The following is a 110,000-nucleotide window of genomic DNA, read 5'->3' as shown; positions in this document are numbered from 1 at the left end:
TGTCTGGCTTCCAAATACTCTATCAACTCTGTTGCTTCAACTTTTTCAATGACTTTAGATAAAATTGGTAAAATTGATATAGGTCAATAATTACATACAGAATCCTGACTCCCTGTTTTGAATACTGGAGTGATTGCTGCTTTTTTCCAGACGTTGGGAAATGGACAGGTTATTATGGACAGGTTAATAAAATGTGTCAGAGGTTTAAATAGCACAGTTCTATACTTTTTAAGGAAACAGCTATTCATGTTGTAAATTTCCATGAATTCCAAAATAGCAACTTTATTAATTATTTCTGCCACTTGTGCTTCCGCTACCTTTTTGATAAAAAAAAATCTGTTGAAACAGTTTTTAATGTGACATTTTGAGTGACTGCAGGCGGAAAATCTTTTGCTAATTCTTCATCTGATTGCACAACATATGAATTGAACTCATTAGCCATAATTGCACTATTAGTTATATTCTTAGCATCAACCTTAAGTTCTATAATCTCCCTCTGTTATTTTAAATATAGGTCTTCAATTAGTTTAGTGTAAAATGTTGCTTTTGCTTTGCGCAGTTCAAGTACTACTTTATTTCTTAAACTTTTATATATCAAAAGGTCAGTACTAAGTTTTAACTTCATTATTTATCCAAGGTACTGTAGATTTTTTTGTCTAGTTTTTATTTGCTTTGTATATTTCTTTATTAGTCCTGTAATAGTTGCAGGACAACAATATTAAAACTCATAGTAGGTGATAAAATTACATTCAAAGCTAGTCATTCTAGAGGGCTATCCAGTTCAACTCTGACATTTAAATTTTATAGATAGATAGATAGATAGATAGATAGATATCTTCATTTATAGAAGATGCTAAGTAGAACAGTTTTACAGGAGTGATTCCCAAAACCTCCTTATCTGGAAAGCTGGTTTATCTCAGCATGCTGCGCAGTTTGACCGTAAAACATTCGAGGAAACAAAAAAATCAGTGTCTGATGTCCTGAAGGAAAAAAATCCAGTGAAGTCCTGAACCAGGACCAGAGAGATTATCTGATCCATCTACTGCGGGCCGAAGACCCTTCAGAAATGGTCTCCATGGAGACATGGCTGATAGGTTGGGAAACGGCGAGAAAGGCTGAGGTATGGCCAAGGCCGGATTATCCAATGGGCATCATGGGCACAGGCCCAGGGGCCCACACCTACTTGAGGCCCATGTGGGGCCCACATAGGGCAAACACCAGCAGTTTGGACATGAAACAAAATGTATATAAAAGCCAGATAGATACACCACAGTGTTCACTGGGTTGCTACTAGTACCACTGGCTGAGAGATGTTGTAAATGTTGTTTCACAGTGTATCTTTCACAATGTTGTGGTGGGGAAAGGGGCCCCTGGAACACTCTGGGCCCTGGGGCCTGTGCACTTTTAGTCCAGCCCTGGGTATGGTACAAGAACTGGACTGAAAATCAAGGACAGCAGGTCTGGTGGAGGCAGGAATCATCCCCAGAGCCTGAACTTCATCATCATGGAAGCACTATGGGACCATCCCAGAAGAATACTTACCTGGACGGAAAGTTAAAGTGGACTTCAAGTTGTTTAATTTATGTTTCTACGTTTTAAAAGGCACCACTTTTCCAGTTTCCTGCAACCCGGGGTGACGCAGGACTTCTGCGCGAAACTGGTTTCCCTCCAGTAATCAGGAGAACCAGTCTGGAATCATGCAAACATCGCAGCAGTAACATGAGCAGCTCTCCTGCCTCGTACATCGTGTCCAACAGTCTGTGGTCCACCCACAGGATCCACCCTTCCAGCTACCGCCTGCTGCTGTGGCGGGGCGGGGCTAGTGTCTCCGCTCAGTCTGCTGCCCGCTTGTCTCCGCCCACGGCGGATGCTGGTGATCCGGAACGAACAAACCTCCGCCAGGTTTCGGCAATCATCTGGAAGTGACTGCGCCTGTGCGCGCGCGCGCGTGTGGTCTGGTATTTAACCAGACCAGGGCGGTGGACGGCCACGGACGGCACAGAACAGGCGAGTAAAAGCTCCTTTCTCTGAATAAATGCAGAATTTACCGGAGGATTCTGACGATGTTCTGGATCTGGGCTGTCAGCGCGCGAGTAAACTGATGTGCACGACCGACATTTAATGCAGTTCAGCATGTCAGTGGAAATTCTGCACATTTTAGCAAATGACAGTGAATCAGTTTAATCTAGCAGGGCTGTGGTGGAGTCTGGACGCCACGAGGACACAAACAAACCAAAATAATGACGACTTGCCACGTGTGTGTGAAAGGTGGAAAAAGCATGCGCGTGAACTAAATGGAAGATGTGGACAGAGTAAATATTACAAGCTGATATCCGTCAGTATGTGTTGCTGGAGATATATGAGAAAAATGCCAGTATAAAGAGTAAGAAGCAAACCAGATGTCAGCTGTTCAGTAACACTTATTTACAAATGAGATGGAGGTAAACAATGCGTTTCCCTAAAGCCTCCAGGAGGTGGTTGGGCTCCTCCAGGAGGTGGTTGGGCATGGTTGGCTCCTCCAGGAGGTGGTTGGGCTCCTCCAGGAGGTGGTTGGGCTCCTCCAGGAGGTGGTTGGGCTCCTCCAGGAGGTGGTTGGGCTCCTCCAGGAGGTGGTTGGGCTCCTCCAGGAGGTGGTTGGGCTCCTCCAGGAGGTGGTTGGGCTCCTCCAGGAGGTGGTTGGGCATGGTTGGCTCCTCCAGGAGGTGGTTGGGCTCCTCCAGGAGGTGGTTGGGCATGGTTGGGCTCCTCCAGGAGGTGGTTGGGCTCCTCCAGGAGGTGGTTGGGCTCCTCCAGGAGGTGGTTGGGCACGGTTGGCTCCTCCAGGAGGTGGTTGCAGCATGCAAAGAGCAGGAGGTGAAAGAAGAAAACAGGACGTGGCTCATGGTGCTCAGATAACTGAGGCCTTATTTCCCCTCTAGTGATCCATTACAAACCTAAAATAGTTTGAGGAACCTGAAGGGGAGGAATATTCACTTTATGGCCAAAACAATGCACACACTTCTGGTTGAATGCATAAAATGTTTTGTCCTGGAGCTGTTCGTCATGGGTCATTTACTTTGAAAGAAAATAGAAATTTAATTATAGAAGAATGACACAAATTCTTGCACTTTTGTTTAAGCTCAAGACAGAAATGTAGTGTTTGTAGAAATAAAACTATTTTTATTAAATTGTTTTTGTGAAACGTAACATTTTGAGTTGATGTGGTCCATGAACATAGATTTAGGAGATTCGCTGTTACAATTATCAGAAAAAGTTAAAAGATTTTGGGTGTAATTTTCCTGAAAAAAACAAAACAAACCACATTTCTACACTGATGATAATTCATGAATGTAGTGTAGAGCTGGGTGATATTACCTCAAATCAATGTCACAATTAAGTAAACATGTTACATGTTTTACAATTAATTAGCAATAATTCTAGTGTAGTTTATTTTTAGCCCTTTTAGGTGTCTGCAAGTTTTTATTGCAAATATTTTGAGAATAAAAGAGCAGATATTGATTTTAAAATAAGTGAAAGGAAGCACACAGCTTTACATTGTCATTTCATCAGTACTTTAAATATATTTAAGGAAAATCATTTTAAGAATTGACATAAGCAACATTATATCGATTATTGGTTCAAAAATGTTTGTTTTGTTTTTTCTATTAATTAGCCAGCCATAATGTAGGACATTTAACTAAAATCATGCAATATTACTAACTGCTTCATCTAAATTTATTTAAACAAAAGCTAACGACATTGAAGGGTGTACCAGAGCATAACATGTAAATCTCTGTCATTATTGTCTTAGTCTGGTCATGTCTGAATGTGAACAGTGTGAGAAGAGGACTGTTTATATTTATATTTGTTTATATTCCCTTTTTTTCAGGTTAATAATCTTGTTAGAAAACAGGATGTTGTACCAAAAACACCTGAATATAGTTAATCTAAATCTAAATATAGTTATAAACACTTAAACACATACATTAAAAAGGTTGCAGTGTATTTTAGTTTGATTCTGACATCATGCAAACCCCTAACATTTTCTGACTAGTGTATTCTCACTTGTTATTTTATCATTCACTGTTGTGTTTTAGCATCTGTGTCACAGTAAACCACTCCGACATTAAGAAAAGTGTTTTATTTTGAGTAGATTTCCACAATGAAATGCAAACAGTTTGACTCTGTGATTAGTTTAATACAGTGACAAACACAAGGCTGGAAAAGCTGTGTTAAAGGAAAAAGACTCAGGTGGAACAAGTGGCAACAGGTTAGTAACATATTTGGGTGTAATAAAAAAATTAAAAAAAAAAGCCTTCCAATTATCTTCCGACAGAAAGATAATTTATTTAAAAACAAAAGACAGACCCTTCTGTATTCAAGGAACAAGGCCAAAAACTGTCATACGGTTGTGATGTTTAAGCCCCCAGGCACCACTGGACCATAAAGAGAAATGACCATAAATCTCAGTCATTCAAAGCAAAAAACTGTTGCAAAGATATCTAATAATCTTTCTGCTTTCTCTGAACTTTGAGCACATCTGATGATGAATTGAAGCAAATTGTGTCGAAACTCAAGGTTGCATTTGTTACACTCTGGTAAGAAATCATGAGCAGTGTTCTCTGGTTTAAGGAGGCCTTGAATCATTTTGGTAAAGGAACGCTGATGCTGAATGACATTCAAGTTCTTTAGGAACAAGCCTGTCCAGGAAGGTCTTGCTTATTTCAGCAAGACAATATCAAACTACCTTTACTATTACAACACCATTAAAAGGACGCCTGTTACTGAATAAGAAGGAATATTTAAGGGAAAATCCATCAAATTAAAATGAGCACTTATTTGGTCTAAGACCTAAATACCGCAAAATTTTATTCAGCTGCATTGTTTAAACAAATTAGACTTTTAATTAGGGCTGCACGGTGGAACAGTGGTTAGCACTGTGGCCTCACAGCAAGAAGGTCACTGGTTCAATCCTTGGCTGGAGGGGGGGGTTCAGTCAGTGGCCTTTCTGTGTGGAGTCTGCATGTTCTCCCCGTGTATGCGTGGGTTCTCTCCGGGTACTCTGGCTTCCTCCCACCATCCAAAGATATGCATGTTAGGTCAATTGGTTACTCTAAATTGGTTGTGTGTCTCTGTGTGGCCCTGCGATGGACTGGCGAGCTGTCCAGGGTGTACCCTGCCTGTCGCCCAAAGCCAGCTGGGATAGGTTCCAGCTTCCCCGCAACCCTGAATTGGATTTAGCGGTTCAGAAAATGAATGACTTTTAATTATTTTTAAATTGACATAATTCTTCCCCCTCAAAGGCATGTTTTAAAGCTAATTTTCAATGGAAATTTTCATTCTCTTTTTCTTTGATAACTAAATCTTTTCACAGGTAAATGTTGAATATGTTGTCAATTATAGTAAGATATAAAACAAATATATCACTTTTATCTGTTAAATGGATATAAAATCACTTCAGCTAGCGCTTAGCTTAGCACAAAGACTGGAAATGAGGGGCAATTTATGTTCCTGTTTCCAGTTTTGTACTGTTTTCTAAGCCAAATGGTTTTAGTAATATTTTTAGTGATGTTAAATAACCAAAAGACAATCCAACAGCACATCACAAAAGTTTATCTCATAGGTTTCTCTTATATCACAAGTTACTAGCATGTTAGCTTAGCTTCTCTGAAAGACTGATAAAAAGTGTGAACACTTGGTGCTTTTTCTGTCCATTTCAGTCTCAGTACTGTATCTGGTTAATTTTATTATGCAGAGACTGTAGCATAACCACAAAGGGTTTTACTGAGATTGAACAAGGATAAATAATCTTTTAATCTCTAGGAAGTGGATTTGTTAGTGTTGGTCTGTGCCATGCTAGTTGTTTCCTGTTGGTGTTAAGCTAACAGTTGGTTGCTGGGTGGAGCTCAATGTACAGACATTAATCTACTCGACTAATTCTGTTTAAAGCAAATAAAACAAAAATCAAACAAATGATATGTAATATTTTAATGTGATACTTTGATTAGCTGCAGCAACACACTGATAATGAAATGAATAACATTTGAAGTAGCACTTTGAAAAATAGCTCTTCAGTTTAAAAGTTCACAGTTTAAATGAAATTAAAACAAGCTAAAAAGAAACAGAATGAAATAAAAATAAAGGAAGAGAAACGAACAACAGAATACAAGGGATCAACACTGATTATATTGTGTCTGATAGTCTATGACTGTATTAGCAATCGGCAGATGTGTAATTTGTACTTTGGTCAAATAAAACCTCCACCAAAAATAAAACGAATAACCTACCAGATAAAACCGGGTTTTATGCCTGCAGGTCACCATAAATAAAAGATAACTGCAGAATCTGATCAGACATCCATGTGTGGGGCGGAAAGAAACAGGCCTGCAGGAGACGAGCATGAGCATGTGAAAACTGCTGAATGAATGGCCTTTTGTGCCAATGTTTCTGCAGAGGATACCCTCAAAAAACATCAAATTATTTCCACATACACCAACTACTGAGAAGAGCAACAAAGTCTGAGATTAGTTTACCAAGAACACAACTCGTCACATGTTCCATTATGATGTGCAAGTGCAGCTACATCCCATAATTTTTATAGCCTTCACGCAGAAAACAAGCAGCAACAACCAATAATCTAATCAATATATTTACTTTAAAACAAGCAACAGTATGATTACGTGTATGATATTCCAGTACATTTAGATGATTTAAATCTAAAATATCTGCTTTCTTTCCTGAACATAACAGTTCACGTGGCCCTTACTGGTTTGTGTTCATTTATTAATATTGCAACATAAAGCAAATAGTAGACGGAAAAAGTCACTTGGAGTAATTTCAAAGTCAACAAATTAGTGATTCCATGAAATGCTTGTGACCAAAGTACAAATTACACATCTGCTGATTGCTAATACAGTCATAGACTATCAGACACAATATAATCAGTGTTGATCCCTTGTATTCTGTTCGTTTCTCTTCCTTTATTTTTATTTCATTCTGTTTCTTTTTAGCTTGTTTTAATTTCATTTAAACTGTGAACTTTTAAACTGAAGAGCTATTTTTCAAAGTGCTACTTCAAATGTTATTCATTTCATTATCAGTGTGTTGCTGCAGCTAATCAAAGTATCACATTAAAATATTACATATCATTTGTTTGATTTTTGTTTTATTTGCTTTAAACAGAGAATTAGTCGAGTAGATTAATGTCTGTACATTGAGCTCCACCCAGCAACCAACTGTTAGCTTAATGTTAAGTTGACTTGTTCTAAACATAAAAGTGCAGTTTGTTCTGCAAGCAGCTCCAAGAATTTCTAATTTAAGTTGCTTTAGGATGTGCAGACCCTGACTACCACCTTGTTGTAGGTATGTACTGATATGTACTTTTAACACTCTTAGACATTCTTGGATGTTTTTGCAGAAGCTGTGAGTACAGGGCGTCCTGCCTTGTTTCCTGTTATTCCCCTTTTCCCCTCCACCTGAATCATGGCAGGTAATTCACCTGTTTATCACCTGCTTTGGAAACATAAAGCAAGAAAGAACTACTCCAGAACAATGCGTCACATTTTCTACTGAAGATGGATTGTTTGGCAGAGGCCAGATGGGGTGAGCATGTCCGCTCACGACTCGGAATGAGCTTAGTTCTTTGTGTTCCCGACTAAAAGCTGCTCTCAGCAGATTTGTGAAAAGCTCTTAAAGGGAAACTTGAAGTGCCTTTTCAGAGACTCTGGAGGGGAGATTAGATCCAGCAGGAGGTTTTCTGTCAGGGTTTCAAAGCTCCACAACAGACTGAAAAGAGATGAAGAAGCTCAGCAGCCTTTTGGAGAGCTGAAATAAAGACATAACATTCAACATGACTTTCTTTTCACATATTTTCTATTAAAATATATTGAATAGTTGATTTTTATACATGTAGAGAGATTTGTATGTGGATCCCTAAGATCCCTAAACTTATATTAATGTATACATTCATTACTGACTAATATTTGATTTTTAAAACAAATTTTTTTTTTTTTTTTTATATTCACGTTTTGTTGGCAAAACAGAATTTCATTGAGGAAATTTAATCACAATGAAACAAAACCACAAGAAGCTCATGGTAATCTGACATGCTGATAAGTTTTTTTTATCCATTTTGAATATGGAAGAAAATGTATAATTTAATAGGGCTGTGACGATATGCTTTTGTCCTGATTCGATTCCGATTTTTTTGGGTGCCGACTCTATTTAAATTGTGATTCTCACAATTCTTCTATCTTGCTGATTTTTGTAGATTAAAAAGAAAATAAATGTACAAAACTTTTTTTTTTTTTTTTTGGACGTCATTTTTCTTGATTTCAATTGGGGGAAAAAATTCCCATTTCCAATTTTTTTTCGATTTGATTTTCCCACCCCTATAAATTTATTCATTTTGGATCTTTTTAGACCCCATAAGCATCTGTCACATGCACTGAGCAGCCAGGAAGGCCTGAATGAGGAGTTGTATGTTTTAGCAGAAGATGATGCATATGGATAAATGTCCATATCTGCTCCGGATTAGTATATTTAATCCTTGCTTATCTCTCGATCTATCCACTAGCTGAGACATCTTAAATAATGTCACACCTCTGAGACATGATGTGGCGGCTCAGGTGAGTCAGTGTGGACCTACAGAGTCCCTACAACCTGATTTCTTATTAAAAAAAAAAAAAAAAACCGCAAACCTTTCTGAAAAATGTTTCCATCTGTGGTTTCAGGTCTCCGTAAAGGACGAAGTTGTCGGAGTGACATGGGCAGAAAAGGTCCCTGCACACCCTGTAGAGCTAACACAGGATCCTTGACGGAGCGGCCGAACAGAAAATGACTCAGAGAAATGGGATCAGGGGCTCCAGTGATCGCGGCGTCCCCTTGGAGACCTCCAAGGCTTTTGAGCTGGCCATCGATATGGAGCACGAGGAAATGCAGCAGGCCAATGACTACGCAGCGTTTGAGGAGACGGGACAGGGGGACGAAGGAAGACACTCCGGGACGAGAGCGGCGGTGGTCACGGCTCCAGACGGCGGCTGGGGCTGGGTGGTGCTGGTTGCCACCATCCTGGTCCTGGCTTTGACTCTGGGATTTCCTTCCTGTGTGGGAATCTTTTACACAGACTTGCAGGATGAATTTCAAGCCTCCAACAGCGAGACGTCTTGGGTGCCCTCCATCATGACGTCAATGCTTCACGCAGGAGGTAAAGCAGTGGCGAGGACATGAACATCGTACCGTTCAACCTTAATAAGGGTCCGCATTTGGTCTGCACTGACATTTTTAGGCCTCCTGCTTATTAAGATGTAGCCAGGGTTATTAATAAACAAGAATGTTTGACATAACAATTAGAAATAATTTCCTAAAATTGATTTAATGCCTGAATTTAGTTAAAAATATTTAAAACCAAATGAAATACAGTGGAAAAATAAAAACATAAGACATAAAGAACAATTGCATTAAATAAACTAAATATGATAGATAATTTAAAAATAAATACATGAATAATAGTATATAAATAGAAGTAGTTGGAGGAAAACTAAATAAAGACAGGAATTGGTTTGCAACCATTGGCTTGAAGGGGTTAAATCCTTGATACTTAAGCTGTTATCGCCTAGAAAACCAGTAGCATCCTAACCGGTGCACCGTATAAGATCGATCCAGTCCTGCTCCAACGCAGCTGAACGAGTCTACAGATCCTGATTGGCTGTTGGATCCATTTAATTTGATTCAGGTGTGTTGGAGCAGGAATATGTGGAAAACCTGCTGGATTGTGACAGTTGCAGGACCGAACTGAATATCGCTGGTGTCAGATGTCCCAGTGTGCCCCCAGCAGGGGGATATTAGTTCATTCCTGCTGTTTTCATGGGATGATGCGAAAGCTGAGAGTGAGAATTGGGGTGTTTTCCTCCGTCTTGCTGCGTTTGTTGCTTTAGAGAAGATTAATCCCTGAGAACCTGCAGGCGTCTGATTTCCCACAACCACAGAGACCTACAGTGGTCCTGATTTTACAGCGACACATGCAGTTCAGAAGGATTTATTATGTCATACGGCTTCCAGTCGGTCCGAAGCGAGTGAAAAGTCAGGACACGACAAAGTACTCCCTTCATAAGTCCATACACTCTGGAGTTTTACTGATTCAGCCTTTTCCTGAAAGCACAACTGGTGGAACATGAACAAGAATGTCAGGTTTAGTCTCCATTAAGCTTCAGAAAGCAGCAAAGTCGGCCTTGTACAGCATGTTTCAGGCACAGCTGCAGCTCAAAGTGCATCATGTGAAGAAAAAAAGTCAGAAAATTGCATTTAAATGAATGGGAAACAAAGTAAAACAATGTAATTTCTATTTTTATGACAGTAAAGTCATTTCTGCTGTTTACTGCACACCGCATGCAGCTCATCCACGCTGGGAGCTTGTCGGTGTTCCTCCAGCCTTTTATCCACCTGTAAAAATCTTAAAAACGAGGAGTTGTTTCCAGATTTTAGTTTTGTACAAGAGGATGGTATTTTTTTTGTTTTTGTTTTAGTCTGTTTTAGTATTCAAGGTTAATTCTATGGAACTTAAAAAAAAAAAAAAAAAAAAAACATGAAAGAATTCCTCTTTTTATCAGATCATCGTCACTGTTATGATGGTTAAACTTTCATTTTGAGAAGCTGAAGCTAAAAACTTTGGTGAGTCTTAATGTTGTAAAAAGTGTTGTAAATGCAGAAAGTATTAACACTTTCTTTCACACTAAAACAAATAGATTTCAGGCTAATCCTTCAACTCTGCTGCTATCTGACCGACAGTACAGGGAGCTCCAGTTCTGATGGACTCTGCAGGCAGGAATGCTTTGATCGCTTTGATAATCCCGACCTGAAAGAAACACGGCGATAACTTCAGGTTGATCTGCACTGAGACGAACAAAGCAGCTTCAGGCTTTCCAGTGTCTTCAGCTGAAGAATCAATCCAATGCAACTAAACCTGAATGTTTCATTAAGCAAAGAAATGGTCTGAAAACATGAATAAAGATGCATTAACAGTAACGTGTTGAAGCACGCTGAGGTGTGTATCTGTGTGTTTGGCCTTCGTTAGCTGCATGGAGGTGTAACCATTATCCCCGTCAGCGTCTTGCAGCCCTGTTGCTCCACATGGAAGTCAGGCCACGTTAAATTTAACACCTCTGTGACATTTAAGTCATGAACACGACTGTATTTAGTAACGGGGCTTTCAAGCAGGACGTGAGACTTCCTCTGCAGGGTTTTCCTGAGAAGCGGTTGTGGGAAACGTTTTCACGATGAGCTGAAACATGTTCACTGTGCTCTCAGTTAGAAAGGTCAGCTGCCTTGTAAGCCGCTGCTCACTTCTGCTCTGGTATGCATTAAACTAAGAGCATTAATTCTGATCCCGCAGGCCCCTTCTGCAGCGTGCTGGTGGAGAAGTTTGGCTGCCGAGAGACGGTCATGTTTGGCGGGGTCCTGAGCGGACTGGGCATGGCTGCCAGCTCATTCACCCGCTCCATCACTGAGCTTTACGTCACGGCCGGAGTCATTACAGGTCAGCAAACGCATCGGACCGGGTCTACCATCCCGGCCGACACCTGATGGTCGTGGGAACATGTAAAAATGTTCATTAGCGTCGACCTTCAGTGACCTGCTGGCGGAGAACGTGCAGAAACTGTCAGATTTTCTCCTAAATGTGATTTAAGGTTGTATAAAACTGCTCCAAAGTGAAGCGGTTTTTAGAGAAAACAGAACAATTCAGCTTGTTAAGTTCTGCACAAGTCTGTTTGTTAATATGAATCAGGTGTGTTGCAGCAGGGACACGTTAATAAAAACAGCAAAAGGAAAAGCAGGTTAGCATCCTATCACAGCGGACGCCAGCTCGTCCCGTCTGATCAGGCACCGCAGACTGACTGAACACACCGTCGGTCGAGGAGCTTTCTCACTTTTTTTCAGGATAAAACTGATTTAAAAAAACAGCAGGAAGAACAATCACAAATCTACTTTTCCTCTCATGGGTTCAGACACCGGAGTGACTTTCCTCAGATCATATGAAAACCTTTGGTTTGATGGAGATTTGAGGGGATTATATCAGATTATAGCTGTGATTTCCAGAGGTTTGGCTTTTTATTTGGGTGTTTTATTCATCAGAATCAGAAAACCAGACGTACTTTATTGATGCCAGACTGGGGAATTGTGAAAATATCCGGGTAAAAACTGGAAAAGAGAGAAATATTTCTTTTTTTTAACCTGTCCTGTCCATCATCTCAGCATACAGACAGATTTGCTCTGTCAAGGGAGACATGTCATGTATTTAGCTGCCCTTGATGATCTGAATATTTTTTATTATTCTTACTTTTTAAATTTTTTTTGTAATCATCAGTCTTGATATGGCCGTGCTGGACCTGGCAGGGGAAGAGGGGAAAAAGAAAAAGAAGTTGAAGGGAGATAGAGAGAAAAGAAAGGCGTGTCTAAGCTGCTAAAGTCACAGTATTCGCAAAACAACAAAGTACTACAGTACTGCAATACAACAAGACATAAGTAGAATAGTGACAATATGCAAAACAAAAAAAAGAATAAATAAAATAACAATTACAATAGCAGCTGTTATCAAACACACCTGCAGAGAGTCATCAGAGAAATATTTCCTTTGCGTCTTCCAGGACTTGGTTTCTGCTTCAGCTTTCAGCCAGCTGTGACCATCATGGGACACTACTTTGTGCGCCGCCGTGCGTTCGCCAACGCCATGTCGTCCACCGGCACGGCCCTGGGACTGTGCACCCTGCCTTTCCTGGGAAACTACCTCCACACAGAGTTCGGCTGGAGGGGAAGCTTTCTCATTCTGGGGGCCGTTCTGCTGAACTGCTGCGTATGTGGAGCTGTGATGAGGCCCCTCCAGCCCAGCAAGCATCGCGGCCAGCCGCTGATGAACCACGGACCCCCTCCTACAGACCAGGAAGATGAGAGGAAGGAACAGGGGTGGGCAAGGACGATGTGGACCTGCCTGTTGGCCTCCCTGAGCAAATATATGGCCTTCGATCAGTTCTGCAACAACCCGCGCTACTGCGTGTACGCCATCGGCATCACCTGGATGATGCTTGGCTTTGTGGTGCCTTTGGTGTACCTGGTTCCTTACGCCACAACTAATGACATGGAGCCGGGCCAGGCCGCGTTCCTGCTCTCCATCCTGGGGATCGTCAACATCGTGGTGCGGCCGCCGTTTGGCATCATCTTCAACATGCCCTGGTTTAAAGGGCGACATATTTACGTCTTTGCCTCGGCTTTGCTGGTCAACGGGCTCAGTAACAGCATCTGCTGCGTCGGGCCCGACTTCTCTGTACTGCTGACCTACGTGATCATGTACGGGCTGTCCATGAGCGTAGTGGGCTCCCTGATGTTTACTGTCCTCATGGATATCGTAGAGATGAGCCGCTTTCCCTCCGCGCTCGGCCTGCTCGCTGTCTTTGAGAGCGTCACGCTGCTGATTGGACCTCCACTGGCAGGTAATGTAAACACAGAGAATAAGAAGAGTCCCAGTGCTTAAAGAAAACGTAGATAAGTTTTCACAGGAATGTAGTTTTACAGGTTTTCATGCAGCTGTAGCTTCTTTTGGACACAACTCACTGGCTTGGTGAAGCACCAGCAGCTTCGTGCATTTATTGCACCAGTAAAGACACAAACGCTCTGAAAATATACTTTACTGTTATCAGTCAGAAGGAAGCCTGTGGGGGGGGCTCATTTTGGCACAACACCGGCATGCAGAGTTATAAGGTTGAAAAGTCTTTAAACTAAACTAAGCCGATAAAATGTTAAGTCAGATTTTCATTCAGCAGGTACAAAAATCATAAGCTTTAAAAAATAAAAACATATAAAAAGAAGTTGTGAATGTGACAGTAATACTACCTGAAGTGAAGTTTACTGCCATCAGAGGGTGGGGGGATTGAAACTTAGTAGAGGTAACAGTTGTCTCAACCAGAAACCAGAGGAAAATAAATATATATCTGTGGGAATATGTGGGATGAGGAAAGTCGTTGGTGAGTTAACAGTAGGCCGAGGTGTCAAACTCGCATGCAGGACCACATATGGTGCAGTTTCGGCTACGGTGGGTCAGGCCAGTAATCAGCCTGACCACCTGCTGGTACAAAAGTCGGGGCGATTAAGTATTAGGATAAAGCTTTATTAGTTCCATATGGAGACAAAGGATATAAAAAGCTTTTTCCCAGTACTGGAAATGCTTTTATATTTGGATATAAAAAAAAAGCAACATTAAAAAAATACTAGAGTGAAAAAATGTCATTTTAATGTCTTATGTTATTTTCACATTCAGCAAATTTAACCTATTGGCCTGAGCCGGCCCTCTGCCGTTGGCCCTCTGCCGGCGGCCCTCTGCCGGGCCCTCTGCCGGGCCCTCTGCCGGGCCCTCTGCCGGGCCCTCTGCCGGGCCCTCTGCCGGCGGCCCTCTGCCGGGCCCTCTGCCGGGCCCTCTGCCGGCGGCCCTCTGCCGGGCCCTCTGCCGGGCCCTCTGCCGGCGGCCCTCTGCCGGGCCCTCTGCCGGCGGCCCTCTGCCGGGCCCTCTGCCGGGCCCTCTGCCGGGCCCTCTGCCGGGCCCTCTGCCGGCGGCCCTCTGCCGGCGGCCCTCTGCCGGGCCCTCTGCCGGCGGCCCTCTGCCGGGCCCTCTGCCGGGCCCTCTGCCGGCGGCCCTCTGCCGGCGGCCCTCTGCCGGGCCCTCTGCCGGCGGCCCTCTGCCGGCGGCCCTCTGCCGGGCCCTCTGCCGGCGGCCCTCTGCCGGGCCCTCTGCCGGCGGCCCTCTGCCGGGCCCGGAGTCGGCCCTCTGCCGGGCCCTCTGCCGGGCCCTCTGCCGGGCCCTCTGCCGTCAGCCCTCTGCCGGGCCCTCTGCCGGGCCCTCTGCCGGGCCCGGAGTCGGCCCGGAGTCGGCCCTCTGCCGTCAGGGCCCTCTGCCGTCGGGCCCTCTGCCGTCGGGCCCTCTGCCGTCGGCCCTGAGTCGGGCCCTCTGCCGGGCCCTGAGTCGGGCCCTCTGCCGGGCCCTGAGTCGGGCCTGTATTTATTTAGTCCTAAAACTTCTACATAATAATCAGGATATTTAATTCATCACAAACCAAAACACAATAATAATATCCTACCATAATAAATCATAATACACAAAATGCATTGTTTTAAATAAACCTCATTGAATGTTTGAAATCTTTTAACTGCTTTTATTTAAATCTACATATTTGACCATCAGACATTTTTTCGCAGTTATTTTTTACATGCATGTTCCTCTCAGACAGAATTTACTCTCCTTCCGTTGGAAAAAGTTTTGGATGCTGTTCATCAACAGATCTTTTTTTTTTTTTTAAAACTCTGCGTGAGAGTTGAACTGAAGAACACAGAAAGACGGACTGCGAAGCTGACCACTAAAAAGACAGTTTGTAAACTCCCCTCCCAGCCTAATGAAATTCCAACTAAAGGCTCTTTGAGGGAGGGTCATGAAGTCTGCAGCTCTCCCACTGAAGCTCATGTTATGCTTCAGAAGTCTCTGAATCCTTCTGTGTTGTTCATTTTAAGCTGCATAAGAAACAGAATCCAGAACTCGGGTGTTTGTGACACCGACCCCACATCCATCCTTCCTTCCATCCATGAGCCTTTCGACTATCAGGAATGGACGGATGGAAGAAAAGAAACTAGAACTCTTCAGTCTCTGACGTGATTTGCATACAGGAGACGCTTCACTGAGAAAAGTTCTGCAGTTCTTTTAACCCCGTAAAGCCAAACATGTCATAGGCGATGCAAACAGTTTCTGGGACATTTTGCATTATTTTATGGTAGAAACTTTATTCAAAGGCCTGTTGTACATCACATGGTACTGGTCTGTTGCCCACTGGTGGAAATCAGAAAGCAAAAGATTACGCTACGATACTTTTTAACCTATCACATGGTAATAAATTGCAAAAATACAAAGAAAAATTCAGATTTTGTTAAGAGGCTGAATAAAGACTTCAGGTTAAAAAAAAAGGACTTTACTGCACAGTTGTCTTAAAGTTGGACTTTAAAGGGACATTGTGTAAGACCAAACTTGATTTCTGTATTTATATGTGCGTTATCTTTGGTGTATTATGGCCTCCGTTAGAAGCCCGACACATTCACATAAAACGAAATATTTTAGATTTGTTTCTCCATTCAGCGGGTAAGCCAGCAGGGCGCGCCATGACAGTCTGCAATGGTGAAAAGATACGGCCTCCGGGAAGGGACAAACGGCCCCAACGGCGGAATAAATAATCGCCAATTCTTGTTATAAAGTTCCAAATATGTTCCACTTTAGTTAATCCAAGAACTGAATTATAAATTTTAGATCCAATTATTTTTTTCAATTACCTAAATTAGGCATTTTACTGGCCGTTTTAAAACGCCTAAAGATGCTAGAAGCAACGGCTTTCCATCAGCGGGGAAAGTTGTGTTAAATTGTTACTAACAAAGATGGAGGACCACGGATATGCAGCAGCAGCACGGAGCCCTGTTCGCCATCGCTGAGAGAGCGCAAAAGAACACTTAAAATGCAGCGTGACCAGGAAATACAAAAAACAAGGATCAACATCGGACTAGCTTTCTCAAGGTGGAAGGAGCCGAAGACTGAGAAGGGTTTTAAAAGAGACGCCGAAGTTGCCAACTTTTTTCTCGTAAGTATGAGTAAGTAAGTCAAATGCGCTGCCAAAACTAGCCTAAAAAAACGTTTTTCATTCGGTTGTGTTTACCATAGTCATATATATTTATTTCTCAGTGTTGACGAGGCTTTTTGAGCCACGTTGGCTGCCGTCGTTACGATGCCTGTTTTTCAGAAAGTGAGGTGCCAGAACGCGCATGCGTTAGAATTGCAGCGACGATTCCGACGTCAGGCGGATGTAAATGTTACACAATGTCCCTTTAAAGGGTTTTATTGTGTTCTACTGGTCACAGTTGTACACTGATCAGTCCCATTAAAACCACCGCATGCAACGGTTGTCTGGGTTCTCCAGCTTCCTCACAAAGTCCAAACCAGGGTTTGGTTCGGCTCAGTTCCAGGTCAGCAGCCACCTCTGCCCACCCACTTCTTCCAGCTCAGTCGGGGGTCTAGAGGTGTTCCCAGGCTGGTCGACGTTTATGGTCAATGCAGAAAGCTGCCATGCAGATGGACGGATGGTTTCGTCTGTCTCCGGCGTCTGTTACGGGCTTTGCTATCAGTCACCTGACGCAGAAAACAGAGTAATTCGTCGGGGATTTGCAGGGGCAGTGTTGAGTTGTATAGCTGATAAACAGCAAGTACCAGAGAAGAAGAGAAATGAGAATAAAACAACCCAGAAACGTCAAAATAAAAAGCACCAGAAGAAGAAGCTAAGAACAGCAAAAAGCTTCCTGGTTTTCTTCTTCTGGTGTTGTTGGACAGCTGTGGCGTATGACCGCTTCCAACTGGTGAAGTCTGAAGTCAGCTCTGCCCACTATGGCATGAACAGCTCCCCTCCTGCAGGATTTCAATGTTTACCTGCTCCAGTGCACACATTGAAATCCTGCAGGACTGCAGCTCTTGTGAAGCTGAATTGCAGTTTTGCAAAACTGCACAAAAAAAGCACTTTTACTTCGCAAGAAATGCGTCAAACTGTTATTTAAACGTTTACTGCGTTAATATGTATTTTTATTTAAACTTCATGTTTTTATAAACATGTTTAGAAGTGATGTTGCATCACCCTGCTGGTTGCACCGCGCAGCTGCTTCCTGGAAGGACTGCCCCTCTCCCAGACGTTGCAGAACCTGCTGAGGCAGCGTTTCCGTGCGACGTCCTGCATGGATGGAAGAGAAGTCCTGATGATACACTCTAAAAATCCTCACGGCGCTCTGCTGCAGCTTCCAATCTGAGGCTCTGCAGCGGGTCGGCTCGCTCTCTGCGGTGCCTCGATAAGCGTGGTCAGGATGGGCGGAGCCGTTCCTGCAGAGACAGGCGTGAAGGGAAACGTCTGGACTGTCTTTCCATCCAGAAATATGATGCTGCAGACCACTTTCCCAGCTCATCAGCAGCTGCTTCCTCCTGATGGTTATTTCCTCCATCCTTCCGCCTCATCACCATGGCAACAACAAACAAAAGTCATCTGGTAGATGGCCGTGGAAGCCGAGAGCAGAAACACAGGCAACTGTTTGTGATCTTCAGATAAAAGAAAAAATAGTTTTTCTTGGAAGTGAGAAATTAGTTTTTCTGATCACGAGGTGATCGGTGCTATTCCTTTCCTGAAGCGAAGAAACGCCTCTTTTAGTTCATCACTTTTCTAAATGAACTCGTTACCTCAGAAACCAAAAGGATGTTGAGAAAATAAACTTTATCTAAACAGAAAGGAGATATCTCCCTTTATTGACGTGATTTTTCGTAACCGCGACTATATTGGGTTTCTTTACCGTTTTGTGTCGTGGCGTTGAGGAGGTTTCTTTAGGTTGCAGCGAGCCGAGCCTCAGGTCGATCCAGACTGAACTGATTCAGTGTGTTTATCAGCTCTTTTCCTGCTTTTCTGTCTCAAACTGTAAAGATCAAAACAAACTGAACCAGAAAGCGACAGCTCTCCTCTTTGTGTGTTTGCAGGCGAATGCACTCTGCAGACTGGTTTTAGCAAATTCCAGCACGTTTTCAGCCAGTTTGTCTGGTGATAGTGGTGACAAAGGAAACGTGTGTGTGTGTGTGTGTGTGTGTGCGCGTGTGTGTGCGCGTGTGCGCGCGCGCGCGCGGAGTCGTGGAAAGGGCAGAGGCCGTTTCTCTCTGGGCTCAGATGACAGTTATGCTGTGCATGTTTATCTGGCTGCTTCTCTTGGCGAGCGGTGACGTAACCACGGTGACAAGCCAAAGCAGGATTAGTTTACTCATGCACGACATTTGACCTGTTTCACAGCTAGTGGTCAATAACATGAAGATGATTAACTGTTTAACTTGTTCTGTCCGTCCTTCATCCATGCAGCGACAACAGCAGACACAAACTGCCAAATAATCATTTTTTACTTCTTTTTATTCCTCTGTTTTTTGTTATAAAAAGTTCAAATACAACTTTTTACTTCATGTTAAAAAAAATTTTAAGGTTTAAATAATATATTTTTATTACACTTTTATATTTTTATAAAGTTTATGGACTAGAACAATAGAATAAACTTTGTCATTGCAACAAGTACAATGAAATTTGATACTATGATATAGTATATATTTATATTATCATATTTATATTAATGTGTATTGTCATTATATTATTAATATATAATATTTATTCAGTCATTTGTTTTCTAAGCTGCGTACTCCAGTGTTGCAGAGAAGCTGGAGTCCATCCCATCAGTTAGCCGGTGAGAGACGGGATGCACTCTGGACGGGTCGCCGGTTCATCGCAGGCAGCACACAGAGACAAACAACCGTTAACGCCTGTAAGGTTTTAACCTTAGGGAGTGCAGAATGTTCCCTCAGGTGCACAGCCAAAGGGAAAAGAGGAGGAAGAGCCACGGGAATCTAAAATGGGCAGAGCTCGGTTTCTTTTTACTTACATTTGTTTTAAGTTTCACATGTACAGACACCTTTCCAACTTTTCCAGTTCACATTCCTCCACCAGTAAATACAGGCTAGAACCAGATCCATTAATACCCAACACAGGAGCGTATTCACAAGTACAAACCTTTAAAACATACAACACAGCTTAACTCTAAATACTACTCAAAAAAGGACTAAATTACATCACACCTTATCTTCATCTTCATCTTCTGCCGCTTATCCGGGTTCGGGTCGCAGGGGCAGCAGCCTAAGCAGGGAAGCCCAGACTTCCCTCTCCCCAGCCACATTTGCCAACTCTGCGGGGGGGATCCCGAGGTGTTCCCAGGCCAGCCGAGAGATATAATCCCTCCAGCGTGTCCTGGGTCTTCCCCGGGGTCTCCTCCCAGAGGGACGTGCCTGGAACACCTCACCAGGGAGGTCCAGGAGGCATCCTGACCAGATGCCCGAGCCACCTCTACTGGTTCCTCTCGATGCGGAGGAGCAGCGGCTCTACTCTGGTGCAATGTGAGCTGGGCGGCAGCAAGGGGCGGGGACCCTGGCGGTCCGATTCCCGGCTGCAGAAGCTGGCTCTAGGGACGTGGAATGTCACACCTTATCCTTTTACTTTAATAATCCAAACAAGAAATACTAAACAACAAAAATAAATATTAACTACTTCTTCCCCAATACCCCCCCCCCCCCCCCCCCCCTCTCCTCAGGCCATTTGGTTTGTGTAACCAAACTAATTAAGCACACCAGGTCCTTGTCAACACTGATGCTGCTGATCCTAAATGAGTTAAAAGCAGGACAGTCTGTTCTTCTGGGAGACCTGCAGCCGTCTGAGGACATTAGAACATAAAACTGTTTTTTTTTTTGTTTTTTTTTTTAGATGGACGATGTTTTGATCAACTGCAGTAATGTCTAAAAGAATCAGAACTAATGTAGTTACGGTCTGATGGTGCTCGTTCAGCTAAATGGATTACAATGAATGGAAGTTTGCATGAATTTAATTTTGCAATTCAGGAAAACACCTCCATAAAACCTTCAGATTAAAAGACTGAACATGTTTTCTTTTCCTGACAGGAATCCTCGTGGACAGGACGAAACAGTATTTCTTCGTCTTTTTAGCCTGCAGTGCCGTCGTTGCCTCATCTGCCGTGTTCCTCATGGCGTCCTTCTGCTGGCTGGACAGAAAGGAGCGGAAGGCATTGAAGCAGGGTCGTCCCCCGGCTCCGGTCGAGCCGCTGAGGCCGGCGGTCGACCTCTCTCCTGGCTGCCAGTACCGCAGCGTCCCCACAGAGGGGGACAAACGCAAGGCCTCTGCCAACGGCGCAGAGTTCATCACCAGCGTCTGAACCTGCTCACACTGCGTGTCACTCTGGGCGACTCACGCCTGCAAACGAATCCTCACATTTAGGGCAGCTTGCTCGGTGAATACTTGGAATAGTTTGTAGTGTTTAAAGTTACCAAAATGAACAGATGTGCACTTACAGCAACGACGTGATTGTACTGTTTCACGTAAAATGCTGCTGATCGTATTTACCTGATCACATAATCTCACATATGACGTACAGTATATCGTTTAATCAAGCCATACTTGTGGAAGGATTGGCTCATAATCACTTGGATGGTGTTTCCTCGGTGTGTTTGTCTACGATGAGCCTCGCAGACGTAAAGCTGACGTGCACCACACTGAGGCTTCTGTTCTCAAAGTTAATTTAGTATTTTTATACTTGTAAACAAATCTCTAAAGACCAAAATGAGTAACACTGGAGGACCCCTGACTTACCTCCTACAGGAAATCTAGTTTTTTATTTATAGGACAAGCGTTGGTTGTCTGTAGAACGGTGCCTTTAAGTTTAAAGAGACAGAAACATCACAAAGTGTTGATTTAATTCAGGTATTGTTTAAACCCATCAACAGATGTTCTGTAAGAATGCTCCACAGCATTCCCTCCCTTCGTTTTTAACCCCTCTGATGCAGAATGTCTGAAGGTTTTCCTGGTTTGGCAACTTCACGACGCTGCATTTCTGCTTTTCCTGTTGGATTTCTTCATACACACCTCTCTTTTATTGTCTAAAAGCTCTCAAGATGATGAATTTATACTTCAGTGTGTTGTATCTTAAACCAGTTCAGCCTCTGAGACAGCATGGCAACACAATATCATGGTACTACCACCACTGTGCTTTACAGTTGCAGTAATTTTCACCTAATTTCATCATTTTTCCAGCAGAGATTATTTAAGAAGTTGTTTTTTTTTGCTTCTGTGTGGACAATCCAACCCTGAAAGATCACGTCATCCTTCTTTCTGTCGCATTTTAATGTGTGGGTCAATCGACCCGAGTCCTTCACATCCGTTACAAAGGCTAAAAAACCCAAAAACAATCAGTTTAAGTGAAAGCCGGCCTTCGTTTGCTTTTTTAAATAAGAAAATGTAGCAGAGTTGTGCAATAACCATGAAACTGAGACAAAAAGACGAGTGCACGGCAAGAAGAAGGGAAAAGATGCAATAAAACCCACGTTTAAGGAATAATTAAAAAAAAAAAAATTAAAAGTAATAAAATAGGAGTAAAATCTTAGAGCAGTTTAAAATGTAATAGAAAACATACAGTTTGACTGTTTATTAAACAGGTGAAGCGTGGTAGACCCTGTTTTTGCTTTTTGCTGACTTGCCATTTGGTCTTTTTGTTGTTTTGTGAATTTTCTGTGCATAAAAACAGTTTAGTGGAACTTTAAAAAGTCATGACCTTCAGATGAAAATAAAGTCATCGGAACTCTTCCAGGTTAGCTCAATCGTGTTTTTATGCACTTTTATCTGAACGTGGCATTGCACCTGAGACTTGTGAAGTTTCTGCTTTTAACAGGTCCAGTCAGAACCTGCCTTGATCCGCAGCGTGTTGCAGTTCTAATAAATAACTGGAGCATAACCACGTGGTTTTCACTCTCCTCTCCACCTTTCAGCTCAGTTCAGACTCATCATCGACCCGCATCCCTGCTGCGTGGCGACCTTTCGGCTGGTGGTCACCCGTCATGTCACGTGGCAGAGTAAACATGTTGCTCATTTCTAAGAAAGAAGATTTTATCTCTCTTCAGGTTATTATATTTCGTCTCGTTTAGGAATGTTTAGGAGTTGAAAAGATGCTTATCACATTAATGCTGTGCTACACCAAACAGGGTGAATATGTTCCTGATGCACACATTTCACGTCCCAGCCTTCAGTTATGACCCTGTTGGGGGACGAATGAGGCTTTTTCTGCTGATATTTGCTTCACCTGTATGGAACAAAAAGCAAACTATGTGCTGAAGAAGTTCTGATTTGTTTGTAGGTTTTATTTTCTAAATTGAAGGTTTTTTTTCTTTCAAGAGGTGTGTGACGTACTTCTGAGCATCTGGTGTGTGACCTCCAGTAGACACCAGTTAGTTTGCTCATGTTGGAGAATGAAGCGGATCCCGATGAGCAAGTTGGAAAAGACTCCATGAAGAGCAAATGTGTTCCCGTTAAAACAACTCAAACCTCAGACATGTTAAAATAGTTCATATATTGTGTATATTGCATCATATTAGACAATATTTCTACATCTGTGCAGCGATCTGGGTTGCAACATCATGGACTGTTCCCACATGGTCTCGCACACACGTGACCATGTGGGAAAGTTAACATATATTTAAATGAAAGAAAATATTTGTTTTTCAAAAGAAAAGTTCTAGTTGCATCATCCTGCGTAACTTCCAGCTGGCTCACCCATCAGCAGACAGCGCTCTGGCTCATTTTTTTTCTCCACTTGAAGAGAAAAATTAGGACTTCTTGTCACATTTCGTTTTATTTTTATTCCAGTTTGTCAAATAGCTGTTGAATGCAGCATTAGCTGGTTTACGTCGTAGATGGAGTCATATGATGGAGCATCAAGCTGCAGACATGGAGCAGTGCAGCTGCTCGCACCGACTCAGTCACTTAAATCAAAACATGAAGTTTATTCAGAAATAAATGTTCCTTTACAAAGCACTTAAAGATTAGCTCATTATCACACTCTAATCGGACAGTAAACACACCTTGGAGCTGAAAACACACATCATGACAGCATCGGAGCGCTGCCATTGTGATTAAGTTATTAGTTTAAAGCCAAACTACAATAAAAGCCTCTCCTCTGCTTCACAGTGAGGATTTACAGCTTCATAAGTTGCTCAAGTTCTCGCAGAAAACATATTTTCTACCAAATGTTCCTTTATCAGGCGAGAATCCCTCCTTGTGGGGACTACTTTCAGCTGCGGAAAGATACTCTAACTAACCTGATGGTGATGCAACACGTGCAGGGTCATTTACTGCTGGTTTGGGTCTTCATGAGATTTGTTTACTGTGAGAATAATATACAGATCTATAAGCTTTATTAATGAGTTGCCAACAGTTTCAGATGTTTCTGGGCAGTCAGTGTTTAAAAATATGTCATTTACACCAAGCTGAATTTTCAACTATATATATATATATATATATATATATATAATGTATATATAAAATATAATATATCACTGTCAGAAAATGCTTTATGGCAGCAAATGATCTTGCTTTTTGTTCGTCATTCCCTCATGGATCAGTGCCTTATCGCATAGCTGGTGTGTTTCTAACAAATAACCGCACTGACAGGATATTTTAAGTCCTTTTTGGGGTCACAGATGGTTTCATATAGAGTCAGGATTTTACGGTCCTGAAACGATCTGTGGAGCGAGCCGTCAGCAGCTCACACCAAGTTTTACAGCACAGAAACTGCATTCAGCATCAGCTCCCATCACTTCTGTTTAATAAAGTTAACACTGACTATTTCACATCACCTGTACACGTTCGTGCAAAGCTGATAATATAGTGACTGAAAATGAAATCAGGTGTTGCTGTAAAAATGTTTTAATCTGAAAATTTATTAGTTTAGAGGCTTGTCTTGCTGTGGGCAAAATTCTATCTTTATTAATAATTATTTATACATTATGATTAGGATGGAAATAAAAGTTTGAATACCAAAACCGCCTTGTGTGATTTTTTTTTTTTTTTTTTAAAGTTTCTTCCTCTGACTAAACATTTTTATCTCAGATACTGTTACTTTCCACTTTGCACTGTCTATGCATCGTAGCTTAATTCCCTAAATTAGCTGATCGTTCCTCAGAGGTCTGAAAGGTCTTAAAACCTGTTAATGGAAGGGAAGTCATTTTTATACTCAAGATTATTAAACTTGTGAAATTTGAGTTTTGGGAAAAATTATAGCTGACAGTTTGAGAGAATAAAAGCTGACAACTGCATGGCTCTAATGAAAATTTGAGATAATGTTTAAGTTCTGGAACTTTCTGAATCCTCTAAAAAACCATCACCGGGCAAAATTGACATCTGCAAAACTGTTTTTAACTTGTGCCTAAGTTTAATATTACATGAGAGCTTTAATTGTCCTTTAATTCAAAATAAAAATTAAACTGTGAAAGTGTTATTTCTCCCTTTTTTTCATCTTGATGGCTTGCAACTAAACTTATGTACAAAACTGCAACATACCTTTAAGTAGCTATATACTGCTTTTAAGCACATATTCCTAAAGCAGTTCTTAAATAGATTAATAGTATCTTCCAACTGGACTGTAAAGCTTTCTAATTTATTTATTTTTATTTACAAAAAAATAGATTTAAAGGTAGAAACCTCTTTTTATTGACAGCCTATGGTAGAAACACATAAAAACACAAAACCAAATGCTGAGATTTGGACCCTTTCAAATAATTAGCTTAATTTTTGTTTAACTAAAGGCTAGTTAAAATTAAGTTAGACATTTTTTAGAATTTTTTTTTTTAAAAAAGGAATGAAATTAAAAATGTTCAAATTAAAAAGTAAAACCAAGACTATTGACGTGATTATTTTGAAAACTAACCGGAAGTACATCTGCAACCAATGCATTGCTGCCATCTGGTGGCCTTTGTGTGAAATGACAGTTAACTGATTCCAAAGGAAAAAAAAAAAAAAAAGGAAAAATCCAAACAAAAACGTCTGTTTGTGTTACGGGGGGAGAAAAATAATTGAAATGAAGTCAGAGTTTCATAAACTGAATGTTTCTTGTGTCAAATCCAGGCATCAACCAGACGTCACGCAAAAGAAAAGTGAAAGTGAAAGTAATCCGGCTTCGTGTGGCAAGAAAAGGATAAAAACACGGTAAGTCTTCGCATCCAGACCTGAAAACTTCTGGTTTATAAACAGTTTAGTGGTGGTAAATACTGAGTGGTGAACTGGATGGTGTTCACCTACAGCTGTAAAAGTAAACAACTAGATAAAAACAGCTAAACACAACATACTGCAATGTGTCAACATACTTAATGTGTCAGTGATATTTATACTGAAAGAAGCATAAATCACACATTTCATGGCTAATATTTTGACACTTAAAAAAATATGACAACTTGTTTTGGTTTTGGTGTGACTTAAATAGGACTCAAACCATTTTGAGTACTGTACCATTTAGACCTACACACTGTCGCAAACATGATAATAGAATATTAAGATCTACCGTGTCGAAAGCAGCAGTGAGATCAGGAAGAATTAAAACAGCAGAAGCTCCAGAATCAACTGTTTTAAAAGCAAATCATTACAGACCCTGAGAAGAGCTGTTTCAGTCCTGTGGCAAGACTTGAAACCAGGCTGAAACTTCTCATGAATGCCTTGCAGGTGATCTTGTAACTGAAGATAAACCACCTTCTCTAAAATCTTAGAGAGTAAAGGACATTTAGAAATCGGCCTGAAGTTTGAAAGAGCATTATGATCCAAGTTCTTCTTTTTAAGAATAGGATGCTGGAAGCAGCTGGAACACAACCTGAGAGAAGAGAGGCATTAACCAACCAACTATGCTCACTTTATCAATAAAAGTCTTTAAAAACCCTTCACACAGCAACACAGGAGGAGTCGGGTGAGAGGGATCACACAGGTTTAAAAGAAGAGTTCAAAGAATTAAAAAGAATTCAAGGTTTCCTGAGACAGAGTCAGACATAAACTGGGTCGTAGCAGTTTTAACAGCAACCTGGTACTCAGTTAAGTGGTTTTTAACAAAACATCGACTAAATATGCTTGACCCTGATGACCTGAGAGATCTGGTCGGTTCATCACAAACCAGAAGTATTTTGACCTTTAACCCTTGTAAACTACCCGCAGGAATACATAGAAAACCTGCTGGTTGCAGCCCCCGTTGGACCAGTTTAAATATCCTTGCTCTTCTTAAATAAGGAGGACAAAGTGATTTTCATGGTTCATTGCTGTGAAAAGGCACCTACATGCCAAAAATGAGCTTCCTCATGGAAATAATGTTAAATTCAGATTTTTAATACAGTATGTGCACAAAGTTTGTTGTGTTAAATGTGTTTAAGATGTAAAATGCTAATTTTAGATTTATGTCTGCATTAATGGTTTTATTTTGACATAAAAATTATCCCAAATTTCTGTGATTATATAATAATAATCTAGAGGCAGCTGATGGGTACTGACAGGCTAAGCGGCTTCGGCTGTCACCAAAGCAAAAACTCGGGCATGGGAGGAGTTCGGCGAGGCCATGGAGAAAGACTTCTGGACGGCTTCGAGGCGATTCTGTTCCACCATCCAGCGGCTCAGGAGGGGGAAGCAGTGCTCCATCAACACTGTGTACAGTGGAGGTGGGGAGCTGCTGACCTCAACTCGGGACGTTGTGGGTCGGTGGAAGGAATACTTTGAAGACCTCCTCAATCCTACCAACACGTCTTCCGATGAGGAAGCAGAGCTGGTGGACTCAGGGGTGGACTCTCCTATCTCTGGGGCTGAAGTCGCTGAGGTGGTCAAAAAGCTCCTTGGCGGCAAGGCCCCGGGGGTGGATGGGATCCGCCCGGAGTTCCTTAAGGCTCTGGATGCTGTGGGGCTGTCCTGGCTGACACACCTCTGCAGCATTGCGTGGACATCGGGGGCAGTACCGCTGGACTGGCAGACTGGGGTGGTGGTCCCCCTTTTTAAGAAGGGGGACCGGAGGGTGTGTTCCAGTTACAGGGCAATCACACTCCTCTGCCTCCCTGGTAAGGTCTATTCAGGGGTCCTGGAGAGGAGGGTCCGCCGGATAGTCGAATCCCGGATTGAGGAGGAGCAGTGTGGTTTTCGTCCTGGTCGCGGAACAGTGGACCAGCTCTATACCCTCTCTGGGGTCCTGGGGGGGGGCATGGGAGTTTGCCCAACCAGTCTACATGTGCTTTGTGGACCTGGAGTAGGCATTCGACCGTGTCCCCCGGGGGCTCCTGTGGGGGGTACTCCAGGAGTATGGGGTACCGGACCCCCTTGTACGGGCTGTCCGGTCCCTGTACAACAGGTGTCAGAGCTTGGTCCGCATTGCCGGTAGTAAGTCGGATCCGTTTCCGGTGAGGGTTGGACTCCGCCAAGGCTGCCCTTTATCACCGATTCTGTTCATAACTTATATGGACAGAATTTCTAGGTGCAGCCGAGGTGTTGAGGGGATCCGACTTGGTGGCCTCAGGATTGGGTCCCTGCTTTTTGCAGATGACGTGGTCCTGTTGGCTTCATCTGGCCGTGATCTCCAGCTCTCACTTGAGCGATTCGCGGCCGAGTGTGAAGCAGCTGGGATGAGAATCAGCACCTCCAAATCTGAGACCATGGTCCTCAGCCGGAATAGGGTGGATTGCCCTCTCCGGGTCGGGAGTCCGGTCCTGCCTCAAGTGGAGGAGTTTAAATATCTCGGGGTCTTGTTCACGAGTGAGGGAAGGATGGAGCGCGAGATCAACAGACGGATCAGTGCGGCGTCTGCAGTAATGCGGACTCTGCGCCGGTCTGTCGTGGTGAAGATGGAGCTGAGCCAGAAGGCGAAGCTCTCGTTTTACCAGTCGATCTACGTTCCTACCCTCACCTATGGTCATGAGCTGTGGGTCGTGACCAAAAGAAGGAGATCTCGTATACAGGCGGCTGAAATGAGTTTCCTCCGCAGGGTGGCCGGGCTCTCCCTTAGAGATAGGGTGAGGAGCTCGGTCATCCGGGAGGGGCTCAGAGTAGAGCCGCTGCTCCTCCGCATCGAGAGGAACCAGTTGAGGTGGCTCGGGCATCTGATCAGGATGCCTCCTGGACGCCTCCCTGGTGAGGTGTTCCAGGCACGTCCCTCTGGGAGGAGACCCCGGGGAAGACCCAGGACACGCTGGAGGGATTATATCTCTCAGCTGGCCTGGGAACGCCTCGGGATCCCCCCCGCAGAGTTGGCAAATGTGGCTGGGGAGAGGGAAGTCTGGGCTTCCCTGCTTAGGCTGTTGCTCCTGCGACCCGACCCCCGGATAAGAGGCAGAAGATGGATGGATGGATGATTATAATATAAGTTTTTTTGTTTTTACAAATATCTGCCTCCCTGAAATGATCTCATGACTCCCACAGGAGTCCCGACCGCCAGGAACCTCTGGTCTAGTGTACTGAAGACAAATCCATGGACAAGTGGACTCCTGTTTAGACATTAGGACTTTAATCATTGATGTTTTTGAAACTGATGATAAACTGATTTACAACCGTCTACATGAGATGAGAGATTTCCCTCCACTGGAGGGATTTATTCAGTTGTAGCAGATGTACAACATCTCAGCACTGCTTCCAGACAAGAAGCTGCATGAATAACGGCAGAGATGCTCGTCTTAAAACAGACGGAGAGACGATATCAGTTCTTTTAGAGCTTGTATTTATAATAACAAAGTGTTGCGAACAAGTTTCTTATTGAATGACTGCCTGATGGAAATCTGACATATCTCATATCTCTGTTCTAGGATCAGATCCAGCCTCTCACAGTCTGCCGTTCCATCAGAGAAAAATGAAGGAAGTGGTTTTACGCGGATTATTCATAATTTTTCTCAACTTGGTTCTGTGTTCTGCGCTGTGGACTGGACTGGTGTGGTTTAAGTGCCCCAGCTGTGGCGGACTGGCAGGACTTTGGGCCTTTGGGGCAGTAAAATGGCTCTTTCTCCATGTTTTCACCTCAGTACTGACTGATGGAAAGCCCAGGGCTGTGCTCCGCAGGTTCGTAGCGCTCCTCTGCCTGCTTTCTCCTTTGTTTGAAACCGGACAGATCTTCCTGAAATCCCCCTCCGAGCGTCACGCGGAACCAGCTCCGGACCTCAGCATGCTGCTTTTAGGCGTGGTGTCCTCAGCAGTGGCTTGTGCAGTCTGGGAAAACGTCCTCAGTGGGGATGAGAAGATGAGAAAGAGCAGCAACAAACAGGATTATAAGCGTTTGTTGATGAGGGTGCTGACATTTTTCAAACCAGACACGCTTCATCTGATTGCAGCTTTTAGTTTCCTCATCTTAGGAGTCTGCTGTAAGTGTGATGCACACACCGTCTGCTCGTTTTTACTGTTTTACTTTGCTTCTACAGGACGTACAACAAGTATTTACCCAGTTGTTTATCTTTCCTAACAGGTGATTCTTATATTCCTTTGTATCAAGGGAAATTTATTGATATTCTCAGCGGTCAGGTGGCTCAAACCAGCCTGACGTTTGCAGCCGGACAGCTGGTCCTCTTCTCTTTTGGAAGGTAATGAAACAAACAAAGTGATGCCACTCTGCCTTTTTAAAAGTAAACTCTAGTTTTCTGTCATTTCTAACAGTGCTCTGTTCTCTGGGTTGAGAGGAGGTGTGTTCATGAACACTTTGGCCAGACTGAATAAGAGGGTCAAGCACCTGCTGTTTCACAGCCTCCTGCAGCAGGAGGTGCACTTCTTTGAGGAGAACAACCCAGGTGAGGAGCACGTGAAGGTATTTAATGGATCGGTCGATATGGTTCATTTACAGCCGATGCGATTATTAGTAAATAGAGAGAATCAATACGTAGAACTAATATTCATTTGCAGTAAAAATGAAATTTTGGTGTTAAAATTTAGAACCTGACTAGACTGAAAACAGTATACTGTTGGCTTTTTAATACACTGTTAAAATCTGTGATAAAAAGACAATAAACTGTTGTAGAAGAACACAAAATCTGATGCAAATCTGAGTTAAAAAGTTTCAAACAATTGTTTTATTATATAAAAGTAAAAAGTGTCGAGATCTTTTTAATTTCTCTGAAAAAAAAATAAAAACAATAAAATATATATATTAGATAAATATTAGATTTTAATTGATGGTTTAAAATAATTTTAATTTGATTTATTTAAATCATTAAAAAAAATAAACATGAAAAAACAACTCGAATAAACAGTAAGAATTATGCAAATTTAAAAATAAAAATGACCCCGAATCTTACTTAGAAGTAGTTAATGACTTCGGAGTGAGACTAGAGGTGATACGTTTGTAAGAAATATCTGATTGGTCTTCCTGCCTCTTGTCTCCGGACCGTCCAGGAAAACTGGCCTCCCGCCTGCACAGTGACGTGGACCGGATGGGTCGCACCGTAGCGCTCAACGCCAACGTGCTGGTTCGGAGCACGGTGAAAACCTGCCTAATGCTCAGAGTGATGTGCGGCCTCTCCTGGGAGCTCACCCTGCTCACCTGCATAGAGATGCCCCTCCTGGCTGCAGTCCAGAACAAATACGTCTCTTTGACTAAGGTGGGTGAAGAAACCTGGACTCCCCTGCAGACACAAAGCGGGTTTCCTGCTGCTGACGGATCAACTTGTAGTTATCTCTTGGTTTAGACTTAACTTGAATTAACATTTTGCAAGCAGCCTAATAAAAATAAAATAAATGCTTCGTTGATTCATTCAGTATTTTTCACATCATGTTTTGTATTCTGTGTTGAACCTGAATTAGTTGATGAGAAAAATCAGCTCAGCTGTCTGAACAATCCAGATTTTCATGCTGAAATGACGACTTTTTGTCTCATTCAAAGCAGTTTTGACCTTTAAGGATAATCTCAAATCTGTAAAGCATAACAGAATATCTTTTTTCTCATGTTTGTACTTCATGTCACTTTATTACTGTTTATGTTTTCCAGGGTAAATGATGGTGCATGTTTTCCTTTGCTTGCTGTTTGACTTTTCAAGCTTGTGGAGCATCATCCTCCTCATCAGGATGTGTTTTATGAAGAGAAGAATAAAAAAGCTTAAAATGGTGAAAATAACAGCGATAGAAGACTGAACGTTTATGGAACGTGTCTGCTGATGTTCTCATTGCTTCGTCCAACAGGATCTGAAGGAGCAGACTCAGGAATGCCACGCTCAGAACAAAGACCTGGCTTCCCAGACGATCAGTGGGATTCAGACTGTCTGCAGCTTCAGCGCCCAGGAAGGTGAAATAAAGAGGTACCAGCAGGCTCTGGACCAGTTGGGCGCCATCAGGAGACGCTTAGGAATCTACAGCGCCGTCTTCTGCCTCATACGGAGGGTAAGGATGCCGTGGGGCTCGGAGATGTGTGTATGAAGACTGGTTTGATTACAGCTGACAGGAAATCTGACAGTAAGTAGACAAGAGGTCGCTGGTTCGAGCCTCGGCTGGTTGGGGGGGGTCTCGAACAATGACCTCTCTGTGTGGAGTTTGCATGTTTTCCCGTGTATGCGTGGGTTCCCTCCGGGTACTCCGACTTCCTTCCACACGCGTGTTAATTACTCTAAATTATCTGTAGGAGTGGGTGTGAGTGTTAACACCTGTTTGTCTCTTGGTTCATTCAATTTATAAACCGCTTAATCCAATTTATTCTTTCAATGAACTAATTCATTCATTTATGAACCAATTTATTCATTTAATGAACTGATTCATTCATTTATGAACCAATTCATTCTTTCAATTAACTAATTCATTCATTTAATGAACTAATTCATATATATAATGAACTAATTAATTCATTTATGAACTAATTTATTCATTCAGTGAACTAATTCATTCATTTAATGAACTAATTCATTTATATAATGAACTAATTCATTCATTTATGAACCAATTTATTCATTTAATGAACTGATTCATTCATTTATGAACCAATTCATTCTTTCAATTAACTAATTCATTCATTTAATGAACTAATTCATTTATATAATGAACTAATTAATTCATTTATGAACTAATTTATTCATTCAGTGAACTAATTCATTCATTTAATGAACTAATTCATTTATATAATGAACTAATTCATTCATTTATGAACCAATTTATTCATCTAATGAACTAATTCATTTATATAATGAACTAATTCATTCATTTATGAACTAATTCATTCATTCAATAAACTAATTCATTCATTTATGAACCAATTCATTCATTTAATGAACAAATTCATTCATTTAATGAACTAAATTATTCATTCAATGAACTAATTCATTCATTTAATGAACTAATTCATTTATATAATGAACTAATTAATTCATTTATGAACTAATTCATTCATTCAATGAACTAATTCATTCATTTATGAACCAATTCATTCATTTAATGAACTAAATTATTCATTCAATGAACTAATTCATTCATTTAATGAAATAATTCATTTATATAATGAACTAATTAATTCATTTATGAACTAATTCATTCATTCAATGAACTAATTCATTCATTTATGAACCAATTCATTCATTTAATGAACAAATTCATTCATTTAATGAACTAAATTATTCATTTAATGAACTAATTCATTCATTTAATGAACTAAATTATTCATTTAATGAACTAATTCATTCATTCAATGAACCAATTCAGTCTAAATTGTTGGTCTAATGAAGTAAAAAACATTTTGAAGTGTATTTCTTTAAAACAACCTCAAACAACAATCAAACAAATATAAAATGCACTGATAAAGTTTCAAGTAATGATAAAATGTAAAAAGAATCAAATAAACTTGAAAATCCAAGTAATATGAAAGTTTAGGAAGACCAGACAACCTGCCTACCTTGATCTAAAGATGCGTGTTCAGTCGGGTTTTCAGGGCTGTTAGCGATGCGTCTGCATACGTGTCTTGGCGGCCACGCCTTCCTAGCGTTTGTTCGCCATGTTCTCCGCTTGTGTTGGTGCGAGGAAACGCGTCGTGTGTGTCTGTTGTTTTTTTTTACTTGACTGCTGGAGGCGCTGATGCGAACAAGAGCATGAACACGAGATCAGGACACGATGGTGGGCAGTTCTGAGGCGCCTCTCGGACCTCGTTCGCACCTGCCAGGATCTTTGTGTTTTTCTTCGCCGTTGCACAGTGACAAACACTCCTGCCTTAAAGGTGGAGTATGTAAGATTTCCAATATTTTCTAAATAAATTAACTAAAAAATAACTACAATCATAAGTAGATAGTTTTTTTTTTAACATGTAGGTTCCAGTCTGTCCATATTTGATGCGTTATTAAATTACAAGTTTAATTAATGACAAAGACCCTTCTTAAATGTTTTCCTGCCAGTAAAAAAAAAGTGCTTTTTGTCATTTGTCATTAATTAAACTTGTAATTTAATCACGCATCAAATATAGACAGACTGGAACCTACATGTTTAAAAAAACAATAATCTAAATTATGATTGTGGTTATTTTTTTAGGTAATTTATTTAGAAAATATTGAAAATCTTACATACTCCACCTTTAACAGTTAGTTATTGGTAGACTGTAGATTTCCTGGACATACAGCATACTGCCCCCTGGTGGTGACCTTTATTAAACGCTCTGGCTGCATCGTGCATTGGACGTCTACAGCGAGTATGAACAGAAACGTATTAGAACATTGCTGTGTAAGCTTGCAAGTCCATCCCAGGCCTTAATGTGGTCTAGGGACCGTGCCGCCCCCAGCTGGTGAAGCTCGTTCCATCCTCTACGAGAAGCAAGAACTGATTCTTGCTCTCGAGGCTGCAAGAACAAGAAAAAAATTCTGCCAGCCCGATGTGTCGAGAACTGTCTTCAAACACGTCCGTGAGAACAAAATGACGTCGTTTTCTTCTCGAGAACGAGAGAAAAGTTCTGGCTTCTCGTGGAGGATGGAACGAGCTTCAGGCAGGCTGTTCTCCAGCTGGGGGCCACGGCTGAAAAGCCTCAGTCTCCCCGCGTTTTTAACCGGACCCGTTGAGCAGGAGGCTGCAGGAGGTAAACAAACCCAGGTAAACCAGTAACGTGGACAGGAAGCAAAGAAGCAGGAATAACAGGAACTCCTCTCTTTCCACTCTTCTCTTCCAGGTGGTGGGTCTGGGGATCAAAGTAGTCATGCTGGTTCTGGCCCGCAGTCTCATCTCCTCTGGTCAGCTCACCATCGGTACTCTGGTCTCCTTCTTACTGTACCAGAAGCCCATGTCCACCAATCTAAGGGTGAGCTGAGTCACACTTGTATAAATAACACCTAAGACCAGCCACTGATGAGGATTTTTTGAACCGCAGGAGATCATGTACTGCTACGGAGAGACGCTGTCCACCGCTGGGGTCATTTCCAAAGTGCTGAGCTATCTGGACAGGATGCCCAGGTGTCAGAAGGAAGGAGACTTGGCTCCTGAGCAGCTGGAGGGCAGAGTCGTCTTCCAAAATGTGACCTTCAGTTATCCGTCTGCTGCAGATAAACCCGCTCTGAAGGTAGCATCAGTTAAAGTCTAAAGAATAATGTTAAACGTGGATTTGGAGTTGGGAAAAGCCACAAGTGGGTCTTTGTGTTCTGTTCCGTCCTCAGTCTGTGTCAATGGAGCTGCGGCCAAGGACGGTCACAGCCCTGGTGGGTCCCTCCGGCAGCGGGAAGACTTCATGCGTCAGCCTCCTGAAGAGGCTGTATGAACCCCAGCAGGGTCAGATCCTGCTGGACGGAGAGCCGCTCCACCATTACAAGCAGAAATACCTGCAACAGAAGGTACGACTAAAACCAGCTTCAAACTGCTGCATCTTATCACATCACACAGGAACACTGGAGCTGTTTGTTCATGCAGCGCATGTCTCAACACAGAGCGGACATGATATACAGGAAAAACATGAGAACAGCACCGTCACCATGACAACAGTTTGTCCTGATGCCATTTTACAGATGGGAAGGACAGAATTAGGACACATTCTTGATGGGAAAACTGTCTTCAAAACATGTATACAAACCAGTACAGCCATTCTAAACACGTCCGTTCCAGTCCTGATGGTGATCACTGCATGAACACTGATGCGTCTTCACTTCGTCTGTTGGTCCAGATAGCTCTGGTTTCCCAGAACCCTGTGCTGTTTTCTGGCTCTCTGAGGTACAACGTTGAGTATGGCCTGAAGGACTGCTCCATCGACAAGGTGAAAGAAGTCGCAAAGAGGATGAAAGCACATGACTTCATCTCCGAGATGGAGGATGGATACGACACAGGTACGGAGACGTCACGTCGTGCAGATTCTTCATGACAAAAACCACTGAAATCCCTTTAGAGTCACTTCAAGTTGGTCGTAAATATTTTCATCAGCGGATTCTGGGAATTTTCCTCACAGATGTTGGAGAACGTGGAGGAAAGCTCTCAGAGGGACATAAACAAAGCATTGCCGTCATCAGAGCTCTGGTTCGAGATCCGCAGGTCATCATACTGGATGAGGCTACCAGCAAACTGGATGTGAACGCGCAGCATGACGTAAGCACAGAACACGGTTCCGGTGTGTGTCTGATCCAGAACCACACGTTGCCGTTAACGCACTGCAAAGCGGTCAAAGCGCTCTGACTTCCAGTGTTCTCATCTCTAACCCTCCTCCTGGCAGAGCGAGGAGAGAAAAGCCAGTTGTCTGAAACATGTTAGACTCACGTCTCACCACGTTTCTGCTGTAAATAAGAGAAAAGGAATCCTCTCTCCTTTCTCTTCCTGTCTGCGAGAAACCAAGTTGAGAGGAACCGAAATGTGAGGACATGAGAAGAAGGCGCTCAGATCAGGAACTGGATTCATGTTCAGCTTCTCAACACAGTTAAAACTTCCAAAATGTCTTTTCCATGTCACTGCGACTTAAACAGAAACCAGGGATTGAGTCTCTTTTGGAGACATTATAGTAAAAATCTATTTAATTCTAAGCCATAGACCATATATGAAAGATGGACGGAGCCTTCGGCAGTTTAAAGTGAAGCCTATGTGGAAGTTCATAAACCTGCAGTTCCCCCTTCATCCACTAGGGGCTGCAAAACAGAGCAAATCCCCATAGACTCCAACTTCACAGCAGAAATAAACATGTTTACAGCTGAAATAAACATGTTTACAGCAGGAATAAACATGTTTACAGCAGGAATAAACATGTTTACAGCAGAAATAAACATGTTTACAGGAGAAATAAACATGTTTACAGCAGAAATAAACATGTTTACAGCAGGAATAAACATGTTTACAGCAGAAATAAACATGTTGACAGCAGAAATAAACATGTTGACAAGAGAAATAAACATATTTACAGCAGAAATAAACATGTTGACAGGAGAAATAAACATATTTACAGCAGTAATAAACAAGTTTACAGTAGAAATAAACATGTTTACAGCAGGAATAAACAGGTTTACAAGAGAAATAAACATGTTTACAGCAGAAATAAACACGTTTACAGCAGGAATAAACATGTTTACAGCAGAAATAAACACGTTTACAGCAAGAATAAACACGTTTACAGTAGAAATAAACACGTTTACAGCAAGAATAAACACGTTTACAGGAGAAATAAACACGTTTACAGCAGAAATAAACACGTTTACAGCAGGAACAAACATGTTTACAGCAGAAATAAACATGTTTACAGCAGAAATAAACATGTTTACGGCAGAAATAAACATGTTTACGGCAGAAATAAACATGTTTACAGCAGAAATAAACAAGTTTACAGTAGAAATAAACATGTTTACAGCAGGAATAAACATGTTTACAAGAGAAATAAACATGTTTACAGCAGGAATAAACATGTTGACAGGAGAAATAAACATGTTTACAGCAGAAATAAACAAGTTTACAGTAGAAATAAACATGTTTACAGCAGGAATAAACATGTTTACAAGAGAAATAAACATGTTTACAGCAGAAATAAACATGTTTACGGCAGAAATAAACATGTTTACGGCAGAAATAAACATGTTTACGGCGGAAATAAACATGTTTACAGCAGAAATAAACAAGTTGACAGGAGAAATAAACATGTTTACAGCAGAAATAAACAAGTTTACAGTAGAAATAAACATGTTTACAGCAGGAATAAACATGTTTACAAGAGAAATAAACATGTTTACAGCAGAAATAAACATGTTTACAGCAGAAATAAACATGTTTACAGCAGGAATAAACAGGTTTACAGCAGAAATAAACACAGCAGAAATAAACATGTTTACAGCAGAAATAAACATGTTTACAGCAGGAATAAACAGGTTTACAGCAGAAATAAACACGTTTACAGCAGGAATAAACATGTTTACAGCAGAAATAAACATGTTTACAGCAGAAATAAACACGTTTACAGCAGGAATAAACATGTTTACAGCAGAAATAAACATGTTTACAGCAGAAATAAACACGTTTACAGCAGAAATAAACACGTTTACAGCAGGAATAAACATGTTTACAGGAGAAATAAACACGTTTACAGCAGAAATAAACAAGTTTACAGTAGAAATAAACATGTCTACAGCAGGAATAAACAGGTTTACAAGAGAAATAAACACATTTACAGCAGAAATAAACATGTTTACAGCAGAAATAAACATGTTTACAGCAGGAATAAACATGTTTACAGTAGAAATAAACATGTTTACAGCAGGAATAAACATGTTTACAAGAGAAATAAACATGTTTACAGCAGGAATAAACATGTTTACAGCAGAAATAAACACGTTTACAGTAGAAATAAACACGTTTACAGCAAGAATAAACACGTTTACAGGAGAAATAAACACGTTTACAGCAGAAATAAACACGTTTACAGCAGGAACAAACATGTTTACAGCAGGAATAAACATGTTTACAGCAGGAATAAACATGTTTACAGCAGAAATAAACATGTTTACAGCAGGAATAAACATGCTTACAAGAGAAATAAACATGTTTACAGCAGGAATAAACATGTTGACAGGAGAAATAAACATGTTTACAGCAGAAATAAACAAGTTTACAGTAGAAATAAACATGTTTACAGCAGGAATAAACATGTTTACAAGAGAAATAAACATGTTTACAGCAGAAATAAACATGTTTACAGCAGAAATAAACATGTTTACAGCAGAAATAAACATGTATACAGCAGAAATAAACACGTTTACAGTAGAAATAAACACGTTTACAGCAAGAATAAACACGTTTACAGGAGAAATAAACACGTTTACAGCAGAAATAAACACGTTTACAGCAGGAACAAACATGTTTACAGCAGGAATAAACATGTTTACAGCAGAAATAAACATGTTTACAGCAGAAATAAACATGTTTACAGCAGAAATAAACATGTATACAGCAGAAATAAACATGTTTACAGCAGAAATAAACATGTTTACAGCAGAAATAAACAAGTTTACAGTAGAAATAAACATGTTTATAGCAGGAATAAACATGTTTACAAGAGAAATAAACATGTTTACAGCAGGAATAAACATGTTGACAGGAGAAATAAACATGTTTACAGCAGAAATAAACAAGTTTACAGTAGAAATAAACATGTTTACAGCAGGAATAAACATGTTTACAAGACACATAAACATGTTTACAGCAGAAATAAACATGTTTACAGCAGAAATAAACATGTTTACAGCAGGAATAAACATGTTTACAGCAGAAATAAACACGTTTACAGCAGAAATAAACACGTTTACAGCAGGAATAAACATGTTTACAGCAGAAATAAACATGTTTACAGCAGGAATAAACAGGTTTACAGCAGAAATAAACACATTTACAGCAGGAATAAACATGTTTACAGCAGGGATAAACATGTTGACAGGAGGAATAAACATGTTTACAGCAGAAATAAACAAGTTTACAGTAGAAATAAACATGTTTACAGCAGGAATAAACATGTTTACAAGACACATAAACATGTTTACAGCAGAAATAAACATGTTTACAGCAGAAATAAACATGTTTACAGCAGGAATAAACATGTTTACAGCAGAAATAAACACGTTTACAGCAGAAATAAACACGTTTACAGCAGGAATAAACATGTTTACAGCAGAAATAAACATGTTTACAGCAGGAATAAACAGGTTTACAGCAGAAATAAACACATTTACAGCAGGAATAAACATGTTTACAGCAGAAATAAACAAGTTTACAGCAGAAATAAACACGTTTACAGCAGGAATAAACATGTTTACAGGAGAAATAAACACGTTTACAGCAGAAATAAACAAGTTTACAGTAGAAATAAACATGTCTACAGCAGGAATAAACAGGTTTACAAGAGAAATAAACACGTTTACAGCAGAAATAAACGTTTACAGCAGAAATAAACATGTTTACAGCAGGAATAAACATGTTTACAGCAGAAATAAACATGTTTACAGCAGGAATAAATACGTTTACAGCAGAAATAAACACGTTTACAGCAGGAATAGACATGTTTACAGCAGAAATAAACATGTTTACAGCAGAAATAAACATGTTTACAGCAGTAATAAACAAGTTTACAGTAGAAATAAACATGTTTACAGCAGGAACAAACATGTTTACAAGAGAAATAAACATGTTTACAGCAGAAATAAACACGTTTACAGCAGGAATAAACATGTTTACAGCAGAAATAAACATGTTTACAGCAAGAATAAACACGTTTACAGTAGAAATAAACACGTTTACAGCAAGAATAAACACGTTTACAGGAGAAATAAACACGTTTACAGCAGAAATAAACACGTTTACAGCAGGAACAAACATGTTTACAGCAGGAATAAACATGTTTACAGCAGGAATAAACATGTTTACAGCAGAAATAAACATGTTTACAGCAGAAATAAACATGTTTACAGCAGAAATAAACATGTTTACGGCAGAAATAAACATGTTTACAGCAGAAATAAACAAGTTTACAGTAGAAATAAACATGTTTACAGCAGGAATAAACATGTTTACAAGAGAAATAAACATGTTTACAGCAGGAATAAACATGTTGACAGGAGAAATAAACATGTTTACAGCAGAAATAAACAAGTTTACAGTAGAAATAAACATGTTTACAGCAGGAATAAACATGTTTACAAGAGAAATAAACATGTTTACAGCAGAAATAAACATGTTTACAGCAGAAATAAACATGTTTACAGCAGAAATAAACATGTATACAGCAGAAATAAACACGTTTACAGTAGAAATAAACACGTTTACAGCAAGAATAAACACGTTTACAGGAGAAATAAACACGTTTACAGCAGAAATAAACATGTTTACAGCAGAAATAAACATGTTTACAGCAGGAATAAACAGGTTTACAGCAGAAATAAACACGTTTACAGCAGGAATAAACATGTTTACAGCAGAAATAAACATGTTTACAGCAGAAATAAACACGTTTACAGCAGGAATAAACATGTTTACAGCAGAAATAAACATGTTTACAGCAGAAATAAACACGTTTACAGCAGAAATAAACACGTTTACAGCAGGAATAAACATGTTTACAGGAGAAATAAACACGTTTACAGCAGAAATAAACAAGTTTACAGTAGAAATAAACATGTCTACAGCAGGAATAAACAGGTTTACAAGAGAAATAAACACATTTACAGCAGAAATAAACATGTTTACAGCAGAAATAAACATGTTTACAGCAGGAATAAACATGTTTACAGTAGAAATAAACATGTTTACAGCAGGAATAAACATGTTTACAAGAGAAATAAACACGTTTACAGCAGGAATAAACATGTTTACAGCAGAAATAAACACGTTTACAGTAGAAATAAACACGTTTACAGCAAGAATAAACACGTTTACAGGAGAAATAAACACGTTTACAGCAGAAATAAACACGTTTACAGCAGGAACAAACATGTTTACAGCAGGAATAAACATGTTTACAGCAGAAATAAACATGTTTACAGCAGGAATAAACATGCTTACAAGAGAAATAAACATGTTTACAGCAGGAATAAACATGTTGACAGGAGAAATAAACATGTTTACAGCAGAAATAAACAAGTTTACAGTAGAAATAAACATGTTTACAGCAGGAATAAACATGTTTACAAGAGAAATAAACATGTTTACAGCAGAAATAAACATGTTTACAGCAGAAATAAACATGTTTACAGCAGAAATAAACATGTATACAGCAGAAATAAACACGTTTACAGTAGAAATAAACACGTTTACAGCAAGAATAAACACGTTTACAGGAGAAATAAACACGTTTACAGCAGAAATAAACACGTTTACAGCAGGAACAAACATGTTTACAGCAGGAATAAACATGTTTACAGCAGAAATAAACATGTTTACAGCAGAAATAAACACGTTTACAGGAGAAATAAACACGTTTACAGCAGAAATAAACATGTTTACAGCAGAAATAAACATGTTTACAGCAGGAATAAACAGGTTTACAGCAGAAATAAACACGTTTACAGCAGGAATAAACATGTTTACAGCAGAAATAAACATGTTTACAGCAGAAATAAACACGTTTACAGCAGGAATAAACATGTTTACAGCAGAAATAAACATGTTTACAGCAGAAATAAACACGTTTACAGCAGAAATAAACACGTTTACAGCAGGAATAAACATGTTTACAGGAGAAATAAACACGTTTACAGCAGAAATAAACAAGTTTACAGTAGAAATAAACATGTCTACAGCAGGAATAAACAGGTTTACAAGAGAAATAAACACATTTACAGCAGAAATAAACATGTTTACAGCAGAAATAAACATGTTTACAGCAGGAATAAACATGTTTACAGTAGAAATAAACATGTTTACAGCAGGAATAAACATGTTTACAAGAGAAATAAACACGTTTACAGCAGGAATAAACATGTTTACAGCAGAAATAAACACGTTTACAGTAGAAATAAACACGTTTACAGCAAGAATAAACACGTTTACAGGAGAAATAAACACGTTTACAGCAGAAATAAACACGTTTACAGCAGGAACAAACATGTTTACAGCAGGAATAAACATGTTTACAGCAGAAATAAACATGTTTACAGCAGGAATAAACATGCTTACAAGAGAAATAAACATGTTTACAGCAGGAATAAACATGTTGACAGGAGAAATAAACATGTTTACAGCAGAAATAAACAAGTTTACAGTAGAAATAAACATGTTTACAGCAGGAATAAACATGTTTACAAGAGAAATAAACATGTTTACAGCAGAAATAAACATGTTTACAGCAGAAATAAACATGTTTACAGCAGAAATAAACATGTATACAGCAGAAATAAACACGTTTACAGTAGAAATAAACACGTTTACAGCAAGAATAAACACGTTTACAGGAGAAATAAACACGTTTACAGCAGAAATAAACACGTTTACAGCAGGAACAAACATGTTTACAGCAGGAATAAACATGTTTACAGCAGAAATAAACATGTTTACAGCAGAAATAAACATGTTTACAGCAGAAATAAACATGTATACAGCAGAAATAAACATGTTGACAGGAGAAATAAACATGTTTACAGCAGAAATAAACAAGTTTACAGTAGAAATAAACATGTTTACAGCAGGAATAAACATGTTTACAAGACACATAAACATGTTTACAGCAGAAATAAACATGTTTACAGCAGAAATAAACATGTTTACAGCAGGAATAAACATGTTTACAGCAGAAATAAACACGTTTACAGCAGAAATAAACACGTTTACAGCAGGAATAAACATGTTTACAGCAGAAATAAACATGTTTACAGCAGAAATAAACATGTTTACAGCAGAAATAAACATGTTTACAGCAGGAATAAACAGGTTTACAGCAGAAATAAACACATTTACAGCAGGAATAAACATGTTTACAGCAGAAATAAACACGTTTACAGCAGAAATAAACACGTTTACAGCAGGAATAAACATGTTTACAGGAGAAATAAACACGTTTACAGCAGAAATAAACAAGTTTACAGTAGAAATAAACATGTCTACAGCAGGAATAAACAGGTTTACAAGAGAAATAAACACGTTTACAGCAGAAATAAACGTTTACAGCAGAAATAAACATGTTTACAGCAGGAATAAACATGTTTACAGCAGAAATAAACATGTTTACAGCAGGAATAAATACGTTTACAGCAGAAATAAACACGTTTACAGCAGGAATAGACATGTTTACAGCAGAAATAAACATGTTTACAGCAGAAATAAACATGTTTACAGCAGTAATAAACAAGTTTACAGTAGAAATAAACATGTTTACAGCAGGAACAAACATGTTTACAAGAGAAATAAACATGTTTACAGCAGAAATAAACACGTTTACAGCAGGAATAAACATGTTTACAGCAGAAATAAACATGTTTACAGCAAGAATAAACACGTTTACAGTAGAAATAAACACGTTTACAGCAAGAATAAACACGTTTACAGGAGAAATAAACACGTTTACAGCAGAAATAAACACGTTTACAGCAGGAACAAACATGTTTACAGCAGGAATAAACATGTTTACAGCAGGAATAAACATGTTTACAGCAGAAATAAACATGTTTACAGCAGAAATAAACATGTTTACAGCAGAAATAAACATGTTTACGGCAGAAATAAACATGTTTACAGCAGAAATAAACAAGTTTACAGTAGAAATAAACATGTTTACAGCAGGAATAAACATGTTTACAAGAGAAATAAACATGTTTACAGCAGGAATAAACATGTTGACAGGAGAAATAAACATGTTTACAGCAGAAATAAACAAGTTTACAGTAGAAATAAACATGTTTACAGCAGGAATAAACATGTTTACAAGAGAAATAAACATGTTTACAGCAGAAATAAACATGTTTACAGCAGAAATAAACATGTTTACAGCAGAAATAAACATGTATACAGCAGAAATAAACACGTTTACAGTAGAAATAAACACGTTTACAGCAAGAATAAACACGTTTACAGGAGAAATAAACACGTTTACAGCAGAAATAAACACGTTTACAGCAGGAACAAACACGTTTACAGCAGGAATAAACATGTTTACAGCAGAAATAAACATGTTTACAGCAGAAATAAACATGTTTACAGCAGAAATAAACATGTTTACAGCAGAAATAAACATGTTTACGGCAGAAATAAACATGTTTACAGCAGAAATAAACAAGTTTACAGTAGAAATAAACATGTTTATAGCAGGAATAAACATGTTTACAAGAGAAATAAACATGTTTACAGCAGGAATAAACATGTTGACAGGAGAAATAAACATGTTTACAGCAGAAATAAACAAGTTTACAGTAGAAATAAACATGTTTACAGCAGGAATAAACATGTTTACAAGACACATAAACATGTTTACAGCAGAAATAAACATGTTTACAGCAGAAATAAACATGTTTACAGCAGAAATAAACATGTTTACAGCAGAAATAAACATGTTTACAGCAGAAATAAACAAGTTTACAGTAGAAATAAACATGTTTACAGCAGGAATAAACATGTTTACAGCAGGAATAAACATGTTTACAGCAGGAATAAACATGTTGACAGGAGAAATAAACATGTTTACAGCAGAAATAAACAAGTTTACAGTAGAAATAAACATGTTTACAGCAGGAATAAACATGTTTACAAGAGAAATAAACATGTTTACAGCAGAAATAAACATGTTTACAGCAGAAATAAACATGTTTACAGCAGAAATAAACATGTATACAGCAGAAATAAACACGTTTACAGTAGAAATAAACACGTTTACAGCTAGAATAAACACGTTTACAGGAGAAATAAACACGTTTACAGCAGAAATAAACACGTTTACAGCAGGAACAAACATGTTTACAGCAGGAATAAACATGTTTACAGCAGGAATAAACATGTTTACAGCAGAAATAAACATGTTTACAGCCGAAATAAACATGTTTACAGCAGAAATAAACATGTTTACGGCAGAAAGAAACATGTTTACAGCAGAAATAAACAAGTTTACAGTAGAAATAAACATGTTTATAGCAGGAATAAACATGTTTACAAGAGAAATAAACATGTTTACAGCAGGAATAAACATGTTGACAGGAGAAATAAACATGTTTACAGCAGAAATAAACAAGTTTACAGTAGAAATAAACATCTTTACAGCAGGAATAAACATGTTTACAAGACACATAAACATGTTTACAGCAGAAATAAACATGTTTACAGCAGAAATAAACATGTTTACAGCAGAAATAAACATGTTTACAGCAGAAATAAACATGTTTACGGCAGAAATAAACATGTATACAGCAGAAATAAACATGTTTACGGCAGAAATAAACAAGTTTACAGTAGAAATAAACATGTTTACAGCAGGAATAAACATGTTTACAAGAGAAATAAACATGTGTGGTGGAAAATACTCTGGTCTTGAGAAGTTGTAATACATCTAAGAGTCAACTGTCTTCTTACAATGAACATTTTATTATAAACTAATACAAGCACACACTGGAGCTTGGAGAGAGAACTCTCTCTGCAGATGCTGAAGTAACACCCAATTATAAACCATGCTTAACTCCTCCTAGTTGCTGAGCACACCATATGAAACAATCATTATCTCTTATTTAAGACTAAACTGAACTCACTAAGCATCAATCACTCACTATATTACTTTATTACCTTTAACCTCTAACCTTTAGACAACTGGTCAACCAAGCAGTTGACAAAAACAGATGCCCTGCAGGAAACTCTTCCTGTCTCAGACTTTGTATGCACATTCCAGACAAGGATCATATGACTTAAAGAAAGCTTTGTGCATAGACACAAAACACAGCAGGATCACAGCAAATCAATGCATATATGTCTAATACTTAATACAAACCAAACTCATAACAATTTTCCCCAACACATGTTTACAGCAGGAATAAACATGTTGACAGGAGAAATAAACATGTTTACAGCTGGAATAAACATGTTGACAGGAGAAATAAACATGTTTACAGCAGGAATAAACATGTTTACAAGAGAAATAAACATGTTTACAGCAGAAATAAACATGTTTACAGCAGAAATAAACATGTTTACAGCAGAAATAAACAGGTTTACAGCAGAAATAAACACGTTTACAGCAGGAATAAACATGTTTACAGCAGAAATAAACACGTTTACAGCAGGAATAAACATGTTTACAGCAGAAATAAACACGTTTACAGCAAGACTAAACAAGTTTACAGCAGAAATAAACACGTTTACAGCAGGAACAAACATGTTTACAGCAGGAACAAACATGTTTACAGCAGGAATAAACATGTTTACAGCAGGAATAAACATGTTTACAGCAGAAATAAACATGTTTACAGCAGAAATAAACATGTTTACGGCAGAAATAAACATTTTACAGCAGAAATAAACAAGTTTACAGTAGAAATAAACATGTTTACAGCAGGAATAAACATGTTTACAAGAGAAATAAACATGTTTACAGCAGGGATAAACATGTTGAGAGGAGAAATAAACATGTTTACAGCAGAAATAAACATGTTTACAGCAGAAATAAACAAGTTTACAGTAGAAATAAACATGTTTACAGCAGGAATAAACATGTTTACAAGAGAAATAAACATGTTTACGGCAGAAATAAACATGTTTACAGCAGAAATAAACAAGTTTACAATAGAAATAAACATGTTTACAGCAGGAATAAACATGTTTACAAGAGAAATAAACATGTTTACAGCAGGAATAAACATGTTGACAGGAGAAATAAACATGTTTACAGCAGAAATAAACAAGTTTACAGTAGAAATAAACATGTTTACAGCAGGAATAAACATGTTTACAAGAGAAATAAACATGTTTACAGCAGAAATAAACATGTTTACAGCAGAAATAAACATGTTTACAGCAGGAATAAACAGGTTTACAGCAGAAATAAACACGTTTACAGCAGGAATAAACATGTTTACAGCAGAAATAAACACGTTTACAGCAGAAATAAACACGTTTACAGCAGGAATAAACATGTTTACAGCAGAAATAAACATGTTTACAGCAGAAATAAACAAGTTTACAGTAGAAATAAACATGTTTACAGCAGGAATAAACATGTTTACAAGAGAAATAAATATGTTTACAGCAGGAATAAACATGTTGACAGGAGAAATAAACATGTTTACAGCAGAAATAAACAAGTTTACAGTAGAAATAAACATGTTTACAGCAGAAATAAACATGTTTACAAGAGAAATAAACATGTTTACAGCAGAAATAAACATGTTTACAGCAGAAATAAACATGTTTACAGCAGAAATAAACATGTTTACAGCAGGAATAAACAGGTTTACAGCAGAAATAAACACGTTTACAGCAGGAATAAACATGTTTACAGCAGAAATAAACACGTTTACAGCAGAAATAAACACGTTTACAGCAGGAATAAACATGTTTACAGCAGAAATAAACATGTTTACAGCAGAAATAAACATGTTTACAGCAGAAATAAACATGTTTACAGCAGGAATAAACAGGTTTACAGCAGAAATAAACACGTTTACAGCAGGAATAAACATGTTTACAGGAGAAATAAACACGTTTACAGCAGAAATAAACAAGTTTACAGTAGAAATAAACATGTCTACAGCAGGAATAAACAGGTTTACAAGAGAAATAAACACGTTTACAGCAGAAATAAACATGTTTACAGCAGAAATAAACATGTTTACAGCAGGAATAAACATGTTTACAGCAGAAATAAACATGTTTACAGCAGGAATAAATACGTTTACAGCAGAAATAAACACGTTTACAGCAGGAATAGACATGTTTACAGCAGAAATAAACATGTTTACAGCAGAAATAAACACGTTTACAGCAGGAATAAACATGTTTACAAGAGAAATAAACATGTTTACAGCAGGAATAAACATGTTGACAGGAGAAATAAGCATGTTTACAGCAGAAATAAACATGTTTACAGCAGAAATAAACATGTTTACAGCAGAAATAAACATGTTTACAGCAGAAATAAACACGTTTACAGCAGGAATAAACATGTTTACAGCAGAAATAAACACGTGTACAGCAGGAATAAACATGTTTACAGCAAGAATAAACACGTTTACAGGAGAAATAAACACGTTTACAGCAGAAATAAACACGTTTACAGCAGGAATAAACATGTTTACAGGAGAAATAAACACGTTTACAGCAGAAATAAACAAGTTTACAGTAGAAATAAACATGTTTACAGCAGGAATAAACAGGTTTACAAGAGAAATAAACACGTTTACAGCAGAAATAAACATGTTTACAGCAGAAATAAACATGTTTACAGCAGGAATAAACATGTTTACAGCAGAAATAAACATGTTTACAGCAGAAATAAACACGTTTACAGCAGAAATAAACACATTTACAGCAGGAATAAATACGTTTACAGCAGAAATAAACACATTTACAGCAGGAATAGACATGTTTACAGCAGAAATAAACACGTTTACAGCAGGAATAAACATGTTTACAGCAGAAATAAACACGTTTACAGCAAGACTAAACACGTTTACAGCAGAATTAAACACGTTTACAGCAGAAATAAACACGTTTACAGCAGGAATAAACACGTTTACAGCAGGAATAAACACGTTTACAGCAGAAATAAACATGTTTACAGCAGAAATAAACATGTTTACAGCAGAAATAAACACGTTTACAGCAGGAATAAACATGTTTACAGCAGAAATAAACACGTGTACAGCAGGAATAAACATGTTTACAGCAAGAATAAACACGTTTACAGGAGAAATAAACACGTTTACAGCAGAAATAAACACGTTTACAGCAGGAATAAACATGTTTACAGGAGAAATAAACACGTTTACAGCAGAAATAAACAAGTTTACAGTAGAAATAAACATGTTTACAGCAGGAATAAACAGGTTTACAAGAGAAATAAACACGTTTACAGCAGAAATAAACATGTTTACAGCAGAAATAAACATGTTTACAGCAGGAATAAACATGTTTACAGCAGAAATAAACATGTTTACAGCAGAAATAAACACGTTTACAGCAGAAATAAACACATTTACAGCAGGAATAAATACGTTTACAGCAGAAATAAACACATTTACAGCAGGAATAGACATGTTTACAGCAGAAATAAACACGTTTACAGCAGGAATAAACATGTTTACAGCAGAAATAAACACGTTTACAGCAAGACTAAACACGTTTACAGCAGAATTAAACACGTTTACAGTAGGAATAAACATGTTTACAGGAGAAATAAACATGTTTACAGCAGGAATAAACATGTTTACAGCAGAAATAAACATGTTTACAGCAGGAATAAATACGTTTACAGCAGAAATAAACACGTTTACAGCAGAATTAAACACGTTTACAGTAGGAATAAACATGTTTACAGGAGAAATAAACATGTTTACAGCCTGGTACAAAAATCCTTTTTAGGTTTAATAGGTCAGGTTTACCTTCATGACAACTGTGGGGGGAGTGAATTTTTTTCTAACTCGCCCGTTAAAAGTAATTTAATCTCAAAGTTCGGCATATTTAGGGGCGTGTCCTTTTGATTGACAGGTACCCGATCTCCCGCTTCAAGTCAGAAGAATGTAGAACAACCGCGGTTTTTAGCCGGTTAACAACGTGACTTCAGAAACCTACGGGTGACGTCACGGAGGCTCTGCCCATCTTTTTACATACAGTCTATGTTCTAAACGCAAAAAGTTTCATTGATGACAGAAAACACGCAGAAATATTCGAAGCAGCACTGAAGATGACGAGCAGATTTAACGCCTGATGGTTGTGATGTCACCCGGTACGTCCTCCTCCAGGTACTGCAGGAGGTTCTGGCTTGTGGACGGACCGTTCTGGTTGTGGCCCATCAGCTGAGCACCGTGGAGAAGGCAGACCACATCATCTTCATGGAGCAGGGCTCGGTGGTGGAGGAGGGGACACACAGCGAGCTCATGGCCATGGAGGGACGCTACCATCGTTTGAAGGAGGAGCTGTTCGATGAAAGTAGCTGAAGAAAAGCTCTTTGTTCCTCCTGTGCAGATCACCTCCCTCTGCTCCTTGTATTTATAGACATTACCACACTTTACTCTATAAGGGATGGAGGGCATCTAAATGCTTCACAGAAACAGACTGATAGTAATGTGGTTAAACTTTTATCTTTTTAAGTTGACTTATTCAAATAGTTTGTCATGTAATAGAACAAATGGGATGTGATGTCCTTGCCATGCAGTTAAATGAATACTAAAGATGATGTTTACAGGTCTTTAAACTACATCATTACTCCTGGTCAGACAGAATATAAACATTTAAGCCTAAAATAACTTTTCCAGTGTAAGATTATGACATTGTTTACAGATGTAAGTAATTAGGTTTGAAAGCAACACTTGCACAAGTTTCCAACTTGAAAATAAATGTTTACAACTTGTTTTAATGACACGCTGACCTTCATTATGTTCATTCCTGGAGCCGGCGTGGCCCTGCAGCCTCCCAAGTGCTGAGAAACGTCACCACAAGTTTGTTTTCCAGATCAGACCAGCGACGCTTTACGGGACTGAATCAATGCCAGAAACTGGACGTCAACGCTGGCTGTTTCAGATGTGCACCGTGGCGTTTTCATCACAGAAAACCAAGAAGACTGAAGCTTGTTCCATCCTCCACAAGAAGCCAGAACTTTTTTATTGTTCTCGAGGCTCCGAGAAGAAAATGACGTCATTTTGTTCTCGCGGATGTGTTTGAAGACAGTTCTCGACACATCAGGCTGCAGAACTTTTTTTTCTTGCAGGGCTCCGAGAAGTATCGCGTGATTGGTCGCACATGTGAGGTGGGCGTGGTTAACACGGAGAAAGCAGGAAGCAGAGTTGCTGCTTCCTGTTTTTACTGTTGCAGGTAAAACGGATTGTTTTGATAAAACAGCTGATCGAGGTGGTGAGAAAGTACCAACATTTTTACATTAAAACATTCGGACCCAGCCGCGTGCACGACCCGCCCCGCCCCGGACAAAGTTGCTCGTTAAATATGAAACTAGAAACTCGGAGAGCGGAAACCTCCACCAAGCACAATGTTAAAGAATCCTTTTAAGACATTCCTGGATCCAAACGGTGATCCGGATCACCTCCAGAATTTAATCAGTTCTTCATTTTTACATTTCCAACAACTCTGGAAATTTTTAAAAAAATCTGTCCGTAACCTTTGGAGTTATCTTGACACAAAGATGGAGGGAAAAACATAACCTGGTGGAGGTAACAACCGGGTTCATGGCACATGAAGCAGACATCGCCCCCCGCAGTGACCCCTCCCCGCTGCAGACCTGCTTCTCCTGGAGGATGGATGGACCAGACGAGAACAGCCTCGAGAGACAGAACTCAGTTCTTACTTCTCGTGGAGGACGGAACAAGCTGAGAAAGGAATAAATTAAGTGACTTTTACTGGCTGGAGGGTTCAGAGAAGGACAATAACCCCCGGCTGGAGCCTGGAGAATGGGGCGGGGCTTTATAACAAATGGGCGTGGTTAGGCAATGACAGGCAATGGGTATTAGGGGTTTGCAATGGTCACCAATCACAATTTTTTACGGGGCGGGGTTGGACATCCAGCCCCGCCTCATTCTCCACTCTGCAGCCAGAACCCTCTAGAGCTGGGGCCCAACCCTGGTCCTCAAGGACCGGTGTCCTGCAGGTTTTCCAAGTGTTCCTGCTTGAACACACCTGACTCAGACTCAGGCAAGCTCTGCACATGTCTGCTAAATTCACATTGATTTGAATCAGGTGTGTTGCAGCGGGACACTTGGAAAACCTGCAGGACACCGGTCCTTGAGGACCAGGATTGGGGAACCCTGCTCTAGAGAAGGATGCTGAGTGTACCGTCTGTAGGGGGCGCCAAAGTGCAAAACTCGGTTAAAGTTGAGCAGCGCTGCTTTAATAATGTCCAGCAGCGGCTCCGGAATATTCCTGCTGGGACACAGACTGGAAAACACGGTGAACTTGGAAATAAACAAAACCAAAAAAAGGTTTAGATTTTACGGTATGTTGAACTGTTTATTAAAACTAAAGTGGTGATCTTGTTTAAAAAAAAAATCAAGCTACATTTATCAGTGATATTTCTCTTTATCACCAACTTCTTAGTCTGATCCCGCGTTGTTCGACTTTACTCACTGTTGCATAAACACCTCAGCATCAGAACAGCTTTATTATCAGGTAAAACAAAACATTTAGTTTGTTGTGTCAGGTGCAAACAGACGGCTAAACAAAAGACTTTATACATATCTACAAATGTTTACATTTTAAAATGAGTTAGAAGGTATTTGGGGGTGTAGGGACCCTGACAGCTGCAGGGAGGTCCTGGTCCTGATGGATGGACTACATCTGGCCAGAGGGGAGGAACTGCCCAGGTATGTTGAGGAGAGAACAAATCGTAAGTTTCTTGGCAGATTTGCTAACAGTTGTGACATCTGGAATAATAACTTTACATCCAGTAAGAAGTTCAGACTCATTAGCAGCTGGCCAGATGTTCACGGTGATTGTTGAAGAACATGGAGTGTTGCTGTGGATGAGAACAAGTAGAAGAGCTGCAGGTTTATCCAGGGAAGGCTGGCTGTTACAGATAGGATCAATTCTATTTATTTTCAATGAAATGTTCTATAAAATCCACGCAGTCTGAACTAAACTTATTTTTAAAGTGAATATTAAGAACTTTGAGCAACACAGAGGAAAGTGGTGCGTTTACGTTTCTCATGAAGGATCAGAAACTCCATGACTGATGTTTATGTGCAGCTCACAGCCCCCCCATGAGGCCAGCGAGGCTGGAAGAAAAGACAACGAGTCAGAACGGGATCAAGGTTCGAGCTGCACACACCTATAGAAGAAGAAAAAAAAAGCTTTTTCCTGCAGACAGTTGCGCAAAGCGGCGCGTCTTGCGGTGCGCAACAGGCAACCTGAAGAGTCCCTGCGGCCTGGAGCTCAGTCTGGTCACTTTAGTTTGACGTTTCTGTGCGTGGGGGACCCGCAGCTGCACGAGATGATCCTCAGCCTTGCGTTTCGTCCTCAGTGTCTTCGGGCCAACAGCGTTTTCTCCGCAGCCTGGAAGCTTTTGCGGACTCCATGGACACGTCAGCCTGGACTACCTGCAGCTGCTCGGTGAGGAAAGTGTGCAAAAAGAGGAAAAGATAAGTGAAATTAAATTAAAAATCGGAGTTGATGTGCAGAGAAGACATAGCTGTAAAATAACACAAATACTTTTATTTAAAAAAAACAACTCTCCTTTGACGCAACGATGCACGCGCATTGTTGGCACGTATTTTCAACATTGTGGAAGTTTCCCGTGTTCCGGACATGACAGGACTATAAAACCAGTTTCCTTTGGTATTGTGCAATTTCTACAACGCTTTGGATTCCCAGCCATTTCTCTTCAAACTTGTTAAAACATCCAAATCTGCGTAAACAGCTGCAGGAAAGGAAGAGCTAAAAAAAGACAAATCACTGCACCACAAATATGCTGCTAAATGGCGGCTTTCCAAGGCTGCATTTCCCCACTGTTTGGATAATTGACCCAGATTGCTGCTGCAGACGTGATCGGACCATTTCTGGCGCGTGAGGAGCGATTTGACATGAAAACAACATAAAGTTTAGTTCCAGCAGGAGAAGCTGAGCTGCTACAGTGGCTTTGGCATTCTTAATATTTACCAATGAAAACGGTTCATTTACACCAACAACTGTAAAAATGTAAATGATGTGTTGTAAAACAACTAGTCTAAGTGTCTTTAAAAGTTTGGAAAATCTGGTCATTGGGATTTTTATTCAATTTGGTTCAGTTCAACTTTATTTGTACAGCGCCCCTTCCCAACAATGTTGTCACAGGACACTTAACATTCACATCATTTCAAGCCAATTCATACATATCCTATAATAGAAACCAGCTGATTGCATGGAGTCATGACTTGTTTACAACTTGTTTTAATCAAGCTGCATGCGGCGACAGTGGGAAGGAAAAAACTCCCCTTTAACAGGAAGAAAACCTCCGGCAGAACCCGGCTCAGGGAGGGCAGCCATCTGCCTCCACTGGTTGGGGTGGAGAGGACAGGAAAGACAGATCAACATGTACAACTGCACTTATTCAGGAAGACCTGCGGAACAAAGGAGAAATAAGTTAGAGACGGCAATATTGTCATATATTTATACACTAATATATTAGAGTAATAGAGCGAGGTACTTCTCAGTGCATCAGGTAACATCCCCATTGCTACATAAGTAATGGTTGACTAGACTACCCATAACTATAAGAGCAAAGAGCAGAACCTGGACAGTTGGGTCCCGTACATGCAGACTCCAACTCAGGAGATGCTCATATCCTAACTATTAGACTTATTTGAAACAAAGCTTCTTCATCTCCTTGGAGTTGCACGTCTTCCTCAGCTCTTCTACTCTACGGCTGCGATCCTGCAGGTTTTCATTTCAACACAACTGAATCAGGTTGAGTCATTGTGTAGAGCTTCATAGGCTGTCAGATCCTTTTGAATTAAGCCAGGTGTGTTGGAGGAGGGATACATTGAAGACCAGCAGTACAGTGGCCCTCGAGGGTCGACTTTAAACACCCCTGCTCTGGTGTGATCAGGCTTTCAGAGGTGTAGGTTTTAATTCAACCGACCTGTCTGTTAAATATTTCCTCTTTAACCACTGAAGTGTTGCATTAACAGTAGTTTACACACGTTGTCCTGCTGCAACATGAACTTTCACACCAGAATCTCCTTGCAAATGGAAAATGTCCCGACAGCATGATGCTGCCCCCACCGTGCTTCACTGTGGGGGATGGTGGAATGTGTTTGTACCAGCCATGACGTCATTTAGTCTTGTCCAACTACGTCTTCCACATGTTTGGAGTGTTTAACTTCTGCCTAATGGTGATTTTTTTTTGTCTATATGGAATCGCTTTTTTCCATCAACACGTCGTGATCTGGCTCACTGGTCATGTGCTCGACACAAAATACACAAATTCCGTAAACTCGGGTTGTGTGCAGCTAATTATAAAAGATGCAGGAAATATAAATCAGTGTGAGACGGATGTGGCCATCGAGCTTAGTGTCATCAGCAGGTTGGAAGAGTCGCAGAACGGCACAGGAGTGGACGTCTTATGTCCACATCCCACACTGACAACAGCTTCAGGGTTAGGGTTAAACATCGCCCTGCAGAGCCGGATCATGAATATCTTTCGACTCCAGAGACATTTAAGGGAGGTGAGAGGCCCCCAAGTGTCCTTGCAAGTTGTAAAGTCTCGTCCAAAACCTGTGGTGGGTCCTGCTTCTGTGGATGCCAACACTCTAAAACACAATCTGAGACCTAAACATGTAATAAGAAGACATGTAGAAAGTCCTGCGGGTTTTCCGAGTGTCCCTGCTGCAACACATCTGACTCAGACAAGCTCTCCATATTTCTGCTAAATGCACATTGGTTTGAATCAGGTGTGTTGGAGCAGGACACTTGGAAAGCCTGGAGGACACCGGATCTGGACGACCCGGACTGAGGATTCCTGCTGTATCTGTTAAATGAAGTAGCTTTACGTAACACGTAGAAATCCGACACAACTGTGCGGTTGTTGTTGAAGTGAGGTGGAGCAGCAGCATTTTCTGCTCCGGATAAAAGCAAGAAATTTAAAGCAGTTACGTCTTTTGGGTTTGGAGAACTGCGGCTACTGAATGTGATGTTGGGAGTAAATGGCTTGAATCTATAGAACGACAACGTGGGAATGAAAAAATAACACGATGAAACGTAAACTGAAGTTATTTAAGACGAGATGGAAAAGTTTCGAAACGGGGAGATGAAGAAGCCCTGATGGGGGTGGTAGATACGGATCTGTGTGTACGGCGGTTTCCATGCTTACACAGGTATTTCTGACCATATATGCAGATCTATATGTATGTCTATATGTAGGTATATGTGGATGTTTTTCCCTTTTCTTATTTTTCTCTAAATTTACATATGCATTTATTATTTATCTACTTATCTATCTTTATGAAGGATTGTATGCAGCTATATGTAAACTATACACCATGATATGTGGTTGTGTACAGATTTTATATATATATGTATATAAGACACTATATTTTTATAGTGTTTTTATAGTTTTTACTGCAGGATTTACTTGTTTGCATTATTTTACTGAAACAGAAGACACTATATTTTTATACCCTGTGCATTAATTTTATATATATATATATATAATATATAAAATTAATGCACAGGGTATAAAAATATAGTGTCTTTTTGTAAAAGGGGAAACGTAATCAACAAGATGTGTTTGGGTTGATGCAATAAACTCAACTCAACTTTATTTATAAAGCCCTTTAAAACAACTAATGTTGAAAAAATGCGGCACACAATCAGCCAAAAATAACAGAAAAAAACAGGTAAAAGAGAGATAAATAACACAATAAAACAATAGGAATAAGAAATGAAAACAATACAGGAAATGAATAAATAGTAAATAAAACCAGGAATTAAAACCAAACTATAGCACACTGAGCAGAAGTTTTTACTTAAAAAAGAAATCAGACGTCTTTGTTTTTACTGCAGGATTTACTTGTTTGCATTATTTTACTGAAACAGAAGACCCGAGGTTTGGGGGGGAGGGGGAATGTGTGGTCTGTGCTCGACATCTGATCCTGGATAGCAGAGAAAGGAAGGAAATGTGGGCCGAGAGCCACATGAGGGAAAGTTAGTGAGAACAAGCAGAAACGTCTCCCTGAGGCGCCGTCATGAGGACATGGCGCTCCACGGACGCCATGTGAGGCCTCAGACTCGGTGGATGTGAGAAACAGTGTGAGCCTTCAGACCAGGTCGAGCTCCTGTCATACAAGTAGCTGGAATAACTTTTTATTTCAGCTCTTATAAAAGGTACAAACGGAGAAACAAACACACAGTTTTGCTTTTTATTCAGCTGTTTTCTGATTAGATGACAAGAAAATGTGGCAGAACCGGCAACCTCTGTAGTTTTTTAGTTCTTTGCAGCTAAATCTTGTTTGTTTCTATCTTTTATTCACTAAATTAACTTTATTAGTTTCTGTAAACCTACAGAATCTGTAAACGGCAACTTGATGGTACTATAAGTCCACTTTTTGTCAATATTTGACTTTACTGCGCCGTGTAAGTCTGGACGTTGATCCCTCCCTCCTTTTTTTATGTGCAAACTCAAAAAAAACACATAGAACAATAATAAACGTGAACATGTGATCAATCAGCTTTATTCTTCAACAGTCTGAACCCTCTGAGAAGCTTTCCAGTAACTTCTTCAGGAATCCTTCTCCAGGTATCTTCAGGGACTTTCCAAAGCTTTGTTCCGTTCTCTGTGAAGACGGTCCCACCCTGCTGCAGGACCGTCCCCCCTGCTGCAGGAATGTCCCCCCTGCTGCAGGACCGTCCCCCCTGCTGCAGGACCGTCCCCCCTGCTGCAGGACCGTCCCCCCTTGCTGCAGGACCGTCCCCCCTGCTGCAGGACCGTCCCCCCTGCTGCAGGACCGTCCCCCCTGCTGCAGGACCGTCCCCCCTTGCTGCAGGACCGTCCCCCCCTGCTGCAGGACCGTCCCCCCTGCTGCAGGACCGTCCCCCCTGCTGCAGGACCGTCCCCCCCTGCTGCAGGACCGTCCCCCCCTGCTGCAGGACCGTCCCCCCTTGCTGCAGGACCGTCCCCCCCTGCTGCAGGACCGTCCCCCCCTGCTGCAGGACCGTCCCCCCTTGCTGCAGGACCGCCCCCCTTGCTGCAGGACCGCCCCCCCTGCTGCAGGACCGCCCCCCCTGCTGCAGGACCGTCCTCCCCTGCTGCAGGACCGTCCCCCCTTGCTGCAGGACCGTCCCCCCCGCTGCAGGACCGCCCCCCCTGCTGCAGGAACGTCCACCCTGGGGGGGAGTCGTCCCTCTATTTTGCGTCATTCCAGACACCTCGGCCTGTTATCCCTCCTGTCCATGGAGACTGTTTCTGATTGGCTCCAGCTGACAGTGGACGGATCAGCTGATCGTGTCTCTCATGTCCTGCTTTTATCTGCTGCAGATAGTTTGCAGACGTCACACTTCCTCGTTTTCTCCTCCACTCCTTCCGTTTCTGCAGATGCTACTCTGAAATACTGAAAAGTTTTCACCTCGTAGCTGTTTGGGAATCATCTTGTTGGTTTAAAAACTGGTTTAAAACTGGTAATTTGGGGATTTTTCTGAACTGGGAACAAAGCTTGTGTCTCTGTGAGAGACTGCTGATAACAAATAGCCCAGAGAACCTGTTTAAAACCGGCTGAGTTGTCTGTTGTGTGTCAACACAGCGTTGGCTCAGGATTCCAGTCAGGAGATTTTTTATGCGAAAACGATTTATAAGTCAGTTTTTAAAGTTGATTAGAAAACGAACAAATGAACTAAAATCAACACCTGGGGAAATGATCTGGTTCGAGGACCAGATCTCAGGTCTGAGAACTGGTTGGAAACCTCGGCACAGATCTGTTCTTGTACTTTGATCCGGTTCGACTGTGTACATCCGTTCAGCAGCGCGCCTGTTGTTTGTGCAGCTGTTTCATCTGTCAGGAAAAAGCTGAGTTTGGTGCTCCATCAGAGTGGAAATAAAGTGTTAGTCACCCACTTTTAATTATTGATAATTGTGTTATGAAGCTTCTATTCGACGAGCAGGAAACATGAAGGATTTAAGTCTCCAGTTTTTCTTGTTTTTTTCTAAAACAGAACTGTTTCTTATCTTTTAAAGCATCAAACTCATGTTTCCATTTCAGTTCCATCCATGTGGACTATCCGCCCGTCGTCCCCACTCTCACCACCAGCTACGCCCACGGCACGTCCTCCACCTCCATGCTCCATCACACGGTGACGGACGCCCTGCTGAAGTCCGTGGAGCGCTGGCCTGACCGGGAGGCCATGGCCTTCCTGGAGGATGGAGTCCGCAAGACGTTTGCACAGTTTCAGCAAGACGTGAGTCTTTTTATCCATGTGTGTGTGTGTGTGTGTGTGTGTGTGTGTGTGTGTTACTTTTTATTTAAGCAGAACTTTAGAGAGCAGGAATGCTGCTGTCCTCCATGTGTCCCTGCTCCAACACACCTGGCTTACATTAAATGGATCCAACACCCAAAGACGTTCTGCACAATGACTGTTTAATTAGTCGGGTGTGTTGGAGCAGGGATACATGGAAAACTTGCAGGATTGTGGACCGGAGCTGGACACCGCTGCGATAGAGGTTTACAGGTGTGTAACCTCACCAGACCTGCAGTGAAGCTGTTTCTGAGACATGCTGGATGTAGGCAGCCGACGGCACATCGTAGAGGTGTGGGCATCAACGTTTCCCTGCTCCACGCTTATGTTGTTCTGCTCCTCATATTCTTCATCTGGAAGCTTTTATGTTTTTACTTCAGTCGTGTGGATTTGGTCCACTCAGCCCACATGTTCGCAGTCATTTGGCTGGAACATTAAATTTCTCTCTAAAGTCCATCCATCCATCCATCCATCCATCTTCTCCCGCTTATTCGGGGTCGGGTCGCGGGGGCAGCAGCCTAAGCAGGGAAGCCCAGACTTCCCTCTCCCCAGCCACATTTGCCAACTCTGCAGGGGGATCCCGAGGCGTTCCCAGGCCAGCCGAGAGATATAATCCCTCCAGCGTGTCCTGGGTCTTCCCCGGGGTCTCCTCCCAGAGGGACGTGCCTGGAACACCTCACCAGGGAGGCGTCCAGGAGGCATCCTGACCAGATGCCCGAGCCACCTCAACTGGTTCCTCTCCATGCGGAGGAGCAGCGGCTCTACTCTGATCTCCTCCTGGATGACCGAGCTCCTCACCCTATCTCTAAGGGAGAGCCCGGCCACCCTGCGGAGGAAACTCATTTCAGCCGCCTGTATACGAGATCTCCTTCTTTCGGTCACGACCCACAGCTCATGACCATAGGTGAGGGTAGGAACGTAGATCGACTGGTAAATGGAGAGCTTCGCCTTCTGGCTCAGCTCCTTCTTCACCACGACAGACCGGCGCAGAGCCCGCATTACTGCAGACGCTGCACTGATCCGTCTGTCGATCTCGCGCTCCATCCTTCCCTCACTCGTGAACAAGACCCCGAGATATTTAAACTCCTCCACTTGAGGCAGGACCTCACTCCCGACCCGGAGAGGGCAATCCACCCTATTCCGGCCGAGGACCATGGTCCCAGATTTGGAGGTGCTGATTCTCATCCCAGCCGCTTCACACTCGGCCGCGAATCGCTCAAGCGAGAGCTGGAGATCACGACCAGATGAAGCCAACAGGACCACGTCATCCGCAAAAAGCAGGGACCCAATCCTGAGGCCACCAAGCCGGATCCCCTCAACACCTCGGCTGAACCTAGAAATTCTGTCCATATAAGTTATGAACAGAATCGGTGATAAAGGGCAGCCTTGGTGGAGTCCAACCCTCACCGGAAACGAATCCGACTTACTACCGGCAATGCGGACCAAGCTCTGACACCTGTTGTACAGGGACCGGACAGCCCTTACAAGGGGGTCCGGTACCCCATACTCCTGGAGTACCCCCCACAGGAGCCCCAGGGGGACACGGTCGAATGCCTACTCCAGGTCCACAAAACACATGTAGACTGGTTGGGCAAACTCCCATGCCCCCTCCAGGACCCCAGAGAGGGTATAGAGCTGGTCCACTGTTCCGCGACCAGGACGAAAACCACACTGCTCCTCCTCAATCCGGAATTCGACTATCCGGCGGACCCTCCTCTCCAGGACCCCTGAATAGACCTTACCAGGGAGGCAGAGGAGTGTGATTCCCCTGTAATTGGAACACACCCTCCGGTCCCCCTTCTTAAAAAGGGGGACCACCACCCCAGTCTGCCAGTCCAGCGGTACTGCCCCCGATGTCCACGCGATGCTGCAGAGGCGTGTCAGCCAGGACAGCCCCACAGCATCCAGAGCCTTAAGGAACTCCGGGCGGATCTCATCCACCCCCGGGGCCTTGTCGCCAAGGAGCTTTTTGACCACCTCAGCGACTTCAGCCTCAGAGATAAGAGAGTCCACCCCTGAGTCCGCCAGCTCTGCTTCCTCATCGGAAGACGTGTTGGTAAGATTGAGGAGGTCTTCGAAGTATTCCTTCCACCGACCCACTACGTCCCGAGTTGAGGTCAGCAGCTCCCCACCTCCACTGTACACAGTATTGACGGAGCACTGCTTCCCCCTCCTGAGCCGCCGGATGGTGGACCAGAATCTCCTCGAAGCTGTCCGGAAGTCTTTCTCCATGGCCTCGCCGAACTCCTCCCATGCCCGAGTTTTTGCCTTGGCAACAGTCGAAGCCGCATGCCGCTTAGCCCGCCGGTACCCATCAGCTGCCTCTGGAGTCCCACAAGCCAAGAAAGCCCGATAGGACTCCTTCTTCAGCTTGACAGCATCCCTCACTGCTGGTGTCCACCAACGAGTCCTGGGATTACCACCATGACAGGCACCGACAACCTTATGGCCACAGCTCTGGCTGGCCGCCTCAGCAATAGAGGCACGGAACACAGCCCATTCGGACTCAATGTCCCCCACCTCACTCGGGACATGGTTGAAGCTCTGCTGAAGGTGGGAGTTGAAGCTCGCTCTGACGGGGGACTCAGCCAGACGTTCCCAGCAGACCCTCACAACACGTTTGGGCCTGCCAGATCTGACCGACTTCCTCCCCCACCACCTGAGCCAACTCACCACCAGGTGATGATCAGTTGACAGCTCCGCCCCCCTCTTCACCCGAGTGTCCAAGGCATGTGGCCGCAGGTCCGACGATACGACTACAAAATGGATCATCGAACTGCGGCCCAGGGAATCCTGATGCCAGGTGTACATATGGACACTCTTATGTTGGAACATGGTGTTCGTTATGGACAATCCATGACGACCACAGAAGTCCAATAACAAAACACCATTTGGGTTCAGAGGGGGGGGACCATGCCTTCCAATCACTCCCCTCCAGGTCTCATTGTCATTGCCCACGTGAGCATTGAAGTCCCCCAGCAGAACAATGGAGTCCCCAGAAGGAGCACCATCCAGCACTCCCTCCAAGGACTCCAGAAAGGGTGGGTACTCTGAACTGCTGTTGGGCGCATAAGCACAGACAACAGTCAGGACCCGTCCCCCCACCCGGAGGCAGAGGGAAACTACCCTTTCATCCACCTGGGTAAACCCCAACGTGCAGGCACCAAGCTGGGGGCTGATGAGAATGCCCACACCTGCTCGGCGCCTCTCACCATGAGCAACTCCAGAGTGGAAGAAAGTCCAGCCCCTTTCGAGGGTTCTGGTTCCAGAGCCCAAGCCATGCGTCGAGGTGAGTCCAACTATATCTAGTCGGAACCGCTCAACCTCGCGCACAAGCTCAGGCTCCTTCCCCACCAGAGAGGTGACGTTCCACGTCCCTAGAGCCAGCTTCTGCAGCCGGGGATCGGACCACCAGGGTCCCCGCCTCTTGCTGCCGCCCAGCTCACATTGCACCCGACCCCTACGGCTCCTCCCGCAGATGGTGAGCCCACGGGAGGTGGGGCCCATGTAACCCTTTCGGGCTGAGCCCGACCGGGCCCCATGGGCGAAGGCCCGGCCACCAGACGCTCGCTCTCGTACCCCGCCTCCAGGCCTGGCTCCAGAGGGGGGTCCCGGTAACCCGCGTCCGGGCAAGGGAACATTCATGCCCAGGTTGGTCGTCATCATAGAGGTTGATGAGCCGTGCTTGGTCTGGTCCCTCCCCTAGACACCTGTTTGTCAGGGGTGACCCTACCAGGGGCATAAAGCCCCCGACAACATAGCTGCTAGGATCTTCGGGACGCACAAACCCCTCCACCACGATAAGGTGACGGCTCAGGGAGGGTCTCTCTAAAGTACTGAGTTAAATATTCGCTTAGAAATAGTTTTTCTATAAAACGAATCTTTCACCATTCTGGCTTTTGGCATGGCTGAATCTCACTGATTTGCTTTTATTTCTCAGCTCCGGTAAACAAGCACTGAAAAGCTGCTTGGTTCTGTGCAGGTGGACCAGGCTGCAGCCGGGCTGCTGGCTATTGGACTGGATAAAGGAGACCGACTTGGCATGTGGGGGCCGAACACATACGAATGGATCCTGTTCCAGTTTGCAACAGCTAAAGCTGGCATCATACTGGTGAGTCAACACTCAGAGGTTGTTGAACTTTACATGCATTGTGTAAACATATAAAATGACATCATCCAACTTTATGACAGCAGTTAAGTTAGATCTGCTTCCCCAGTTTGTTCTAAATGATCTGAAACACCACATGCATTCTGCACTTTTATTAATCCTTAAAACATGAGTCTTGCTGCACACGCTGCTGTTGCACCAAACACGTTACAGCTGCAGTAACTGGTACTGAGTTGGTGAAGCAGCTTCGCCGTCGTGGCAAAGCTGCAGACAAGCAGAAGCAACAAGAAGTAGATTTTTCTAATGAATGAAGCGTCTTTTTCTGAAATTAACTCATTAGATTCTCATCATATGAGCTTAGTTCATTCCTGTTGGACTTAAGGTCAATCAGAAAGACATGATTTTATCTGAGTGTGTGCATCTGTTAAATATTCTGCATTTCTAGTTAACAAATTCTATGAAAAAAAGAACAGATTTATCCCAGTACTAATAAATTTCTATATTCAAGTTTAGTTTTTATGTCTTTTATTTCATAATTTCTCTATTTTTTTGTTTTAATTGAACCAAAATTTAAAAAAACAAAACAAGACAGCATTTTCTTCATGAACCTTTTCTAAAAGCGTCCTAACACCATCGAGGATGACAATGAGGAGAAAACTTCTAAAAACACTTTTCCTTCGCTCCATGTCCTGCCGAGACCACCATAAGGATTAACGCTGAGGAGCCGTGCATTACACGGCTTTAACGCACGGTGTGGAGTCTGGAACACCACGACACGCAGAGGAGTGGAGTTCCTCCGCAAACAGCGAGCCCACGGCTGGATCCAGAGGCCGATGCAGAGCAGCTAGGAGCGAACAGCCGCCATGAGCTTTCAGCTTCATGGAACATGACTTTATTCAGAAAATAAAGACTTTCATTGCTGGAACAACGTGTTGGTGGGGATTCTATACGACGTGTTCATAGTAAAAATGACTGAAAATCATCAACTTCCCTCTTAAACCTGTATTTTTGTACCACAAGTAAAATCTAAAAGGCATTTAGAGGCATCTCTTCTTTTAGTGAACCATGTGTGGTTTTCCCACCAGGTGTCTGTCAACCCCGCGTACCAGCTGCAGGAGGTGGAGTTTGCATTGCGCAAGGTGAGCCATGTTGGGAGAGATTTTTTTTTTTTTATTATTAACATTTTTATTGTTGTTTTTGCATGGATAACACACCATGGGAGTAATACAACATCTCTAAGCAGCAAAAACATCTGCACACAAATATTCATATCATGTTTGGTTACGTATACATCACCAGTCAGACTTGGACGTTAGTTTCTCTGCTTCCCTTTCTCTTTCTTTTACCCCCTACTCCCTTTTTCCTCCCTTTTCTTCTTCTCTCTCTCTCGCGCTTTTTTTTTTATAAAGAAAAAAAATAAAAATAAGTGAAAATATACAGCAGGGATAAGTGAACATACAGAACAATGGAAATAAAACTTACAAATATGAACAATATGGACAAGTGGATAGTGGTGTTGGAGTATCTTTATGATATTACACTTCGTCTAAACAAAATCACTTCTTATGTCTCTGATATTTTGGGTCCATCTGAGCCAGACCTGGTCAAATTTGTCCCCCTGGAGTCGATATGGAGATATGGACTATGGAGACACTGTCAGTTTCTCCATGACATATATCTGGTAAATAGTATTGGAAAGTTCTTGTATTCCGGCTGCATCTGCTTGGAGCCATTTTCCAGTCAGGCTTTCTTAGCTGCCATGAAGATGATCATTAATAGGTGATTATCTGGTCGAGAACTTGTATAGGGAATGTCCAAACCCAGGTATAAATGCAAAAAGTCAAAGGGGATCTGTGTATGAAAAATCTTCTCAAGACATTTGTGTGCAGCTTGCCAGAATGTGGCTGGGATAGATCTTTATGCTGTGATCAGCTGATTGTGTCACCGCCGCTCACATCCTCGCAGGTCGGCTGTAAAGCGGTCGTTTGCCCTGCGGAGTTTAGGACTCAGAAGTACTGCGACATGCTGAGGAAGATCTGTCCAGAAATAGACTCATCCACCCCAGGTGACATCAAGAGCGCCAGGTACAGATGCAACATTCAATATTCAAGATCTTTATTGTCATTGTGCAATTATGCAACAATATTTAGAGGAGTCTGCTGGCTTAAAGTCATTAATAAGAAAATAGAAATATAACAGACACACATAGATGAGTAAAATTAAAAACATGATTTCTATAAAAAGGCTGGTTTTAAGTTTTTATTTCCGGTTCCATAGTCCATCCCTGCCCCTCCCACGTGGTAAAAAGTATTCCTAAAAGATATAAACATGCAAAACTGATAATTCAGTTATTTATTGGTGAAGAGTTGATGATATTTTTACAGTCCTGTGGGCTGTTAAGGCCATCATCCCTCATTATCAGCTGATAAGATTATCGATGTGGTAGCAGTGGAAGTTACGCTGCAAACGGCCCAAAGGTGAGACAGAAAGAAGCCTTTTTCAGACTGATATGTTATCAAAGGCGCAAGAAGCAGCATGTCTTCAGTTTTCTACATTTTACTTGAGTTTCAACATTTGACGTTCTGTGGATGGAAGGCAGATAAAAAGAACGAACAGTGTGATGTTTGTGGGAAAAGAGCAGCTAGAAGGAGCAGAAGGGAGTGTCTTCAGCAGCGTACTTCTTCCTTCCAGCCTGGACTTCATGGTGTTTATAGAAGTTCTTCTGATTCTAGATGAATGTGGGAGAAATCTCTCAATTTATAGTTAAATAAAAGAAATCTACCAACTTTATAAAACTCTTAACTTAGACTCTGCAGAAAACATCTGGAAGTACTGAGGAGCACCTCCTCTGGCTGTGGAGGCCTCGTGCACGGCTGACCTTTGCCCTCTTCCATAAGGCTTTGATTTGTTCCGCGTATACACACTTCAGAAACACACGAGCAAGTTAAACTTTGTTTTCTAAACTTGGATTAGACAGCTGGAAAATTAAGTTTAAACGAGAGGATAGTTATAATTTATGACTTTACTCAGCTGACCTCCTGAAGCCGATCAGAGAGCCGTTGACCCACATGTACATGTTTGTTGGCTTCCTCGTCAGACTCCCAGAACTCCGCTCTGTGATCGTGCTGGATAGTCGACAACCAGGAATGTTTCACGTGGACGACGTCATGCAGGCCGGCAGCAGCCAGCATGTTCAGCAGCTGCAGGATCTGCAGAGGAAGATCTGCTTTGACGACCCCATAAACATCCAGTTCACCTCGGTAACCGAGCGGAATTTCTCCTGACGGGGGGGGCAGCAGGTTTATTCCTCTGTGCTCCAGAAAACCATTTCAATTGTCAACTTTTTATTCTTTAACATGAAAGAAAATCCCTGAACAGAATTGTTGTTAGATTATAAACGCAGTCATCTGAGCTATCCGTTCTCAGGGTACGACTGGAACTCCAAAAGGCGCCACCCTGTCGCATCACAACATCATCAACAACGCCTACTTCATTGGAAATCGAGTGGGATACAACTGGAGGGTGAGTTTGAACCATCACAGGTTCCTGCAGCTTTTACCCCCAAAATGCTTTAAGGGTTTCTAATATTTAATATAAACTAAAAAATTAAAACCAAAAGCAAGATTTATGAGCGACATCGTCTCCTATGCTACAGCAGCCTGCATCCTTCTGGCTGTTACGGAGCAGGAGGTGCGTAACACCATATGCAGCTGGTAAATTTACTGCATCGACTTCCACAGTCGCTACTGAGGCGACTGGGTCCGGTCTGTTTGTTGGACGCGCTGTTGGTGGTTCCCAAATGACACACATAGGTCGCAGATATTGTAGATTTGTTTATTGGAAGCTGTTAGATAAACTGCCTGATGATGGGGTACGATGTAACTTCACCAGTTTGATTTGTCAGGGTGCAACGTCAAACATGCATCAATGACAGCGCCCTTTTAACTCCTCAGCCCGACACCGATCCACATCCATGGGACCCCAATGACAACAATGTAACACCAACCATCCACCCAGTGAAAATAAACTACATTTATGGCTCCTAAATTTACAAATATGATTAAAGCTTAAAGTGATGAAAGTTTCTGAGTCTGAGAACCATTCAGACAAACTTTCATGTAAATCTTTAAGTAGTTTTTCAGGAAAACGTCTGGAAGGCAAAGAGAGATGAGAACAAATTATTTCTATGTGATACAGTGACGACGTTTTTAATGCAGGACTAAAAACACGTCGCTCAGCGTTAAGTCGCTTTACTAACAAAACAAAATGACATTTCTCTAAAAAATGCAGTTTTTTTGTAGAAATACTGGACCTAAAGCCAGAGAAAATATTGCTGTATTGTGGTTGTAAGTAAGGAGGTTGCTTATTTTTTATATTTAATCTGTCTTTATTCATTTCAAAGATTCCTCAATATGAATTTTCCACAAAAGGTGGAAAAAAATCCAAACATTTATCAGATGCATCATCTTGCAGCTGAAGACTTTCAGTAAACATTTCTGGACTATAAAAGGTTTTTTCTTTAATCTTATTTTAAGTTTATTCTATTTACTATATATTTATTCTAAAGTCTGCTGTTTATGTCCTTTTTATTTCCTCTTAACATTTATTTTCCCGGCGTCTTGGTGTCGCAGGTCGGCATGGTTACGATGTGGGATGTGTGGTTTGTGGGGGGGTGATCGGTAAAGTTGTTTCTCCTGTTTTGTTCAGTTTTTGATGTTTAAAAAGTTGTTTCTCAATAAAGATTGCCTGATTGATAAAAGGCTGGGAAACTGTCAGATCATTGATACGGAGGATGAGGTGGTTTTTGGCGGATTCAGTTTACCGCATCAGAAGCCCGAGTTCAGCTGAAAACACGGAGATCTTTTTTTCTTTTTTTTATTTGGCATAAATGGTTTACACCTTAATTAGTAAAAAATAAAACTAAATAAGGTGTTAATTCCACAGATTAATCTCTAGAAGTGTAAACTTTGACAGCCGTAATAAAAACTTGGAAAAGATGCTTAAAAGTCATAAAATGAGGATTTTTTTTCTTTGACATTAAGCAGAAAATCTGTAGTTGCTCCATTTGCAGCGCGGAGCTGTTCAACGCTTTGGAAACTAACTGCGGTTCTGTTACAGGCAAATAAGATCTGGAGCTATTTTATCCCCTTTCTGGGTTTTTGTTCCTGATTTTTCCCTCCAGCGTAACACTCGCGTCTGCGTGCCGGTTCCTATGTACCACTGCTTCGGCTCTGTGGGGGGAGGAATCGTTATGGCCGTGCACGGCGTCTCGCTGGTCTTTCCCTCTGCTGGCTACAACGGGAAGGCCAACCTCGCAGCCATGGACACTGAGAGGTAACATCGGAAAACTTCACTTTATTCAAAAGGGGAAAAAAAGTGTCAAAAACCAGCAGATCCAAGTCGTTGGAGCTCTAAGACCCTAACAATGATGTGAACGGATCAGACTGTAATGACCTCTAATTGGGGCAGGATTATACCTCTGGGGCACCAGATTATAATGTGCTTGATCTGAGCAGATTAGAATCATTTGCTGTGAAGAAAAGGTTGAGTCCTTAGCAGGAAATTTGAAGCTTTGCAAACTCCACATCTCATATTTCCTCTATTATTCAGCCTCAGTTGGTCAGATTCCTGAAGAACATGCAAGCAGTATTAAGTTTATTTCAGTCCTTCATATTCAGACACATTTCTGCTGTTTCAAGTTCATTTTGAACCATTAACTTAGAAAAGTGAATTATTCAGATATAACTTTCATTCAAATCACTGAGCTGAAATAGTTCATAAATGACTTTTATATGAGGCAAACTCATTTAATTTATATATAAATTCATTTGCTTTTTTTTTTTTTTTTTTTTTTTTTTTTACAAAGGATTACTATTTTAATCCTTAAACAAATAAATATATTTACACTTGGTGAATATTTAAGTAAAATGAGTTGTTTTCTTGTTTTGAATGATTGCATGCTGTGGCATGGGTTCTACTGAGACAGCAGAACGTGTTCGGTTTGTGAGTTTTAGTTTTTCACCAACTGTGGAGCCACACGGTTTTTTTACCATGTCAATGTTTGATTTAATATCCAGCAGCATTTTGATAATACTTCTGTAAAGAACGAAAGGAAAGAATAAAACTTTTATTTTTTATTCAAACCAAGACGACTGGGACTGGAGGATTATAAACAGCAGGAGGCGCGTGTCGGCCACGGCTTCAGTTGGTAGAAACTGCGGCTGCAACAGCTTGTATACCTACTGATTTCATTGATTTATTTTCCTCCAGGTGCACCTTTATTTATGGTACTCCCACCATGTACGTTGACATGATCAGCCAGCCGGACCTGGCTAAATATGACCTGTCATCGGTGGAGGCAGGTAGGATCAAGAAGAAAGTCGAATAAAAAATGATTATGTAAATGAAAAGAAATAATTTTTGTATGTTGGAAAGATTTAGTTTTCCTGTATCGACCCATAGCCATAGATCTGCTTAAACAATATATATATATATAAATATATGTGTGTGTGTGCGTGTGTGTATACATACCCATAGATCTGCTTAAGCAATCTCTCTCTCTCTCTCTCTCTCTCTCTCTCTCTCTCTCTCTCTCTCTCTCTCTCTCTCTCTCTCTCTCTCTCTCTCTCTCTCTCTATATATATATATATGTATATATATATATATGTATATATATATATATGTATATATATATATATGTATATATATATATATGTATATATATATATATATGTATATATATATATATGTATATATATATATATATATGTATATATATATATATGTATATATGTATATATATATATATATATATGTATATATATATATATATGTATATATGTATGTATATATATATATATATATATGTATATATATATATATATATATATATATATATATATATATATGTATATATATATGTATATATATATATATATATACATATATATATATGTATATGTATATATATATATATATATGTATATGTATATATATATATATATATATATATATATATATATATATATATATATGTATATATATATATATATATATATATATATGTATGTATATATATATGTATATATATATATATATATACATATATATATATGTATATATATATATATGTATGTATATATATATGTATATATATATATATGTATATATATATATATGTATATATATATATATGTATATGTATATATATATACATATATGTATATGTATATATATATATATATGTATATATATATATATGTATATATATATATATATATATATATATGTATATATATATATATATATATATATATGTATATATATATATATATATGTATGTGTTGGGGTTGTTTTTTTTTTTTTAAGGTTGGGGGGGTGTCTTATATATGATTTGCTACATAGAGGAGATAAACCTGCTCTGCTCTTCATTGCTTGTCTTTATTTTGGACCTGCAGGCATAATGGCCGGTTCACCGTGCCCCCCTGAACTCGTCAGGAAGGTTGTGTCTATAATGGGAATTGAGGGAATAACGGTGAGTAGATACCTGTGATATTACCTGTGATAGTTTCATCATTAAAACTAAAATTTCTTAGATTACAGAAGATGTGAAGAACATCTGAACTTAAGCTCAGTTTGGCAGTTTGGCTCTCACACACAAGAGGGAGACAAATCACTGTTAAAACCTGTTTCGCTTCGTTCTGCGAGACGTTTGGAGACATTTTCATGCAAAGATATAACAGTTTACATCTCATAAAGACGACAAACATGAAGCTTATTTTTGTAAAATGTTTATGGGATGCAAACATTTTCACTTCCAAAAGTGTAGGAGATGTAAAGCTGCTGAATATACGATGATGTGAGTGAAACCTCCAAGTTATTTTCCCTTTTAGAATAACATGTTAACACAAACCTTCATCCCGTTCCTGCACATGAAGGGAAAATGATGAAAGGAAGACAAACTAGGTGAAGCAGCTGGTTTCTGTCTTTCTGCTCCTCTACAGTCATCTTGCATGTCTGTGTAAGCGACGATGTATAAGATGTCATCTGATCTGCTGCGACTTCATGTTGCCGTCTTTATCTTCAACCTAAATGAGTGAAACTGAAAATGGTCCTGCATGTTTGTGTTGATGCTGCTGGCAGTATGAAAAGATGGACAGTCTTAAAGTGGAGCCAGTAAGCGTCGCTTTCCACGTAGCCGGTCTCCTGGACTGGATCCTCCACTGCGTCTCCTGGAGAGGAGGAGAGAAGACGAGGGGAGAAATGTCAGCAGGAGACTCCATGACCTGGACTTGGTCCACACTGGACCCCAGGGCCAAAGTGGAAAAGCTCAGAGGCGAGTTGTGCAGTCAGGAAGGAAGATGTGGAAAACAGACCAGTCCAAAACCACCTTAACCCTCATCCAGTGTCCAGTTGGAGCCCAAAGCGCCGGGTCACTGTGCAGGGAGGGACTTTGGACAGGACTGGCCCTCAGGCTTTTCCAGAGGTAGTGATTAGTGAGGCGGGGACTCTTTGTGGTGGTCCGGTGTCTCCACAGAGACCATCTGCAGCGAAGCTTTAACATCAGCTTCATGTTGAGAGGAAATTTAGATTCTACTGACTCAGAACTGACAGAATCATCTCCTTTCGTGGCTCCAAGGAAGCTTTAGAGATGAACAAAAAGCAGATTCAACTCCTGCACAAGGCAACGGGCTGAATCTGGGTCTGTTTTAATGTTTCTGTCTGGATAAATACTGAATATAGACCAGGAGCCCATTGTCCGGAAGCAGATGCCTTGCTTCTGTGGGAAGGGGATGTATTTGTTAGATGGATCCTAATAACTGATCCAATTGGGATGTTTTTTGGTTTTTTTTAAGCTTTTCTGCCCTCGGCTAAATTCTCCAGTTTGTTCATCGATCAGTTTGGTTTTATTTTGGGGAATTTCGCCTTGCTTTGGGAGCCTGTGGGGCAGTTTTAGGTGTGTTAAAAGCCTAATTATAGTTTAATAATGCTTAATATAGGATTATTAGTTACATTAAATTGTGGAAAACAGGAATTTATTTGATGTTTGCTCAGCTGTGATGCAGATGTTGATGAATGATAATATTGTGCCTCCAGTGTGACTCCTGCAGCCGTTACGGCAGAAAGTCAGTTTATAGTCATAAAAACCGGATTGGTATTCACGTCCTATAAAATGCTGTGCAGTTGTCTAATCATGTCAGTTTTATATTTACTGTAAAGGCGGTTTTTGAGCGGTGTGTTTGTGTTGTTGTTTACATGGTGCTGCGCTCGATCGGCTGCGAGCTCACTGCCGTTCCCTTCTTGGCTTTCTTCTCCTTGTTCCTGCAGCCACCGAAGGCGCTGCTGTCTCTGACTTGCTTTCCTTTCTGCAAAGCTGGAGACGCACACACGGCATCGGGGGGGTTTCGGGTGGAGTCCATCCACCTGTGAGCAGAAACGATAAGATCAGGCAATGCTTTAACATGTGGAGCGTTGCCGATTACAAACATGACCTTTTAAAATATTAAACTGTTCATTTAGGCAAGTTTCTTTTACCCTGCTGTCACTTTGACGTGCAGGATTCTTCCTCACTCGGTAATCTGCACTATTTATTAAACTGGGAGCCACTAGGAAAAGGCAACAGGAGACTAAAAGACACAACAAGCCAAATAAAATACTCGCTGTATAATTTTCCATCCATTTTTCCTGAAACGTCCTGTTTTGTCCAGGTAAAGCTCCTGTCCAGCCCACATCTTTCTTCATTTTTACATCTGTTTTTGTTGCTTTGTGCTTCAACGTCGAGCTTTCTGTCTTTATTTAATCCAACATTAATTCCTTTTCGGAGCTTATTATAAATAACCAAGCGAGTATCTGATGCAATGGCGGCCAAATTATGCAACCATGCAGATGAACAGAGTTGCATAAATGGTCACAGTTTCATTCTTGACACTATTAGAAAGATCCTGCCATCTTGTATTAAAATGAGTTGTTTGAAATATTTTTAATTATAATTATTAGGGACGCACCAATCCCCTTCTTTGGGAGTTCCGATCTGATACGGATATCTGAAATTTGAATGTCTGCAGATACCGATATTTGCCGATACCAGACCTGTTTATGTGAACATTATTGGTTTTTATTGCTGTTACAACTTAATGTAATCTCACACAGTTATAATAGGTTGAATGTATTTTATGTAATTTTACATTTGGGTGTATACATACATACGTATTTGTATTGTGTAAAAGCCCAAGTAGGGACGGGCATTAAAAATGAGCCTTGATTAAAATGCTGCAGTATGTGCCATCATTCATGGAGCATCAATGTCCCTATCAAGTAAAAATAAAATAAAATAGATGAATAATAAGTGACCTAATCTTTCTGAAGGTACCTCACCAATGCAATTATAATATTACAGATCTAACAATTTCCCCAAGTTTTATTCTGATTTGGCACATTTTACCTAAATACAACTATAATGCCGCTGGGGTCTATTCTCCGAAGGCTTGGTGTGTCTTTTCATCTTTATGCTGATGATAGCCAAATTTACATTCCCCTCAAACGTCGAGAAAGCTTCAGTGCCACTGAACTTTTAAAGTGCATTGATGAAAATAAAATTTGGATGTCAATAAATTTTTTGCATTTTAATGATAAAAAAACAGAGGTTCTTCTTCTTGGACCTAGCAGTGTTGGTGATGCTGTCTCAGTTAACCTTGGATCCTTGTCACAGTTTGTTAAGCCTACTGTCTGCAACCTTGGTGTGAAAATGGATCAGGAACTTAAATTGGACAAACAAATTAGTGCTGTGGTGAAAGCAAGTTTTTTCCACCTGAGACAGCTTGCAAAAATAAGGTCCTCACTCTCACGACATGATTTTGAAATTTTGATCCATGCTTTTGTAACCACACGGCTTGACTATTGTAACGCCCTGTACTGTGGGATCAGTCAGTCCTCTCTCGCACGGCAGCAGCTGGTGCAGAACGCTGCAGCGCGTCTTTTAACTGGATCTCGAAAGTCTGACCATTTGTCTTCCCTTCACTGGCTCCCTGTCCGTTACAGAATTGATTTTAAGATTCTTTTATTTGTTTTTAAATGCCTGAACGGTCTGACCCCTCGCTACCTGTCAGACCTGCTGGTGAGGTATTCCCCTACACGCTCTCTGAGGTCCACAGATCAACTTCTGCTTGTGGTTCCTAAGACGAAGCGTAAACTGAGAGGTGACCGAGCTTTTTCTGTTATTGGTCCCAAGTTGTGGAATAAGCTGCCCCTGTACATTAGACAGGCTGAATCGCTTCTTGTTTTTAAGTCTTGTCTGAAGACTCATTTTTTCTCTTTGGCGTTTGACTAATTTAAAGGGTTGTTTTACTATTAACAATGTGCTGATGCCCCATTATGATGTAAATATGTATGTTTTATTGTTTCTTCTGTACAGCACTTTGGTCAACTTTGTTGTTTTTAACTGTGCTTTATAAATAAACTGGATTGGATTGGATAAATGTGTGGTTTTGGAAACAAAGATCTGCTTTTAGTGGAACAAAAAAGTCACATTTTAACATTTAAGGCATTTATTTATTTTAAAACACGTCCAAAGCATATTATCACACACATCTACGCTGGCTGGACTAGTGTGGTATCAGTACACTTTTATTAATATCAAGTACGATTACACACACTTGGTATTAATCCGATATTATCCGCATCCCTATTAATTAGAATTTTCCATTTATTTTCCGCATTTTCATGTAATCATCATCTGCTACCTAAGCTGAAATAAAAACTTGGTGAGCGGTCCTGGCGCGTGGCTAAAGTGTTGCAGGTTGAAATCTGTTTCAACCAAGTGATAAACTTTAACACTCAACCACAGTGTTTTCCTACCAACCAAATCCTAAACCTCACCAAGTTCATCAGACAGGTAAACCTAAACAAATCCTGATGGTAGACAAACCTAAACAAATAAATAAACTAGTTCATTAAAGTTCTGCAAATGTAAAAACCTTTTTATCAGGTATTTCAACATGCCTTAACCTAGAAACTAACAGAAAAGCTTAAACATAGCCAAATACATCACATGGAGCTTAAAACGCCTAAACTTAACAAAGTAGCTCAAGTTGTACGAATGTAATCAAGACGTTTTAGTGACTAAACACAATCAGATTCATCTAACGCCTCTAAACAGAGGAAGCCCGACAATAATGTCCTGATTTGCAGGCATATTTCACACCGTTGTAAACCAGCAGTAACATTTGTTTGCCTCTGGAGACGTTTTTAAGAGGACCCAGCGTATCGGTAGCTTCTTATTTATCATTCAGTTATCAGATCATGATTATTTCTGCCGGCTTTAAGTCTTTTTTTCAGACATTAAATATTTCAGTTATGTTTTTTCTGCAGCATAAATGCTGTTATTTATTCCATTACGGCTGAAAGATTCCTGAGAAAACTAAAATCTCTCAACATCGGAACATTTTTAAAGGAGCAGCAGAAATAAAGCTGATAATGTCAACTGAAGATGGCATTCTGAGTCAACTACACTACTGATATCTGGTGATTCATTCAGTTCACTGAGAAACCATTCTGGTTTTTCAGGTGAGTCTTTACCTGCGTAGTGGAGCAAGTTGGCACGAGCAGTTCCAGGGATTGTTGGACAGGCTGATGTTGGCGATGCTGCCGAACGCCAAGCCTTTGGGAAGTGACTTTAGCTTGTTGTTGTCCAGGTGAAGCGACTTGATGGCCATCACGCCGTTAAAAGCTCCATCTGAGAACTGGGAAGAGGAATAAATGAGTTGTTTTTGCACAGATTCACTTCTCTGTTGCTTCATGTTGTTCATGTGAGGAGGGGAAAGCTTGTCAGATCCGCAGCGGGGGAATCTGCTCGGTGTTTTCCAGGCAAGAAAGCCTCCTCTCATCCTTCCTTCTGAACCCATGCTTCTGCAAACACTGACATTCAGCGGCCTCCTCCTTTCCCTTCGGGTTCATGTGGATCTGCGAGGTGCTAAAAGCTTCAGAGAGGTGCGAGATGAGACAGGAGTTCAGAGAAGCTTGTTTTATGTTAAGCTGTTTGGAAATTTCCACTCCGCAGCAACGAGCAGCTGAAGGTTCTGGAGGTTTAAAGCAGTGGATGATGGATGACTTCCAGCATGGTCGTCGTCCCCCTCTTCAGGTTGCTCCTCTGCCAGAAAGGCTTGCAAAGGACCCGATTGTGCATTCAACGAGGGCGATGGCCGACTAAAAATATTCCTGTTGATGCAGCGTGGAACACCCTGCCTCTGTTTACCTGTCTTCTAACCCCTCCTGACCTGTTTACAGGACTTTGCAGCCAAGGTAGAAAACACACCTCACTGAAAATAAGGCTTGTGTAATAATTCTACGCAGACATGCTTGGCCCGGGTCCAGCAAACAAAAACAACCTAAAAATACCCGCATTTGGCTGGAAGGGGTCTGAATGTGGGCTCCTGCTGCTTCCACCTGGCTCTCACACAGCCCCAGCGTGAGAAGCTTGTTGTTTTACAGCCCCCCTCCCACCCCTGAAATGCCTCAATACATTGGCACAGGTACACTCAAATATTGGATTAACCTCAAGTATGAGGCAAATGTACACTGAGGAATCTGAGAAAGAGCTGGTGCTGTACAGAGCCGGAGTCGATGTGGACGAGCAGACGGATGTTCGCAGACTGCTGAGCAAACATCTGTCTCACGTCTTCAGCTTGCTGGAAACTCTACCTACAGATAATACGCTCCATGTAAAGCATTTTTATTCCTCCTTTAATCATAAACTCTGCGGTTGTGCTCATAGTTCCTGTTCACGCATACGAAGACTGGCCTTTCTGCCTTATTTTTTATTTATCTTTTTTAAGGCAGAATGCTCATTTTGATCAGTTTTTAGAACAATGAAAAGATTCATGGAGCTCTGCAGAGATTTTAGAAAGAAACTTGATTTATTTCTAAACAAAAAGATCGTGTACAAGCGGAAGTTCTCGGAGGTGTGTTGCATTGTCAGGAAAAACGCACCAGAGGACAGACGGTGATAAACTGGAAGCTGCTAGAGCACCAGCATACCTGCCAGGTACGCCTGAGACCTGCTGCTGAAAATAAACACCTTCAAGTATGTTTGAAGTTTGTTGTTGATAATATTGACAAAGAAAACATCTGTGAAGGTTTTATGGCAGATAAAATGTGGAGTTGCTGCTCTGGTTTTGTATTAAACAGGTTTAATGATGCTGAGCACAGTGGTGGTGGCATCATGCTGTGGGCTGCTGGGCTGCTATGGAAAAGGGTGTATTCAAGTAGCACTTTGTCATTTTATTACCTTAAAATTAAATGTTTCTGACTTGTTTTGATGGCAAAGAGACATTTATCATACTGTTGCTGCCCTTTGCAACTGTCTGGAAACACACTGAGTTTCACGTCATACACCGTGTCGCATGCTAGCAACTGGATATCAACACAGTGACTGTTTTTAAAACGACATTTTCAAAGTCTACGAAAAATAAGACAAACCAGAAACATGTTGATGGACTTAAGCAGCCAGATTAATTTTAGTTGATGTATTTACTGTTTTAAGGCCTGTTTTATTTTATTTTATTCATTCTTTTTTTGCTTGCTGTTAATTTTATTCTGTTAGAAATACAAGAAAACAAACAAGACATTGACACTTGTTCAGTTTGTTTTTAAATGGATGTCAAACAATTATTCCTCCGTTAAAAAGAAAGATGTTTGAACATGCATTTATAGTACATTTCTGCTATAACTTCTGACTAGAACTGAGCATGATGATTAAACTGAGCCCCAGTTTGGATGCCTGAAGGCACCGCAGCGTTTTTGCCAGACGAGTGTGTCTGTATTTCTGCTGCATCTGCTGTTGCTTGTGACTAATTTCCTTCTGCTGGACTCGGTGGAAGACCTGCTGGTCTGAATGCATCCTATGTTTGATGCAATCGCTTTCATTTAGCTCGGTTTGGAGCCCGACATGGTTTAAAGAACCTGCTGACTCAAAAGTTAAACTCAAAAAAGAAAAGACTTGATCTGAACAAACTAAATGTGCAGTAGAAGTTAGAGACGTGGATTTGCGAGCCAGAAGAGATGTATCGACTTCGTTTAACAATTGCACCTATTTTTTTTGCGACTAATTTTCAAACACCTCTCCACCCTGCTTCTTTCTGCACGTTTAAAGGTTTGTTGGTGTAGAAGCAGTTTCAGACGATATTCAGTCCGTTTGACTTGTTTTGTAAAGTTATCCAGATGAACTGTGTTAGATGTCTTGTTTAAAATGTCTTGTTGGCAAACTGGAAATATTAAGACGTAGAAAGACTGGAATGAGGTAACACTGTCGTTATGCAACAGTTATTTAGATCTTCTGTAAATCTGAAAAACCATCATTTTAGTTCACCTGAAAGGACTTTCTGTAAACGTCTTATCTTCCTGAACCTTTTCTAAACTCTAAATGCCAGCGCTGTGATGGGAAACACTTAGAGGCACAAACGTACCTTCTCCAGACCCATGTTGTCCAGGTGTAGTCTCTCCATGTAGCGGCCGAAGCTCTGGAAGGCGTTGTCCGGGATGGTCCTCATGGGGTTCTTTCCCAGCGTGAGCTCCTCCACCACCCGCAGCTTGCTCATCGCCGCGCTCGGGTAGGTGGACAGCTTGTTATTTTCTAAGTGAAAAACGGCGAGGTTCTCCACATCGTCCAGGGAGCCCGGGTGCAGGGTCATCAGCTCGTTTCCGCTCATGTGCAGCCAGCGCAGGTCCTTAGCTCCTGCGAAGGTTCCTGGCCGCAGCTCCTGCAGCTTGTTGTCATTGAGCTGCAGAACGAAGAGGTTGATCAGAGGAGAGAAGATTCCTTTCGTCAGCTCGGTGATCTGGTTCCCGTCTAGGTGGAGGTAGGTGAGCTCTGTGAGGTCCTCGAAGGCGCCGGGTTTTATGTTGCTGATCTGGTTGTTGGACAGGTAGAGGTAGGCGAGCTTCTTCAGACCTTTGAAGGCTTGAGATCCGATCTCTCTGAGGTGACAGTGCTGCATGTGGAGAGAGATGAGCCCCTTGCTTTCGCTGAAAGCCCCCGAAGGAATGCTGCCCAGGTTGTTCCTCTGCAGGTTCAGCAGGAGGGTGGCCTCTGAAACTCTCGGGATCCTCTTCAGCTCCACGTTGTCACAGATGACATGCTGCAGGTCGCCGTGGCAGTGGCACGGGCTGGGGCACTGGCTCGGGGCTCCCTGCACGGCGGGGCCCAGGACCAGGAGGCAGGTCCCCAACAGCAACCAGGTCACGCAACGCATCCTGAGAGAAGCAGAAAAACCCCGAGGAGCAGTGAGGAAAACGGGTCAAAACGAAGCGTGTTTGTGTTTTTGCAGTGAGAGAAACGGGAAGGAGGAGGAGTGAAAAGGTGAGAGGAGGATGGCCGGTGCACAGAACACAGCGCTATTTATAACATGTACTTGAGGAAAAAAATTAAGGAGGGTTTGAGTGAGAGGTTTGCAGGAGGAAGTCAAGTGTCTGTGAGAATTTAACCCTGAAAGGGCAGAAGGATGACCTGCTTTGGTTCCCTCCGCTGCTGGCCTGCAGCCGCATCCTGACAGGCCGCTTGCAGCACCATGCACATGTCCAGACAGATCAGAAGGGCTGTTTGTGTTTCACTGAGCTCCAGGCAAACGTTGGACAACGTGGCACGAGGTCTGCTCGGATCCCAGCACGCTCCCAGACATCCATTGTTTTTCCGTCTGCGGTGGCAGGAAAAGGAGCCACTCCTGCATGTGCAGCTGTTTTATAACCTGTAATAGTCTCCAGATGGCTGGCGAGAAGTGAGATGCCTGTTCAAGACATAACAACTGCAAAAGGATCCTTCCATCATCGCAGGAGCAAAGGTTTCAGGTGCCACATTGCATTCCTGCGTGCATTCCCTCGTCTGAAAAGGGCCTGTGGCGTTATGTAACCATCATTCCCAGTCAAACCTCCATGCAAAAGATGGAGCAGCTTATGTAACTTCAGGTCTGTCGCTGGCTGGATGCGACTGGCTCGGCTCAGAGGATGGTTTGGCTTCAAGCGGGGGCATTTTTAAGATGGATGGACCCACCCTTGGAAAATGGAATCTAGAGTTTACTTAAGAAATCTAACATTTTATTGGGAATGTCGTCTCCACCGCGATTTGCCAGGTAAAACTTTAACCACACCCTCCTCTAAAAAGCCTTACGAGTCGTGTTTGTCCAGCAAGGTTGGAACTTTTCTGCTGCTGACGGGATCTCCTCTGAAAATCTGTCATGAAGCCTCCAGAATAAGTAGAAAATACTCCACTATACTCAGAAACAGTAACGTTCACAGCAGAGAAGTGTTTTATTTACTTATTAAAGTGGAGTAATTAAGTTCATTTCTGCTATTTCAGATTTTATTTCGTAAAATTTCACAAATAGGAAAAGTTGATGACATTATTGAAGGCAGATAAATGAAGATAAACAGCAGGAAAGATTTTCCAAGTCGGAGGATGGATACATATCAACTTATCAGACACTTTAGCTAGTGCTGGTTGGCGGCTGAGATCCAACTCGCTGTTGAGATCCTGCTCTGCTGGATGTAGATCTGGAGACTGTGGAGGCCGTTGGAGGACAGTGAACTCATCGTCATGGTGACGTGAGCTTTGTGACATGGTGCATCATCCTGCTGGAAGTTTCCATCAGAAGATGCTACACTGTGCTCATAAGGGATGGACATGGTCAGCCTGAAGCGTTGATCCTGACGGCAGGATGGATCCATGTTGTCATGATGTTTCCAGCAGATTCTGATCCTACCATGTGAATGTGGAGCTGAACTGGAGACTCATCAGACCAGCAACGTTTCTCCATCTTCTATTGTCCAGTTCTGGTGAGTCTGGGTGAATTGTAGCCTCAGTTTCCTGTTCTTACTGACAGGAGGGAACCCGCTGTGGTCTTCTGCTGCTGGAGACCATCTGCTTCCAGGCTGGACGTGTTCAGAGATGATGTTCTGCAGATGTTGGTTGGAACCAGTTCTTACTGGACTTCTACCATCTCCAACCAGTCTGTTCGTTCTCCTCTGACATGAAGATGCAGACAGTTGCTGCTCGCTGGACTTTTTCTCCTTTTCAGACATCTTTCTTCTTGATTCAGAAGATCAGTTTGAACTTCAGCAGGTAGATATTTGTGTTAAGATGTCTTCCTAATAAAGCAGCCGGTGGCTGTTTTTTTTATGGCCTTTCTTCATAAAATTATTTTACAAACTGACACCTTTTCCTGATATTTTAGGGAATATTTGATGTCAAAATTACACGTAGAGACTCTGCAGCAGCCTCCCGTTTTCACATTATGATTCAGGCAGATCCCTTTGGAGGCTTGGACTCCAGTCCACGCCTCTCCTGCTCGGGATCAGCCCGTTTTAGGATCCATAGTTCTCATTAACGTTTGGAGCACATTATTACAGCATGAAGCTGTGTACTGAACAGCCTGAGAGCTCAGTCTGTGTATAAATGATAGAAAATATGCCTACGTGTCCTTGGGAAGGACACTAAAGACCCTTCATTGCCCCCAAATGTGTCTGCCGGGGTGTGAATGTGTTTCAGAAAAGCAGGTTTAAGGATGGAGATTGTTTTTTATTTGGCTCATTTTTAACATTTTGATCACCATCTGCGAAGAAACATCTACTGCAGTTCAGATACTTCGTTTCAGTGGGATTTGCAATCTTTGGATAAAGTTAGCCGGTTTACCGGGTAAGTCTGTGGTGGCGAAGACTGTATGGACCACGTGTGACTCTCAGATCGGCCTCTTCAAATGGTTAGTTTACTTTATTTTGTTTTGTAACAGCCTAAGACCATCCATATGTCCATACACACAAAAAAATCATGCAAGAAAATGAAAAGGGCAGAAGCAAAGCTTGTATGCCTTACAAGTAGAGTTACGTTAAATTATACAAATTCCAACAGAACCAATGCACTACACGTGACCTTTATAAAGATAAACAACTCACGCAGTTTCATATTTCTCCAAAATCTTCTTTTTAAATAAAAATAATTACAATTTTTTTACCTAATTTCTGAGTTTATTCCATCTGAACACCTGAAAAGACAAGCATCTTTGTTCCACCTCTTTCCTGGATTCTGGAACCATAAATCTGCATCAGTCTCTCGGGTTATATTTAGTTTGCTGAAGCTTGAAGTATTTTTGGACACCTTCTGGAAGAACATTTTGTTTATCTTTAAACATAATTTGTTTTATAATAAACTATATCATCAAATTTAATGAGATTTGATTGAATAAATAATGGATGTGTATGATTAAAATACCCAGCGTTATTTACGAGGTGAATGTAATAAAATGATGTCATTAGTTGTCTTGTGGGCGCCATCCCACAGTTCAACACAGTATGTCATATATGGAAGTATTAAGGTACAATAAATAATAGACAAAGCTTTTTTTTTATAATAAATCTTTAGTTTGATACAAAATACCAAGTATTTTGGACATTTTAAACTTATTGTAATGTACATTATGTTTCCAGGTTCATTTGGAATCTTTTTCAACCCCTAGAAATCTAACATAAAGAATTCTTTCCATTTCTGTGCCATCGATTCTTTTTTTTTTTTTTTTTTTTTTTTTGTGTCTTGTCCAGCATTTAAGCAACAGAATGATGGTCTGGATGCTGTGTTCTGCTGAGCAAATTTACTTTGCCAAGGGGAGCATTACTGGTATGATGATCCCCTTGATTTTCTACAGTCTTATTTTATATCTTTATTTATTTTGGATGACTGTAATACAGAGTTTCTACTGCTGGACCAGACTGGAGAGGATAGAAGCAACAGAAAGACAAAGGGAAAGAGAAAGAAAACACCTCGTAGAGAGAGAGAGGAAAAGAGAGAGATAGAAAGAGAAAGAAGGAAAAAGCAGACATTTGCATAAACATATGCATTTACACCCATACGCATTTTCCTATCTATATATAAACGCATGTACCTACATAGACACACACATAGACACAAACAGGCCAGTCTTAGATTCTTATTCCCCCTGCAGGGAACTAGACTATCAAGTGTCAAGAGCACCATAAACTATCAGGTTAAATATTAATGAGAGACAAAGAAAACCAGCTGCTATTAGTGAATAATCCTGTAGACGACTCAGTGACTGTGTCACATGCAGAACATACAGAGTGGAACGTGTTCAGAGAAGAAAGATCATTCCAATGTGGCCCCGCCCACACAAAGGCAAGAAGCAGGCCAGGAGAACCCTGAGACCCAGGTAGCTGGCATAGATCTTTTTAAGTGACTCTTTTATTTTTTCTAGATATCATGAGTTTAGTTTTAAATCTGTGTCGTCTTCTGGAAATGATCTCGACTAGTTGCCGCAACCCGGGTTGGACCCGGTTCAGGATCTTTTTGTAGAAGAGCCAAAAGTAGCTGGAATTACACCTGAATGTGTCTGTTATCTGTAAGAATTTATTTGTTCATAAAATAAATAAATGAAGAGGAAAAAGTTTTCTTGGATTTGTGGGAAACTTTTCACAACTTTACACTCTTTTCCTGATCACATCTCCTCTGTTTGCTGCTGCATTCGTCCTCTTCTGAATGAAAACACACCACATAGCAACACGTCCCTCTGAGCTGGAATTATTGTTCTGTGGAAACTGAATCTGCTGTTTTAGTTGTGGTTTCGCTCTCGGCATGCAGCGGCTCATGAATTCTGCTGTTTTTCTGCTCCACAGATTGGATATGGCACGACGGAGAACAGCCCCGTCACATTCCTGGCCTCCCCGATGGACAACATGCAGAGGAAGAGCGAGACGGTCGGCTACATCTCGGACCACTTAGAGGTGCTTTCACATGTTTTTCAAACATTCGACATGCAGACAAATGCATTCAGTATTATAATGACAATCTATTGTGCAGTAAGTTTCATGTTATGACATTAACGTAAGCAAGAATGACTTTCTAGATTGAGCAGCTGAGAAGAGAAAAGTTAAAACCTTATTTAAGATCAGTACTCTGACACCTAATGATCCATGTAAAGTTGGAATAAAGTGATTTATTCCTGGTGGATAAACTGGATGTCTTGCTGGTTGTTTCTCATTGCACCCGGTCAGAGGTGATTACTGATGTGTGTAAACAGGAATAAAAAGAAGAATGTTTCTGAAACTTCAAAGGCAGTAGTTTATAAGGTGCTTGGAAAATAAATATTTGCATAAAATATAAATATAAATGAATAAAACTATAAATAAAATAAAAATATAAATATAAAATAAAGATAAATATAGAATAAAGTTTAATATAAATGTTAAAAAAATTAAATGTAAATATATGCATATAGTATAAAATATTGAAAGAAAAGTTTCAGTGCAGAAGAAAAAAGTAGACAGAAGAATAAGATTTTACAGCATCTGTCTCGGTTGTGTGAAGCTGCTTTCAACAAATCAACAAGTATGTACATGTGTCTAAAATACGTGTTTCTGTTCTCATGTCCGTAAAACCGTTTTACTATCAGTCACGCTGATTAAAGGTGTGATACTACTATCTGGCAAAGAACAACCCAAATTATTAGTTTTCATAGTACTTCATATTTCTCCATTTATGGGTTTTGATTCATTTAAATTAATCACATATAATTCTACATTTCTGATTTTTGTTAACAGTGATGAATTCTTTAAAAATCACAGTTAATTAGAAGATATAAGGTTTATGGTTTGGACATTGATTATTTGTGTTTCCACATATTTAAAGCATTTATTGTTGTTTTTAATAACATCGCAGATTTTAAACATCCAGTCAGGTTTGATAATTCTTAATAGTTATGACATCCTGTAGTTTTTCTCTTTTTAGTCTTCAGATCCACTTTCATTCTCCTGCTCATTTCTGCTCATAGGTTTGAGATGTGAATATTTGCTAAAGACACATTTTTTAGTTTTAAGATCAGCAACTTATTCATTAAAAATAAATAAAATAAAATTTTGAAAAGTAAAATTGAAAAACAAATAAATAAAATGTTAAAAATTATAAAATAAAAATAAAATTCTAAAAAGTAAAAAAGAAAAGAAAAGAAAATAAACATGGTACCGTACCTTTGAGCCCCATCGGTAAGCCTCACTTTGCCTCCATGAGGATTTCATGAGATGCTCGTATAGAAATATTCTGTTTTTCACAAAAAGGAAACTAATAAACTGATAAATTCTAACATTGTAAAAATATTCACATCATGATTAAATTTTTCTTTGCTTAACAAAATGTGTGACGTGTGACTGACCTCCTCCACAGGCTAAAATCGTGAACCCTACAACAGGGCAGATTGTTCCTTTGGGGGAGAAGGGGGAGGTGCTGATCAGAGGATACTGTGTGATGTTGGCGTATTGGTCTGATCCAAACAAAACATCAGAATGCATCTCTAAAGACGGCTGGTACAAAACCGGGTGAGTCTGCCTGCCTTTCACACCGTCAGGAAATCAAAACAACTAATTATTCTGGTTTATGTGCATGAAAATGAAGACGTAGAGCAGATCTTTAAACACATTCTCACCATTTTTAATATTCAGAGACATCGGCAGCTTCGACGCATACAGCTACCTCAAGATCGACGGCAGGAGTAAAGACATGATCATTAGAGGAGGGGAGAACATTTACCCGGCTGAGATCGAACAGTTTCTGCACACACATCCCAAAGTGAAGGAAGCACAGGTGAGCGGAAACAGCGAAGCCCGACAACGGGAATCCATCCCAAAGCAACATTCAGCATTGATCCAGTTTGGATTCCTCTGGTAGATCTGACCATCCTGTAACGACGGCTAATTCAACACCCATCTCGCATCCTGTCTCTTCTCTGAGATCGTTCCATCCAGTAAAAGTCAGTCTGATGCTGACTCGCGTCTCATCTCTTGCTGGGTCTCTTTCGTTTTTCTTCCTCAGATAACTTCCTCCTGCGTTTCTTTCCTGAATCTGCAGTTTCTCAGCATGGGAACGCTGCAGAGCCATCCCGACTCCAGCAGTAGATACTGTCAGCGTGCCTTTAAAATGAGTCAGAAGGACAGATTTATCTGAAACTTTCTGACCGTAAAACTCTTCTTCTCCGACTCGTTTGACAGCACAGGGACATCTGTTGTGTTCATGTCTGGATGCTTCGCTGCCCAGCAGCGTTCTGAGGATGAAGAACTGCACTGCATCCGGGATGCTGCATGGCGTCGCAGCTGAGTTGTCTCTCTTTGCACAACATGTTACACACTAGCAAGTCAATATAAACACACCGGCCATTTGAATACGCTCTGTGGACGATTCAGCAAAGAAACGCAGGAAGACATTAACAGGGGAAGAGAAGAAAGAGGGAAAGGAACAATGGACTGTTTATGAAAGATGGACGGAGCCTTTGGCGGTTTAAAGTGAAGCCTATGTGGAAGTTCATAAAACTGCAGTTCCCCCTTCATCCACTAGGGGCTGCAAAACAGAGCAAATCCCCATAGACTCCCATGTTAGAAAGACCAACTTCACAGCAGAAATAAACATGTTTACAGCAGGAATAAACATGTTTACAGCAGAAATAAACATGTTTACAGCAGGAATAAACATGTTTACAGCAGAAATAAACATGTTTACAGCAGGAATAAACATGTTTACAGCAGAAATAAACATGTTTACAGCAGAAATAAACATGTTTACAGCAGGAATAAACATGTTTACAGCAGGAATAAACATGTTTACAGCAGGAATAAACATGTTTACAGCAGAAATAAACATGTTTACAGCAGGAATAAACATGTTTACAGCAGAAATAAACATGTTTACAGCAGAAACAAACATGTTTACAGCAGGAATAAACATGTTTACAGCAGAAACAAACATGTTTACAGCAGAAACAAACATGTTTACAACAGGAATAAACATGTTTACAGCAGGAATAAACATGTTTACAGCAGGAATAAACACGTTTACAGCAGGAATAAACACGTTTACAGCAGGAATAAACACGTTTACAGCAGAAATAAACACGTTTACAGCAGAAATAAACACGTTTACAGCAGAAATAAACATGTTTACAGCAGAAATAAACATGTTTACAGCAGAAATAAACATGTTTACAGCAGAAATAAACACGTTTACAGCAGGAATAAACACGTTTACAGCAGGAATAAACACGTTTACAGCAGGAATAAACACGTTTACAGCAGGAATAAACACGTTTACAGCAGGAATAAACACGTTTACAGCAGGAATAAACACGTTTACAGCAGGAATAAACACGTTTACAGCAGGAATAAACACGTTTACAGCAGGAATAAACACGTTTACAGCAGAAATAAACACGTTTACAGCAGAAATAAACACGTTTACAGCCTGGTACAAAAATCCATTTTAGGTTTAATAGGTCAGGTTTACCTTCATGACAGCTGTGAGGGGAGTGAATTTTTTTCTAACCCGCCCGTTTAAAAGTAATTTAATCTCGAAGTTCGGCATATTTAGGGGCGTGTCTTTTTGATTGACAGGTACTCGATCTCCTACTTCAAGTCAGAAGAACATTGAACAACCGTGGTTTTTAGCCGGTTAACAACGTGACTTAGCTTTAGCCCGCTTACCTCTGTTAGCTAGTTAGCTCCTGTTATCTCCAGGTTAGCTCGGTTAGCTCTTAGCTACATCCATCATGACGCTCACAGCCCCCCTCTCAGCTCCACCTCTTTGCCCATATTTGTATTTTCCGGGCGAGACGACACACATGCCCCTGCCAAGATGGCGATGGTAGGAACCGCCCACCGAGCTTCAATTCAGCTCTTCAGAAACCTACGGGTGACGTCAAGCAGGCTCCGCCCATCTTTTATATACAGTCTATGAAGGTGACAGAGCGAGAGACGAGATGGGAGGCTGATACTGACAGGAGAGATCTCACAGTACGGGTCGGATGCTGAATTAGCCGTCGATAGGGGGACGCACCGATGAGAAAATCTGCAAAAGTTCTGTGGTGCCTCTTTAAGGTCAGATGTGGACACGGCATTCCTTTAAATCCTCCATACTCAGCTGGAAACCCCCCGCTAGTATTAATCTCCTCCACTGTTACCTCTCTGATTTATCTGTTAAAAATCTCTTATTGGATTTCATCTCTTCGTTTGTCAGTTTTATACGTCGTCAAAAGTTACAATGAGGCTCTCCGCATGGTCTCATTTAAAAGCTTCAATTCTCATAAACTTTATTAATAAGTTCAACATCTGTTCAAATCGATCGATGTGTTTTATATGCAAACCCTCCCATTTTAAAATGAAAGGTATGACTGGAAAAGTCTTTTAAAAAGTGCAGAACATTTTATTTGCAACACTTCGCTCCTTTCTGCCTGGTTTTGTTGGTTATCAGGTGATTGGAGTCAAGGATTTCCGTATGGGGGAGGAGGTGTGTGCCTGCATCAAACTGGTGGACGGTCAGGACTGCACTGCAGAGGAGATCAAGGCTTACTGCAAAGGACAGGTGGGGCTCTGATCCCTTGGATAATTCCTACAAAGCAGGAGTTTTGTGTCTGCCGGGACGGCCATGCTCATCGTCTTTTTACTGATTTGATCCTTTCAGATTTCCCACTTCAAGGTTCCTCGCTACATACTCTTTGTGACCAGCTACCCTCTCACCATTACTGGGAAGGTAACTCTTAATCCCATTTGTTACATGATGAACTTTTAGGTGGTTTGCACCCAGCAGTGTGAAACAGATCTACAATCAGAAGATTAAATATTAAACACAAAAGCATGAGCTGGCGTCTGCATCGTCAGGTTTTTCCTCTCAGGATGCAGTAGATTAGTCGGTGTCTTTGGCCTGCCATCGATGCCGAGACCGCACGGAAGAGGAGTTTTTACCCCGCCTGCACACACACCGCGTCCCTCCAGCCACATTCTGAAATCATATAAAACCAGACCATCAATCTTAGACTTCCTCGGTTTGCATCCAGAACAACATCACAGAAAAAACAGCAAACATGCCGGTTCATGCCTCTGTGTGGATTTGATGTTGTTGAATATTTTATAATAATTTCCAGTCATCTCTTCACACTTAAAGATGCATTTGGTGACATTTTATGAGCCAAACAATTAATGAATGAGAAAAAAGGTTAAGTTAAGTTTAACTTTAACATCGACACGAGGCTGCCAGGGCAGAGTGAGCTAGGACTCAAGAACAGGGCCAGAGGGGTGGTCTGGGGGGGGCCACAGCCCTCGCCAAAATCTGACTGGCCCCCCAGATGCCACCCCATGAATAAACAATTGAATTCTAACAATCATTTTCTGTAATATTCTGCATCAGCTACATGCTTAATTTGGTCCGTTTTTAGGGAGCTTTGCGATCCGTCGCTGGAAGCAAAAACTGACTGGAAATCGCGTTGGTAGCATAGAACACGCACAACCGCAGCAAACCAGAGAAGAAGAAAAGGAAAAGGAAGAAGAAGACAAAACAGAAATGAAAACAACTCAAAAACAGAGGAGTTAAGAACCGCAAAAGCAATTGTTATTTTATTCTTCTGCTTTTTCTGGTGTTTTTGGACGGTTGACTTTATAGCGGTGTATTACTGTTACCAACCAGTGTGAAAATGTTGGAGTGAATTAGTGGATTCTGACCCCAACAACAGATTTAGTAGCTAGGCAAAGTAAAAGATGGCAACATCTGAATGCATAAATAAGCATAAATGGGCTTTAGCCCCCCCCATCAAAAGTGTTCTAGATCCGTCCCTGCAAGGTCTATAACCATGGACCGTATATGAAAGATGGACGGAGCCTCCGGCGGTTAAAAATGAAGCCTATGCAGAAGTGCATAAAACTGCAGTTCCCCCTTCATCCACTAGGGGCTGCAAAACAGAGCAAATCCCCATAGACTCCCATGTTAAAAAGACCAACTTCACAGCAGGAATAAACATGTTTACAGGAGAAATAAACATGTTTACAGCAGGAATAAACACGTTTACAGCAGGAATAAACACGTTTACAGCAGAAATAAACATGTTTACAGCAGAAATAAACATGTTTACAGCAGAAATAAACACGTTTACAGCAGGAATAAACACGTTTACAGCAGGAATAAACACGTTTACAGCAGAAATAAACACGTTTACAGCAGGAATAAACACGTTTACAGCAGGAATAAACACGTTTACAGCAGGAATAAACATTTTTACAGCAGGAATAAACATTTTTACAGCAGGAATAAACATGTTTACAGCAGGAATAAACATGTTTACAGCAGAAATAAACACGTTTACAGCATAAATAAACATGTTTACAGCAGAAACACGTTTACAGCAGAAACAAACACGTTTACAGCAGGAATAAACATGTTTACAGCAGGAATAAACATGTTTACGGCAGAAATAAACACGTTTACGGCAGAAATAAACATGTTTACAGCAGAAATAAACATGTTTACAGCAGGAATAAACATGTTTACAGCAGGAATAAACATGTTTACAGCAGAAAAAAAAACACATTTACAGCAGAAATAAACATGTTTACAGCAGAAATAAACATTTTTACAGCAGGAATAAACATGTTTACAGCAGGAATAAACATTTTTACAGCAGGAATAAACATGTTTACAGCAGAAATAAACATGTTTACAGCAGAAATAAACATGTTTACAGCAGAAACAAACATGTTTACAGCAGAAACAAACATGTTTACAGCAGAAATAAACATGTTTACAGCAGAAATAAACACATTTACAGCAGGAATAAACATTTTTACAGCAGGAATAAACATGTTTACAGCCTGGTACAAAAATCCATTTTAGGTTTAATAGGTCAGGTTTACCTTCATGACAACTGTGGGGGGAGTGAATTTCTTTCTAACTCGCCCATTTAAAAGTAATTTAATCTCGAAGTTTGGCATATTTAGGGGCGTGTCCTTTTGATTGACAGGTACCCGATCTCCCGCTTCAAGTCAGAAAAACGTAGAACAACGGCAACTTTTAGCCGGTTAACAACGTGACTTAGCTTTAGCCTGCTTACCTCCGTTAGCTGGTTAGCTCCTGTTATCTCCGGGTTAACTCGGTTAGCTCTTAGCTACAGAAAGCTCGGAGTTTGCTCGATGTCAATCATCCACCATGACGCTTGCAGCCCCCCTCTCAGCTCCACCTCTTTGCCCATATTTGTATTTTCCGGGCGAGATGACGCGCATGACCCTGCAAAGATGGTGATGGTAGGAGCCGCCCACCGAGCTTCAATTTAGCTCCTCAGAAACCTACGGGTGACGTCACGGAGGCTCCGCCCATCTCTTTATATACAGTCTGTGTCCATAACTGCTTTTTAAAACATTATCTCTGCCAAAAGTATGCAATTACATGATCACAACATAAACTGAAAACCTAAAAAATAAAGATAATACCAGCAAAATGATTTATTTCTTTATTTTTTAAAATCTCTTTTACTTTTTTTTTGGGGGGGGGGGGGGTTTAATAACGGTAAAAGGTAATGGTTTGAAACCAAGAATGTCATTTTTTTTGGTTAATTTAAGGCAGGATATACATTACCAGTCAAAAATTTGGACACACTTTGCCATTGAATTTAAGGAAAAATTCAATTTCAATTCAATTTATTTTCATTTAAAAGGGACAATGCCAGTTAATGAACGTCATGTACAGTTTGCAGTTGTAAACAAGCCAGATTATAGCTATAGGCTAATTTCCATCTGTTGTCCCCTAACAGATGTTCCCTAAAATTACAAAATAAAACATTGTAAAAGCATATTATTCCATTATTAAACAATCGTTATTTTAAAAGTCATTACATTCATTACATTAGTTAATACACCAAACAGATGTGCCTGAGTACAGCCATAACAGAGTGCAGTCAATATAAATAACATTCAATTAGCAGTGTTTCAGGGTGAAATACAAAATGCACGTATCCTGAGTTTCCGCCGGCCGAGAAAGCGTTCAGCTTATTGTCTATTTCATACAAACGGGCTGTAATAGTAATAATCGAAGTATACAGGTGAATAAGTTATATTAATTATCTGTTACATACTAGTGGACTAAAATAGTCTTAGTCGAAGTTTATAAGTAAGTGAGTTTATAATCACCAGTATTCTCTATGTATTAGAAGCTATGTTACTAATAATAACAGCTGGTGATATTTATTCATGTATTGCCCTGGCTATTGTGTCTAAGAGGCTATACTAATAATTACTAATGTGTCCAAACTTTTGACTGGTAGTGTGAACCTGAAACAATATGAACATAATAATCTTATAATAATTTTATTATTTTAATTTCACAATTATCACTATTAACACAGCGAGTGTGGAAATGTTTCATCGATGCTTTTAGATAAAACAAGTTTTTTAAATTCTATTAAAATAAATAAAAGTATTTTATGTCATATTAAATGATCGTTTGGTTTAAAACTGAATTATTAGCAAAACAAGTTTCATCCTGTAAATCCAACATAAAGCTCTTCTATAAAGCTTCCTGCTGACGTTTCTCTGCTTTTGGACCATCACAGACCTGTTTCATGTAGAAATGATTGTTAAACAGCTTTTAACCAAAATAATCCTCCTGTTCTCAGATCCAGAAGCACAAACTACGCGAAGAAGCCGAGAAGCAGCTGCAACTGAAGGAGGGAGAATGAAAGACCCCCGTGTGTACGTGTAGAAACAGGATGTGTCACATACCAGATGAGATTAAACACAGCAGGGCATCAGAACACACTGAAACGTCTGGAGATGCTCGGCTTTCTGTGGGTGTGTGTGTGTGACGGGCAGATGTGAAGACACCTGCTGTATGTCTGTAACTTTAAAGGCCAAGTAGCACAAAACCAAAAACACCTTCATGTTGCTTTAAACACTAATGTGTATCAATCCGCTGCAGAAAATAGTCCGGAACATGAAAACTAAGTTTAAAATTCACACTTTCATGAGGAAGCAGAGTTTTGAGTGTCGAGCATGAAAACAAATGTGATTTTATTGTTTTTAAAGGGTTTGATAACAGACTGATGGAAGAGGAGTGTTTTTATAATTCCCTGGAAGTTTAGCGAGGCGGCTGTAAGTGGAAAACATGTTGAACTGATCAGTTTTTTCCTTCAGGAATCCATAAAACTCTTTTTTTTTTATATCAAATTGAAATAAACTTTCCATTTTATTAAATCCAGACGTGGGTGTTTCTCTCCTTACGGGAAGAATGAAGGCCTTTCTATTGATTTCTGTGGCAGGTGCTCGCCTCTTAGTCACTCCCACACACACACACATTTTGATTAAAAACTTTAAAACGAGCTGGTATCACAAACACACACACACACACACCCACACACACACACGCTCCGAGCTGTCAGGAATTTCCTGACTGGACTACATGTGCCGTCCACCTGAATCGGGACTGCAGGATCGGGTGTCGTCTGGACCTGAAGGACTCGGCCCAGAATAGCTCTTTAAACAAACGGCGCTCCTGGCTCTTAAGAAGGAACCTCAAAGTTTATTTTGCATTTTTTAAATTTGACATATTTTGGGTTTGGATGAAATGTTGCAGCACATTTTCTGACAGAAAGAGCCAGTAGGAAGGTTGGTTTTAATGCCCTCCAGCGCCCACCCGGGATTTGGGAATTCACTCCTACGTTTCTGTGGAAAACGGATATCAAGACGAAGAATGAGTTTATTCTAAGATGCAAGATTTAGTCTGATTTAGTCTGTTTTTCTACCTTTCTTCTATATTATTTTCCCTTTGTGTCTAATTTCTTCATTTTGTCTTTTTTTTTTTTTAACCCCTTAAGATTTTTAACTGCAGTGCAGAAACAAGCAGACATGTATACATGTGTACAAATGGAAGCTGCTGATTAACGTATGCAGACACAGTTTCATGCTTTGTGTTTGTACACTTGAAAACAATGAAAAATTAATTTGTCATTTTTAAATGAATTTTTATTAGAATGAAATGACCATGTATAAAATAATTGAAAATATCTTAATTTTCTGAATGGAAAAGGAGCTTTAATGGCTTCTTTCTTGTCTCTTTTAGCAGAGGAGATGCTGAACCAGCCGATGCGACTCTTATTGTCCGACTAGAGATTTTAGTTAAGTTTGACACAACGAGGTAAAACTTAAAAAAGGCTTTCTTGAGGTTTTCTAACCATTTTCTACATCTGCTGGCTTCACCTCTCCGCACACGTCCTTGCTAATTTCCAGAATTATAAATATCTTGATATTCTTTATAATAACTTCCTGTTTGATGCTTAAGGGCCAACGTTTGCATCATTGTGTACCAGCCTTTTCCACGTTTCTTTTAAAGGCGGCGGCAGCGTGGACTGTCTGATTTTTGCACACACTTCCAAAGATCCACATTTTAAAAAAAAGGGGGAAGGATTTAGAAAATTACAAATAATTTATTTTTCTTTAAACAAAAAAAATAGAATAAAGGTGGATCGTTATATATTCCAGTTAACAAAAAACCAAAAAAATCATTTCACCCTGTCTCTCACCACCTGACACTGATTTCCTATAAAATAAACACACACACACCATGACACCCATTCTCACAACCATCAAAAAGTTAATAAACTTTAAATAAAAATCTGTGTAAAATAACCTAATATACTAAAATATTGTTTCCCTTCCATAACAGCCATTTCTCATAAAAGAAAAAAACACATAAATGGCCTCTACATAATGTATAAAAGGATTTATTGACAAGTTTAAAGTGGTTCAAGTCTTCAACTATAAAGCAATGAATCATTTATTCCTCCATATAAAAACTGGGTTGGGTTGCAGAAATCGATCCATAAAACGTGATGTTCTGTCAGCTTCAGGTTCTTCCTGCCGTGCTCGTATGGAGACTATCATGGTGCATGTGCAGTTTTAGCCTGATCAGACCGTGTGCATGTGAACTATAACTTCTTTTATAAGCTGAATTACAAAGTTGCAAGGTGAAAACTTGAAAGCTATTTAACGTCTCCTTTATGTCTGGTTTAGAAGCAGCATTTTCTGGTTTCTTTCCATCTTTGCTCATCTTGGTCATTACCTTCTCCATGGAAGTTAAGAAAAGGAGATTTTGGTTGTTTAACTGTGTGCTGATAATATGAAGAGCTAAACAGCAGCCTTTGACTTGGAAACAGGTTGTCAAGCCTCTTCCATCTTAACAAAAAACTTGGATTAAAGTGCTTTTATTTTGAAGGAAAATGCAGAGTAGGAGCCAGTTTTCACACAAAAGTTTGACCGCTGTTTTATTTATTACAATATTATTCTAGTAAAACAAAAGCACCGTAAAAAAAAATCAGGATATGAACAATTAAGCAGAATCTTGATGCTCCAGCTTGCAAGTGTGTTTTAGATGCTAAAACATGACTTGCATCCTTGTGGTGAACATCTTAATTTGTCCCTTTCCTGCAGAAGGAAGCCAGCTCTGATCCCCGGCTTTAACCACGTCCAGAACTGCAAGAGTGGCTTCTTTTCCCACAGAACAGTCCCCAGAGGCAGGATCAGCATCCACAAGATGTGGACCTGCTTCAGTATGTTGTTTTGGCCACACAGTTCTCAGTCCTTGGGAAGGGGGATTCCTATCGCCGTCTGCTGGCCCTGCATCTGCTGCTCAGCCTGCCTCACCTGCTCCTCAGTGCAGCAGTCCTGCAGAAACACGGCAGCCAGGTTGCGCAGTCGAGGGCTGTCGGCGAGGGAAAAGCGCAGCATGCACTGCAAGATGCCCGGCTCCGTGATCTGAGAGCGTGATGCCGGCGTTGTGAGGTTCATGAGGGTGGTGATGGCCGATAGCACCGTCTCTTCCCTCTGCTTCGACAGGCAGTTTGTAACTAAACTGATCCCATCGCTCTGCAGGATGATGTCTCTGCATTCAGGGTCCATGCTGAGATTACACAACCCCCCTGAGAACCGGCACAAAGCAGGAGATTAGGAGGTGATTTTAACGCTGAACAGTTACATGATGAGTCACACTAACCCATTCCAAACTCCACAAAGTTCTCATTCTCCTCCGTCAGCATGTCCAAGAAGAGGTCTGCGACTTGCAGCTCCCGCAGATGCTCCATGTTCTTTGGGTCGTACGCAAAGTTGGCGAGGTTAGCTAGAACCTGCTCCTTTGCTTCTGATGTAGAGAAAAGAAAGTTCAATCCTCCAAGAATAAAGTCAGATACCAGTAGATCACACTGCTGTACTGGTGTTATTAACGTTTGTTTAGTTGAGAAAAGCAAATAAAAAGCTTTTGAAAAGTTTTAATTCGAATGTTGACGCTTGTCCTCAAACCTGACCACTTCCAGAGGAATATTTTGTACATTAAGCAACTTACTGCTGACTTATTAATCACGGAAGCATAAAAAGGTTCCCGTCTAATGGGACGAACCGGTGTGTTGGCAAATTTTAGACTGAATCTTACAGCACTTTGTTACAAGCAGCTGGATTTCTGAGAACATTTAGAATTTTTTCTACAATATATTTTAAAAAATGAAAGTTGACTTAAAGGTGGAGTATGTAAGATTTTCAATATTAAAAAAAAAAAAAAAAAAAAAAGAACTAAAAAATAACTACAATCATAATTAGTTTTTTTTTTTAAACATGTAGGTTCCAGTCTGTCCATATTTGATATTAAATTACAAGTTTAATTAATGACAAAGACCCTTCTTAGATGTTTGCCTACCAGTAAAAAAAAAAAAGTGTTTTTTGTCATTTGTCATTAATTAAACTTGTAATTTAATAAAGCATCAAATATGAACAGACTGGAACCTACATGTTCAAAAAACTTTCTAATTATGATTGTAGTTATTTTATTAGTTAATTTATTTTGAAAATATTGAAAATCTTACATACTCCACCTTTCAAGATTTTTGTGCAATTCTGTTATTGGAAAATCTTTTGTCATCCTTCTCACAGCTTTGATAAATAAAGATACATAAGTACATACAGTTGTGCTCATATTTATTCATTAAAGAAGGAAAAAAGCAGCTGCCTGTAAAATAAGCTGAAATGAACTAAAGTAATAATAAAAATTTTATGAAAATCATGACATTATTTTCTAATTCTGGTTCAATAGAAATATTTTTTTGAAAATGCAAAAAAATAAGATAATTTGTTACATATTACATCAGTCATAAAGTAATATTTTATTGAACAATCCTTTAATGTTTCCGCTCCAGTCAGGTGTTTTCTGTTCCTCTCAGTCAGACTTCTGCACCTGTTGACAGGTATTTTGTCCCACTGTTCAACAGAAAAGTCTCTAATTTACCCAGGACACATTTGTTTGTTTGTTTCTCTTTCTTCAACTCAATTTAATGAAAAAACAGTGTCTTATATTACTAAATTATATTTTTGCAAATCTTTAGTTATTGTTCTTTTTTTTTTAAGTCTCCAGTTATTTGAGTGACTGTTGTAAATTCAGCTTTTCTTTACTGTGTGTAGATTTAAAAAAAAAAAATGTGACTACTGATTCTAAGTTTATATTTATTGTACTAAATGAAAGTGAAGGTGAACTTTAAGTAACTATAAAGACTGGAAAAGTATTTTTACTGTAATGTATTAATTATAAACTGTTTGCGTGGGAAGAAATTTAGACAGATTTAAACATTTCACTAATATTACTCACATTATATCCCCAAAGACAAACTCAAGGGATCGTTCTGCAGCTTTTCTTTTTAAAAAAACAGACTTAAAACATATTAAAAGGACCCTAAAGACTATTTTAAAAGGAATAAGTAATAATAATAAATAAATTTTTTAAAAAAACGAAGCTGTTTCCACCTTCACTGTCGGTGTCCTGGAATTCTGTCACCAGAGTCTGTAAAAACTCAAAGCGGTCAGAAACTTCCGACGAGCTCATCATTCATTTACTTTCACCACAAAATAAAAATAAAGCTTATTTAGCATCAGGAAAAAAAGAGATTTTGGAGGAAAAAACGAATTAGTTTGTTTTCAGTTGCTTCCCAGTGAGGTCCGTCACTAAAATCTGTCCGACAACTGCGATCGTGCGTATAAAGTTCCGTTGTATTTATTCAAGTTTTTAAGATCAATTAAAAAAAAAAAAACAACTCGGCAAGTAATATTAATTTTATGCAAATGAACCATATAATTTTGAATGGGACGTTTGATATTAAGATTTTTAACTAAAAATTTAATTTCAGGAGGAAAAGGATTTAAGCAAAAAGCAGGGAAAGAAGACTCACCGAAGTTGGTTTAAGATTTGTGTTTTGTCATTGAGGAACGTTTCTGTGGCGCATTTCTGCTAATTTAATTAAGAAAAACAATTAAAGAAACATTCCTCACACTGTGCTTTAAGGTTTGTTCTATTGTTTAAAGCTCTTATTGCAGCTGGTTTGTCGGTCCTCACTGACTAAACACACAATCAAGACTAAAGGAAACACAAAAAAATTTCTTTGGGAGAATGTCATTATCATGCACAAGCAAATATGCTGGCATGTAAATTTAAAGTGTTCTCAGATATGAGAAAAGTCATATTCTTAGATTACTGAACTCCTTTTGTATACTCATCACTTAAAATTAGACCCTACCAGTAATAAAAAAGCATCACTTTACACTGGATGCACCGTTTTCAATTAGAATAAAAAAAACAAAATAAAACTAAACTAAAGCGCCTGCATAAAAGCTTAATTTAGTTTATTTTGTGTCTCTTTTTTTGCCTCTATGCCTCTTAACATATGCTACGTTTTTCCAGTCATTCTTCATCTGATTTGTTCACTCTGCATGTTTCTTTTTGCTATAATTTACATCTTATAGCTGAATGGTGTCTCTTGATTGGTGTTTTGAATATTTATTATTTCTTGCCTAATTGTTGTTAACTGACTCAGCAGCCAGCACTCATTGACTCGTGTGTCAGGAGCTTTTATCCAAAGTAAATGGACCATCGTTGTAAAGTAACCAAATGTCCACACAAGGCTTTTGATTAATGTGAAAAGGCTGTACTGCAGGCTTTGTGTCAGTACACGCCATTCGCAGAAGCAACAACATGCGCGCGTTACCATAGTGAAGCCCGACAGTTAAAATTGACGGCACGTAAATCAGTTGTCGTCAAATCACATAACTCTATACTTATATGACAATAGTAACTACTAATCAAAACTGTATCCAATTTGTAAAAAACTAAAGACAAATCATATCAAATCAAATCAAAGACACTTTATTGTTGACACTCCAAGGTTTGACATACAGACATGTAACATTAATGACAAAAGAATAATACAGAACCAAGATGAAACTTAGGCCACGCAGCCAGTTTTTCCGGTGCCGCCTTATAACAGATAAGAACAGAGATACATCAGGATCATGGGTGCTCGAGGGGAAAAAAGGTCATGTAACTTCGGGCCGCGCCACTAGATGACACAGTCCAAAGAGACAGAGAAAAAAAACCTCATACACTTCAGCACAAACTCAATTTGCCCTCGCCCTTGAGTCCATAGCAGGTCTCAGGCTGGCAGCTCCAGACAGCCGAATGGGGGGGGGGGGGGGGGGGGGGGGATCTCATTCTTCCACAAAAACATAAAAATATTTTTTAAATGACAGAAAATGGTGCCAGTTATTAAACTTTGATTTATTTTCATTTTCCTTTGTGTGTAAATGAGCAACATGAGGCGGTTTAGACGAGCTCTCCTCTGGCTGACAGCTCATCCTGTCAAGCTGACGTTAACTTCAGTGAAAATTAATCCTTGTTAGACACATGTACAGTCATCCTTATATGTATTCATACCCTCCCATTGAAGAAGGAGAAAAACTGCTGCCTGGGAAATAAGATGAAATTGACAATAGTAATAATAAATAAAAGTGTTATGAAAACCTTTTTTAAAAACCTTTGTTTTCACTCCAGTCAGCTGTTTTCTGTTCCTCTCAGTCAGATTTCTGCACCTGTTGACAGGTATATTGTCCCACTGTTCAACAGTAAAATGCTCTAATTTGTCCAGGATTTTTTTTTTCTCCTCAACTCGATTAAATGACAAAACAGTGTCTTATACCACTGGATTATAATTTAGCACATTTTTAATTATTGTTCATTATTTTAGTCTCCAGTTATCTGAGTGACTGTAATAAATTCAGCCTTTTCTTTAATGAAAACTGACGAAGACATCTGGAATGAAATTCATTTGTGGTTATTGGACACAAATATGTATGTGTTTATACATAAAAATAAATAAGCGGTCTGGCTGGTGTGGTACCTACACCAGCGCTCTGCTGCTCATTCTTCTCTATCAGGAACGCAGTGGATTCTGGGATGGGAGAGGGTGCATCGGATGCATCTCTTGTATCCTTCATTTTAAGCTGATCTGGAGCCAAACAACGTGTGGATTTGAAGGTTGGATTCAAAGGAGCCTCTGAATTGAAACACTTGGCGCCACTATGACACATGCAGCCGATGAATCCGCACTTGGAGGTGTTCAGACCCTGAACTGAGAAACATCCTATGCCTTTAAATGATCATTCTTTAGCCAACTTCAGTGCCAGACCGGAGGTGGAGAGTTGCCGTGGGACCAGGAGGGCGTGTGTTTGTGCTCCAGCGTTACCTCTGCTATAGAGGCACACTTGCTGGAAGGTCAACTAAAAAAAAAAAGGGGATAAATTAATTTTTGGTTTATTTTGGAGCGGATATCCGGGAAGAATGAAGCCGCACAAGCTGTCCGCCGGAAAGCGTCTCACCAAACCGCTTCTGTTCGGGACTCTCATCGTAGGACTCGCCGCTGCTTTCTTTAACAGGTGATCTTTTTCTTGCTCTGCTTCATGCAAGTCACAGTTATGTTATGCAAGTCATCTTATCTCTGCAAAACCTTTTTAAAAAAATGGTTAAATTGCTCGTATGTTTGTAGATGTTTCAAGCAAAGCATAATGCGCCATTTCAAGCTGAAAACAACCTAAAATGAACATTAGCTGAGTTAACCAGCATTAAACAGACTGTTTTTAAACTAAATATTCATCTGTTGTTATTATGTGGATGATGGTGTTATTTGGGGATGAAAACAAACATATTTTTTTTAGAAGCATGTTGATAACTTTACCTGAAGTATTTAGATTCAATATTATGTTCGTGAATACACTAAAGAAGAAAGATCATGTAAAAACTAAGCTGTTTTTTTTTCTCGCTAATATCTGACAGTATTTTACCATTTAGCTTATAATGAACAGAATAAGTGGTTGCAGCCATACAATTTTCCTTTAATTGAAAATGTAGTCTTGGTTTTCTGTAATTAATCACTAAATTCACCTACATAAATAATGATAAAGAAGGATATAAAAACCTGGAAAGAGTCGTGACAGAAGACCTGATGATGTGCACAACATAATGTCCATTGGCCTCTGGAAGCGTCCTCTGGACTTCTTGTGTACAGACGGAGGAGGATTCAAACCTCCCAGTACCAGAGATATTTTCCCAGTTAATGATTTAGATGTTTCAGGAACTATTAGGTCTCCTTATGATCCTCTATGTTTATGTTGCTTGGTTCTTTCCTGAACTATTTCTGCAGCATGGCAGCTTAAAAGAGGTAACTGCTGATACTGTTGAATTGAGTGTAACTTAGAACTTCTGCCATCCGTGTAGATCAGGTGTGTCCAAGTCTGCTCCTCAAGATCGACTATGCTGTTTCACCTGTCCTTTATCGTGTGTGTTGGAGAAGAATAACTCTAAACATTGCTAGAAGGAATCTCTTGAGGGCTGTACTTGGGCACCCCTGATCTACGCAGAGCAGGATATTGCCTCAGCATCACCATGCCTCCATCATCTTGTTCCATTCAGCTGCTTGTTTGTCCTGGAACAAAAATAACTTACAGTCATTTTAGGATTATTTTCTTGATCTATAAATTCATTGTTTAGTCTATAAAATGTGAAATATAAAAACAGAAGAAAGTGACGACGTATCTATGTATGTGAATACATGTGTATATGTATGTATGTATGCATTTATGTATATACATATATGTATGTTTTTACATATGTTTGTATGTATGTTTATATTATCCATATGTACAAATGTTTTTGCATGTGTGTATATTTACACATGTCTTTACATATGTATGTCAATACCTATGCATGTACGTAAGTACCTGTGTTGATGTATGTATACGTATGTATGTATGTTAGGGCGGGGCGATATATCGTTGCTAGTCCCCTGTACGATATAGAAAATGCCTATATTCGTCATATTGGAGTATCCTGTTGTCACGCAGGTGTTTTTAGCTGTGGGCGGGGTTTCCTCCCTCCTCCTCGACTCTGCACCGCTTTGCACAGAGAGTTAAAGCAAGCGCACCTCGTTACGTACATCACGTGAGCTACGTGCTACGTCATGAGAGGCAGCGTGGAGCCACTTTCTCGCTAAATCTGGCGACTTCTTGTGAAAAGCGACTAGCGACACATCTAGCAGCTTTTACAGGAGTTATTGGAGACTTTCCAGGTGACTGACTTTAAAGCGCATATTGTAAAGTTATTGTCAGAAGGAGAGTCTCTCCCCGTCCTAAAGCACTCAGTCGCTCCGGCTGCAGCTGCAGTCAGTCAGAGGAGCAGAGAGGACACCTGCACGACTCCACCTACAGTCACAATGAACAGCCAAATCCGCCACTGATCCCGCTCTGGATTACAGAGTGGGACGTAAATTACAAAGTTTTTCACGTCACGCAAAAATAATTATTCTATTTGATTACATTCACAGCCTCTGTCGCTTACTCACCTCATCCACTGTGTGTGTGACACAAGCATATTTATCTGGCTCCTCATGTCTCTAGAAAGTACAGAAAGCAGTGGGAATCAAATCCTGAAATAAAAACTGGCTGAAGCCGTTTATTGGAGACGATACGAGGACATTCTGCCTGGATTATAAGACTGATTTCTACGCTAAACTCTGCGATTAAAGAAAATACACGACAACTCAAAAACGTCTTCATAAAGCAAAGCCTTATAATAGTTCACCATTTGAAAAGTCCCCCCTAGAGCACCTATTTTCATACGTTGCATTTATTACATCTTGCAAAGTCACTTTATTTTGTTTTAAAATGACATGTTTCTGCCGCTGCTTTAACTGTTCAATAAATACCGTTTTGATCAGTTTGCTTCGTTACAATTTCATCCTTTTGGCATGAATGTTTAAAATCAGCATATCTTAATGCAGTATGAACAATTATGTTTTAATGGAGACACAAAATCATCTTACTGATGTGATTGTAAGAACCAAAGCATTCATTCAAGGCTAAGGTAAATATCGAGATATATATTGTATATCGTGACATGGCATAAAAATATCGGGATATTACTAAAAGGTCATATCGCCCAGCCCTAATGTATGTATACGTACATACGTATGTATACGTATGTACGTATGTATACATACATACAGACATACATCCTTATCTCTGTATGTATGTATAAGGGCTGGGCAATTAATCGATTTTATTAATTAATTCGAATTTGCTGTTTATGAAGATTTATTTTTATGAAAATCTGGAATTTTTTTTGGCACCTTTTGGGCTTCCGTACCTTATAGTGACGTCAGCGCACTCCCGCTGGTGTCTCACAGAAACGCAACAAACACAACAACATGGCAGCTAGAAATGTTCAACAAGTTCCCACTCTGCGTTTCCATTTTCATTTTTTGCAAAACAAAAACGATATTTGTAAGTTTCAGCCAATAACAATTGTGAGTTGTGGGTGTTTCCATTGAACAGTTTTTAGCACATTAGCATCACGTTTTGTAAAATCTCGTTTCTCTCGTGAGATTTTACAAAAATGATTAATGCAAAGTGGCCATGTAGCGTTATTTTATGGGTTTCTACTTGCTGCTGAGAATTTGCTTCAAAGCTTTTCTCCCTCACTTTCTTTTCTAAAACTCTGAAATTCGCCGTTGTTTTTTCCAACACCCCGCCATCTTTACCGGGAATTAACTTATCATGACCATATACGGTCATGACCCCCCACGTCACGTCTGGGGACACATAAACATAAAAAGTGTTTCCATTACACTCCTGCAATATATTTCGATATCAAAATGTCTGAAAAGCCACCTCTTGAGATCGTAAAAACTTTTATAGCAGCGGGTTTTTATGGTGATATTTAGTTTTTGCGCAGTTCTAAGTATAATGGAAACGCAGGGTTTCCAGTGTGGGAGGGGGCACATGCTGACAGGCTCGTCTTTCTGACAAAAATGTGTAAATCTAACAAAAAAACCGCAAGAATGTAATAATACATGTATGTGAGAAATATATCTTTAATTAACATTCAGGGATTTTTTAAAAATTGTATTTTGTATCAAAGAGGTCAATTTTCATGAAACACATGATAAGTGTAAAGAAACATTCCTTTTTATGACCTCATTGCCAATGTGGGAAATTGTTGTTAAAAACTCACAGTGGAAACACACTAAGTGCAAACATGCTGGTTCTTAAAATGTTTACAGTGACAGCGCCTGCATCTCTTTTTACAATCTTGTTTAACAGCTTGTTTAGTTGCACTTGAAATTCAGGTAAACTCCAAGGCTGATCGCAATAAAAGCTTTTCTGAAAAAATAATCATTTTTGATATTTGTAATTTTTTTTTCTTTTCTTTACAGAAAAGGTAGAAAATAGATTAAAATCGGGAATCAAATCTGGTTTAAAAAAATGGGAAATTTTATTTTTTGGCCATATCGCACAGCCCTAGTATGTATGTTTTTTGTATGTATGTATGTGTACATACATACGTACGAATGTATGTATACATACATACATACGTATGTATGCATGTATGTATGTATGTATGTATACGTATGCATGTATGTGTGTGTGTGTGTAAGTGTATATGAATGTATACGTACGTGTGTGTGTGTATATATATATATATATATATATATATATATATATATATATATACATATATATATCTGTATATCTGTATATGTGTGTGTGTATGTATTTATACAAATGTATGTATATATACTAGGGCTGGGCGATAAAACGATAACAATATGTGTTGCAATATAACTTTTTCTAAATAGAAATGTAAGACTTTTGCTATAGAATTTTTTTTTTTTTGAGAGACATTCAAATAGCCACAAACCAGTCGCTCTGGGAAGAGAGCCACATCAAGTTCGGTTGACGTGTTCCATCACAAAGGAAGGAGTAAGCGGTACACGTTTGTCTGCTGCAGCCGACACGGCAAGAGGGGAAAATGAGTGTTCCGTCTGGAGAAAAAACGGCCCTGAGTGACCAGGTTTCTGAAAAGGACGTGGCTTTCGACTGATGAAGATATTGTTGAAAGAAAGGGCCCAAGAAGTTCGGTGGTGTGGCGGTATTTCGGTTATTGGAAGTCTGACAAAAAGCAGTGGCGTGCACTGTAAATTGTGTAGATGGCATGTTCCTACAAAGTCTGGAAATACAACCAATCTTTTATATCACCTGAAGCAGTGCCACCCGCTGGAGCACGCACAATCTCAGACTGAAACGAGGGTTGGTTCTCCATTAAAAACAACCAGGAAACAACCAGCGCAGCAACAACAGTCCATAGAGTCAGCTTTCTCCAGCGTTATTCCATACGACAAAAAAACGAAGAGACACGGCAACATAACAAATGCAATCGCCTACTGTCTTGCTAAAGACATGCTACCAATAAGCACGGTGGAAAACGATGGATTCAAGCAGGTAACCCTCGTTACCAACTCCCCGGGCGTAAACATTTCTCTCAAGTAGCACTTCCAAAACTTTATTCAGAGTGCAGAGAGATGGTTGAGAAGGAGCAGCAAAGTGTGTCGTACTTCGCTACCACATCCGACATGTGGTCAAGTCGCACGTTGGAACCTTACCATCGACCAGGAGTGGAATTTAAAAAGCAAATGTCCTCAAACTGCCTTCTTTCCTGATGACCATACAGGCGAAGTAATTGCTTTGGGAGTGTCAGAAGCGCTTACATCCTGGGGACTGAATGAAGACAAACAAGTCTGCATCACAACCGATAGTGGGACAGATATAGTCAAGGCTACAACGTTAAACAACTGGACCCGGCTGCAGTGCTTTGGACATAGACTTCATTCAGCTATTGGTAAGTTGGGAGCTGAATGACATTCAAAGTACCAGTCTTAATTGTATTTTCAGCCTATATGAATTAATCTACATTAATTGATAAACTTATTTAAGAAAATATATAAACAAACTATCAAAGTGAATTCTTCATCACGTCGGCCTGTTTAACTGAAGTGATAGTTGGTGTTGGCATGCATCATACTAAAATATTTAGCCACTTTTCTGTGTAAATCAAGTTGACAAAATGTGACTCCACTCCTCCCAATATAACTCAGGGCTTTGGGACTTCATCAAGATCCCAGTTTGCTAATGCCTTACAACAGCTTTTCTTTCTGTAGTCAATACAGAACATTAAATCATTCTCACAAATGAGACACCTAAAAAAAAAAAGTGTAAAGTGATTAAAAAGCAAAAATAATAGAATCACCTACTGTCACCTTTTTTTTTTTTTTTATAAACATAAGGAAAAATTTGTGTAAGCAAAATTTAAAGTGTTAAGTCTTGAACAGCTGGTATCATAAGCAATGAAGTAGTAGTATGTGTGTTTTAAGGACTGTGAATTTTAGTTCTGAATATACATAAATCTTAAATTAATTTGATTTCCAAGTTTTAATTAGTGTTTTTATTCACAGAAAAAGCTGGAAAAGACAAGAGGGTGGAGCGAGCTGTGGGTGTGTGTAAGAAAGTGGTGGCTGCCTTCAGTTTCTCTTGGAAGAAAAAGAGAGACTTGGCTGTTGCTCAGGAAGAGCTTCACCTACCCCAGCACAAGTTGGTGACAGAGTCACCTACCAGGTGGGGTTCACGCCAAAAAATGGTTGAGAGGATACTGGAGCAACATAAAGCTATCTCTCAGGTCCTCAGTGCAGATAAGAAGACCAGGCACTTGGTTCCCTCCTGGCACGACCTAGATGTGCTAGAATCTGTGCATGGGGCCCTGAATCCACTACTGGACTTCACAGAGTCACGTTCTGGAGAAAGTTATGTGAGTGTGTCATACCTTAAGCCGATGCTTCATCTTTTCAGAACGCAGATTCTGAAACCATCTGAGGATGAAACACAGCTCACAAAAGACCTTAAGATGACAGTCATGGCATACCTTGATGAAAAGTATGATGACCAGATTACTGATGAACTGCTTGATATTGCAACCTTGGTAGATCCACGCTTCAAGGTACAATACATTAATGTAGAAAAGGTTGATGCCATCAAAATGAGAGCAGTGTCTGAAATGTTGACATGAAATGAGGACCCGTCCACTTCAGCCAGAACAGAAGAAGTGGACGAAGAGGGAGGAGCTGCTGCAGTACTACCAACCTAGAAGAAACAGAGAAAGTCATTGGGCAGTTTCTTCAAGAAATTACACCCCACCAGCACAGGACTGAAAGACAAAGAGACAGTGGAAAAGGAGCTTGAAAACTACTTCCAGGTGCAGACAGTGAAATGGACCCACTGCAGTGGTGGAAAATCCACGAAAGAAACTTTCCAAGAATTAGCTGCCTGGCAAAGCTTTACTTGTGCATCCCTGCAACCAGCACTCCTTCTGAGAGGGTATTTAGCACAGGGGGTAATATTGTGACTTGCCACAGGGCAGCTTTAAAACCTGAAGCCGTGGATAGGCTTGTCTTCCTGGCCCGCAACCTGTAGGCTTTTGCAAGACTTAAAATATTGACAGCTACACTAACTGGGATTTTTTTTAGGCCTTTTCACCCAATTTATTGCCTTACAGCACAAGATGACAAAATTTGAGTTGATATGGCTATTTTGTTTACGTTGTCTTTGAAAGTGTGCACAAAGAAGTTGGAATGTTTTTTTAATTTTTTTTAAAATTTTTTTTTAAATTGTTTCCAACACTCATTTTTATTGAGGGAAAAAAAAAAAGAAACCATATGATGGGTGATTCTTTTTTTGGTTCCAAGCATATTTATTTGATATTCCCATAATTGTTTATATGTCCATTTTTTCTTGTTAAACTTGAAAGTTTTTAGATTTTTTTTCTCTTATTTATTGCCTTTACAGCATAAGATGGTAGCATTTTACCTTGTTTTTGAAAGCTGCTTTAATATGCACGAAGGATTCATTTCAAACAAAAAGGCTTTTATTTCAAATCTTTATTTAAAAATAAGCTATTTTGAAAAACAATATACAAGGAGAGATCGTGAAAGCTTGCTTTTAGTTCCGAACTTATTCATTTGACATACAAAATTGTTTATGTCCTATTTATGCCTGTTCTCCAGGAAAACTTGTTTTTTAGTATTAATATTTGTTTTTAAATGGCGTTGACCAGATAATTTAGTGGTCTGTTTGGTTAATATTTTCTTTTGTTTCTTTTGTACTTTTTTTTTTCAGTATCTGAAACTGTTTTATCATGTTCCTTCAGCATATTTGTCAAGTTTAACCTATGACAGAAAATAAATATTTAAATGAAAACAAGCTGCTGATGATTTACCATTTCTGTTATGAGCAATGAAACAATTACATTGGACAAATATAGTGATTTGATTTATATCGTGATATATATTGATATTGTCTGAAATGAAAAACAATATCGTGATAGGAATATTTTTTATATCACCCAGCCCTAATATATACATACGTATGTATGTATGTATTTATATATATATGTATACATACGTGTGTGTGTGTGTGTGTGTGTGTGTGTGTGTAGATACACAATATACATAAGTATGCATATATGTATGTATGTATATATACATACGAATGCATGTATTTATATATATGTATACATACGTATGTATGTATGTATTTGTGAAAATAAATGAAAATGAAAAAAAACCAAAACTTTATTAATCCCCAAGGGGAAATTCAATATTGTAGATAATTAATTTGAGGAGGTGTTGTTCCGGAGGCTGCTGGCAGGAATGATCCTCTGGATCTTTCAGTCTTACATCGGACCTGAAGAAGCCTCTCACTGAACATACTTTGTTGTTTCTTCACTGTGTTGTGAATGATCCTCCATCAGCTTGTACAGCATTCGTCTTTATATATACCTATGTATTTATACGTACTTATGTATGTATTTGTATATATACGTACGTATGTATGTAAGCATGTAAGCATATTCATATATATATATATATATATATATATATATATATATATATATATATATATATACACTATATATATATATATACACTATATATAATATAATATATATATATATATATATATATATATATATATATATATATATATATATATATGTGTATATATACACTGTGTGTGTATATATATATATGTGTATATATACACTATGTGTATATCTATATATATATATATATATATATATATATATATATATATATACACTATGTGTATATATATATATATATATATATATATATATATATATACACTATGTGTATATATATATATATATATATATACACTATGTGTATATATATATATATATATATATATACACTATGTGTATATATATATATATATATATATATATATATACACTATGTGTATATATATATATATATACACTATGTGTTTATATATATATATATATACACTATGTGTATATATATATATATATATACACTATGTGTATATATATATATATTATATATATA

General features: G+C 40.1%; 5 protein-coding genes across 6 annotated transcripts; 3 read left to right on the top strand and 2 right to left on the bottom strand.

Annotated features, from left to right (window-relative positions):
* Positions 1–1,881: 1,881 nt before the first annotated feature.
* Positions 1,882–24,542, top strand: slc16a5a (solute carrier family 16 member 5a). Of its 2 annotated transcripts, XM_079260527.1 has the most exons (6): positions 1,882–2,007; positions 8,555–8,606; positions 8,712–9,184; positions 11,369–11,512; positions 12,621–13,460; positions 20,561–24,542. In XM_079260527.1, the coding sequence occupies exons 3-6, from the start codon at positions 8,815–8,817 to the stop codon at positions 20,830–20,832; spliced, it is 1,626 nt and encodes a 541-aa protein (XP_079116653.1). In that variant the 5' UTR covers positions 1,882–2,007; positions 8,555–8,606; positions 8,712–8,814; the 3' UTR covers positions 20,833–24,542. The 2 variants fall into 2 exon arrangements, with proteins under 2 accessions (XP_079116653.1, XP_079116654.1); XM_079260528.1 differs by lacking the exon at positions 8,555–8,606 and having other exon boundaries at positions 1,965–2,007.
* A 1,086-nt stretch (positions 24,543–25,628) lies between these two features.
* On the top strand, positions 25,629–50,809 carry tap2t (transporter associated with antigen processing, subunit type t, teleost specific). Its single transcript, XM_079260953.1, has 12 exons — positions 25,629–25,649; positions 29,255–29,803; positions 29,905–30,019; positions 30,093–30,223; positions 30,825–31,030; positions 31,608–31,805; positions 34,555–34,683; positions 34,753–34,941; positions 35,036–35,209; positions 35,536–35,695; positions 35,815–35,951; positions 50,249–50,809. The coding sequence occupies exons 2-12, from the start codon at positions 29,299–29,301 to the stop codon at positions 50,441–50,443; spliced, it is 2,139 nt and encodes a 712-aa protein (XP_079117079.1). The 5' UTR covers positions 25,629–25,649; positions 29,255–29,298; the 3' UTR covers positions 50,444–50,809.
* A 2,488-nt stretch (positions 50,810–53,297) lies between these two features.
* On the top strand, positions 53,298–93,495 carry acsf2 (acyl-CoA synthetase family member 2). The gene is made up of 16 exons (XM_079260960.1): positions 53,298–53,561; positions 59,180–59,375; positions 63,415–63,543; positions 64,626–64,679; positions 65,506–65,624; positions 66,638–66,800; positions 66,967–67,062; positions 68,723–68,874; positions 69,811–69,902; positions 70,998–71,074; positions 84,208–84,315; positions 85,751–85,902; positions 86,026–86,167; positions 88,820–88,930; positions 89,030–89,098; positions 93,003–93,495. The coding sequence occupies exons 1-16, from the start codon at positions 53,443–53,445 to the stop codon at positions 93,063–93,065; spliced, it is 1,842 nt and encodes a 613-aa protein (XP_079117086.1). The 5' UTR covers positions 53,298–53,442; the 3' UTR covers positions 93,066–93,495.
* chad (chondroadherin) lies at positions 71,528–79,784 on the bottom strand (the record flags this gene model as incomplete). The annotated part of the gene is made up of 4 exons (XM_079260961.1): positions 71,528–71,771; positions 72,796–72,963; positions 76,114–76,277; positions 78,999–79,784. 4 exons carry the CDS (start codon positions 79,782–79,784, stop codon positions 71,702–71,704), a joined length of 1,188 nt encoding a protein of 395 aa, XP_079117087.1. The 3' UTR covers positions 71,528–71,701.
* Positions 93,496–95,844: 2,349 nt separating the features above from the next.
* armc7 (armadillo repeat containing 7) lies at positions 95,845–98,245 on the bottom strand (the record flags this gene model as incomplete). Its single annotated transcript, XM_079260479.1, has 3 exons — positions 95,845–96,299; positions 96,374–96,517; positions 98,164–98,245. The coding sequence occupies 3 exons, from the start codon at positions 98,243–98,245 to the stop codon at positions 95,956–95,958; spliced, it is 570 nt and encodes a 189-aa protein (XP_079116605.1). The 3' UTR covers positions 95,845–95,955.
* Positions 98,246–110,000: the final 11,755 nt, after the last annotated feature.

This window comes from Telmatherina bonti (assembly GCF_933228915.1).
Source record: "Telmatherina bonti genome assembly, chromosome: 21".
In the NCBI taxonomy this organism is placed as follows: domain Eukaryota; kingdom Metazoa; phylum Chordata; class Actinopteri; order Atheriniformes; family Telmatherinidae; genus Telmatherina; species Telmatherina bonti.
Note: the sequence above shows the minus strand (reverse complement) of the source record. Positions and strands in the feature narration are given on the sequence as shown.

Excerpts from the sequence above, each read along its gene's own strand:
- slc16a5a (XM_079260527.1), top strand. The coding sequence starts at position 8,815 with ATGACTCAGAGAAATGGGATCAGGGGCTCCAGTGATCGCGGCGTCCCC. Across the intron at positions 9,185-11,368 it reads GTCAATGCTTCACGCAGGAG|GCCCCTTCTGCAGCGTGCTG; the intron begins GTAAAGCAGTGG and ends CTGATCCCGCAG. Across the intron at positions 13,461-20,560 it reads GATTGGACCTCCACTGGCAG|GAATCCTCGTGGACAGGACG; the intron begins GTAATGTAAACA and ends TTTTCCTGACAG.
- tap2t (XM_079260953.1), top strand. The coding sequence starts at position 29,299 with ATGAAGGAAGTGGTTTTACGCGGATTATTCATAATTTTTCTCAACTTG. Across the intron at positions 30,020-30,092 it reads GTCCTCTTCTCTTTTGGAAG|TGCTCTGTTCTCTGGGTTGA; the intron begins GTAATGAAACAA and ends CATTTCTAACAG. Across the intron at positions 35,210-35,535 it reads AGAAATACCTGCAACAGAAG|ATAGCTCTGGTTTCCCAGAA; the intron begins GTACGACTAAAA and ends CTGTTGGTCCAG.
- acsf2 (XM_079260960.1), top strand. The coding sequence starts at position 53,443 with ATGATCCTCAGCCTTGCGTTTCGTCCTCAGTGTCTTCGGGCCAACAGC. Across the intron at positions 68,875-69,810 it reads GCAGCCATGGACACTGAGAG|GTGCACCTTTATTTATGGTA; the intron begins GTAACATCGGAA and ends ATTTTCCTCCAG. Across the intron at positions 86,168-88,819 it reads CCAAAGTGAAGGAAGCACAG|GTGATTGGAGTCAAGGATTT; the intron begins GTGAGCGGAAAC and ends GTTGGTTATCAG.